The 144,179-nt window shown below is 40.0% G+C and overlaps 6 protein-coding genes and 2 long non-coding RNA genes across 20 annotated transcripts in view; 3 read left to right on the plus strand and 5 right to left on the minus strand.

Moving 5' to 3' along the window:
• The first annotated feature begins 37,920 nt into the window (after positions 1–37,920).
• LOC138356112 (uncharacterized) lies at positions 37,921–52,423 on the plus strand. 3 transcript variants are annotated; one of them, XR_011224197.1, is made up of 5 exons: positions 37,921–38,263; positions 41,200–41,362; positions 42,857–43,020; positions 44,585–44,683; positions 45,890–45,907. It is a non-coding gene; the product is annotated as an uncharacterized lncRNA (long non-coding RNA). The 3 variants fall into 3 exon arrangements; XR_011224196.1 differs by lacking the exon at positions 45,890–45,907 and adding an exon at positions 52,325–52,423 and having other exon boundaries at positions 37,922–38,263; XR_011224198.1 differs by lacking the exons at positions 44,585–44,683; positions 45,890–45,907 and adding an exon at positions 52,325–52,423 and having other exon boundaries at positions 37,925–38,263.
• On the minus strand, positions 52,252–55,603 carry LOC138356113 (uncharacterized). Its single transcript, XR_011224199.1, has 5 exons — positions 55,155–55,603; positions 53,842–54,090; positions 53,370–53,423; positions 52,955–53,028; positions 52,252–52,392 (listed from the first exon to the last, which is right to left on the minus strand). It is a non-coding gene; the product is annotated as an uncharacterized lncRNA (long non-coding RNA).
• A 3,385-nt stretch (positions 55,604–58,988) lies between these two features.
• LOC123775337 (small ribosomal subunit protein eS19) lies at positions 58,989–63,175 on the minus strand. 2 transcript variants are annotated; one of them, XM_045770425.2, is made up of 5 exons: positions 63,118–63,175; positions 60,283–60,356; positions 59,975–60,017; positions 59,490–59,616; positions 58,989–59,227 (listed from the first exon to the last, which is right to left on the minus strand). In XM_045770425.2, the coding sequence occupies exons 2-5, from the start codon at positions 60,351–60,353 to the stop codon at positions 59,004–59,006; spliced, it is 465 nt and encodes a 154-aa protein (XP_045626381.1). In that variant the 5' UTR covers positions 60,354–60,356; positions 63,118–63,175; the 3' UTR covers positions 58,989–59,003. The 2 variants fall into 2 exon arrangements, with proteins under 2 accessions (XP_045626381.1, XP_045626382.1); XM_045770426.2 differs by having other exon boundaries at positions 63,033–63,173.
• Positions 63,176–63,628: 453 nt separating this feature from the next.
• Positions 63,629–74,463, plus strand: LOC138356105 (denticleless protein homolog). Its single transcript, XM_069311840.1, is given in 9 exon segments — positions 63,629–63,755; positions 64,804–65,055; positions 65,663–65,854; positions 66,885–66,989; positions 67,628–67,751; positions 68,017–68,222; positions 69,308–69,510; positions 73,032–73,946; positions 73,948–74,463. Coding segments are annotated over 9 exon segments (2,355 nt in total). The 5' UTR covers positions 63,629–63,679; the 3' UTR covers positions 74,230–74,463.
• Positions 74,464–76,113: 1,650 nt separating this feature from the next.
• Positions 76,114–83,785, minus strand: LOC123775336 (vacuolar protein sorting-associated protein 26C). The gene is made up of 7 exons (XM_045770424.2): positions 83,555–83,785; positions 83,134–83,277; positions 82,333–82,566; positions 80,805–80,963; positions 79,953–80,049; positions 78,838–78,963; positions 76,114–78,300 (listed from the first exon to the last, which is right to left on the minus strand). Exons 1-7 carry the CDS (start codon positions 83,609–83,611, stop codon positions 78,218–78,220), a joined length of 900 nt encoding a protein of 299 aa, XP_045626380.1. The 5' UTR covers positions 83,612–83,785; the 3' UTR covers positions 76,114–78,217.
• A 1,548-nt stretch (positions 83,786–85,333) lies between these two features.
• Positions 85,334–96,101, minus strand: LOC123775335 (moesin). 3 transcript variants are annotated; one of them, XM_045770419.2, is made up of 8 exons: positions 95,934–96,101; positions 91,645–91,695; positions 91,306–91,383; positions 89,930–90,025; positions 89,592–89,696; positions 88,977–89,080; positions 87,820–87,957; positions 85,334–86,309 (listed from the first exon to the last, which is right to left on the minus strand). In XM_045770419.2, the coding sequence occupies exons 1-8, from the start codon at positions 95,967–95,969 to the stop codon at positions 86,081–86,083; spliced, it is 837 nt and encodes a 278-aa protein (XP_045626375.2). In that variant the 5' UTR covers positions 95,970–96,101; the 3' UTR covers positions 85,334–86,080. The 3 variants fall into 3 exon arrangements, with proteins under 3 accessions (XP_045626375.2, XP_045626376.2, XP_069167942.1); XM_045770420.2 differs by having other exon boundaries at positions 88,977–89,077; positions 95,934–96,091; XM_069311841.1 differs by lacking the exon at positions 95,934–96,101 and adding an exon at positions 92,679–92,703.
• A 3,190-nt stretch (positions 96,102–99,291) lies between these two features.
• LOC123775334 (uncharacterized) lies at positions 99,292–113,053 on the plus strand. The gene is made up of 5 exons (XM_069311853.1): positions 99,292–99,539; positions 102,496–102,626; positions 105,195–105,374; positions 107,217–107,809; positions 109,970–113,053. Exons 1-5 carry the CDS (start codon positions 99,461–99,463, stop codon positions 110,367–110,369), a joined length of 1,383 nt encoding a protein of 460 aa, XP_069167954.1. The 5' UTR covers positions 99,292–99,460; the 3' UTR covers positions 110,370–113,053.
• An 11,774-nt stretch (positions 113,054–124,827) lies between these two features.
• Positions 124,828–144,179, minus strand: part of LOC123775330 (ubiquitin-conjugating enzyme E2 W) — a 74,706-nt gene continuing 55,354 nt past the window's right edge. For all 8 annotated transcript variants that reach the window (XM_045770408.2, XM_045770409.2, XM_045770411.2 and 5 more), the window contains 5 exons: positions 137,743–137,834; positions 136,431–136,533; positions 134,931–135,086; positions 133,920–133,995; positions 124,828–132,903 (listed from right to left, as the gene is read on the minus strand). In XM_045770408.2, the coding sequence (XP_045626364.1) occupies positions 132,890–132,903; positions 133,920–133,995; positions 134,931–135,086; positions 136,431–136,533; positions 137,743–137,834 (441 nt within the window). In that variant the 3' untranslated portion in view covers positions 124,828–132,889. The remainder of the gene's footprint in view (positions 132,904–133,919; positions 133,996–134,930; positions 135,087–136,430; positions 136,534–137,742; positions 137,835–144,179) is intronic.

The following is a 144,179-nucleotide window of genomic DNA, read 5'->3' on the forward strand; positions in this document are numbered from 1 at the left end:
TTATGTTTGTAACTCAATGTATGTAGCCTTACCTGAATAAAAAAATCTAAATGTAAATCTAAAAAATATGAGAACCATTGACGTAGCAAACATCTTGTTAAAAATTCTTATTTACTTGAAATTAAAATTCATAACGTAAAGTAACGAATACTTTTCGTATTCACCATCAGATCTATAACACAAAAGTTAAATTAAGATAACCAGGAAAACAAGGAACTCACACTGGACAATATGACATGTTAAAAGATACATATTAAGCCACACAAGTTACACAACACTCGCTTCAACTTACGCGAAGTTATTAAATACAGTCAAACTTGATAGCTTGGTGTATCTATGTGTCGGTTAATTTAAAATTTCAATATTAACTACAAACTTACAGAACCCTTATATCAAAACTGCCTATTCAGAACCCTTATATCAAAACAACCTATTCAGAACCCTTATATCAAAACTGCCTATTCAGAACCCTTATATCAAAACTGCCTATTCAGAACCCTTATATCAAAACTACCTATTCAGAACCCTTATATCAAAACTGCCTATTCAGAACCCTTATATCAAAACAACCTATTCAGAACCCTTATATCAAAACTACCTATTCAGAACCCTTATATCAAAACAACCTATTCAGAACCCTTATATCAAAACAACCTATTCAGAACCCTTATATCAAAACTACCTATTCAGAACCCTTATATCAAAACTGCCTATTCAGAACCCTTATATCAAAACAACCTATTCAGAACCCTTATATCAAAACTACCTATTCAGAACCCTTATATCAAAACAACCTATTCAGAACCCTTATATCAAAACTACCTATTCAGAACCCTTATATCAAAACTGCCTATTCAGAACCCTTATATCAAAACTGCCTATTCAGAACCCTTATATCAAAACAACCTATTCAGAACCCTTATATCAAAACTACCTATTCAGAACCCTTATATCAAAACAACCTATTCAGAACCCTTATATCAAAACTACCTATTCAGAACCCTTATATCAAAACTGCCTATTCAGAACCCTTATATCAAAACTGCCTATTCAGAACCCTTATATCAAAACAACCTATTCAGAACCCTTATATCAAAACTACCTATTCAGAACCCTTATATCAAAACTACCTATTCAGAACCCTTATATCAAAACTACCTATTCAGAACCCTTATATCAAAACTACCTATTCAGAACCCTTATATCAAAACAACCTATTCAGAACCCTTATATCAAAACTACCTATTCAGAACCCTTATATCAAAACTACCTATTCAGAACCCTTATATCAAAACTACCTATTCAGAACCCTTATATCAAAACAACCTATTCAGAACCCTTATATCAAAACTACCTATTCAGAACCCTTATATCAAAACTACCTATTCAGAACCCTTATATCAAAACAACCTATTCAGAACCCTTATATCAAAACTACCTATTCAGAACCCTTATATCAAAACAACCTATTCAGAACCCTTATATCAAAACTACCTATTCAGAACCCTTATATCAAAACTACCTATTCAGAACCCTTATATCAAAACTACCTATTCAGAACCCTTATATCAAAACTACCTATTCAGAACCCTTATATCAAAACTGCCTATTCAGAACCCTTATATCAAAACAACCTATTCAGAACCCTTATATCAAAACTACCTATTCAGAACCCTTATATCAAAACAACCTATTCAGAACCCTTATATCAAAACTACCTATTCAGAACCCTTATATCAAAACTGCCTATTCAGAACCCTTATATCAAAACTGCCTATTCAGAACCCTTATATCAAAACAACCTATTCAGAACCCTTATATCAAAACTACCTATTCAGAACCCTTATATCAAAACTACCTATTCAGAACCCTTATATCAAAACTACCTATTCAGAACCCTTATATCAAAACTACCTATTCAGAACCCTTATATCAAAACAACCTATTCAGAACCCTTATATCAAAAACTACCTATTCAGAACCCTTATATCAAAACAACCTATTCAGAACCCTTATATCAAAACTACCTATTCAGAACCCTTATATCAAAACTACCTATTCAGAACCCTTATATCAAAACTACCTATTCAGAACCCTTATATCAAAACTACCTATTCAGAACCCTTATATCAAAACTACCTATTCAGAACCCTTATATCAAAACAACCTATTCAGAACCCTTATATCAAAACTACCTATTCAGAACCCTTATATCAAAACAACCTATTCAGAACCCTTATATCAAAACTACCTATTCAGAACCCTTATATCAAAACAACCTATTCAGAACCCTTATATCAAAACTACCTATTCAGAACCCTTATATCAAAACTACCTATTCAGAACCCTTATATCAAAACTACCTATTCAGAACCCTTATATCAAAACTACCTATTCAGAACCCTTATATCAAAACTACCTATTCAGAACCCTTATATCAAAACAACCTATTCAGAACCCTTATATCAAAACTACCTATTCAGAACCCTTATATCAAAACAACCTATTCAGAACCCTTATATCAAAACTACCTATTCAGAACCCTTATATCAAAACTACCTATTCAGAACCCTTATATCAAAACAACCTATTCAGAACCCTTATATCAAAACTACCTATTCAGAACCCTTATATCAAAACTACCTATTCAGAACCCTTATATCAAAACAACCTATTCAGAACCCTTATATCAAAACTACCTATTCAGAACCCTTATATCAAAACTACCTATTCAGAACCCTTATATCAAAACTACCTATTCAGAACCCTTATATCAAAACTACCTATTCAGAACCCTTATATCAAAACTACCTATTTAGAACCCTTATATCAAAACAACCCATTCAAAACCCTTATATCAAAACTACCTATTCAGAACCCTTATATCAAAACTACCTATTCAGAACCCTTATATCAAAACTACCTATTCAGAACCCTTATATCAAAACTGCCTATTCAGAACCCTTATATCAAAACTGCCTATTCAGAACCCTTATATCAAAACTACCTATTCAGAACCCTTATATCAAAACTACCTATTCAGAACCCTTATATCAAAACTACCTATTCAGAACCCTTATATCAAAACTACCTATTCAGAACCCTTATATCAAAACTACCTATTCAGAACCCTTATATCAAAACTACCTATTCAGAACCCTTATATCAAAACTACCTATTCAGAACCCTTATATCAAAACTACCTATTCAGAACCCTTATATCAAAACTACCTATTCAGAACCCTTATATCAAAACTGCCTATTCAGAACCCTTATATCAAAACTGCCTATTCAGAACCCTTATATCAAAACTACCTATTCAGAACCCTTATATCAAAACTACCTATTCAGAACCCTTATATCAAAACTACCTATTCAGAACCCTTATATCAAAACTACCTATTCAAAACCCTTATATCAAAACAACCCATTCAAAACCCTTATATCAAAACTGCCTATTCAGAACCCTTATATCAAAACTGCCTATTCAGAACCCTTATTTAATCGTAATATTACCCAAAACTGATCACCAAAAGGTATATAGTATATACTTTCTAGTGTGGCTTGGTCAACATATTGTATATGTTAATTAAAACAAATATAACAGCACACAATGTCAAGACCCAAAAGGAGTATCAGGGAAGAACTAAATCAAATAATAAAGAAATTTACGTGAACAAAAGGTCAACTGTGAATTATACAGAGTACAACCGAACATCTGGGGCCACATTCACGAAAGCACTTACGAACCTGTACATCTTTTCTCAATCTTTGGCGGCTTTGTTTACAATTATTAAACAGTTAATGAGCTCCGAAGCACCAGGAGGCTGTTTATAACAATAACAACAGTTGATTGGCAAGTTTTCATGCTTGTAAACTGTTTAATAAATGTAACCAAAGCCGTCAAAGATTGAGGAAAGATGTACACGTTCGTAAGTGCTTTTGTGAATCTGGCCCCTGAACCGTTAATATTGAGCAGAGGTCGCAGCTCTCTGATATATAAGAGTTCCATTATTCTCAAATCCGTTTCAAGTTACAGCCCCGCTCCCGTGCCAGGTAAGTTCACTACGGGCTCACCATAGCCCGTGCTACCTGGAACCTTTTTGGTTCCCAGCACCTGAATCTAAAACAACAACTCAAATCCGACTGGCCATTCGTGCATGTGTCCAAGATTCACACACACAATATACACACACACAGGGCCTCGTAGCCTGGTGGATAGCGCGCAGGACTCGTAATTCTGTGGCGCGGGTTCGATTCCCGCACGAGGCAGAAACAAATGGGCAAAGTTTCTTTCACCCTGAATGCCCCTGTTACCTAGCAGTAAATAGGTACCTGGGAGTTAGTCAGCTGTCACGGGCTGCTTCCTGGGGGTGGAGGCCTGGTCGAGGACCGGGCCGCGGGGACACTGAAGCCCCGAAATCATCTCAAGATAACCTCAAGATACTTTATTCCTGCACTTTTCTCAGCACTTCAATACACTTCTTGATTGGACAATAAACCAAAGTTGTGTCATTTAAGTCCACGAATTTGTCAGGCGTTAATACACCGTGTATATCAGTGTATACAACCAGAATGTCAGTGTAAATACACTAATATATTTTAATGCTTAAAACTCCCGGGAATCAAAGTATATCTAAAAGTCGATAACGAAGGTGGATTGCGCCCTTATTGTTCTAGTAGGTTGAGAGGTGGTGATGCCTAATACCTGGATCAGACTCCACCGAGTCGGTCCATACATGTTCTAATTTAAAGGACTCGGGAATTTGCTTTAGCAAAGCCTATTCGATCCTAATAATTTTCACAGCAATATACACGTTTTACGGGCAAATATTGCCACCATCTCCACTACCATCACCACCATCTCCACCACCATCACCACCATCTCCACTACCATCACCACCACCATCACCACCACCATCACCACCACCATCACCACTACCATCACCACCATCTCCACTACCATCACCACCATCTCCACTACCATCACCACCACCATCACCACCACCATCACCACCACCATCTCCACTAGGATAATCACCTCGACCACCATCTAACTCCACAATTACAACCAACATTTCCACCACAACCATCCAAACATCATAACTCAAACAACCTCCACAGATTACAACCACACCACCAACGCCACCAGCAGCAACAGGATAACAACTACCAGGTTGATTACCTGGTTGGGCTCCACCTTAAGATAACAAGTGACGCATCAGAGTAGACCTCTCCTTTGGCCAGTACCCATCTACTTTGGTCGCTCTCCCACGGTGGCGACAGTCGCCCCCGTGGGACCGCCTCTGCGATAGCCACCGCGATAGCAACAATATCCAGCAGCTTCCACGATAGCTTCCAATGTTGAGGCTGAAGTGTTAAACGAGGCAGTTATCGTTCTCAAGATATATTCTCATCATTTAGTGATGAGAATATATCTTGTAAAAAAATACTTCAGATATCTTGTATGAGAAGTTTGGGTCGTGTTACAGCCATGACGAACATGGATTACATTGTAAACTTTTTTGTAGTGCATGAATTACAGCATTTCAAATAGACTGTATTTATCAGTCATTACAGGAAATAAATGAAGTTTTATTTGCTTGAATCGATCGCATACACAGACTAATATAACAATTGCTAGTTACGGTGAACCTGGACCAGTACTGTATCCAACTGTAATTACAAAAATAATTATAATACAGAAGCAGCAACAGCCTTGTTGATTGAGGTACCTGGTTGATACCTGGTTGATGGGGTTCTGGGAGTTGTTCTACTCCCCAAGCCCGGCCCGAGGCCAGGCTCGACTTGTGAGAGTCTGGTCCACCAGGCTGTTGCTTGGAGCGGCCCGCAGGGCCACGTACCCACCACAGCCCGGCTGTGGTGGGTACCACAGCTGATCCGGTGGTACCAGATCCGGATCTGATCCGGAACTTCTCTTAGAAAACCGCCCAGTTTTCTCTTGAAGATGTCCACGGTTGTTCCATGTTCATTGTTCAGCTTAAGAGCGGTGTTCTCTCACCAGTGAGCCGCAGGTGTGGGTAGAGGCGCCTCTCTGCCCCCAGCTACCACTACTTCTTATCCAAGCACGCGACGCAAAGCTTTACATTCTGCTTTTCCACAGTTCCTCAGATTTATTGGAACCAAATTGTCACACCAAATGGACTGGTGGGTACAGCGACGACCTCGCTTCTTGCAGATGGGTGTTCGATCCCCGATGGTCCAACACAGAGACAGTAGAAGCAAGAACATAGGCATTTAGTGGCCTATTATCATCCATTATGCCATTCATCAACTTGTTCATCTCAATCACGTCCTCTACCACTTCAACCCTAAAGCCAATATAAGCTTCGGCAAAGCGTGAAAAACTTAGTAAGTCCACTACGGGCTCACCATAGCCCGTGCTACTTGGAACTTTTAGTTCCCAGTTCCTGAATCTTAACAACAACAATATGAAAACATGTATTTTTGAAAATGTAAGGAGTGCCTTGCGAAACGCATCCCTAGGCGTCAGACCATATTAAATTGTGAAAATGAACTTTGGAGAGTTAATTTTTCAACTTCCCTCGACAGTGAAAAAAAAATAAGAAATATTAAGAAGATTTGTGTTAGAATCATTAATCTTACCCTTTCGGTCATATTATATATATATATATATATATATATATATATATATATATATATATATATATATATATATATATATATATATATATATATTTATATATATATATATTAATATAATAATCATTATTTGTTTAATACAGTGTCTTTCGCATCTTGAGTGTGTAGATATAATTACTTTTTTTCAGTCAAATTGGCAATGTGGCGTCTTCATCGGCTAATATATATCATTAATTATAGATGATACGATTGGTTGTTAGTGCAAGTTTTTGTGTGGCGTGGGGGAGGGGGCGTGTGGGGGAGGGGGTGTGTGGGGCTGTGTGGGGGAGGGGGTGTGGGGCTGTGTGGGGGAGGGAGGAGGGGGTGTGTTTTTAGTATGTGTGCCTGGAGGATCGAGCTACGTGGTGGACTTGAAATGGTCCATTAAAAACAAAGGGGAAGATAGACCATATCAACACTTTCGGCAGCCTCCTCCGTGGGAAGAATCGAGTCTAAAGTTAATCATTGAAGGATTACCGGAGCTACGTGAATGTGGGCGCTTGTTTGTGTACATGTGTGTATGTGTGTGTGTGTGTGTGTGTGTGTGTGTGTGTGTGTGTGTGTGTGTGTGTGTGTGTGTGTGTGTGTATGTGTGTGTGTGTGTGTGTGTGTGTGTGTGATAGACGCAGAAACATCCAGTCATTTATTTATTAATGAGACTCCTATTTATTTGTCTCCCATTTATTAATGTCCTGCTGCATATTATCGGTACACATGTGTGTCAAAGACACAGTCACGTGTAAATGTACTAATACGTGTCCCAAATGATAATACAAGACACGTGTTATTATACATATAAGAGGGGTAGCAAGTAGCCCTCACACTGAGCCCACGTGGCCAGGGGTAGAACAGTGGCCAGGGGTAGTACAGTGGCCAGGGGTAGTACAGTGGCCAGGGGTAGTACAGTGGCCAGGGGTAGTCCTGAACATCAAGACGGAACAAGACAGTTACTACTGCGGGTGCCACAAGGAACAATCAGAGAACACTGAACACCAGAGGTCCACGGTATCCTCCCAGCATGTACAGCAAATATTGAGGGAACACCAGTGGAAGTCTTCAAGAAAAAGCTGGATAGTTTCCTGCAAGAAGTGCCGGACGAACCGGGCTGTAGTGGTAGTGTGGGCTTGCGGGGCCGCTCCTAGCAACAGCCCTGTTGGTCCAAGCTCTCACAAGTTAGCCCTGGCCCGGGGTTAGGGAGTGCAAGAACTCCCAGAATCCTATCCAGGTACAATCCAGGCTACTACATGTGTATAAGTACACTGAAAATATTATAATGATCTATAACAGAAGTTACAGGGTGACTACTGTATAAGCTGAGGGTGGGGGTGGGGCTACTGCAGGAGCTGAGGGTGGGGGGGGAGGGCTACTGCAGGAGCTGAGGGTGGGGGGGGGGGGGGAGGGCTACTGCAGGAGCTGAGGGTGGGGGGGGGAGGGCTACTGCAGGAGCTGAGGGTGGGGGGGGGAGGGCTACTGCAGGAGCTGAGGGTGGGGGGGGGAGGGCTACTGCAGGAGCCACAGGTGTAGCTACTGCAGGTAGTAGTTACTGTGTTTGGGCGTGAACCCACTCTTTGACTTCGGGCGTGAAACCTTTTTTAGGACTCTTGGGACCTTCCGGCCCACTGGTTGCAGTGGCCTCGCGGCGCTAGTTCCTTTGCGTGGCGGCAGTTCCCCAGGACGCCACCCACAACAGTCGACTAACACCCCAGGTCCCTAATCACAGCTAGGTGAACAGAGGCAATGGGTGTAAGGAGACTTGCCCTGCCTGGGGTAGGGCAACTGTCAACAGTACGCGGCTACTTCAGACGCCACAGGTGTAGCTACTGCAGATGGGGGGCTACTAGAGGACTACAGGAGACACAAGAGGAAGGACTACTGACCTGTGTAAGAGCGGCTACAACTACCGCCACTAGAGCCAGGGGGGTGGAGGCAGAAGGCGCCCCCAGGAGGGGGCGAGGGTGGCACCACAGCATCATGGTGACACAACTTGTCCATACACAGTGCCCAACCGCCTCTATCTCAGCATAGTGCCACTCAGGGCTGCCAGTACACACACGCGGCAGGGACACACATAGACATATATATATATATATATTCCACTACCGTTTTAATCACTCACGAAACCAAACTATATCAGTTAACACTTAATTAAATCTTTTATGTCAAAAAAGTATTAAGTTTTTTTTCCAGGGGGTTATAATATTTTTTTCAGATACACAAAAATCACTTAGAAATTTAAGTCATTACTACACATTTTTCCTGTTATTTGTATGATGTTGTAAGGCACATGATTTTCCTAGGAATTTGAGCACAATCGCTTAGCGCCGTGTTCAGAAACCAATTATATCACGAAGGTTCACTTTCCCGTAGATGTAGATGCTTTGGCGTGAGGAGATGTGGCAGGCTAGTGTGTATACATCCGTGTTGAGTGCGGCGCCGGAGGACGAGCAGGGCGACGGGCACACGCGCGTGTGTGAGAGTGTGAGAGAGGCAGCGTGTGGACCGCGTCTGTATGGGAGCGCGAGAGCAGGGTGATGTGATCGCCGCACCGGCCAAGTTCCGACTGACTTGGGGAGTCGATCTGGAGGCGGCGAGGGCACCGCGGGCACGCACGCACACACACGCACACACACACACACACACACACACACACGCACGCACACACAGCAGCCGCCACCACCCCGCCCCTCGCCACCGCTCACACCCCCCTCCGCCCCGCCCACACTTTCTATTGAGCACCTTAAGAGACGCTTTACACTACCCAAGACCCCGCTGCTTGTGCAACCCGGCTTCTCACCCACTGCCTCGCTGATCTTACCATATCTATCACATCCTTAACAATGTCATGTATTACCCAAAAGGAAAAACTGTAAAACTAACATTTTGTATCCATCGGCCGCGATACATCGAGCTTTGGGTTGCCTCGGTTCCCACGTTAGGCAAAACAGTCGTATTTTTTACGGAATGACAAAATGAAAGTACGCCGAGTAGCCAGCCAACCTCACCTGTATCGGGAAGGTTAGTTGGCAACTACTGGCGGGCGTACATACAGGCGTACATACGGGCGTACATACACCAAAGATGAAGAGCAAACATGCGCATCCTGCTAGTAATTACCTATCAGTGACTACGGGAGAGTGAGGTGTAGCTCTTGAAGCTCCGTCCGCCACCCTTGTTGTACCTGTTGTGTTATAACTGAAGTATTCTGACGGTGAGAACCTTTGTGTAATCTGTCCTTTAAGTTGTGGGTGGAGGTGGTGGACAATGGTCCAAGACGGACCGAAACGTCGTCGTTTCTTCATCTTCTGGCGAGTAATTTGGTCATCAAGACAATATAATTAAAACAGAAAGAATGACTACTATACAACAAAACTCAAAATGCAAAAAAAAGGCAACAAAAACCAGGAATACGTCGCTAAAAAAGGTTTCAAATTTCTGGGCAAATCCCCGCGGAGTTGACGTTTCCGCAAATGTGCATTTGTGTGAGTGTGCCCCTCGGGAGGGCGGGAGAGTGACGTCAGGGCGGGAGAGGGACACAAGAGTGGTGGTTGAGGGGCCGCCCGCGGGAGTGGCCGCCTCCCCGCCCCACCGGACACCACCACCGCCGCTCTCAGGCCCTCTCATCTTCACATATAACAACACTCCCTCTTGTTGTTATAGATTCAGCTACTCGGAACAAGTTGCAAGTAGCACGGGCTATGGTGAGCCCGTAGTGGACTTACCTGGCACAGGAGCGGGGCAAGTAGCCCGGGCTATGGTGAGCCCGTAGTGGACTTACCTGGCACAGGAGCGGGGCAAGTAGCACGGGCTATGGTGAGCCCGTAGTGGACTTACCTGGCACAGGAGCGGAGCAAGTAGCACGGGCTATGGTGAGCCCGTAGTGGACTTACCTGGCACAGGAGCGGTGGTAACAACACTCACCACCATTACTCTATAGACATAAAAGTGAGTGCATGCGGTGGGAGAGTGTGGCGAGCCTGCTCCCGACGCTCACCTCTCCATACATTACACACACACATGTATAGCTGAAACCTCCACACCCACACTCCCTCACACATGTATATATCTATGTATACCTTAGTATATTTTGGTACCAGTGTCTTGTAGACGCGTGTTACTGAATATGAGAGTAGGGATGACCTCAATGACTAGCACAAATCTTCTCTATTTCTTATGTTCTACTTCACTTGATAAGTTTAAAAATGAACTCTCCAAAGTTCACGAGTTTTATTATGGACTGATAATAAGGGGTCACTTTCCATGATCCTGTCAACCTTTTCAGGGAGATATTATATATTGTATATATATATATATATATATATATATATATATATATATATGTCGTACCTAGTAGCCAGAACGCACTTCTCAGCCTACAATTCAGGGCCCGATTTGCCTAATAAGCCAAGTTTTCCTGAATTATTATATTTTCTCAATTTTTTTTCTTATGAAATGATAAAGCTACCCATTTCATTATGTATGAGGTCAATTTTTTTTTATTGGAGTTAAAATTAACGTAGATATATGACCGAACCTAACCAACCCTACCTAACCTAACCTAACCTATCTTTATAGGTTAGGTTCGGTTAGGTAGCCGAAAAAGGTAGGTTAGGTTAGGTTAGGTAGGTTAGGTAGACGAAAAAACATTAATTCATGAAAACTTGGCTTATTAGGCAAATCGGGCCTTGAATAGTAGGCTGAGAAGTGCGTTCTGGCTATTAGGTACGACATATATATATATATATATATATATATATATATATATATATATATATGTCGTACCTAGTAGCCAGAACGCACTTCTCAGCCTACTATGCAAGGCCAGATTTGCCTAATAAGCCTAGTTTTCATGAATTAATGCTTTTTCGACTACCTAACATACCTAACCTAACCTAACCTAACGTTTTCGGCTACCTAACCTAACCTAACCTATAAAGATTGGTTAGGTTAGGTTAGGTAGGGTTGGTTAGGTTCGGTCATATATCTACGTTAATTTTAACTCCAATAAAGAAAAACTGACCTCATACATAATGAAATGGGTAGCTTTATCATTTCATAAGAAAAAAAATAGAGAAAATATATTAATTCAGTAAAACTTGGCTTATTAGGCAAATCGGGCCGTGCATAGTAGGCTGAGAAGTGAGTTCTGGCTACTAGGTACGACATATATATATATATATATATATATATATATATATATATATATATATATATATATATATATATATATATATATATATATATACACCTTACGTCGCTGACAAACAGAAGAGTTTGGGGAGACATGATCACCGCATACAAAATTCTCAGGGGGAATTGACCAGATAGATTAGCACTGGTGGTACTCGAACAAGGGGGACACAGATGGAAGCTGAGTACCCAAATGAAGCACAGAGACAGTAGTGAAAGAACTTTTACAGTATCAGAGTAGTTAACAAATGGAATGCATTAGGCAGTGGTGTGGTGGAGGCTGATTCCATACACAGTTTCAAGTGTAGATATGATAGAGCCCAATAGGCTCAGGAACCTGAGCCGTTCTCAGAGTCTGTAGGAAATGTAGATGTTTATCTCTCAGAATGTTTGGTAATATGTTTATTGTTTGTGATGTGTTTATATGTATGTATTAACACGATGTACTGAACGGGGTGAGAATAGCTTGAGCTACCTCATCCCTTTGTGTGTATTTTACCTCAATAAACTTATTTCAATTTCAGAGTCTGCCACTCTTAAAAATATTTAAAAATATAACCATTTGCCTTACCAGAAACGTATTAACCCAAGCAACCCACCTAACATATCAGGGTCCCAATGAACAGCAAACGTCCATATTACGGTGCTTTAATATGTACAAATCCGTCGTCTGATGAGCGGACAGGTGGGGGCGCGAGAACGGGTTGATCAGTATGCGGGAGAGGCCGACACACACCGCCGGGATATGAGCCCACGGCTCCGGCCGCCTCATCTGCAGTAACACCAGCCGCGACCTTCGACGTTAATGGTCATTGGTATTTGTCTCTTAACAGCGGCTGTGTTGACAATTATTGCCAATAGTGCCTGTGGTGGTAACACTGGTCTTGTAGTCGTGGTTGTGGTGGCAACAGTGGTCTTGTAGTGGTGGTTGTGGTGGCAACAGTGGTCTTGTAGTGGTGGTTGTGGTGGCAACAGTGGTCTTGTAGTCGTGGTTGTGGTGGCAACAGTGGTCTTGTAGTGGTGGTTGTGGTGGCAACAGTGGTCATGTAGTGGTGGTTGTGGTGGCAACAGTGGTCTTGTGGTTGTGGTTGTGGTGGCAACAGTGGTCTTGTATTGGTGGTTGTGGTGGCAACAGTGGTCTTGTGGTTGTGGTTGTGGTGGCAACAGTGGTCTTGTATTGGTGGTTGTGGTGGCAACAGTGGTCTTGTGGTTGTGGTTGTGGTGGCAACAGTGGTCTTGTATTGGTGGTTGTGGTGGCAACAGTGGTCTTGTAGTGGTGGTTGTGGTGGCAACAGTGGTCTTGTAGTGGTGGTTGTGGTGGCAACAGTGGTCTTGTAGTGGTGGTTGTGGTGGCAACAGTGGTCTTGTAGTGGTGGTTGTGGTGGCAACAGTGGTCTTGTAGTGGTGGTTGTGGTGGCAACACTGGTCTTGTAGTGGTGGTTGTGGTGGCAACAGTGGTCTTGTGGTTGTAGTGGTGGTTGTGGTGGCAACACTGGTCTTGTAGTGGTGGTTGTGGTGGCAACAGTGGTCTTGTAGTGGTGGTTGTGGTGGCAACAGTGGTCTTGTAGTGGTGGTTGTGGTGGCAACAGTCGTCTTGTGGTTGTAGTGGTGGTTGTGGTGGCAACACTGGTCTTGTAGTGGTGGTTGTGGTGGCAACAGTGGTCTTGTAGTGGTGGTTGTGGTTGTGGTGGCAACAGTGGTCTTGTAGTTGTGGTTGTGGTTGTGGTGGCAACAGTGGTCTTGTAGTTGTGGTTGTGGTTGTGGTGGCAACAGTGGTCTTGTAGTTGTGGTTGTGGTTGTGGTGGCAACAGTGGTCTTGTAGTTGTGGTTGTGGTTGTGGTGGCAACAGTGGTCTTGTAGTTGTGGTTGTGGTTGTGGTGGCAACAGTGGTCTTGTAGTTGTGGTTGTGGTTGTGGTGGCAACAGTGGTCTTGTAGTTGTGGTTGTGGTTGTGGTGGCAACAGTGGTCTTGTGGTTGTGGTTGTGGTGGCAACAGTGGTCTTGTAGTTGTGGTTGTGGTTGTGGTGGCAACAGTGGTCTTGAAGGCTATATAAAGGTTCACCAGTTGTACTCACCTAGTTGTGCTTGCAAGGGATTGAGCTTTGGCTCTTTGGTCCCGCCTCAGATAAGGGTACGCTGCTGATGTTATCCAGTTAATATGTATTTGGTGATAGGCTTTGTCTACTTTTTCTGATATTTTTTTTTATTAACACTTGCATCCTCATTATCGTATATTATCTCTAGATTTAGAACGGAAGAAGCCCCCTAGTCACTTTGCACTTACTGATTGAAGTCAAGTAGCCATTTCTTAGACCATCTCTTCTGTATTCAGGATTATGTTATTCTCATCTGTTCTGACTCGTCTCGTATTCCGTGATAAAGTCAGTGATAAGGAGAGATACTCGCGGATTACACTGATGATCTACGGTATGTGTAATGATGTAATGTGTAATTCAACTCTACTCTAACTTTTTCTGCAATGCATTAGCCTTATAAATAACTCAACCCACACACACATGGCATGAAGGCTACGATGCTCCCGCCCACCCTGAACCACTATCACATCGTAACTGATCAACACATAGCAGTACTTACGACTTGATAACCGTCCAAGAAAGACTCAAACATCACTGTCACTTTGTTATGTGAGAGAATGTTCATATTCTGACATTTTCTGCACTTCACTAGTCACTTATTGGATATCTAGCTATTGATATCCAATATTTCCCCTCGAGTCAACACTAGTGAGTGAGTAGGCCTTCCATGGTTTAAAATAGTAGGTCATTAATGAAGGTAAGAAAATGGGTAATGAAGAAAACGAGTTATTCAGATGTTTACTAAGCGCTTGTAATAGCGAGTGAATCAGAGAAGCGAGTGAGAGAATTTAAGTGAAGTGTTGAGTGAGTTTGAAGGTATGAGTATGCCTGAAATATAACATTATACCTTGAACCATACACCAGTAGTGTAGGACCCCATGAACCATACACCAGTAGTGTAGGACCCCATGAACCATACACCAGTAGTGTAGGACCCCATGAACCATACACCAGTAGTGTAGGACCCCATGAACCATACACCAGTAGTGTAGGACCCCATGAACCATACACCAGTAGTGTAGGACCCCATGAACCATACAGCCAGTAGTGTAGGACCCCATGAACCATACACCAGTAGTGTAGGACCCCATGAACCATACACCAGTAGTGTAGGACCCCATGAACCATACACCAGTAGTGTAGGACCCCATGAACCATACACCAGTAGTGTAGGACCCCATGAACCATACACCAGTAGTGTAGGACCCCATGAACCATACAGCCAGTAGTGTAGGACCCCATGAACCATACACCAGTAGTGTAGGACCCCATGAACCATACACCAGTAGTGTAGGACCCCATGAACCATACACCAGTAGTGTAGGACCCCATGAACCATACACCAGTAGTGTAGGACCCCATGAACCATACACCAGTAGTGTAGGACCCCATGAACCATACACCAGTAGTGTAGGACCCCATGAACCATACAGCCAGTAGTATAGGACCCCATGAACCATACAGCCAGTAGTGTAGGACCCCATGAACCATACAGCCAGTAGTGTAGGACCCCATGAACCATACAGCCAGTTGTATAGGACCCCATGAACCATACACCAGTAGTGTAGGACCCCATGAACCATACACCAGTAGTGTAGGACCCCATGAACCATACAGCCAGTAGTGTAGGACCCCATGAACCATACACCAGTAGTGTAGGACCCCATGAACCATACAGCCAGTAGTGTAGGACCCCATGAACCATACACCAGTAGTGTAGGACCCCATGAACCATACACCAGTAGTGTAGGACCCCATGAACCATACACCAGTAGTGTAGGACCCCATGAACCATACAGCCAGTAGTGTAGGACCCCATGAACCATACAGCCAGTAGTGTAGGACCCCATGAACCATACACCAGTAGTGTAGGACCCCATGAACCATACAGCCAGTAGTGTAGGACCCCATGAACCATACAGCCAGTAGTGTAGGACCCCATGAACCATACAGCCAGTAGTGTAGGACCCCATGAACCATACAGCCAGTAGTGTAGGACCCCATGAACCATACAGCCAGTAGTGTAGGACCCCATGAACCATACACCAGTAGTGTAGGACCCCATGAACCATACACCAGTAGTGTAGGACCCCATGAACCATACACCAGTAGTGTAGGACCCCATGAACCATACAGCCAGTAGTGTAGGACCCCATGAACCATACACCAGTAGTGTAGGACCCCATGAACCATACAGCCAGTAGTATAGGACCCCATGAACCATACAGCCAGTAGTGTATATGAGGCGAACATTACACATGAGCCAGCGTGCACGAGATTTGAGCACATAGTTGCGGAGTGAGTGGGGTGGGCAGCGTGGAGATTGTGGAGTTGCGGCCTGCATCACTAACAGCTTGCTTGCCCTCCATCTCTCTCTCTCTCTCTCTCTCTCTCTCTCTCTCTCTCTCTCTCTCACGCCCGACAATCCCGCTTCTCCACGCCATTAATAAGGCCATTAGATCAGCGAGTACGGCGGACACCGCTCCTGTGCCAGGTAAGGTCCACTACGGGCTCACCATAGCCCGTGCTACTTGGAACTTGTTCCGAGTAGTTGAATCTATAACAACAACAACAGCGAGTACGGCCACCAGACCTCCATACCATAGGTCATCAGGTGGTGGTAGACTGCAACTGATGCTATTCTCGTATACCATTTACCTGTCCATGTAAACTCATTACTCACACAGGTATTTAGGGTGAGGGGTAAATATATTACTCACAGAGGCACTTATAAGTGATGGGTCAACTCATAACTCATGCTCATGAGGGGGGAGACTCACGTATATATTGATTAGTTTTGGGTACTCATCTCTTGTACCCATCTATTTGTGCTCACCTATTTGGGACCTGTACTCACCTGCTTGTACTCACCTATTTGTGCCTGCAGGCTCAAGCGTTGGTTCTTGAGTCCCGTATTTCTAGCTACTGACTGTTTAAAAGCAATAACTTCTGTCCTATCATACATAGTTTTAAAGCTATGAACAGTGTATGCTTCCACAACGAGTATACAGCATACACAAAGTCGCCTCACCTTACCCCCCCCCCCCCACACACACACACACACACACACACACACACACACACACACACACACACACACACACACACACACACACACACACACACACACACACGACAACACCTGAAGGAACACCATTACAACTGCCTCGTTCTGGCCAGTGGGGAAGATGGAGACGAGTGACACCTCCTGGACGTATGATTACAGCGCCTGAACAAACAGGTGTCAGAAGAGCCATAATCACAATGTGACATGCTTGTCCTACCTGTCTCTCAGCCTGCACCTTCCCTCTGATAATACACACACACACACACACTAGTCATTCGCTCTCTCTCCCTGCTGGAGCATACCTTAAGATGGTTCCTAGAGTTCTATTCCCCAATCCCTGCCTGGGGCCCAGGCTGGACTTGTGTCCAACAGGCTGTTGCTTGGAGCGGCCCGCAGGCCCACATATCCACAATAGCCCGGTTGGTCCGGTATCTCTTGCAGGAACCTATTTAATTGCTTTTGAAGAAGTCCGCCTATGTTCCGGCAATATTTCTAATGCTAGCTGGGAGGGTATTGAAGAGCCGTGGACCCCTGATGTAAAGACAGTGCTCTCTGACTGTGCCTGTGGCACCTCTACTCTTTACTGGCTCTATTCTGCACTTCCTTCTGTATCTTTCGCTCCAGTATGTTGGTATTCTACTGTGCAAATTTCAACAATAATATGCCCTCTATTTCAACACTCCTGCTCTGAGAGGGGAAGTGAGTACTGAGCAGTAGTCAAGACGTGAGAGCACCAGTGATTTGTAGAGTATTAGCACTTATGGATTTGAAAGTTATCATAATCCATCCTATCATTTTTCTGGCCGCCGCTAAATTTGCTCGGTTATATTCACTAAATGTCAGGTCGTCACACATCATAATTCCCAGATCTTTTACATGTTGTTTTCCTTCTATAAGTCTGACTGTGTCTTGTACACTGTACAAGACACCTGACATTCTTACCTTATATGCCCAACCACTTGGGCTGGACGGTAGAACGACGGTCTCGCTTCATGCAGGTCGGCTTTCAATCCCCGACCGTCCAAGTGGTTGGGCACCATTCCTTCCCTTCGTCCTATTCCAAATCCTTATCCTGACCCCTCCCAGTGCTATATAGCCGTGATGGCTTGGCGCTTTCCCCCTGATAGTTACCTTACCTTGTAGACTGTACTTAGTTTCAGTTCAACATTTCCACCATGCCTAAGCACCTGGAACTTAACACTGTTGAACATCAAGTTATTTTCCGTTGCCCAAGCGAAGACTTATTAATAGCAGTTAACACTTCTACCAAACACATATATTAAATAGAAGACAAAAATTGTTGAAGTTAATGTAATACACAATTTTAAATGAAAATACTACAAGAAAAACGAGTAAACAGAACAACTATATTGAACTACTAACATTTCAAGGGGCTTAGGAGCTAATGTTCAACCGTGGAAGCACTCCTAGGTAAGCACACACACGTAGTGACGTACCAACCTGTCCTCCACTAATACGCCTAATTTTATACGTATTTTACGTATAAAATTAATACTAATACGTATATTATACGGGGGGGGGGGTTCACTAATAGACCCCAACGTACAAAATAAGAGGTACAATGGAAAGTAGCGGCTCACAAATATCCACGTTTTCTATGCGCTGTTGGTTGGGTTAGGTGGGTTGCTTGGGTGTGGAAGGTGGTGCCAACTGCCTATATATAGCCTTCTCGGCTGGGGGTTCGAGCTGTGACTGGCATGCACGGTCGACACAGGCAGTGAATGTTACAATAATATTGTGTTAAAACACTGTCCAGTTATCTTAATGAATTGGAAACTTTAGTCGTAACAACTAATTACAAGCAGTAAATTCTGGCCGGAATGAAGAGGTGCTCAGCAGCCTAAAGCAAACTAACATTTACTGACAACGACTGAAATCACTTAGTTTACCCCCTTGAACGGTGATATACACTGCTGAAATAGTGTAGTTTACACTATTAGGGAGCCGGTCGGCCGAGCGGACAGCACGCTGGACTTGTGATCCTGTGGTCCCGGGTTCGATCACGTAACTAAGAGAAATCCAAGAGTCAATATCAACAAAGCAGGAGCTAAGGTTTACCTCCTTCCCCATCCACCATCGACAAAATCCAAACCAACGACTTGGTAGGACAAAGTTTGGCTCCCGACGCACCCACCTCCCAATTCTATCCCGAACCCCCACTCCCTTCCTATCCACCATCCACTCCCTCGATGCCTCTCTCCCTCAAGTATCTAATCCAATTACCCTCAGACCAGCGGCACGGAACAACAGTGGATCATTCCAGTCCACCAGAGAGAGACACGGGGGGGAGGGGGAGAAAAAAATGGACAATCGTTGGTGAGAGCCTTCCCCAACTGGTGGAGGATACGAACCATCCAATTATAGTCGGCAGAGGGTTGAGGGGGAGGGAAGGAAGGGGGAGAGAGAGGGGGAGGGAGGGAGGGAGAGGGGGAGGGAGGGAGGGGGAGGGGGAGGGAGGGAGGGGGAGGGGGAGGGGGAGGGAGGGAGGGGGGAGGGGGAGAGAGAGAGAGAGAGAGAGAGAGAGAGAGAGAGAGAGAGAGAGAGAGAGAGAGAGAGAGAGAGAGAGAGAGAGAGAGAGAGAGAGAGAGAGAGAGACAGAGAGACAGAGACAGACAGACAGATTTCTTATCGAAATCACCTCTCTGCTCCCTATTTATGACTTGATGTCAGCTCTCTCCTGCCTATTTATAACTTGTCGAAGTCACCTCCTCTTATCAATATATAGTCGAAGTCAATATATATATTCTATCAATATGTTGATACAAAGTCGATGGTAGACAAACAGCAGAAGTGCCCCAGTGAGCACCAGTGCTCAAGAGCACCGTCAGGTCAACGCCGAGGTCATTAACCCACCAATTCAACGCCGAATCAATCTTGATATACGTCGAATCGACGCCTCGTTTGGCTCTAGTGGCCACTGGAGAAGATAGTTCAGACACTAAGACAAACTAACACGCTGGAAAAGTAGGAAATGTATACAATGAATAACAATGAAGAGGACATGGCGAGGAAGGCAGACACGCGCCCGCCTGACTTATCTGGACAAACGACATTGATGTGACGTTAAATCAACGCTGGTATAACGTTGATGGCCTTACGTTGTTTTAATGTTGATGTAACGTTGTTGCAGCACATTCTGCCTGCTGGAATACGTTGTTGTTGTTGTTATAGATTCAGCTACTCGGAACAAGTTCCAAGTAGCACGGGCTATGGTGAGCCCGTAACTTACCTGGCACAGGAGCGGTGCCGTCTGTGTTGTCTGCATCTGTAACCTAGACGTGCTGGAATGCGAGACGCGTCCCGTACGCAAGAGAGCACTAGGACACATGAGGTGCTTGCAGTGGCTGCCTGCATTGCTTGCCTCATAATTAACCAGGACTCGAGGGCCAAGTAATTAGACACATCTTACCACCCGTAACAAGGGGTCAGGGCAGGTTGCAAGTCACTCCAAACTCTGCCAATTAAGGTCCTAATTGGAGCTTAAAGGTAGCACTAAACACCGGGTATTACAAGCCAATTAAGAGATAATAATTACTGCTCGATATAGTTTCTGATCCTAACTGGGATCTTTCATAGTGATTGGGATTTACAGCAGGAGCAATTATAGAGAAAGTGATAGTTAAGAGTTGTGAAGGGGAAACCTGTGTTGGAGGTCAGTCCTTCCACCAAACATTACACTACTTACACCAACAATTGTTCAAACCTACAACAGTGGACTGCTTTTGGACCCCCAAAAACTCTTGAAATTTTGGTATTCCAGGATTACAACTCTTCGTTTGTACTCTTGGAATACCACAAAGAGCAAGCCAAAAAAATGAAGCAGTAAGTTGACCAATCCACACACTTGAAGGTGAAGGGACGACGACGTTTCGGTCCGTCCTGGACCATTCTCAAGACAATCGACTTAAGAATGGTCCAGGACTGACCGAAACGTCGTCGTCCCTTCACCTTCTAGTGTGTGGTCTGCTTAACATACTTCAGCCACGTTATTGTGACTCATCGCCTGCAATGGAGCAGTAACTATCCAACCTAACCTGTCCTAGGCCTTAATAAACAAAGCTAGGCCTAGCATGAGCCATGTTGAGCATAATTCAGTATGTGCTATACCAGGTCTAGGAAAATTTAGGTTTAGTTATTTCATTCTACCCTCTACAAAAATACTGGTACAAAACGTGTTTTATACCCGAAACAGTCCATTTTTGTACATTCCAATCATTTTGGATAGCGGCGGTGAGACCTCACTATATAACACATATGGAGCCTTAACAAGGCGAAGAACACTAGTTGTGGTATTTCTAAGCCTTCAAGATATGAACACCAGTACCCCATTTGCCTTGTTCTGAACACTCACGTGTATCAAATGAACAAATCCACAAGGGCCGTGGCGAGGATTCGAACCTGCGTCCGGGAGCATCCCAGACACTGCCTTAATCGACTGAGCTACGACAGGGTTAAAAGGTTCGAATCCTCGTCACGGCCCTTGTGGATTTGTTCATTTGATGCATCACGTTAGTGTGATCTGTGTGTGTGTGACTCACGTGTATCGTTAGCCTTAAGGTCCTTGTAATCGTGACTACCGTTGCAGTTTCCATGTTAAGCTTATATTCAGTTATTCTAGTAACCTCCTCAAGGCTCACGACCGGACATTTCTCACCATAAAGCTGTCTCTCTCAGTTTCCAGTCATTATAAACGTCCATTTAAATAATTTTGGTGCAATTTTGAGCCTTCTGAATACATTTCTCACACTATTTTTTAACAATTGTAAATTGACTTGTCAGTCCTGTGTAAATTCTGTGTTGGTTGTCAATCCTGTGTGTAAATCACTTACACAGTATATATGGTAAATATCCCGCCCAGCCTCCTGTTTACGTGGTAACTTGTAGTAGCCACGTGGACCACCCTACACCTGTCCACGTCATGGGACAATTACAAAGTACAATTTGGTACTGTTGAATTTGGACAAACCGTAAAACGTTAGCTATTTGTATTGGTAATAAAACCTAACCTAACCTTCCTAGGTCTAATATATGCTACCTAAGGCCAAATATAGTCCATATATGTGCTATACTAGGCCTTGGAATATTTCTTTGGTTTTTAGCTTTATTTTGTCCAGACTTTATAAAGTGAATAGTATGAAACTCTACTATGTAATTGTCCACTAGGTCAGTGCCCTGCTCCACCCAACATGCTCTCTCCCTTTATACTATCCTCTCGAAATTTATTTGTTTAAATCCCTCATCAATTGAACAAATTGATGTTTATATCCACCCTCAGCAATTGTTTTTACCATAAACATTTGACCTGTAATTTCCCAGCTCGATAATCATATTTACAAGAATTGTATTGCCTGTACAACTCCACAGAGGTGGTTTACACAACTTCTTTCAGTGTGTTTTACTGGTTAAACAAACACACACAATATGAGTGTTTCATTATGTTTCTCGGACTCTTATGGCTTTCTAGTTTCCCCACAGATGTCTTGTTGCTCCAGTTTCTTTTAATAATTTAAATAGAATTTTCTTCTCCACCCTGTCTATTCTCATTGGTATTTTGTATATCGTGATCATATCCCCCTCTGCTCATTCTATCCCTCTAGTGCTATTAGATATATTTCCTTCAACATATCCTCGTTAATTGAAGTATAAGTCATGTTGCAAATATCTGCACGTTTTTAAGTTTTTGTGCTTCAAGAGGGTGGAGTCCATGCCTGCGCTGCATATTCTTGCATTGGTCTCACGTAGGTTGTTTAAATTGCATTGAATGAGTGAACTGAGTATAGGAGGGAGAGAATGAGGAAGGGAGTAAATGAAGGAGTGAGAGGGGAGAGAGAAGAGAGGAAGGGGGATGGGATGGGGTGGTGAAGGGGGCCAAGTCTCCAGGGATGCCAGGTTAGACTCCCACTTTAAGGAGGGTATATTTTTATGCGTAACAAAGTGGAGGTTAATGCATTTAGGCCAGATTTACCCTCCAGCCACAACCCGACACCTGGCGCCTGGTGTGGCGGGTTACCCTCCCTCGGTCCCTCCCTCCCTCGGTCCTTCACTCCCTCCCTCACTCCCTCCCTCACTCGCGCATCACTCTCTCCTTCCATCACACCCCATCTCTCCTTCCCTCCATCGATTGATTGATTGATGAAGATTAAGCCACCCAAAAGGTGGCACGGGCATGAATAGCCCGTAAGTGGTGGCCCTTTTGAGCCATTATCAGTATCAAGAGCTAATACTGGAGATTTGTGGAGGTGCGACTGCGGTGCAGTCGCACCTCCACAAATCCGCAGGGCACCTCCACAGGTGCCAATACCAGTCAATACTGGCATTGACTCAAAAGGGCCATCACTTACGGGCTATTCATGCCCGTGCCACCTTTTGGGTGGCTTAATCTTCATCAATCAATCAGGATAAGGATTTGGGATGGGACGGGGGAAAGGAATGTTGCCCATCCACTTGGACGGTCGGGGATTGAACGCCGACCTGCATGGAGACCGTCGCTCTACCGTCCAGCCCAAGTGGTTGGACGGTAATATAGAAGAGGACGGGTTGTGATCCCCCCCCTCCCCCCCCTCCCCCCCCCCCCTTGCCACCACCACATTTGCATCACTAAAGGTTCTCATCTGCCACAGTGCTCCCAAGAGCCTCCTCCACATTATAGCTTTATGCCCTGAATGATCTACTTAATTATGATGGTAAGTGATTAGTTGGTTATAAGCTTGGTTAATATTCGGCGTTTTGGGGGTCATATTTCTTCGTTCAGTTTTGTCTATAGGGTTGATGCTTTTATTCTGTTATCATTCATATTCCCCCCCCCCCGCCCCCCTTTATATAGGTCATCCTCAGTGACGTGCGCGCGTTTTTTGTGAAGATTAATTAGTATGTACTACCCTACCTAATTGTGCTTGCAGAGGTTGAGCTTCGGCTCTATGAGAGAGAGAGAGAGAGAGAGAGAGAGAGAGAGAGAGAGAGAGAGAGAGAGAGACAGACAGACAGAGAGAATATGTATTTAGTAGACATTAAGAGAGAAGGAAGATGTTTATAATGTGTGGTCGTGTTCATTAAAGTGATCAACAAATGTTAGTAAGGAGCAGGTGGTGGAGCAGCATACCCACTACCCAACCTCTACACTTAACTATAAGAGAAGGAACCTCCACCGGCTCCCCCCCCCCCCTACCCTCAACCTATCACCGCCCACCCTCAATGTTCCAGGAAAGTGTGCATTTTCAATCGAGTCATTTTCACTACATCAAGTCAATTTGTACGCTTGTATCCACAGCGTACATATATATAGATGCAATATGTGTGAGAATGGTTGACATGTCGCCAAGATTGTTGCTTATATCGTGATTGTTATGGAATTGTCTTCAGTCGTTACCCTTCACACCAGCCTCACAGCATACACCCTCGCAGCATAGAGACCCTATCTCGCAGCATAGAAGCATAGAGCATAGACCCTACCTCGCAGCATAGAAGAACACTTATGTGAGCCCCTATCTCCTTGGCATGATCATTCACTTATAATTCAAAAATAAAGGCCCAATGAGCGGGCCATGTGGGACCCGCTTACCACTGTCCTCACCTTTCCTCTCACTATAACTCTCTGTTACCTGCCTGTGGGGTACTCTCTCACCCGGTCGAGTACTCTCCCGTTATTCAAGCCCATTTCTCCACGTGGATGTACACTGTTCTATATTATCAGCCTTTAGTTTCCACTTCTCTCATCACAGGCCGCTGCGATCAACATATAATCTTAACTACACATATACCTGTCCCATTAACTATCTCCCTATCCTACACAGCCTCACCTGTGCCGTTTCACTGGCTATTTACTAACTGTAGGATCAGTGTTATATTTCTCAGACTCATTGAATGATAAGATAACACCGTCGTATATTCTACTACAGCCGTCACCTGCTATCACCTATTATCATTTCCCCCCTATCAGCCCCTCACGATCAGTCACCTGCAATCAGGTGACATTAGATTATATCCAGTCAAAGGGGACAAAACAAAGCATTAACGTTGCTATATTTTTTCTCCGGAATCTTTTTTGATATTACACAATCTAATCTGGTGAGAGACTGCACAGGCACTGCTAATTAAGCCATAAACAACATAATCCATATTTATCGCGCCAGCCTTAACTGTGTCGTCACCCCTCACCATGAAGGTTTAGTTCCAAGTTACATACCATTACATTACTAACGAGGCAGCCCAAGCGATTTATAGACGTAGTAACAAGTATAACTGCTCGACTCTCTCGCATGCCGTATAATCCGCCAACCAAACAACAGTCTTCAGCAAGCAATAAATGTTCTTTTCATCTGTAGATAAAGCATTAAGTAGCAAGTACATGAGTTTCAAGGTTTAAGAGAATAATAATAATAAAAGAGTTGGATAAAATACGAAAGGTTTATATCTTTCGCGTTCCTTATGTCTTGTAGGACTTCGCGAGTCCTACAAGACACAAGGAACCTGGGGACTGAACTCCCAGGCTCCTTATGTCTAGTAGGATCCACCTACACGATTTGATGTTTCATTTTTATTATTATTATTCCCCTAAACCATGAAACTCGTGTATCTACTCCCTAATGCTCTATCTACAGATGGAAGGGACATTTATTGCTTGCCGAAGACCGTTGTTTCGCTGGCCGACACGCAGTTATATCCACTGTAACTTACTCCTCCATGCACTGTACACGCCACACAACCTGCTTGCTCTCTCCACCCAAGCCACACACTTGAAGATGTTGCCCAGTATAGGGAGAGTGTGACCCTGGTAAGCCACAGTGTTCAATGGGAGAAGGTGACGTGTCGTCTCATTACACCCGTACACTACACCACATTATCAAGGTAATACATTCCTGCGTTCATTATATCCTGCGTTCATTATATCCTGCGTTCATTATATCCTGCGTTCATTATATCCTGCGTTCATTATATCCTGCGTTCATTATATCCTGCGTTCATTATATCCTGCGTTCATTATATCCTACGTTTATTATATCCTGCGTTTATTAGGCCTGCCTGCCTGCCTGCCTGCCTGCCTGCCGGCCAGCATGCCTGCCGGCCAGCATGCCTGCCGGCCGACCTACCTGCCAGCCTGAGGACACAAGACTGACAACATCCGCCCGGCTGTCTAACAAGATGGTGCCCACACTGAAGCGCCTCGAGGAATGCAGACCAATCGATAGACCAATTGAATTACCGAGAATTAAACACAAACACCCCTCAGATGAAGCACCCAAAGGCATCAACCTAGAGACAAACAGCACTCACTAAACCTACCACAACTACACTGGTTGTTACGACTCCTCTCATAACGGCGATATCAACTGACAGGATAACAACTGCAAGGGATGACACGGCTCGCGTGTTTATAGCATTTGTGGCAGCGTCTTGGGCAGTGTTGGGAGAGGCGCTTTCTGCATGCTGATGTGTGAGGGGGCGGGGGGGGGGGGGCATAGGTCGACCAGACCACACACTAGAAGGTGAAGGGACGACGGTCGTTTCGGTCCGTCCTGGACCATTCTCAAGTCGATTGAGAATGGTCCAGGAAGGACCCGAAACGTCGTCGTCCCTTCACCTTCTAGTGTGTGGTCTGGTCAACATACTTTAGCCACGTTATTGTGCCTCGTCGGCCGCATAGGTGGACCGCTGGGGCTGCTCCTCCCTCGCCAAGCTTTGGTCAGATGTAGCAGTAACCTGAGCAACAAGGTATTTTAATTGTTGTTATTAGTGGCATTCGAAGTAGTGGTAGTAGTGGTTGTGTGAATAGTAACAGCCGAGGTGGTGGTGGTAGGTGTGGCATCTGTCTCCTCCACACCCCCACCATCTCAACCCCCCACCCTTTGCAACACGTATGAAACAAGGATATACAACCCCGCATAAACCTGCCCCCCCCCCCCACTCCCTCCCCTCACCTCAAATACTTGATAGAACAAGCAACAGCCTGGTGGACCAAGCTCTCACAAGTCGAGCCTGGCCTCAGGCCGGGCTTGGTGAGTAGAAGAACTCCCAGAACCCCATCAACCAGGTATTAACCTCAGAACGCAAATGAACGCGAAAACAAAATTAAACTGCAGAAAGTTCAGAGGAACGCCATTAGGCTAATTCCAGAGTTGAGAGCCATGAGTTACGAAGTCTCCAGAACATAAACCTTACCTTACTTACTGCTAGGTGAACAGAGGACTCAAGTGAACGCGGGATTGAACATGGAACCCTCGGTTCTGAGCTGATGACGCAGACCACTGCGCTACATCAACATAAAATAATTAGGAGCCCTGATCACCACATAGAAAATTCTTCAGGGACAAAGAAGCCGGGAAAGTACAGATAGAGAGCAAACAAGGGGAGTATTTATGAGGGGACGCCAAGTACTCAAGGGAGAGGCAGACAGTACCACGACGTGTCCACAGACCACTGAACAAATGGAGTAACTGAACTGAACACTGAACACTGAACTGAACACTGAACGCAGTAACGAGTGAAGGTTCAGACTCCCTACACGACTTCAACTATACACATGACAGCTCAATACGCTCTTAAACCTCTCAACCAGCTTACTGGTGGAGAAGGACCCACGAGCTACAGCTCAACTCCAGCAAGCACAATTAAACTTGAACACAAAGACAAATAAAATATCCAAACGAATCCAATCAAGCGAGAAACTATTTGGAAAACGAATTCTCGGTACAAGCTTATTACTTTTTCATCTCTGGGTTCACTTCCCTTGTAAAAAGCTGCATCTCTTAACTTGCTCGCCTGCTTCGTGTTCTTCTGCCTCTAGAGGAACCCGTTGTAGCAGGAGGGAGGGGATAGAGGGAGGGAGGGAGAGAGGGAGGGAAGGAGAGATGGAGGGAGCAGCAGCTCCTGGAGGCGTTATATTATTAGCTTCCCGGAGATGAAATGGTGCGTGAATTTATTGCCAACAACATATTAACTATTTCCGATACGTTTAGAATACAGAATATTTGTATTATATATAAGCAGAACACTCTTTGTATTTTATCATACGACGTTCCATAGCCTTAATGGGTTCCAGTTTCTCACACAAAGATCTCTGGGTTTAGTGTGGTGGAGGCGCTCTGTATGCACCCGGGTCTCTTCAGTTACCACTCCGTAAAAAATCCATTTAACCTAACCAGAAACGGAGGACATCAAAGAAACTATCATGCATATCCTATCGAGTCCAATGTGTAGAAAACGTAGATACTAGTGAGTACTAACGTTAGTGTTGCGTCTGTAGCGTTGGCTACGAGAACGTACAAAACGTGACCTATTAGCAGAACAGCCCATCCTTTTACAAGTTTCTCAACGTCAAGAAACTATCGTACTAAAGTGCCCTTATCCTAACCTACCAGAGGACCCACAACAGAAAACGGAACAGTATGTCAATTTCAGGAGCTTTTGCCATTTTCTAGTACGACTGATTTTTGGCCTTAGGTAGAGTAGACGTCAAAATGGGACGTTGTGTTAGGAGGACGGGTCGACTTGCGAGGACGGGTCGGACCGCCAGAGGCCGCTCGCGCAGAAACTACAAATTGGCCAGTGCTACTTTTTATCCTACAATACAAATCTTGAGGTGGAAGTTGGTGCGGGTTTTTGGCCTGCCGGCGCTGGCCCGGAGGAGCGCGGGGAGGATGCTGGCGCTATTATTTATCCTGGTGGGACTATGATGCCATCTCCTGGCCGTTAATGTTACACACATACACATACTCGCATGTAACGCAAGCATACACGCATACAACGCAAGCATACAGGCATACAACGCAAGCATACAGGCATACAACGCAAGCATACAGGCATACAACCACAAGCCTCACGCATACAACGCAAGGAAACGAACCACACAGACATAACTGCCAAGCCAAATGCACAACCTGAGCTATTCAAGTCATATTTGGAGGACAATGTGTGTAACATCTCAGATATTCACAAAGGAACCGGGCCCGGGATTCATCATATATTTACGTGTCCACTTACGAAACCTGTACATCTTTCATCAACCCTAGCGGCCTAGCTTGCCGCTGTGATAAACATCAATTATTAGCTACGAGGTTGTCACTAGCAACAACCTTGGGTCGGGAACGACTTCGTAGCGCTGCCAAACTTATAAACTGGGCCGCCATGATCCAGGAAAGATGTAAAGGCTTCATGAATGGTCACGTAAACGCTTGATATTTCCTAAACGATTTTAATACAAATCTTTAATACAAATCTTTAATACAAATCATACACTAGACTTGTATGATTGGGGATACTAACACGAGGCAAGAAAGGGAATTACGGGTGGACTGCATATTCCTACACCACCATGAGGCTATGGAGATGTTATGTGATTGAATTGGCTCCATTTTCTCTACCCTTAAGATATCAACAGTACAAAACACGGATTTTTGGGCAGTCACGGTCCAGTTTTTGTACATATGCTCCACTTGCTATTAATCTTGGAGGATTCAATACATGACACAAAAGAGCAAAAACTAGAATAAAACATACAAAAGCTTACAAAAAAACACCCACACACACACACACACACACACACACACACACCAAGAGCAAACTAGCAGCCGGCGCCGACTGGGCTGCCCACCAGGAGAACATATCAATAGCGAGCCACGCAACATCTATCTTCACCAGGTAAATACCCTTCCAGATTTTCAAGGGTCCTGTGTGACTGATTACGGTCTTCATAGCCAGAGAGCGGAAAATAACCTGTCCCTTTGCACGACTTGATTAATGGACGCTGCTTACGTTAAACATGACTCGGCGGATGGCAGCCCACCTTCCCTCTCGCGCGTCCCGGCACTCCAAGATGGCCGTTATTGTCGTACGAGACTAACGTTGTTTAAGGAAATGTAGATGTTTATCTCTCAGAATGTTTGGTAATATGTTTATTGTTTGTGATGTGTGTCTATGTATGTATTAACACGATGTACTGAACGGGGTGAGAATAGCTTGAGCTACCTCATCCCTTTGTGTGTATTTTACCTCAATAAACTGATTTCAATTTCAATTTCAAAGGTTGTTTACTACTCGTTTGCTTATCCAGACGAGAAGCGGGGTACATGTGCGCCCGTCCTCACAAACACTGGTGAAACGCTCGTTAATCCAGCCGCCAAACCCCTCGGTTATTAATGAATAACATTTTACACATTAGTGTACACAACTTTTTGTTCGAATTTTTGTTGAACCTCTGAATTCTTCACACACGTACTGCAAATACAAGTAATTGCCTTCATAACCAAAATATCTCACTTATACCAGGTGAGATATTTTGTACACACAATTGTAATGTGCGTTGGAGACAATATGTGTTTTGGTTACACAAAACGTTAAAATTGACGAATGCATGTTGGAGAGCGACCGCGGATTAGTCGAGCATAACTTGAGAGTGGGTCAGTATATGAAAATCTTTGGAGGAGCTCCTTACTAATGGTGCATGATATGCTGCAAGGTGTGTAACTTAGCATATCGTGGGCCATTGGTAACGCGCACCTGGGGGTGACACAGGACGCTGGTTCGATCCCGTCGCCGTTCCAAACATTTCCCCATAGGAATATCACGTTACTGTACTTTCATTGTGTGTTAATTAATGTTTATATAGGTGTTGTACTTGACCATGTGATGCCATGACTGCTCACTATTCTCACGACAAATGTGCTGTACCACGTCCTTATGACTCGTCTAGGCATTCACCCTTGCCTCTCTCATTGTGTTACTACTCGTCTAACATTACATATTTGTTAATACCCTGTATTAAGAACGTGGATGGGGGGCGGTGTGCAGGACAAACATATCAATTGTGACACTAGCTCTCCACACATGTCAATTGCTTAACTTAGAAACTGTACTTGTGGTCGATCTCGAACCCATTGTTGATGTGACGATTTATACTGAATTTTGTAACTAGCTCATCAAGATTGTAAATTGCTTAGCTAAATGAATTGTGGGATTCAGTCCTTGAGCCCATTATGTGCCTCTGTAACCCTTTCCACTACCAGTCACAACAAGGGTATGGGGTGCATAATAAATCAACTAAACTAAGAACCTTGTATATCTTATGTTATTATTCGAACCCCAGTTGGAAACAGACCCAACTATACGATGGGTTAACCCAAGTATAGCGCTTCCAAAAGGGTCGCCCAAGTTGGAAAAGACGAACGCTGAAAGAATATTGTTGAAAACATCTTGATAACTGATTAAACCAAAATTATTTATTAGTCAGAAGAAAGACAGAAACGCGATCTATATGTAAAACCTCTACCAGACAAATATTATAAGTAAAACCGGAGATATTTGTAGTTGTATAAAAGTGGCAGTTTTCATCGCTCGTCAAACTCAAAAACCGCAGCATTCATCTCAGAACCATGCCTATTTCACGCAGATTCCTTAATAAACGTAAGAGTTTTATATGTCACAAGAAAGACAGATATATAAGCTTCGTTCTAAATACCTTACCATGGGCATATTTAAATTTAAAGCGAAGATACGTGTACTTTTTTAATAGCCGAGCTCCGACTCCGGACAGATCGATCGACAGAGCAACTCTCTCTCAGAACAATGCTTATTTCACGTAAATTTGTAAATAATCGTAAATTTTTTATATGCCTCAAGAAAGATAGGAATATAAGGCTCATTTTAAACACTTTATCACAGACATAATTAAAGTTCTAATGAAGATTCATGTATTTTAATAATCGCCGAGCTCCGACCCCCGCATAGACTGAGCGACAGAGCAACTCTCTCAGAAGAATGTTTATTTTACGTAAATTCGTTAATAAACACAAATGTTTTACACGTCTTAAGAAAGATGGAAATATAAGCTTTATTTTAAATACATTACATTAGACATATTTAAAGCTCAAGTGAAGATATATATGTTTTTATAGTGGCGTTCAGTAGCTTTTCGGTCATGGAGTGCAGACGCCTATGCACTTGCCAATATGTTGTGTAATTAACAAAGATACGCTAATAAAGCCTAAAATATTACATGCCTCCAGAAAGACAGAGCTATAATCGTTATTGTGAGTGCATCAAAGGAAATATATCATGTTGGAGACCAATGATATAGTAATTTTAATTTAAGTTTCGAGTCCCGCCCGGTCGAGAGAGATGGGGCGACTCTTGCCTCATCTATTGGAGATTCTGTCCACTAAAGACCCAAAGCTACTCAAACCTTCCTAGCATTACGTAAGCAATGAAGTAATATGGTATATTTACTCACTATAATGTGGATGCTGGATGCAGAAAATGAGAAAACATAATTTTACTCTGAACAAATATCATTTCATAACAAAATAAGATGTAAATATGTAATATCAAAGGAAGTCGATGGTCCTAGCAACAATATCGTGGAGCGACTTATCCAAGATATATTGCTCTCTGGAAAGTGTTTGCTGGCATATCAACCTTCTGTACACAGTGATCCAGTCGTCGAACTTCTCTGCTCAAATTATCGCAAATTTAATTTATGATGTTAACAAGCAGAATGCGTATTTTTAATCAAATCTAACGATATTAACAAGTAGAATGCGTATTTTTAATCAAATCTAACATAACTAGCCAGAAAACGTTAAAGATTATTTAAAAATACATGGTTGGAAGTTAAATCAACTCCATAGAACAATATTTTTGTTATAGATACTAATCATTATTTGTTGGTATGCGTTCGCTACTTAAACTATCATGTACTGTATTTATGTAAAATCTCCCTGTTTCTTCGGACATGGAACACGAAACCTTACACGCTCTCTGATTTACTGTTTAATAGAGATTCACAAATAAGCTTATGATTGTATACGTTATCAAAAAGGCAGTGACAAAGTCAATTTTGCATTTTAATCACAGAGATTAGATCTTAGTGAGATAGGAAATATATTCATATTTTAAAGAAGGATTTTTGAACCATCGCTCTCCCTATCGATAGAAACTAACTTTTTTTTTTTTTTGTTATTATTAACAAGCTTAGGTATACACAGTAATGTGCTGCTACCCTATTCTATATGAAAGATTACACAGTGTATATCAAAAACTAGCTATAAGTTCATTAAATATTCCCATCTCACAGGATGGTTAGTTATACATGGAATCAGGGGATAAAATACCAGCCTCAATAAAAAAAAATCAACTGTGACTAACAAGAACACCACTTACGGGCTATTCATGCCCGTGCTACCTTTTGGGTGGCTTAATCCTCATCAATCAATCACAAGAAACAAGGGATACATCTCCCGTCACGCAGGGTCCAGTCGTACCTCCACAGATCTCCAGTATCATCTATTGATACTGTTAATGGTTCAAGAGGACTACCACTTACGGGCCTACCTCAAGGTAGGCCCGTAGGCCCGTTTTAGCAGTCTCCGTGGTGTAGTGGTAAGACACTCGCCTGGCGTTCCGCGAGCGCTATGTCATGGGTTCGTATCCTGGCCGGGGAGGATTTACTGGGCGCAAATCCTTAACTGTAGCCTCTGTTTAACGCAACAGTAAAATGTGTACTTGGATGAAAAAACGATTCTTCGCGGCAGGGGATCGTATTCCAGGGACCATAGGATTAAGGACTTGCCCGAAACGCTACGCGTACTAGTGGCTGTACAAGAATGTAACAACTCTTGTATATATCTCAAAAAAAAAAAAAAAAAAAAAAAAAAAAAAAAGGTAACAATCAGGTGAGAACATAAAATATAAGGCTGATCTATTAGCCTCCGTTAGCAAAATCCGGGCACAGCATAAGAATATCTTCCAATATTCCTAAGTGTATGAAGTAATTACAGAGTTCAAAGTACCTTATACCATTTGGTCTGAAGTCACTTATAACAGGGCAATCACAGATATAGTGTTGGTGAGTATGTTCCAGCTCTTGTTCACATAGTTTACAATTGGAATATTCACCATTGGGGGCTATTCATTACCTGCAGCCACCTGCGATACATTTATTTATTTATTTATTTATGCATATACAAGAATGTACATAAGGAATGTGAGGATACAAATATGGTAATTACAGTCTTGTAAAGCCACTAGCATATCGATATCCTAGCCTAATTCTGGCAATTACAATGTCACACTGTCATTGTGACACTAGTGGAAGTTTTATGCTGTCCGTTCATATAATTCTCGATTCTAAACATGTTTACTTAGTTTAGTTCAGTAATTATGCACCCCATATATCATCTTGTGGGCGGTGGGTGGAAAAGGTTACAGAGGAACATAAACATGTCATAGCTCTTTATACTCTTGCTTTCTGGCTTTTGTGTGTCAGTGACTGCTCTTTTGTCTTCCCTAATTTCCTAAAATATTGCGGCTTTGACAGAAGAGATTGGAATGCCCATATCCCACTCAACTTCAGGCTTATCACATTCAGTTTTAGCTGCCTTGTTTGTGTCATCATGCTGGACAACACCTATATGAGAAGGTATCCATACAAATGAGACTTTGAAACTCCTACTGTTTGCAATAATAATGTTGTTTATATTGGATGTTACAACTACAACCTTTTGAAGATCAATGCTAATTTTATCTAGATAATGTAATAAACGAAAGTTTTCTATGTCAACAGAAAGGCAGAAATATAAGCTACACTTTAAATACTTGTCATAAATATAACTGAAGTGAAAGCGAAGATATATGCATTTGATACTGTACAGTTTCTCGAGTGCGGTCTGCTGCATGATGCGAGGAGGACGTGTTGCTCCGCATCTTCGTGTTTGCACGTGGCTGCTGCAGCTAGATGTTGTGAATTTGTTCTCGACTGTTGCAGTGATACAGTGCCTTTGTGTATCGAGGAAATGGCTGAGGCGGTCTGCCTAGGTGATGGAAGATCCTGTACTGGGCCTGGAGAGTGTGACAGTGGGGATGGCAGACAGGATGATACTAGGCCGTATCAAGCAGTAGTAAACAGATATAAACGGAGAAATATTCAAAGACAGCGAGACGAAGACAGTGAGGAGGAAATAACAAAGAGACCAAAAAATGAAGACATGCTCAGCAGGACGCGGGAGATGCAGACTAATGGAAGGAAGAGGCTGTTGTTCCCTACAGCATGTCAACTGAATTTCCATCAAAAGCTGGAGTGGACGGTTCGTTTGGCTAAGGAGTTTTTTGAATATGAACCACTATTCAAGGAGGGTCTTCACCGGCCCTATATAACAGTTGGGACAGAGGAGGCCGTGGAACACCTAACGAAGGATGGGTTTGAGAATATTGTGATGGTTACTCCGGAAAAAGGTATGATGTACACCAAGGTCATAGTGTTTAAGTATCCAACTTATTTGGATCCTGATTATCTATTGCTCAACAATGATAGTGTTGTTTGGGCAAAGAGGAACAGTGTTCGTGGTGAAAAACAAAGCCAGGTTGTTGCCTTGGTAAAGGGTGAGGCTCCAGAAAGAATTTTTGTGCAAGGACTAGGCTACAGGAAAGTTGTAAAATACATTGAGGAGCCCATATTATGCATGAAGTGTTCTCGTTGGGGATATATGGCTTGGAAATGCCAGTTTGACTCCAGGTGTCGGTACTGTGGTAAGAAACACGACTCTCGAGAGTGTAGAGTCAAGATTAAAAACGGTGAAAAAATCGTCCCATCTTGTTGCAATTGTCGAGGAAGCCACAATGCTGGTTCCTATCTATGTCGCATGAAGCCTCATCTGAGAGACTCGGGGACGGGTGCTACAAGCAGGATAGATGTATCCTCGAAGGAAGGAAAGATTGTGCAGCAGGAACATGGAGGAAACAGTTGGAAGCCAATGACAGCGCCTATGAACAATGTGTGGGAGAAAGGAACAGAGACAATTAAGGCGAGCCTAGGGAAAGTAGGAAATGCAGCTGAAAAAATTAAACCTTGTGGAAACAAGGTTCAGGTCAATATAGTGAACTCTGAGGTTGGTACTCAAATATTGGAATATCTAAAAAAACTAGAAAAGAGGATTGAGGCATTAGAAAAATTAACTATGGGGGGTAGACGGGGTGAAGATGGTGGTGAAACAGGACGTGAAGTGGAAAGTGAAACAGGACGTGAAATGGAAAGTGAAACAGGACGTGAAATGGAAAGTGAAACAGGACGTGAAATGGAAAGCCAAACAGGACGTGAAATGGAAAGCCAAACAGGACGTGAAATGGAAAGTGAAACAGGACGTGAAATGGAAAGTCAAACAGGACGTGAAATGGAAAGTCAAACAGGACGTGAAATGGAAAGCCAAACAGGACGTGAAATGAAAAGCCAAACAGGACGTGAAATGGAAAGTGAAACAGGACGTGAAATGGAAAGTCAAACAGGACGTGAAATGGAAAGTCAAACAGGACGTGAAATGGAAAGTCAAACAGGACGTGAAATGGAAAGTGAAATAGGACGTGAAGTGGAAAGTGAAACAGGACGTGAAATGTGCGTTGAAGAAAGTAAGGAAGAACATGACGTATTGATGATAGAGGATAGTCAGGAAAATGAACTTTCTAGTAGTGTTAGCGTTCAACCTTCTGTAGTGACAAATGTCGAAACAAAGGTTAAAGTAAAACGGTATAGAGAAATAAGAAAGAAATTAGATATGAATAAGATCACCTTTGATGCTAGTAGCTGTTGTGCAAATGAGGAGAAAGCAGAAATGTTACAGTGTTGGGAGAGTCTGTCTGAGAAAATCTCGTATCTCATGGAATGTGACAGACAGGGCAAAGGTAGTTTTATTAAATCATGGATGAAAGTAGAGTGAGAATATTATCTTGGAGCGTTAATGGGTTAAAATCTAGTGCGGTGGATGTACACTATTATACTCTTAGATAGTACTATATTAACCTGATATGTTACATGGGATTCTTGTATTTGTACTCACTGAATTTGTGCGCCCCTTGAGGGACTTGAAGTATGGGAAGGGGTAGAAATAGCCTAAGCTAATCTTTTTTTTTTTTTTTTTTTTTTTTTTTTTTTTTTTTTTTTTTTTTTTTTTTTTTAACTTGTCTCAATAAACCTACTTGAACTTGGAAGACCATTATGTATTAAAGTGTCAAATTATGGATAACCATAGAAATAAGGAAATAAGTAGTGTACCACTTCAAATTGTTTGGATGTGTGATAATGATATGATAGACAGAATACTTAGGAACTACAAGAATTTTGCCCCAATGATTGTAACACTTACTATATTAATATGCAATGTTAAATGTTGTATTGTGATTTGTGTATCTGTACTCACTGAATTTGTGCGCCCCTTGAGGGACTTGAAGTAGAGGGGGGTAGAAATAGCCTAAGCTACTCTATCCCTTTGAGATGTATTTTTTTCTTGTCTCAATAAACATACTTGAACTTGAACTTGAACTTGTACAGTTTCTTGATGGCTTGCTCTAAGAGTGTGAAGCCCTTCACACCAGCCTATAAATTGTGTAATTTATTTCCATATATGCTAATTAACCTTAAAATCTATATGTCAGAAGAAAGGAAGATGTAGACGTTAATGTGACAACATTTCAAGAAATATCTCTCTTTAAAGAGAGTTAAATTTAAGTTATTTAAATTTATTATTTTTAGTTATTTATTTAAGTTAAAGTTATTTAAAGTTATTTAAAGTTAAATTTATTTAAATTTATTTAATTATTTTATTTAAATTTATTTATTTAAATTTGAGTTATTTAAAGTTAAATAATACAATCCTATCGCCGGTGTCCGGACACATGAAAGCTACTTAGGTATCAGTGGCCAGCCAGGTGGAGATCACAGGCTGTACAATACTGATAAATTATGTAATTCACAGAGATACGTTGATAAATATTAATGTTTTATATTTTATTAAAAATACAGATATATACTTTGTTTCATACGTTAAATGTAACAATATTTCAGTATATATTATATAAGCATAGTATATATAATTCAGTATATACAATATATAATAAGAGTGTCAGACCACGGAGGAAGAATTGAAACAGGAATTTCCTTTAGTACTTTCTTATATTAATACATCTTCAGAGCGAACCATTCCTTCTGAAGATGTATTAATATACGAAAGTACTTAGAGCATTCTATTGTGGTTTTAATATTGAACAATTATACATATACGAAACAGACAAATCTGGTGTCCGAAATAGTAAAAATATTAGTGTGCGATGTGATCAATGTAAGGGGGATATTGGGTGTGCCTCGTATCCCCTACAACAACAAGAAGTTCGAGAGCGATGAGGCCGCCACCTACTAGCTTCAGGATGTCGTCGAATCTAAATCAACAATATACTACCGCCGCTACTTTCTCGGAAACGTAAGTACCTGCCGCTTTACTTCTCTCACCCTGCCTAGCCTGGCCTGGCCTGACCTGGCCTAGCCAGACCTGACCAGACCTAGCCAGACCTGACCAGACCTGACCTGGCCTAGCCTTACCTAGCCTAGTCTGACCTGGCCTAGTCTGACCTGACCTGGCCTAGTCTGACCTGACCTGGCCTAGCCTTACCCAACACTAATCACCACACGTGACAGCCCAAACGAATCGCAAATAAGTACACGTAACAAGTCATATGCCCGGACACTCTTTCACCTTGGGGACTGAGTGGTAACTATTGTATAGAAGAGCCGGCTCCCTGAGAGTGGTAAGAGGGCGTGATAAGAGGCTAACGTGTGGTCTTGAAGGAAGTCGATAAAGCAGACAATTTTCAAAAGGAAGGGCAGCATAACGAGCAGACAGGAATGGACAGACAGTCGGTTATCCCATAATGTGTAATACGCCCCGCACAGCATGGGTGGAGTGGGGGGGGGGGGTTGTAGCAGGGCACAGTATGGTGATGGTACGGGTGAAGTACACACCCACTGAATTCCTGCCATCAATAATTGTTTTCATAACCATTAGAACAATGGCATCCCTCCAGCCACCATCCTTCCACTGACCCCCTCCTCTGGTCCTCCACCTCAGACAATAACCCCCCACACCCCCTCTCCCTTCCAGACATCAGCATGTCAAAATCAGTACCATAATGTGTTTAAACTATTTAAACTAAGTCATTGTGTATCTCAAGGTATCTTAATTCATTTGAAAGTGTACATGTGCATTCGTTCATATACTCGCCTAATTGTGCTTGCTGGGGTTGAGCTCTGGCTCTTTAGTTCCACCTCTCAACCATCAATCAACAGGTGTACAGGTTTCTGAGCCTATTGGGCTCTATCTTATCTACACTTGAACCTGTGTATGGAGTCAGCCTCCACCACATCACTTACTAATGCATTCCATTAGATATAATCATATATGATTACACATAATAATAATCATTCCATACACATAATCATATATGTGTACGTCAACGTATACATACATGCGTATATATACCTCATATTAAAATACTGATAAACGAATGACCATGAACAAATTAATTTATAATTGTAGCATTATATATAATTTTAATAGACTAATTACGTGTTTATACATTTGAATGGTCCAGACAGGTGGCCAGCCTTGGACATATACACTTCTGGTAGGCACAATGACCTCATGTTAGACCCTTGATAGATTATGTGAGAGAGAGAGAGAGCTGGGGCAGGGAGGTGCGTGCCCCAGGGAGATAATCCATGCCCATGCCCCGCCTCGAGGTCAGTTCTCGAGTCACACCAAGAATAACAATCGAGCAAGTTGTCCTGACCAGGATGTGGCATATTAGAGAGGGTTGAGGAATAGGAAGCCTGTCTGATAGGGCTCTTGGCAAGTAGCTCTCCCTCAGTCTACCTATCAGTATAGAAGAAATGTATCTAGGCCCACCTCCCCCCTGTCTATTCTCTCTCCCTCACCTTTCTTCCTTCATTTCCTCCCTTCTTCCCTCCCCCTCACTGGTGAGAGAGTAGGAGTGTGAGAGTGGTTAGAGAACTCGTAGTTCTCACGCTCGTGAAATTGTCTGCGACCCTGGAGGAGTAGAGCGGAGGGGGGGGTGAAAGTAGGTGACGATGGAGGAGTAGAGGGGAGCATTATATGCAGTGAACGTAGGTGTCTATGGAAGAGTACATCATAGAGGAGGGTGAAAGGAAGGTGACGATGGAGGAGGAGAAGGGAGGGGGTATGAAGGTAGGTGATGATGGAGGAGTAGAGGGGAGGAGGGGGGGCAAAGGTAGGTGTCTATGGAAGAGTACATCATAGAGGGGGGTGAAGGTAGGTGGCGATGGAGTAGAGCAAAAGGGGTGGGGGTTGAAAGTAATCCTGAGTTTAATTTTTTAGTTATATATAGTGACACCTCGCCTTACGAATGAATATTTATGAACTTTTCGGGTTACGAGCCTAATTTCTTCGAAAAATTTGAATCGGGTTACAAACTTTGCCTCGGGAAAGGAGTTTGTTGATATACGTATGGGCTAACCTAGCGCGTGGTGGCATGGTGATCGCGCCTCAGTTTACCAGTGTCTCCTGCCTAGTAAGTATCGCGCCTGAATTCTTTGTAAAGCATTACATTTGTTTTGGGATTTTTGGCTATTTGAACATAAAATTTGTTATGATATATCTTGCCATGAGTCCCAAGAAAGCCAGTGGTAAGGTTCAAGCCAAGAAAACACATGTGAGAATGACCATAGAGGAAAAACAAGAGAGCATTCATAAACATCAAAATGGTGCACAGGTTGTTGAACTAGCTAGGCAGTACAACAAATCTATGTCAACAATATGCACTGTACTTGCTAAGAAAAAGGACATTATGAGCATTAAAGTGGCAAAAGGCATATCAACAATCCCGAAACAAAGAACACAAACACTTGAGGATGTTAAAAAGTTTTTATTAATTTGGATACACAACAAGGAGTTAGCAGGTGATAGCATTTCAGAGGCCATCATTTGAGAGAAACCAAGGCATTTGCATGAAGACCTTTTAAAGAAAACCCCTGGAATGAGGGGGGGGGGGGGGAAAGATGAATCAAGTTTGAAAATGTGAAAAGTTTGTGTGACAATAGAGCCTCGTGGAAAACTTTTGCTGTGGTCATTACCTGGTGGAATGCACCCAGGATGGAGTATCAGGGCTATACATCTTTTAAATCATAAAAGTAATAAACATTTCCCATCAACCTTACAAACAATATTAACCTATTTTCATGTATTTCCCCATGTGCATTTTAACAAAGTTGCTAAATTGCCTTTATCATTCTGTAAAATTTCAATTACAGTACTGTATGTATAATTTTGTTAGTATAAATGGACTGAATATTCTGAAATTGCTATTAATTTTACAATTTCAGATTCAAAGGTGGTCTGGACACCCAATTTGGTCAGACAGGTGAAGAGAGCATTTAGGATAGTTCGAAGAGATGAAGATGGTCGCAATTGTGTTCGAAGAGGCAAACGCCCCCCTTTGCTCCTGACATTATGTTCAACCATTGACCTCTGCACACCTAACACAAGGTAGGTTGAAAACTCCTCCTTCATGTCATTGGTACATTAGCCAGAAACTCAGGGCTCATGTAGGAATATCCCTAAAAAAAAAAAAGTGGCCCCAACACTGCATCCTCCAAGTCTGGAGGATGAGCAGGAGCATTGTCGAGAAGCAGAACCTTGAGTGTCAAACTTTTCCCCTGCAGATTTTTTTGATGGCAGGGCAAACCACTCCACATCACAGTTTTTCTGCACGTTATATATATTTTAAAACTCTTGGATTTTCGGAATGATACACGAGCAAGGGTTTAATTTTCAAATCACCACACAGCACAAGAGTTAGCCTATCCTGACACAAGTTAGCCCAAGTTAGCTTGTGTTCGGGCAGTGACGTCTCCTCTTGGGTAATGTATGTCCTCTTCGGCAATTTTTTCCTGAATAGCTATGTCTCCTCACAATTAAACACTTGTTGTGGAATGTATCCATCAATACAGCACAGTGTATCTACAAAATTTTAATTTTTTACTTATATATAGTGTCACCTCGGCTTACGAATGAATATTTATGAACTTTTCGGGTTACGAGCCTAATTTCTTCGAAAAATTTGAATCGGGTTACAAACTTTGCCTCGGGAAATGAGTTTGTTGATATGCGTATGGGCTGACCTAGCGCGTGGTGGCATGGTGATCGCACCTCAGTTTACCAGTGTCTCCTGCCTAGTAACTATCGCGCCTGAATTCTTTATAAAGCATTACATTTGTTTTGGGATTTTTGACTATTTGAACATAAAATTTGTTATTATATATCTTGCCATGAGTCCCAAGAAAGCCAGTGGTAAGGTTCAAGCCAAGAAAACACATGTGAGAATGACCATAGAGGAAAAACAAGAGAGCATTCATAAACGTCAAAATGGTGCACAGGTGTTTGAACTAGCTAGGCAGTACAACAAATCTATGTCAACAATATGCACTATACTTGCTAAGAAAAAGGACATTATGAGCGTTAAAGTGGCAAAAGGCATATCAACAATCCCGAAACAAAGAACACAAACACTTGAGGATGTTGAAAAGTTTTTATTAATTTGGATATACAACAAAGAGTTAGCAGGTGATAGCATTTCAGAGGCCATCATTTGTGAGAAACCAAGGCATTTGCATGAAGACCTTTTAAAGAAAACCCCTGGAACGAGGGGGAAAAAGATGAATCAAGTTTGAAAATGTGAAAAGTTTGTGTGACAATAGAGCTTCGTGGAAAACTTTTGCTGTGGTCATTACCTGGTGGAATGCACCCAGGATGGAGTATCAGGGCTATACATCTTTTAAATCATAAAAGTAATAAACATTTCCCATCAACCTTACAAACCATATTAACCTATTTAAATGTATTTCCCCCATGTGCATTTTAACAAAGTTACTAAATTGCCTTTATCATTCTGTAAAATTTCAATTACAGTACACTGTATATAATTTTGTTAGTATAAATGGACTGAATATTCTGAAATCACTATTAATTTTACAATTTCAGATTCAAAGGTGGTCTGGACACCCAATTTGGTCAGACAGGTGAAGTGAGCATTTAGGATAGTTCGAAGAGATGAAGATGGTCACAATTGTGTTTGAAGAGGAAAACGCCCCCCTTTGCTCCTGACATTATGTTCAGCCTATTGACCCCTGCACACCTAACACAAGGTAGGTTGAAAACTCCTCCTTCATGTCATTGGTTCATTAGCCAGAAACTTAGGGCCCATGCAGGAATATCCCTAAAAAAAAAAAAGTGGCCCCAACAATGCATCCTCCAAGTCTGGAGGATGAGCAGGAGCATTGTCGAGAAGCAGGCCCTTTAGTGTCAAACTTTTCTCTTGCAGATATTTTTTTATGGCAGGGCAAACCACTCTACATCACAGTTTTTCTGCACGTTATATATTTTTTAAAACTCTTGGATTTTCGGAATGATACACGAGCAAGGGTTTAATTTTCAAATCGCCACACAGCACAAGAGTTAGCCTATCCTGACAGACACAAGTTAGCCCAAGTTAGCTTGTGTCCGGGCAGTGACGTCTCGTCTTGGGTAATGTATGTCCTCTTCGGCAATTTTTTCCAGAATAGCCATGTCTCCTCACAATTAAACACTTGTTGTGGAATATATCCATCAATACAGTATCTACAAAATCTTTAAAATCACGAACAAATCTTTCAGCCCCTACTTTGTCTGAGCTGGCACCCTCACCATGCCTCACAACACTATGAATACCACATCTTTTTTCAAAATTTCTCAAACCATCCCCTACTCACCTTAAACTCTTTCGTATCTGCAAAACTCGTTCTAGGGGTTTTCTTTTATTTTTTTTTTTTTTTTTTTTTGAGATATATACAAGAGTTGTTACATTCTTGTACAGCCACTAGTACGCATAGCGTTTCGGGCAGGTCCCTGGAATACGATCCCCTGCCGCGAAGAATCGTTTTTTCATCCAAGTACACATTTTACTGTTGCGTTAAACAGAGGCTACAGTTAAGGATTTGCGCCCAGTAAATCCTCCCCGGCCAGGATACGAACCCATGACATAGCGCTCGCGGAACGCCAGGCGAGTGTCTTACCACTACACCACGGGGACTGTAAAACAATTGATCTTTATAAGATCAATTGATCTTTATAAGATCTTGCATGAAGATTTCATTGTTGACCAAACCACACACTGGAAATTGAATAGACGACGACATTTCGATCCGTCCTGGACCATTATAAAGTCGATTGTGATGAGATGAGGGAAGCAAGAGCATTAAGTAGGCAAGAGAGAGAGGTGAGGAGATGGCAAGTATGTACGTATGTACATGAATAAAACATGTACATACTTATACATAATGTGTGTAAATAGTGTAATAAACACAATAACAATATTTTGGGAGGAGGAATGTTGGCGAGTAATGTGTTGGAGGAGGGAGGGAGGACTGGCAGGGTGTGGCAGCTCACTCATGTTTTTTGGGCTCACCATACCAACATAGTGGATCGTTATGGTGAATACATACGTAGATGGGTATATACAATGTGTGTATATAGTGTAATAACAGCAAAAGCACTGTTTGATTGTAGAATATGTCGCATATATGAGGCCCATAATTTTGAGCATAGCGATGTTCTATACTTTGAATTATATAAATTCCACAAATTACACACTTTTAAATAATATTACAGCAAAAAAAAAAAAAAGAAATGAATGAGAAACTTCAAAATAATTGCGCAACATTTTATTCGCAGCAACTGCCGTCGCACGGGGTGGCGGGGCCGACAGACCCCCATCGCTCCAACGCTCAGCGCCCATAATTTGCTCAACTTCCCAGCTCCATCGCAGCTAAAGTAAGTCACATACAATATTTTTTGTTTAGTTTCCCCGTGATCAGACAATAACAATAACATTTAACAATATAAGAAGAGAAAAAAAATTTTTGGAAAGAATTTATTTCTTGTGCACCAGGGTGTTATTTGGAGACAGAGCAGTTCAGTGGTTAACTACTAAAAAATTTTTTTCTCCCACACACGCACCCCCCTAGGAAGCAGCCTGTAACAGCTAACTCCCAGATACCTATTTACTGTTAGGTAACAGGGGTCATCCCCTTTTGTACAAAGAATCTGCTAAAGCTTTTAGGGCTAATCTTTGACACTCGTTTGTCTTTGTCGCCCCATATTTTTTACGTCCGAGTTGAATGCTCTAAGGCCCTTAACTAACTTTAGGTCATGTCCCATACTTCTTGGGGAGCTAATCGACACTGCTACTCTCTTTACTTTCCTCTCACGTTCTGTCTAAACTCGATTATGGCCCTGTTTACTCGTCTGCTTCTCCTTCTACCCTTCACCATCTGGACACACTGCATCATACTGGGTTACGGCTCAGCTCTGGTACCTTTCCTTCGACACCTACCCTAAGCCTGTATGTTGAAACTGGCGTCCTGTTTCTACAGGATCGCCATGATCGCTACTGTCTTCTCCACCTTGCACGGTCCTTACAGCACCCTCACTCTTGCTTATGTCATGCCTTGACCTTTACCCATCCTGTGGTTCCTGTTCCCCTTCACCACCTATCTCTTTCTGTACGGTTGTCTCTCTTACAAAATGCTCTTTCAGTTTGTGTTACCAATATTTCCCCTCGTGTCATTACGTCTTTGCCCCTATGGAGGGGTCCCCGTTCCTAAATTCTGTAAGCCTTGACCCACATGACTAAAACTTTTACCCCTCCTACAGTTCTAAATCACCTTTTCCTTGAACACTTTTCTTCACACTTCCACTCTATTTCCGTCTTCACCAATGGGTCTTAAGTCTGCAGACGGTGTAGGCTACTCTGTTGTTTTTCCTGACTGCACCTTTGTGTCTCCTGCCACCGGAGACTAGCATCTTCATGGCAGAACTTTATGCTATTCTCTATGCTCTTCATCAACTCTTTTCTCGCTGTCAATCCTCCTCTGTGTTTGTAGTTGACACTTGCAGTGCCCTCATGGCTCTAGAATCCTTTAATCCAGTCCATCCTTTGGTAGTTGAAATTCAACATTGGCTGTTTCTTATCTCCAGTAGATTTAAGACAGTGGAATTTCGCTGGATTCCCACCCATATTGGTGCGTTCTTAAATGAGCGTGCGGACACTGCCGCTAAGGAAGCTATCCACACCTGTCCCATCTCCCGTAAAGGTATTCCTTATTATGACTTTTACCCAGTTATTTATTTCCCCATTCTTGCCCGTTGTCAGGGTTGTTGGTCTTCTGTTACTGGTAACAAATTGCGTGCTCTTAAGAGTAGTGTGTTCCCGTGGCCTTCCTCCTACCACCGTAACCGGTGGTGGGAAACGGCTCTGGCGAGATTGTATATTGGTCATACACGTTTAACTCACGGGCACTTAATGGAGCGCTGCCCTGCTTCTTATTGTCAAAACCGTTCCGTTGTCTCTACATGTCCTGACTTCCAGGACTTACGTGTCTTGCTTCCTGACCATCCCTCACTGTGAATTGTCCCTCGATAAAATTCTTGGTAAATTCAATACCTTTGATATTGTTCGCCGTATGCGTTTTTGTTCTTGTATTGGCGACGTTAGTGATATTTAGCGCACTATGATTATCCCACACATTTGATGGTTTGATAATTACTGTACTGTACAGTACTTTGGTTTGGAATGTATCAAATAAAGTTGTTTCATGTATTCAAATGTGTGAGAAAATCCACTGGGGCTGTGAGATGAAGCGAACCTGTAACAAAGGCATTGCCAGTTGCATACTCTACCACCACTGATGGTAAAAGTCTTACAACTGGATATCTTGTGTGACGGGTTATGGTATCACAGCTATACTGAACCAAGATGGTATGGCTCTCCCTCACATAAATGAAAGAAATGCTACTGTTGGCCTTGCAGTGAGTAAGTTGCAGGTGGAAACAAATGAAAATTATCAAATAAATAATTAAACAATTTACTGAAATAGTAATGAACAAAAATAACACATGACAATACTTGACTATCATGTAATGCAAAGGTGAACAAGTTAGTATGACCTTAAATGCAAAAAATAAACTATAAGCAATGAATAAAAGTATGAAGATATACTGGTGTTCTGAAGACAGCTACCGTGCCACCATGGCATCAGTCACACGACGTTGGCTGGAAGCGGACGACGGGTTAGAGACACGAAGGTGATCCTAGAGCACTGAGGGAGAGATTGCCTCTCCAGGGAGGCAGCGCTCTTTATATAGTCCGGCGGTGATGACTCATCCAGTGTCAACACGAGGTGGACATCTGGTCAACTAGCAAACTGCTCGTTGTGGCTGGCGGTGCCTTTGTGTTGAGCTGTACCACTGTCATTTGAAGGCGGCTAACTGCTTGTTTGTGGGGACAAACTGCCAGTTAGCAGTGGCGCCCGGCTTGCCTCTGAGTCATACCAGGCCGTGCCAGGCCCTGGGGGGTATGGAGAGGTGGCAGGACTGATGACTCTTCTGGGCTGGCGTAGATGTATACTTCCAGTGCAGAGGCATTGAAGGTGAAGGGAAAAGGCAGTTCCACTGCTATGCAGGGGATTCACGTGACACTTGTGAAGCCACAGAAAGTCTGGAGGCCCTACTGAAGCCAGTCCCAGTATTAAATAAAAACCCTGAAGTACACCGGTGAAGGGTAAAGTGAAGGGTGAAGCAAGACCGTATGCCCCAACTTCAGGCACACACAGAAAATCACGTTTTGGTCCTGCCTCTCAACTGTGTATTTGAAGTTGGGGCGTATGGTGTTGAACTGCTTCAGCCTTCACCTGAGTGCCTGTAGGTCTTACGTAAGACGTTGACTCAAGGAGGGGCCTCAAAACTTGCTGTGATTTATGGGGAAATCCGGTTGTAAGACTTTTACAAAGTCAGTAATATACTGTGGTAGAGTATGCAGCTGCCAGTGCCTTGGGCAAGGGTTTACGTTGCCTCACAGCTCCAGTGGATTTTCTGCTTGGTGTATATCAGGTTGTGATTTTGTGTGTGTACCGTATTGTTATGATCGCCGTCTGATAAGTCCTTTCTGGCCTCAAGAGTCATTTTTACCCACCTAGAAAGATTGCAGATGGCCAAAGCAGATATTTAAGTTAAGAAGGGACAAGTCTTAAACAAAATTTTGCATAATATTTGACTGTAAAGGGGTAAATTGAGGTAGATTGAAAAACAAAATGGTGAACCAGGCAGGCGGTACTCACAATTAGGCGAGTACACTGGGGAACTTTTAAAGTGCAACCAAACATGCTTTAGGCTCTCACAACAAGAGGTGAGTGGTGGTGGCTCAGGTGCTCAGCCAATCAGAACACCTAAGGAGGGAGGGCAGGAGTGGGAGGGCAATCAGGGCAGAGGGGGGGTGGTATGTGGAAGTTTGGTGACAGTTGTGTGTAGTTTGTTCATCTTCATTGTAAGTTTCATGGCTTGGTGTGCATTTCCCTAGTAAATTTAATTAGGGAAAAATTCAGGTGTTTGATTTTTTAAATCAACTTTTTAAATGTTGAGTTGTTAAAGCCTCAAAGTGCACGGAGTTGGTTTGGGAGTATGGCATCCTCATGCTGTTGCGTGCTCGCGTGAGGTAGCAAAGGTGATGTAAAGTTGTGGGGTGTACATGCTTGGGACGTCCTCTCTCGGGATGGCTGGTGTTAGACCTGCGTGTTTGTCGGTTGTTGAAAAGCCGTCATCCTTTGCTGTTGTGGTATTGATTTTACAGTGTTCATCTTGTAATTAATACTGTAGTGCGATATCTAGGGCTACCATTTGTAGGTTTAAAATGTCTAATACAAACAGTTGTCCAATGAGTTTTAATAGGAAATATCATCCACCAAGCACCATTGTACAATTATATTAATTGATAGTATATGGATTGTGCAGAACTGCTTAGAATGATCTTTAACACTTGGCTATATTGGTCATGTCAAATACCTGCACGGTGAATGCTCAAAGACCCTTTCTTTATTCAGTGTTGTCACATACCTCATGGGGGTATGGATAGGCAAACACTCATTCGGTTAAACTTGCCTTGTAGTACTTTCAGAGCTGAGTAATTTGGAATCTGGTTAGCACTTTCCAAATAAATTGACCTTTAAAGTGAATTCCTATTTAGGTTTAAAACATTATACCGAATGAGAAACTCGGATTATATAGCCGAACACCAGAAATGTTGTTATTCAATTTGGTTGCCTAAAGCACATTCAAGGACTACACATTACATGGCATTCCAGGATTCCTCTATACCTTGCCTTATGCTGTAAACATTGCCACAACCCTGTGTTTTATTGATTTAAATGGCCACAGGGAGGCATACAACACTGCAGATTATGATGTCATTAGTTATCCACTGTGCTGACAAGTGGGCTGACTGATGTTCGTTGACACCTGTATCGTGCTTCAATTTAATCGCCAGGAGATCACCCTCTCACTAGACTCGTCTGTAGGAAGTACAGTATAGTATCTCAAATTACCTTGGATCATAAATAGCATAAGACTTGGGGGTAGGAGAGGGTTGCAGTGTTTGTCATGGCTCTCAGTTGTTCCTGGTATTAGGCAATTTAGTTCTGGAATCATTTTTGTTGGCCAATGTTAAACTTTTTCGAAAGTAGATGTTTTTCTGAAAGGGAAGGGGGGGGGGAACCTCTATGCTTGGATACAATTATCTAAGTGAATACTTAGATTTATACAGTAGAATAACTATCTTCTTTTCCTTAGTCAAAAAGGTTGCTTGTTTATTTCTAGGGACTTGTATTTTCTTTTATTTTTAACTGCAGCAACTTTCAGTGAATGATAGATTCTTAGTGAAAGGACCTTTACTTCATTGTTGTTGCTTTATGGTCATCTCATTGTGTACAGGGATTCCGCGAAGCTTTTGGGGTTAGTCTTTAACACTCGTTTGTCTTGGTCAGCCCATATCTCTTGCCTCCGAGTTGAATGCTCTAAGGCCCTTAACCTCCTTAAGGTTTTGTCCCATACTTCTTGGGGAGTGGATAGGCGCACGCTCCTCTATTTGCACTCTTCTCTCATCCTGTCTAAACTCAATTATGGTTGCCCTGCATACTCTTCTGCTTCTCGTTCTACTCTTCGCCATCTTGATGCTTTGCACCATACTGGGTTGCGTCTCGGCTCTGGTGGCTTTCGTTCGACTCCCGCCCTTAGTTTGTATGTTGACACTGGCTTTCTCTCTCTTCAGGACTGCCGTGATCGCTACTGTCTTGGCTATCTTGCGCGGTCCTTCCAACATCCTTCCTCTCGCCTCTGTCGTGCATTGACTTTTCCTCCTCCTGTGGTTCCTGTTCCTCTTCATTGTCTCCCACTTTCTGTCCAGTTATCTCGCTTACAGGATTCTCTTTCTGTTCATATTTCTAATGTTTCTCCTCGTATTGTTCCTTCATTACCTCCGTGGAGAGTCCCCCTTCCCAAGTTTTGTACATCCTTGACTTGTATTACTAAAGCCTTTACCCCTCCTACAATTCTGAAAAGCCTCTTTCTTGAGCACTTTTCTTCGCACTCCCACTCTATTTCCATCTTCCCTGATGGGTCTGCGGATGGTGTGGGCTACTCTGTTGTTTTTCCTGACCGTACTTACATGTGTCGCCTCCCTTCGGAGGCTAGCGTCTTTACGGCAGAACTTTATGCTATTCTCTATGCTCTTTGTCTCTTGCTTTCTCATTCTTCCTTTGTGGTTGTAGTTGATTCTCGTAGTGCCCTCATGGCTCTAGGGTCCTTTAATCCTGTCCATCCGGTGGTCATTGAGATTCAACATTGGCTGTTTCTTATTTCTAGTAAATTTAAATCAGTAGAGTTTTGCTGGGTTCCCAGCCATATTGGTGTTTCAATGAGCGTGCGGATGCTGCCGCTAAGGAAGCTATCCGTTCTTGTCCCATCTCCCGTAAAGGTATTCCTTATTCCGACTTTTATCCTGTTATTCATTCTTCCCCGTTGGCAGGGTTGTTGGTCCTCTGTGGTTGGTAACAAGCTGCGTACTCTCAAACTTAGTGTGTCCCCGTGGCCTTCCTCCTACCACCGTAACCGGCGATGGGACACTGCTTTGGCACGGCTGTGGGTTGGTCATACCCGCTTAACCCACGGTCACTTAATGGAGCGCCGCCCTGCTCCTTATTGTCTGAATTGCGTTGTCCCTCTTACAGTTGTGCATATCCTTGTTGAATGTCCTGACTTCCAGGACGAGCGTGTGTCTTGCTTTCCGACCGTCCCTCGCAGTCACTTGTCCCTCGATAGAATTCTAGGTGAATCGGATACTTTTGATATCATTCGCCTTATGCGTTTTTGTTCTCGTATTGGCATTCTTGGTGATATTTAGCGCCCTCTGATTATTTAGCACTTTGATGGTGCTACATGGCCTTCCCGGTTTGGTGCCTTATTTTGGTAATTACCTTACCTTCATTGTTGTTTCATTTTAATGTGGTAGTTGTGATATGGATTGTTCTGGCTCACATGCAAGGTCTTGGAATTTTTTCTGTTTTATATTAAGAAATTGCCAGTCTTGTTACTATTTGTAGAGTTAGAGATCTGCATTAAGGCCTCAATATTATATTCTTTTTTTTTATAACATGTTATCAGCAATTTTTGTGGTTGGTAATATTTAGATTAATGTCAGTGATGTATATGACAAGGGTTAAGACCACTTGTGGTATGACTGGGAAAAATGCTGTCATTTCTTTAACAAATGAAAGGGTCCTCATAACCAGTCTTTTGTCCTTTCTACCATGTACCTGTTTGTTGCTTCTTGGTCTTTCATTTGGTACTTTGCAACATTACCAAAGGCCATTGTTTTAATAGCCAATTACCATTTCTAAAAACAATGAGCAGGTTCATTAGGCAGGGTTTGTTTTTAGCAAACGGTTTTACAAAAAAAATTCCATTCCTTCCGGACCTTGCAGATGTTAGGTCAAACTAATTTACAGTACACTGTAATCTGTTTTGCCCTTTCAAACAATGATGGTTTTAATCTAGGTAAAATATTTCTGAATATATGAAGTTTGGCAGACAAATCATTTAAGAGCTTCGATTAAATTTAAGTTACCAAAGACTTTGTGAAAACCATGTTGTATAGATGCTTCAGTGTCACTTTTCTAATGTTTTGTAAATTTAATGATTTAGTTAATTTAATCATAATTTGTACAAAGCTTAGGTGTTTCATAGCTTTAAATTTACTATCAAATATGAAAACTAAAATATTGACTAAAGTTTCTTCCACTTTAATATTTCAGACTAATTTGCAATATTTGTTAGTTTATGTAAATTGAGTAGGTAGTCCACTTTTCAATGCATTTTGCATGCACCTATGTAACAAGTTACAAATAGGTGTAAATTTTACCAAGTATTTATTTTCAAAGTAAAAATAATTCAGATGTTTAAACATTGCATCAATACAGTAGTAAACAATTTTCAGGATAAGGTATATAAAGTAGTTTCATTAAAATTGTTTTATTTAATAAGTTTTACATATAGTATTTATAATACATCTATTTATTACTGTTTCAGGTTGTGGGACAGATGCTCCTAGATGAACAGAAGATCCAAAAGGCCAAGACAACTCCAGAGACAACCACCTGTAAAAGAAAAATAAACATTAAACAGGGACACTACTTTTATTATCACCAATGCCAAATAATAAGCCCAAAAAAGTCCTAACATCCTATCTTTTAAGATAGGCTCAGCAAGGCCTATCCCTTACTCTGGTTTGATTGCAGAGCTTGTTCCCTGAATGGGTGCATTGCATCCACCACTTCAGTGCCATCAACACATTGTACATATGCTTTACTGAGAGCACTGTACAATGCATGCCAGGCACTAAAGTTTTAGATGCATCCACCCATTCAGCAAACAAGCCCTGTTAGGAATTAACAATGTAACCATTGTTAAGGGTCCCTAAACCTATGCAAATCTAGTCCATCTAGTAGATGGGTAGTAGAGCAAAGCTCTGAAAAAGCCAAGCCAGGGAGAACTGCAGGACTGCCTGGTCCCCTTTTATGCAATGGGGTAGGATCAGTACAAACTGCATCGTCCCTGTGGGTTGTAACAGTAGGACATGGTTACACACCTATAAATGGACTAGATAAGAGAATTAAGATTAGGTCATTGATATAGCTAAAACATCAAATTCAAACTCACCCACTTTTGTAGATTTCCTTTTGCAGAGTAAAGGAGCCTCACTCCAAGCCAGTCCATGCATCATAATCATTCACCTGAAAAATATTTCAACAAATTAATTTCAGATTTAAAGCCAATCTTTCTTTACTTCTCAAATTAGCATTCAGTACTTTACAAATTCAGATGGAAAAAATTTCTTTAAGGAATTTACCTTTCCTACATATTCTAGTAGCAGTAGTAGTAAAGATCTAATTTAGCAATATAAATATATATGGCATCAATTTGCCAAGTTTCAGTAAATGTCATTTGAGAAACTATCCACAACAGCACTTCAATGGCAATTTACATTTATCTTTAGCCAATGCTATATTGTTTAAGTTATTACTATTTTTACTTTTATGCAAATCTATTCACATTAACCTTTACTACAACTCACCTGATTCTGTTTGAGCAACTGACAGAGAGACTTCTGGACTTTCCAAACCACATTCTGGAAAACTATATAAATTTAAAACCAAGCTAAATTAAACATTGAATATTTTTTTTTTACTTTCAAGGGAAAAATACCATCACTTAGAACAAAACTTTTCCTGCCATTAACTTTATTTGACTCATGATTACCCTTAGTGTTATTTATAGATTAAAGCTCATTTAACAAATATTTAATGTTAACTAAACAAGATTTATATTTCATTAAAATTATTAATAAAACACCCTCAACTATGCTGTTTAAGATCTAATGCCCCACATTACAATTTTAACAGCACTATTCAATACATTCCTGAAAGGACTAAACTTGCAGATATGGTACCCACTAGCCTAAGCCTAGACTTCCATACCCTAATATTTAATAGGTTTTTAGCAATTAACTTCTACCCTCAAATTCCAATGTACACAACACTACTTACTGTAGATCTGCAAGTAATGTCCTGCAGCTCTTTGTTGCCAGGACCTTCCACTATTCTGGTGTTAGCTGGAACATTTGTGCCAGCTGCTGGTTTGAAAGAGAGGCATACCATGTGCCAATTCAGGAAGCTTTCCACGTTTCTCACTGCATGTCAGCTCAGGACCTCGCTACCATGTTGGGAGGCAGTTGAAGACTAACCAATCAACATCCCAGGCTGGAGAGCAGTGCCAGCTCTGGGAGAATTTACCACCTGCAAAAAATTTAATACTCTTAACAATCTACACCATCTATCATCTTTACCTAGCCCCCAAACCTTACACTTGTCAGCATTAAACTGCATCTGGTAGTCTTAACCATTTCAAAACTATATAGGTTATCGGTATTTTTTATTTGCCAATTCTGCAACTATTGCAGTCTAAACCATAATCTTACGAATAACAGAGGTCCAAGGAGAGCTTTTAGGCACTACTTACAACTTCTCCCAACTTAACCCCATTTATACTAATTTCCTTTGGTATAGCCATGACCTAATCAACTTCAGTCAGCATTCCCAATGATCCGAGCCCCTATCAATTTTGCGCCACTATCAAAATCTCTGCTGAAGTCAAGGTACACAAAATTACAAACCTTATCACTATTTCCTCAACTATGCAACCTAATCCTTGAACATTTAGTAATAAAACTATGCGATTCATGTATCTAGTCATGTTTATCAAAAAGGAGAGAAATGGCACTTGCAATGTTAGATTCTAGTAACATTCCTCACAATAGACTAAGCTAATGGGTCACTAACTTAAGCGTTAAAGTTAACTCAAACTTTTCCTTTAAAACTTGCTATATTAGGAACTTTCCACGACCGGCCTTTACCCGACATAATTAAATAGGGTAAAAACGGTATATTAAATGCAGTAAAACTACGGTAAATTCAATATGATAAACTTGCTTTCTTTAAGCATGGGCTGCATAGCAAGTGAACTAAACTAAATGTTTAGCACCCTGGCAAACTACTTCGTTCTATTCAATTTCTTTATGTAATCACTTTGTCCGGCTAGAATTTTTAGATTAAAGGAACACCCTCCCTGGTAACGGCTGAACTAATTAACCAAATAAAAATATTTAGGTAAAATACTTTCATAAAACCCATATACTTCCCCCACCAGTAGACTTGTTCAGCTAAAGGCATAATGTAATGTTCCACTTTAGTAAATAAAGACTTAAAAAAAACCACTACCCCATCTATGTAGTTACCGGTTACCTGACATTCTACGCTTAAAATAACCCATCTATTCCCCATAATTGTTCGATATAACTTACCTCTCACCCGCTGGTCGAGTACACAGCAGTATATATATCCTCCTCCATCACTCACCGCGTGGATACTATTTCACTCTGGCCGCAAATTGCCTCAAATCACCTACGTTGTCCATAAACATATATAGAAGAGCAACTGACCGTAACACCCGTATAGCGATCACATAACGTGGGAACATTAGTAGTACTGCTGTCAAAACATAGATGGCGCCAGGACAAACGGTAATTCCTATGGACTCGCCTAGTTATACGTAGGGAATTGAGCTTCAGCTGTTTGGTCCCGCCCCTCAGCTGTATTCACCTAGTTGTACTCACCTAATTTGTGCTTGCAGGGGTTGAGCTTTGGTTTTTTGGTCCCGACTCTCAACCGTCCATCAACAGGTGTACAGGTTCCTGAGCCTATTGGGCTCTATCACATCTACATTTGAAATTGTGTATGGAGTCAGCCTCCACCACATCACTGCTTAATACATTCCATTTGTTAACTACTCTGACACTGAAAAAATTCTTTCTAATATCTCTGTGGCTCATTTGGGTACTAAGTTCCCCTTGTTCGTGTTCCACCCGTGTTAAAGAGCTGTCTTTGTAACTATCAAAATGCATATATCTTTGCTTTCACTTCAGTTATATTTATGACAAGGGATTTAAAATTTGCCTATATTTCTGCTTCTCTGATGACATTAAAAACTTTCGTTTATTACAGTATCTACATAAAATTAACATTTATCTTCATTAGGTTGTAGTTCTCATCAATAGGGAAAGCGTCGGTAAAAAAATTTTTTTTTTTAAATATAAATATCTTTCCTCTCTCAATAATATGCCCGAAACGCTATGCGTACTAGTGGCTTTAGGTAATTGTATGTACTAGCTCTATCTATAAATCCAATATTATGTTTGTAAATCGACTATTTATGTACTTTCCTGAATAAAATGAACTTTACTAATATCTAATCTCTGGGACTAAAACGTAAGAACGACTTTATCTATGCCTTTTTGATAACATATACAATTATAAGCTTTATTAGTGAATCTCTATTAATTAAACAATATATCAGAGAGTGTGTAAGGTTCGGTGTTCCATGTGCGAAGAGACATGGGAGATTTTACATCAGTACAGTAAATGTTTTAAGTAGCGAACGCATACTAACGAATAACGATTAGTATAGACCAACACTATTGTTCTATGAATTCAATTTAACTTCCAGACATGTATTTTTCAATAAGTTTGGATCCCTTCCTATCCCTTCCGAGTGCTATATAGTCGTAATGGCTTGGCGCTTTCACTTGATAGTTCCCCCAGCCCCCTGAATAATATTATGAGAGCAGTATTTACGGGCTATTCATGTCCGTGCCACCTCTTGGGTGGCTTAATCTTCATCAATCGAGAGCAGTACGTCCTAACCAGACGTTATATGATGATATCCTCAACAGTTGATAAATAAAAGTAATTGCGAAACTCCAGCTATCTAATACTTATCATAAATGGTATAAAACCTTATCATAAGCCAAGGGATTTGTAGATCAGTGTTTAAAGGGAATTCGGAAGTAATAATAACACAGCTGATGCCATCTGTCGGCAGAAGAGAACACTATCAACTGGCTGGTCAATAGTGGCCATAAGATACAGCTTACGCCATCTGTTGACATCAAATTACACTTATAACAAATTACCCCACGAAATACCACTAACGCCATCTAGTTTTTTTCCAACGCACTATAAATAGCCAAACAGCAACCCATAAGGCGGGTTGTTGTGCTCGGGTTGGAGATTCCAAGCTCCGCCCACAGATGGTATGGGGTGCATAATAAATGGCATATCATTGGTAGAAACTCTTTGTTGACATTCACACAACAGCCAATCACAGGAAGGGATCAGCTAAAGGCTCCATCCACTTAATAAATTATCTTTATTCAGCACACCGTCCTTGCTTATGACATTCTGTTTCAACTTTAATCTACCTAAAAAGTGAAATGTTAAGTATTTAAAAGTATTAATATAGTGATAATTAAATACTACAGGACGTAACGGGTGTTACAGAAACATGGGATGGCAACCTGACTTGTGACGTCATCAGTGGGTGTTGCCTCACACAAATAATATCGGCGATACAATGCCTCCGTCCTCTTATTGGTCTACATTATTCAGTTAGATGGAAATTTCTGTCTTATATAAAACAGAAACTGTTGTTCTTTTGTACAACAACAATTATGTTATAATGTTATAAAGTATGATGTTATTACAGAGTGTGTTGCTGTGCCCAAGAGAAAATTTATACCACCATGGGAGGATTGTAATGTAGATGTAGTAATTACTCCCTTGCATAAGAAAAATATGTATGAATTAGGAGAGCTGAGGGCAACATATGATTGTATAATTAGACAACTGCCTACGGAAAACACTCTACATGTATATTGTGATGGGTCAGTAGCTAGGGATGGGAAGGCAGGATGTGGAGTCTTGATCAGGGAGTACACTGACATCGGCACTGTAGATACTGTTATTGGACGCCGCTTAACTGACAATGTCTCTTCAACGCAGGCTGAACTCCAAGGAGTATTAGCAGGATTACAGGAAGTAGTCAAATGTGGTAAAAATGCTTGCTTCTTTATTGACAGCAGAGGAGCGTTAGAGTCTTTAAATAGCATACGCCCAGTATATCAGAATATTGTGATAGAGTGTAGAGAGAATGTTAAGAGACTAGAAAAAACTGGGTATAAAGTAAGATTCATGTGGATCCCTTCACATGTGGGAATACTGTTGAATGAGGTAGTTGATGACATAGCGAAGAGAGCCACTGAAAAAACTCTTGTTGATGTTGTATGTCAGTTAACCTTGAAACAAATAAAAACAAGACTCAAGGTGATTCAGGAGGGTGAAGAAATGATAAAGAGAATGGCAATGGTGGACAGTAGTAACACACTTAAGAATTATTCAATAATAAATACAAATTCGTCCTTCACTTATGGTAAAGGAAAGTCTACTTGGAAGGATTCAATTTACATGAGATTACGACTAGGATATAAATATATCTGGCAATACGGTGTTGATGTCAGTGAAAAAGATAAGGAGTGTAAATTATGTAGTATGCCGCACGCCCACACCTTAGAACATTATGTATTAGAGTGTCACCTTATTGAAAAATATAGAAATAAGGAAATAAATAGTGTACCACATCAAATTGTTTGGATGTGTGATAATGGTATAATAGACACTATACTTAGGAGCTACAAGAATTTTGCCCCAAGAATGTAACAATTATATGCTGTACTTGCTGTATGCAATGTTAAATGGGATTCTTGTACTGTTATGTCTATTTGTACTCACTGAATTTGTGCGCCCCTTGAGGGACTTTAAGTAGAGGGGGGTAGAAATAGCCTAAGCTACTCTATCCCTTTGAGATGTATTTATTGCTTATCTCAATAAACATACTTGAACTTGAATTGTTCTATGAAGTCGATTTAACTTCCAGACATGTATTTTTCAATGTCTTAAATATTTTCTGGCTAGTTATGTTAGATATTATTAGAAATACGTATTCTACTTGTTAATATAATAAACTAAATTTGCGATCATTTAAGGAGAGAAATGCAACGACTGGATCACTGTGTACAGAAGGTTGATATGCCAACAAACACTTTCCAGACAACAATATATCTTGGATAAGTCGCTCCACAACATTGACACCTGTTTTGATTTTTTGATCAATGTGACATTTATATATTCAACAGAATATGCAGGCATATTCAATGAAACATATCCAAATAAAAACCTGCTGCCAATATACACCAATACATATAAATATTCCTATCTGTATGGGATGCAAAGAAATGGCTTCATGAAGTCAATTATTTTTATTGCGTAGTAACTACAATAGGCGCCGACTTCGCCTTGGCAGCAACCTTCATCTGGGCAGCAATACGATCCAGATCCCTGTGACCCTGGGAAGTCAGCCTGCGGCCACCATTAGGTGCCTTCTCCACAAGCTTCAGTGTCTCCAGTGTTTGCAGGGCTTTACGGGCAACAGCACCAGAGCTCTTGCAGAAGTGTGATGGGGCAGTACCACGACTCTGACGTGCTGAAAAACAATTGTGGGACATTAAATTAATTTGGTATATTAAAATGCAGGTTTGAGCCTGCATTATACTGAATTGGGTATTTTCAACTTTTGGACCAAGAATGCTACTCTGTTCACTCTAGCAACTTATCAGGATGGAGTGCTGCATGCAGCAAAGATGATCCTAGTACAGTACCTATAATAAAATAACCTTAAAGTGGCATTCTCACACAAGGTATTCTGCTGTAAGTGATTTAAGAACATGAACAACTGGTTTACTTACCACCAAACATCTTCTGAACAGCTCCTACACCAACTGGGGAACGCATGTAGATATGCCGTGCAACTGCAGCAACACGTGTGTAAAACCAATCATCATCGTAAGGGGCAAGCTCCTTGAATTTGGCAGTCTATAATGCAAAGATTTCTCAACATCAAACTACAGCAGTAAACTCGAGAAAATGCATTAAACAATAGAAGCAAATTACCCAGTTTTAATGTGGAAAGCTTACCATAGCTAGAGAATTTATTTACATAATTTATGAAATGTATGTTTTTACATAAAATGCACATTAAACAATCCAAATATAAATGAATTCTTAAAGAGCAAATGATATCCTTCAAATGTAGTAGTAAACCAATATATTACAATGACTATAGGAAAAGCACTTCAAACAAAATGTAATGTTGCATGTCTCAGTTCAAGTGTTAATGGACAGGATTCACACCATTGATTATATAAAAAGACTAACTTGTAACCCAACTCACCTTCACAAGATCAGCCCAGTCTGGAACCTTAACCTTACCAGACCTGAAAGCCAAAAAATGAATAATAGTCAAATTTTGATACATGTTTAGTATGATATAAGTTAAGTATGATATAACACTCAAGTTGCCACACAGAAAACTGGTTATAGGACTACATTGCAGTTCATTTTGGCTCTAACTAAAGTACTGTCCTATACCTAGCTTCTAATTTAATGTAATGAGACATTAAAAATGCTGCACATAAACTAAAGAGAAAAGTTAAAACAAGGAACTATACTTGGGATGCCCCAAAATACATAATAGCTTACTTTTTCAAAAATTCTGCAAAAGCCTTTGTGAAGCCCTGCTGGCTGACATCTTTCACACTGACGCTCGGCATCTTCTGTTTAAAACAAAAGCAATGCAATTAACAGGAGCCCTTGGTAAAAGCAACACAATTTAATATTTCACATAGGATCAAAAGTTGTCTGCTTAGGAGTTAATAACATTTTATAATTGTAGGAAACATTAAAACAAGTGTTAGTTCTCAGTAAGGACAGCATTAAATATAAAAATCCTGTCAATATACCGATAACTACTTTCTCTTCCAAGGATAAATAATCATGAAGCACATTACACTGCAACATGTACTCAACACCTTGGTATAACTAGATACATTCTATGGTTTTATTATTATTATATGAAACTAGCACAGTATACTGTACTACTATACTTACAGCCCTGACAGAGAAGTGAAACTTTGATATGGAATGGAGCAGTGCTCAATAGTACAAGCTGTGGAAGTGAACTAGTGAGATGGCAGCTGGAGTATGCAGGGTGGGTAGAGCACAGTATACCATGTGTGTACAGAGTAAAAATGGCGAGGGAATGAAATGCAGTGATGGAGCAGGTGAAGAGCAATACATCGAGGTCATGTAGACATTAGTAGAATGCCTGACAATTACTTAAATCTGCATGCCCAAATATATTTTTATTACAAAAGTTCTGTGTACAGTAACAAGTTAGGGTGTACACAAATTGTCAAAACAAAGGCCAGAACAAGATTAGTATCCTAATTTTAAAATCCTACACACGGCAAAAGTTCATGTATTTTTTCCAAATTTCATTATTTACGAGGGGAAAAAATGGTCTGCTGGCAATAGTGGGGAAGAAGCCTATCAAGACAAAAAGACTAATTACTGATGATCAAGCTTATAAGAGAAAGCAGAGAGGAATTTGGCACTAGCATTATTAATAATAAAACCCTTGCTTATATACTGGCATACACGAGGAAAGGGCATTTTTCTTTATTAGCTAATAAGTATGGGATTGATGCCACATTGTTCAGGACCAAAAAGCCAAAGCTAAACACCAGCAAGCACAACTAGGCAAGTACATCCTACAATTATGGTGGTGATATATACTGTACCGGTTTTTCAGATACAGATGTTAATAATGGAAAACAAAAATAACCCAAACCACACAAATCAAATTGGTGATGTTTCAGTCTCTCCTGGACTTTATTAAGTTATGACATGAAATGTTGCCATTTCATTTGGGTTGGATTATACGAGATGTTGGTTTAGGAATAACCACCCAAAATAAATTTGTGATCTTAGATAGTAATAGTCAGAAAGCACCAAACCAGTATTACAATGCTATAAAGAAATGTGTGAATGAATGTAAGTGTTTAACAGCTTAACAATCAGGAATACTATTTTAGAATTTGCCACTCTTCACCTGAAGAACATGTTAACTATATATCAACTATTGTACATCCCAAGGTTGGCTAATACTGTACATGAATGCTATAAGGCTTCAGTAAAAATTCACTGGCATGTCATAATTGCACATTGTGCAGCACAAGAGAGGAGTACTGCATTAAACATATGTTTTGGAGAAACAGTATGCCATATGTGTAATATAATGAAAAACAAAATTGCTTAAACCTTATTCCAGAGAAAGTTCAAACTGTCCTGTCAATGAAACAATGTTATGGAAACCAACATATCAAGTTCAACGTACTGATTAAAGTAGCGGCTTGCAAAAAGTAAATTTCCTATGCATCAATGGAGCGAGTGGCTCGGATTCGTGCATTTAGGGTAAGGTTAGATTTTGACGTGCCAAATCGAGAGTATGGGCTGCATACGATCACATGGGGGACTCAGTCAAGTCATACAGGCAGTTTTGCACCTTGATCATATTCTCGAGTGACAGTGGTAAACCAAGTACCCTAATGAACCTCAAGCACACTATAAAATTGAAGTGTCAGCAATGAATAAACAAGAATATGGTGCAAGTGGTGGACAAACTACATTCACAGCTTCATTTATAATTTTTATTGGGGACCCCACTTTTCAATAAGATCTATTTTTTCTCTTATGCCTACTACATACATTTTTCTTACACACATCTCCAGGAAGCAGCTGGCACCTATTTACTGCTAAGTGAACAGCAGTATTAAGGGTAAGGAAAGGTGCCCAACCATTTCTGTCCTTCCCGGGACAGTCGAGAACCAAGCCAACTGTACCACAAAACCCTCATATATATATACATAACCCAATAATCTCGGGAACCTGTACTCCAGCACATCACTAGGGGATAACAAAGGGGAGATTAATAGGGTATTAAACGTATCAACACAAGACCACGAAACAATGGGGTATAAAATGGATGAGTTTAGATTTAGGAAAGACTTAAATACTGGTTCGGTAACAGGGTTGTTGATTTGTGGAACCAATTACCGAGTAACGTGGTGGTGGGGTCCCTCGATTGTTTCAAGCGCGGGTTGGACAAGTGTATGAGTGGGATTGGGTGGTTATAGATAGGAACTGCCTCGTATGGGCCAATAGGCCTTCTACAGTTACCTTTGTTCTTATGTACTAGTCAAGAAGCGAGAGGCCAGGAGCTGAAACTCAGCCCCGACGAGCATACCTAGACGGGGAGGAACACGTCCCAACACCGACCCAGCCACCATGTGCACCCTCCATCACCGCCTCATTTATCACAAATATCTCCCCACTACCGCCACATTTCCCCTAACTTTCAACCCTCCACGACCCCAGAGACCTTAACTAACCTGTAGAGTGCGTTATACGTCCCCACTAGTGTCAAAATGGGGTGTTTTAGTGAGAGATTGGAGAGGAAGGTCGAGGTTGACTTACGGCGAGTGTTGACGGGGTAGAGGAGAGACCTCTGGCGGCGGGCGGGCGAGGCGGCTCACACAAGTGAGCGCCCACATGCGTCTACCCTACTTATTACTTATTATATATACATATTGTATATATGGCTTTGAATGCAAAAAAAAATAGTATATTTATTATTCGTATATATTTTTAAATGTATCATTTGCTCTTGTCGAATTTCTTATTGTAACAGCCAGTCGCCACCTGAGCTAAACCACATTAATTATTAAATACAAATACTATACATATAGCTTTTAATATAATAACATTATAGTATATATAATTCGTGTGTGTTTTTAGATACACAATACTTTCTTTTTTAAAGAAAATATTTAATCCCTTAAATAACTCTTTTTCTTTTAATTCTTCAATTATTCAAATCAAATTTCAATACATATACTAACATGATAAAATTGAATTATTTTATTAAAAAGAATTTTCATAAAGTAACAATAAATAGAGTATATTCATTATTAAAAAAATGTTTTCATTGAGTAATGAAAGTGAAGGTTCCCGCGAAATATGCCCCGAGTTTGTTTACATGTTGGAGACGATGCCTGGAGCACCTCGGCCTCATCTTGTTAGTGAACTCTGTGATAGGACCATTAGAGGCCTCTGTGAGTACCCTCAACACGACGCCTCGATTCTATATGTTGCCTTGGTAAATGATGATAGAAATTGTGGGTGAAGTCTCTGATTGGGAATGAAATAAAGTTTTCGACACTCTGATGGTCTCCTACATGGTCCTTTTAATGTTTGCATTTTAACGTGGGTTCTAAATAAATCATTTCTTCACGGGCATTCCCAAGATAATATGAAGTTTATTAACTACTCTCGTGCTTAGAAAGTTTTATGAATTACTTTGAATTGTAAGTGTTTTGAAAGACCAGGTTCCTCAAATTGCTATGGCGGTACCATCGCCCACTTCAAGCACCAAGATGAAGTTTTTGTCTAATGTAAGCTGATTTATGGAATAAATTACTGGGTCACATAATAGACCTGGGTTCACAGGATTGTTTCAAGCGTAGGTTAGACTTTACAAATTGCTGGCTTCCTATCCCCTTTGAGACAGCTAGGGAGGTAGTGGTCCTCGGGTAAATATATAAATGTGTTTAGGTGGATATAAATAGGAGCTACCTCTATATATATATCATATATTAAGTGGTCATGTTTGTCCTCCTGGTTTATTGGTGAAATTAAACTACATATTGTACATGTCTCGCATAATCTTAACACTTTAAACATTTGGCATCTTAAAAACTTTCACCACTTCCACTTTTTTGTTTGTTTTGTTCATGTAAGTATTGTACTGTACACGTACTTCCCACACATTCCACATAACCATACAAATCTGTGTTTATTTCTTGTAAAGCACAAGACCAACTGTCGTTCAAAGGGGGAAAAGTTCAGGCAGAAGGGTCCCTGACCATATTTTCCCACCCCTCTGAATTAGTTTTGAATTACAAATATATAAAGACAATATAGGAAGTGTTTGAGCAGTATAAAAGTAGAAATGGCACCTGCATAGCAGAACATATTATAAAACAGTACAGAAATTACTGTGTCAATTATTCTGGATGCTCCATTACATTATGTATTTTGTATTACTTTTGGGAATCCTTATACAAAGCATATCAATATTAATTTGTATTATTTCCATTACAGATCCTGGCCAAGTAAAGAAAGCACAGAAGAGCTTGTTTGCCTGGAGTTTCAAGTGCTACCGTGATGACGAATATGAGGGCATTGCTGTCGAACTTGAAGAAAACGTTCCCCAGTCTGGAGTGGAACCACCAATATATGCATGTAAATTTGGTGAAGGAAAAAATTATGGACATATACTTGTGCTAGCAAATGAAGATGGTCAAATAGGTCTACGAGATACGCGACTAGTTGGCAGTGTGTCACCAGTGGAAGGTATATTACAGAGTTAATATTGATGTCATTGTTGATGAACTACTGCACAGTATGAGATATGAGAACAAACACCAGTAAAAATTTAATGTGTAATAAATTATTAGGAACCTAAATGTTTATATGGAATCAATTCTAGTTGGACTCTTTTTAAGTTAGCTCTTTCGTTTTTGTTTTCTTGACTAAATCCCACTATCACTCATATCAACCCACCCACTATGTCCACCCACCATCACCCATATGCCTTCTGTCCCACTTGCCAACCCCTTACCCACACCCCACCCTCCTAGTCCACCCACACTTCCCTCTTTTCCTCTGTGTACTGTGTTTGCATTTTCACAAAATGTACATAGTACGAGTAAGTTGCACTTTTATTTTTAAGAATGCCATATTCATGAGATTATTTGTATCGAGCTATGCCTGGCACAGGGATTGAATATCACCTTTGATTAGTTGTCATTTAAATATCTGATTAAAATATGCTTCTGAAGTTTGATAAAATTATGCTTCTCATGTTTGATAAAATATGTTACTCAAGTTTAAAAACAAAACATAGCTGTTGGACCACAGTCTTTTCCTTTAGTTGTAGCTTATTCTTTCAATGTTTCAGGTCAGCAGATCCATCAGAATGCCATCTTTGATGTGTGTTGGGTGCCAGGGTCTGCTGAGCTGGTATCCGTGTCTGGGGATCAGTGTGTGTCTATTTTGGCAGTACGGGAAGATGGCACTCTGGACGTGACTCTGTCATTGTTGGGGCACACTAGATCCGTCAAGACTGTTCATGTAAACCCGTATGACCCATGTTAGTATTGCTTTTATCGTGTGTTTACTCTCACATACTTTACAGCATTTAGGTACTTTAGATTCGTTGCAAATTTCAGATATTTTCCATCTGTATGTATATACTGTATCCCATTTGGACATATATTCCTATTATAGAGCAAGTTATTTAATAAAGAAAATCTGCATTATATTCCAATACTGGATTATTTTTGAGACATTCATTTTGCCATTTTCTTCCTATCTCCATCTTCTTCTTGTGTCCCATTTTTATAATGTGAAACATTTTCAGCTTTTATCAACTCTCAATGCACATCTGCCTATTTTTTAAGGTTATCTGTCAATTATAAATCACACCAGCTTCCAATGATCTTGCCTGTATTGGGTAATGAAACTAGGTTCAAATGTCTGCCAAGTTAAAGCCTATTCTGCATGTGTGACATCAATGAGCATTTGTCAACAAGACATTGTAATACCTTGGGCAAATCATAATTTGGTAAGTGCTATATTACTAAAAAGTGAAGTGCTTTCAGGCTGTAGGCTGTCTATTAGACTCGAAGTAAGAAAATGTGGTCATATGTCTTATGATGTTTACATTCACTCCTGCTTATGATATCGGCACTACAGACAGGTGGTAACATGAAAATTAATTGCAATTAATTGATTCCCATCACTTGCCCGTGGCAGGAAATACTGCATTTATTTGTTATCTTTGAAAATGAGAACCTAGTTGGTTTGTCAGATAAATTAATATACATTCAGTACAGTATTATCATTATTGGCTGTTATATTAAGCATGCAAGAAAATTATAGAAATTAATTTTATGTCCTGATAAAGATATTAATAGTTGAGCTGAAAGTCACAAGAGTTGGGGGCCTGGCTCTTGGCACTTAATGTTTTGTGTTTGTTAACACTATAACCTGATATGACCAAAGCACTGTATATCTATCCTAACATGTTGCAAAATTGGGAAACTAATCAGTTACTCTTTTTAGCAGTATACCTTTAAAATATATGAATATTTACTTCAGTTTCTTTTCTAATGCTCCAGGTGTGATAGCAACAGGAGCACGTGATGGCAGTGTAATTATCTGGGACAAGCGTTGTAAGCCACACCACAAAGCTGATGAGATAGCCCCAGCTCACTCCAATCTTGGCAAGTTTTGTATTTTGTTTTCAGAATTGTATATATTAGATAATCCTTATTGTAAATTAAGTTATTGTCCTCTATTCTTTTTTGAGAGGCTTCCTGTAGCTTACATGCTATTTATTAGAACCAAGCTTTGAGATGTGTACCAGGCCTAATGAGATTCATATTGACCTACCAGAGCCACGACCAGAATCTGGCTTTCTCTATGGTGAGGGTAACTTGTGGATCAGAGATGAATTTGAGACCCAAAAAATACCCACCAAAAAGATAGGTGGGTAGGATAGGAAAGGAAGGTCTAATAGTGTCTATGGATGAGTGAAGCCTACCTCTTTATGCCCCACCTATTAGCCTTGTTGTATGGTTTGCATTATAATTTAATTATTCTGAGTGATTACACTCCAGTGATGGCATAGTAACAAATGTCTAATTGTGTTTTGATTTGCCTGGTCTTCAGTGGGACTAGGAACCCGCTCAACCAAAAAGTGAATAAAACTCACAAACTGTTCACCAAGTCAAAGGGAACCCAGTGCTCATATTTAGTGATTAATAAATATATTATCTTGTGGATGCTAATGTTATTGATTGACTATATTATTCCTCATGTTGAATTTTTATTGTTATCTCTTCCAATTTCTCTGCAACAGGCAAAACCATAGCATCACCCAGTGTTCGCAAAGCAGCTATGGCCAGCTCGTCATTAAACAACAGTGTAACGGGTGTTGTGTTCCAGCAGCAGCATGTTGTTATCTCATCTGGAGCCTCAGATGGGTAAGGAGATAGTATTTGTTTTTTAAGCTGGAGTATTTGGATGGCAAGGGTAAATAGGGTGGAAGTGTTCATATGCCATCGTTCCCTGCGCCTCTCTGAGGGAATGAGGTAAGACTTGTGGTCTCTGGTAGGTAAAAAGAACTTTGCAACTGATAACACTCAAGTAGCATGGCACTTAATCAGTATGATAGCTTCAGGAAGCCTCCAGGGCTCACTTAGAAATTGGCATTTCATTACAATTAACGTTTTTTTTTTTTTTTTACAGGCTCATAAAACTGTGGGACCTCCGCAAGACTCATGGTGGTGGAAAACGTGAACCCCAGTGTCAAAACATTCTGGAACACACTGGCCGCTCATCGCATAGGGGCTTCACATCCTTATCTGTTTCACCATCTCGCGATGTTTTATACACATCTTGCATGGATAACACAATCTATGCCTATCACCTTGCAAATCCCACTCCTAAACCAGGTATGTTTCATGTGAATATCCACAAAATGACTAAATTATACTATTACATTTACATTTTAAAGGTCTCTGTGAGTGTTGTTAATCCTGGGGCTCTCAACCTTTGCTGGTATGAGAGAAGGACAATGAAATGATTGATGTCATTTTAAGTATGAGTGAATAATTTGCAGTAATGTGTGCCTGGTAGAAAACCTATCAACAAAATGTATTTTAGCAGCATATGACTTTGTCATAAGTAGTTTGTGAGGATACTTCTCTTTTGATTCACAAACAAATTAGTAAACAGAGATAGAAGAAAGAAGCAATGAATTAAAATGTTAGATAATATATTTTTAAGAAGTCTGCAAATTGAATTATTGTATACTGTACATGGAGTAAGTAGGTGGATATAGTCAATATTATGGATTTTTGCATATATGTATAGCATTATGAGAAGGGTGCCATGGAAGTAATAGGCGAGACAAGTACATAGTGTGTTACCTGCAAATATTTACTTGTGGCCAGTTTCAAGATGGGACAGGCTTTTTTTTGGGGGGGGTTATCTTGAGGTTATCTTGAGATGATTTCGGGGCTTTTTTTTAGTGTCCCCGCGGCCCGGTCCTCGACCAGGCCTCCACCCCCAGGAAGCAGCCCGTGACAGCTGACTAACACCCAGGTACCTATTTTACTGCTAGGTAACAGGGGCATAGGGTGAAAGAAACTCTGCCCAATGTTTCTCGCCGGCGCCTGGGATCGAACCCAGGACCACAGGATCACAAGTCCAGCGTGCTGTCCGCTCGGCCGACCGGCTCCCGTATGGGGGGTGATGTTTTGATCATTAAAGCTGATCTGGCATGTTTAGCGGGGAATGTCTTGATGTTTTTCTGTCATGGCCAGTTTCTCAGGAAGGTTTGGAGAGGGACATTAGAATCAGAAATAAAATAACAAAGATGCTTGAGCTCTAAATGATATACTGATGTGACTTACCAACAGTGTGCAATTTAACATTTATTAAACATCCCACATGTTAATAATGTCATGGAAGACTTAGGTCATCCAGTCCTCTTACTGATTAACTTTGTAATTAATAATTCATATCTTGCCCACAGTTGCTGAATACACAGGTCATGTAAATCTGACGTACTTTGTGAAGTCTTGTATCAGTCCGTGTGGTTCTTATCTGCTGAGTGGCTCCAGTGACAATTGTGCATATATATGGCTGACTGACAGTCCAGGGCAGCCTATAGCAAGACTTGGAGGACACTTTGCAGAGGTCACTTCTGTGGGCTGGTGCCCGGTTGATGACGAAAAGGTAAATTTGTCTAGGTGCTACCCAGATTCTTTACACTGTACCTGCAGTTAATTGTATTACCTCTTTTTGAGTCTTAAAGCTACTATATATTTAACACTTTCTGCGGATGAGGACTCCGCCCTGAAGTCCTGTTTCGCCTCACCGCTTCCGCATGGTGGACATAAATTTATGTCCTCTTTTAAAATATTTGTATAAAATTCAATTTTAATCCGATTTACTTTGGGTTTGTTTCAAACTGCGCGCCATGAGGCTCTCTTTCTCACCACTAGGCTGCATGGTACAATAAGTTCATGAAAGGTGTGGACCACTTCGATCAAATGGTATTACCATTTTACCCGGAAAACTCACAAGTGGACCTAAAAGATAACGTTTTATTTCCTGCAAATGGCTTTGCATAATGCCTTTGTTTTGTACAAATACAACACAACTGATCAAAAAAAGCTAACATTGCTACAGTTCCACGAGGTGGCAAATTGGGCCCTATTGTACTTGGACCTGGAAGATTGGCCTCAAACAGCAACAGTATCTCAACACTTGTGGCACGCTCCAGACATAAATGATGACACAGGTCCTGCCTATGCTGACGCCATGCAGACTCCTGGACCATCTGGTGTGAGGCGGCCCTTGTTCACTTCAACACCTCAAGCTGAAGCAGCAACCGAATCAGAACCCGAGATGTCTGGCACACTGCCATTTGACGAGACGGTTTTGTCAGATGACTCTGACTCAAATGTTGAACCTCCAGCGATTCAGTTGATTCTGAAAATCGCATTAACTACAAACTGAAACGAGTATTTTGATACCAGAATGAACACTGTATCATATAAACTGCCATAAGTAGACTCGAACCATCATAGATTTTTTTTTGGGTGTAGCGTGTGTCTGCATGAGTGTCCCAAACGGGTTGCAGATGGGTGACTTTAGCCGTTTATACTGGTAATGTATTTTGTATTTTGATACCAGAATGAACACTGTATCACATAAACTGCCATAAGTAGACTCGAACCTTCATAGATTTTTTTTTGGGTGTAGCGTGTGTCTGCATGAGTGTCCCAAACGGGTTGCAGGTGGGTGATTTTAGCCGTTTATACTGGTAATGCTTCCCCCATATCATGTATTATATGCATATGTCTGTTTAGGGAATTTTATTCCGATCAATGTACAATAAAAAATAACTGTGTGCAACAAGTATAAACTTGACAAACATAACAAAAGTAAAAACATTTCGTGTGTGTTTGACACTCACTGATATGTTCCAGCGTTGTTTTATATGTGGCGCTATTCTATCTTACGCTTTGTTGATCTTTTTTACCTACGGGCTCATAGAACATTCTATTGCGAACACATTGACACAAAAATGAATGATGTACATAGAATAATAATGTCAGGAGAGTGAAATAAGTATAAACTTTCAAAGCGCCGTATCGCACAAGTGTCGTCCCGTCACCGATACCGGGTAACAATTTCACCACTTCCCACACTCTTGCTGGTGGGCTGCAATCATTATTCTACGTTTATATTCATATCACCGTGTTGGGAATTTCATTGCGAGTCCATTGATACCAAAATTAACGCTGTAGGACAAGTGTGGAGGTGATAACAATCCCAAGAGTAAAAACATTTTGTTGCTGTTGGGCGCTTCACAGGCGAGTCATCTTCGTAGTTATTTATTTGGTGCTGGTATCCCTATACGTTTCGTGACTTTTTTTTACTGATGTTCTTCTAGCGAATTTTAATTGCGAACACGTTGGTACCAAAATGAAATACGTAGCTCGAGAACTAAGGTAAGGAGAGTAAAAAGAGTATACACATTTTTGTTTTTGCGCTTACGCGGCAAAAACGCCGCGCGCACATACCGCTTTTTTTTTTACCATCCCAGGGGGCACGAAAGTGTTAATAAAACAGTCAGATGGCTACTCAAGTTAAGCATTTTTATATTGCCATCATCATCCCCTCTTCTTTCCTAATGGGGAGCATCCATACACGTGTGTCTAATTGCGTTAACTGTAATCAAGGCTTTCATTCTCTAACTTGCTTGCACAAATTCTTTTGTCTGCTAGAGCAAAAACATCATCTGCATAAAACATATTTAATATGTGTTTATTCTTGTCATACTCTCTTTGATATCCCTCTCATGACTCCACCCACATGATCATCAAATAACCATTCGAGACATTAGTCTTGACTCCTAAAATTGCTGATAAATCGGTTATTACACTGATTCTTCGAATGTATAAATTAAAACTTAAGACTGCTTTTGTCATTATATGAGAACCCAAATTGAAAGGTGTGCCTCATTCCAGTGATGGCACTAGGTAAATGTAGGTGCCTTGTTTTTATTCTGAAACATTTTTGTTAATTTCTTTGTGCACTTGGGTAGCATTGTATCTTGCTATAATAATAATTACCTGTTATTATTACCCTGTTTCCCACTAGTCAGGTGGAGAAATGCCAACCCCCAAAAAATGGGGAGAGTAATATAGTAGAAAAGTCATATATTTTACAAAGTAATCTCATCCACTGCTTCATCGGGCCAGGTGTACAATGCTCATCATGAGTTGTCATATACACAACAAACAAGTACATTCACACACTACTTACAAGCTGCTGCCACCCAGTCATCCTCCTTATTATATACTGTGTGCTGCTCATACTCAATATTTCCTCACACACTCATATGTTCACCCCTCATATTAATTATAATACTGTATATATATTTATATGAATTAAGTCATGGGTCAAGTTAAGTTTTGTAGCTTATCTGGGTTTTGTCTCTTCATGCAATCTCACTTCCTCTCTCAGATTCGTAGTTTTAATAATTGTTAGTGCCCAATGCTTGAATCATCTGTTTTTCAATGTAAGAACAGTCAGATATACAGAAGATACTTCAAACTTGCCAGTCTTAAAATTTAGTGTTCATATCTGGGCCTCGTAGCCTGGTGGATAGCGTGCAGGACTCGTAATTCTGTGGCGCGGGTTCGATTCCCGCACGAGGCAGAAACAAATGGGCAAAAGTTTCTTTCACTCTGAATGCCCCTGTTACCTAGCAGTAAATAGGTACCTGGGTGTTAGTCAGCTGTCACGGGCTGCTTCCTGGGGGTGGAGGCCTGGTCGAGGACCGGGCCGCGGGGACACTAAAAAGCCCCGAAATCATCTCAAGATAACCTCAAGATAACAAGATATATCCACACAGATGAATGCATACCTTTTATATTAGTGACAGAAACCCTTCTATTCAGTGATGTGCAACATAAAATAGTTGTTTACATTGATGTACAGCTTTGAGCACCTTAGTTTTATGGTAGAATATAAAGTAAAGAGCAACAGAATAAACACTGAAATATTAAATTGCAAGAGTATTTAAGATTAAATTAAATCATGAGAGATGTAGTTATAAGAACGTTTCTAACAAAGGTGAATGGTTAAGAAAATTTCTTGGAGTTTTAAGAGATATCTTGCACAGAGATGGCACTGTTGATGCCTCGGTGATATTTTAATAATTAGTATTTTTGTTTTTTTAGGTAGTAACTTGTGCAGATGACATGAAACTCCGCATCTTTCGGCGAAAAAATGTTGACTTGGATGACTTTGATGAAAAAATAAATATTCGTGGCATATCTGAGCCATACATTATAAAAGAACGCAATAGTGAATGTGCAACTGATAACAAGACTGCAATATATTTGGGGAATAAAGAAAGAACAGTTTCTGAATCCCATGAACCACTCCCTTCTCTGCCTGTCACTCCAAGTACATCAAGAACAAGAGCCTCTCTTGCTGCAACACCAAATACCAGAAAAAGAGAAGGGCAGTGCAATGCAGATTCCCCTCAAACTCATCCCAGTACACCACGACAACAAACTCCTCGACGTAAGCAAGGAACTAAAGGCAGAGCCACACCTTGCACACCCAAGACAAGTGATAGAAATACTCTACTGACTTGGCTTGCAACTGCTAAAACTCCAGGTTCTCAAGATTCTGCAAGTACTTCTGGTATAACAGTAGTAAGTGATAGCAAAAAGGCTAGCCTTAAACGTAAACTTACAGATATCATTGGTGAAGATCAGGAAAATATACAAGATGAAGTCAAACCTAAGTCCCCTAATTCTCCTAAAAAGAGTATTTTAGGTATATTACCTTCTGTGAACAATTCATTATCCCCTCAGCCAAGTGTCGCTAAGATGCTCAAATATGGAGATGATGTGGGTTCTAGTATTTTACAAAAATGCAAAGAAAAAGGTGAAGGGGTCACAGAAATGACAGAGTGCATGAAACCTATTGAAGCACTTGGAGTTGGATTTAGAAAGCCTGTCACAAATGTAGCATCTAAACTTATGGAGAAGAGTGGACATTACATAGAAAGCAAAGAAAATTTACATAAGGATAGCACCCTTACACAGCTACCAGAACCATATATCAATGTGCAAACCAGTTTCTTCCAAGACCTCATTTCGAATTGGAAACCTCTCCTCTCCAACTGCAAACTTACCAAATTACATTGTAGACGGGTTGTCCCCTCACAACCGACCTGAAACTAGAGTGCAGAAAAAGCGCAATACTGACTGGCTCACCTCTTTCAGTCACCAAAGGAAATTGAAATTCACAAGAACTCCAGACAAAGTAATCAGAAACATAGTGCCTTCAGGGTCATCAGGCCCACACAAACAGAAAGACAGAAAGATACTCAAGATAAAACAGAAGAAATCTGCTGCGCCATAACAAAAAGTCACACACAGTAATTTAAGATAATATATACCAAAGGATCCGAGTCGGTGTAGTTGTAGTTATCTGCTCAGTCATAGTCATTCTAGAGTGTAACTGATATCTGTAATTTACAAACTGACTCTAATTTTTATTATACTGTACTGTCTGATTTTTAATATTTTATTTATTGTGTATACAGTAATATACTTAAGTACCATTTATGAGAAATAAAAACTAAGTTCATCTTTTGAATTCATAAGTTCATTATATCTTTATAAACAGAAATTTGAGTGAATTTTCATCAATAGTGCATTTTAATACCTTACTCTTTAGTATTCAAATGTGAAAAAATGAATTTATTTAATAATAGGGGTATTTGAAATTTAGATTTTGTTTTAGTGAATATTTCTCTTTTTGGTATCTATTTTTAATGAATTTTAATTAAATTAATTTTTTTAATATCCTTTACTTTTTTTTATATGATCATGATATTTTTATCATCACCCGGATTGTAATTCCACTGACCACCACAATTAAGGGGGTACAATCAGTCTCATATTTCCTGCATTATTGGATGGGGCCCCATGGACCCATCTCACTAAAAGCAAATATCACTTCTACCACACACTAGTAATCACAGCAGCAACCCACCACCTTATAAGACCAGGTGTACGGAGTTCATGAATTTTTATATAGGGATGTATGGAGGCAGGTATACTGTACATTACATTTACTCTCCATTATTGTATGTTTTGCTCTTCTAGTGACCTCGATTTGCATTACAAGTTGCATTTAAGATGGTTATCTTCGCTCGATCTTCCTAACTAACTCTCCATCATTTGTTACTTTACCATGGTACTTCCCATCTCTCTTATCCCTGTTGAATGTCCTGACTTCCAGGACGAGCGTGTCTTGCTTTCCTACCGTCCCTCGCGGTCACTTGTCCCTCGATAGAATTCTTGGTGAATCAGATACTTTTGATATCGTTCGCCTTATGCATTTCTTTTCTCTTACTGGCATCCTTAGTGATATTTAGCGCCCTCTGATTATTCCGCACATTTGATGGTGCTACGTAGCCTTCCCAGTTTGGTGCCTTCTTTGATACTTCCCATATCTCTTCCTTTTTTCCATTTATTGTGTCCCAATTTACCAGTTATATTTCTTATTTTTCTTTAATTCTAGTTTTTCGGTCTAGAGAGAGACTTTCTCCAATTCCCCAAGTCACTGACCCGTGTCTGATGTGTTGCTCCTCTATTCTCCAGAGCACTATATTTAGTTTCTACAATGTTAGCGTGTCCATTTGATACTTTCCCACTATAGATTGTACATGTGTTTGTTTTCGTTGCTCTGTTGTCTGAAATCCTCACTGTTCCCTTTCATAGTGCAGCATAACTATGAAAAAAAAATAGTTAAAGTAGAGAAATGAACAATATGAGATGCATTTGTGGTGTTAAGAGGATTGTGAGTAATAACAAAAATACAGAGGGTCAAAAATCAGTAAATGATAAGAATGAGGGGAGGGTATCAAGATGGTTTAGTCATATCAAATGAATGGATGGTAGTGGTAATGTGTATTCAGGTAAAACAAAGTAGAAGAGGAAGGCAGACATAATGAGCAAGTAAGCAGAAATGTTTGGTTGTGTGATGATGTGCTAAATGTGAATGTATGGAGGGTGTCATTTTTAAGTACAGTATTTTTTAAACTTGTTTCCTACACTGCTCCAGTTTTTCTTCCTAGATAATGCCTCCCCACCTCATTATTTGTTTTCCAATATAATGATAAATGTACAGTATCATAAACTTGTATTGTCTTTAACAGTAAACAAATTAATTTGAAATGTATGCAGTTAAACAACCTCATACACACGTACTCATAATTAAGGAAATAAATTCATAATCTTAATATCAATAGTATTTAATAAGTTGTAAATGTCTATAATATTGTTTTAAAGAATATAGGTTCTAATCAATACAGTTCATCATATATAAAATAATTGAACAACATTTGTGTTCTTACAAATTCATAAGCAGATTAGAAATACTGTACAATATTGATAAATTAGTTTGTTAAACAAATTCAGTATATCACAGATACATGTAATAACAGCACAATCATGTACACGAGAACCAAATCTCTGTATTAGCTCTGGCAAACTTTAAATCCAATATACTTCAATATAAACTTATTTTTGACTGAAAAAATCAATCTAAATCAAATAATTATACATCTACCTCATATAGATTGTGCACACTCTGCTTGCACAAGTTTTTCATAAATTCCTAGTAATTATGTCCATAGATGTACATGTAATGTCATTAACCTAAAATTGTCAGAAAGTTTTTCAAATTTATTTTTCATTAATTAATGAAAACACCAGAAATGTAACTTGTTACCTTGGAATGTTTTTTATTCTTGAGGATTGGGATACATTGCAAGAGGGATAAAGTGATGTGGGTCATATTGACTCACAAACAGGAAACACAAATCCCCAAAGTATGCATTTATATACTGTACTGTATATATAATGTTTCTTGGGGACAGGAAGCCTCTGTGTATGTGTATATATATAATTTTATCGAGGTCAAGTACTTGACGTTCCTCAGGATGCAACCTCTCAACAGCTGACTAACTCTTGGGTACCTATTTACTGCTAGATGAACAGAGGTATCAGGTGCAAGAAAAACAGTGCCCAGAGGTATCAACTTGCCTGGAAATTTAACGAGTTCAGTCGATTATGAGCCAACATAATCGACTGAAAGGTGAACAGAGACATTAGGCGAAAGGAAACTTGCCGGACTGTTTCTCTCCTGCCCAGCAATTATACATTAAGAGGAATAAGTGAGAAAAGAAATGGAAATGGTGAATGTTTTAAAAACAAAATTTGATGTCCACATTTATGTAAGTCAAAGCTAAAAGTACTGTATGTGGTTTCCCATTGTCAAAAACAGAAAGCCAAGCCTGCATGGCTTATCAAGACCAATGACTAATCTTCCAAGATTTAACCCATATCAATCTCTTAACTCCCTGGTACTTATTTACAACTAGGTGAATAGTGGTATCAGGTTCAAGGAAAAACTAAGCCCTGAGGTATCAACCTCAGCACAAATCCAGTTAATTATGAGCCAACTGCACTGAGAAATTGATGTGATTTATATCATCAATAATACATAATTTAAACATAAGGATTACATGGCAGTGTGTGAATGATGAAAAGGTAAAGCCTAATTAGGTGTGCTTGTGGAAAGCTGCATAGTTAAGTAAGGAAGAGCTGCTCAAGCTTACCATGTTGAGCAAATGAATTACATGAGCAAGTAGTGAAGAAAGTGTATACTGTACTTATATACCATTGTTAAGAGCATGAGGCCTATTAAGCATTTTTAGAGGCATCCACTATCCATGAGCAAGGCTGTTCATGCAGTCACCTAATGGGGCTTAACCTGACTGACCAGGTAACACATACGTAAGTCACTGTGCAATGTATTCAAGTAAATTTGAGGAAATGAAGACTAAGATGCTGGACAGACACAATGAAGATTAAGTGTGACTAGAACATATGTTTTAGGAAACAAGACTGGAGTAAAGGTACTGCATTGTAGTGTGTGTTAATAATTGACATATTTGTACATGTCAACTCTGAAGTGTGTTAATGTGATGGTGTAGGCGCCCTATAATGCTGTTGAGTACAAACAGCATGTTTAAAAAGTGAGCGTAATTTTGTATACCATTAGCTTTCTTTTCCTATACTGTTCTATCTTTTCCAGACAAATTCTTCCCATTCCACAAAGGTAGAAAACAGATTATGATACTATAATGAATACTGTATGTACATTTTCTAAATTTTCAATTTAAATTGAAAGTGTGATTTCGTGGCATTACTCACAGCTGAGGCAGCAACTTGGATATCTCTAGGGATACATAGACATTGCAGTCTTATCAATTACATATGTGAATGATCAACTGTGAAACCCAAGACACTCATCTCTGTCTGATAGTCCTTAAAATTTAACTGCGTATGAGCTTGATTGGAAATGTCTCTACAACTAAATGATCGTTGTCAAAGATTATCACTATGTTCAGCTCAAATTCTGTAAAAGAAACAAAAAACAAAAAATTAATAACAGATATAGAAAGTAACAGTTAAGACCAGTGACTTAGATATAAAGAATGACATTCATTACAATACTGTACGTACTTTAAACCAGCGGTCGCCAACCTTACGGACCACTAAATTCATACTTTTAAATCCCGCGGACCATTAATATGATCCCATGAACGACTAATAGGGACTTATTTCCAACCGTCATTTTTGTTAAGGCAATTATGTACTTGCTTTTGCATATTTTCACGCATTCTTTGAATATATTCAAGTGGTTTCCTAGCTAAATCTGGGTGCAATTCAAATCGTGTATAAAATAAAAATAATTGTAAGGAGTTATGAGGTCACAATGTGGTATTAGAGAACACACCTGAACTTGGGTAAATATCACACTACTGAAAATGTAAAATTGTTATTGAGCTACAAATGGATACAGTATTATGTACATATACAATTTAAGGATTTTGTTTGGTCCATTTTTGGTTCTAAAAACTAATCATTGTCTTAAGAACATCTGACAACTCACCAATTTTAAAGCTTGGAGCCACAGTAGTGCTGCAGGTGAACAAACGAGGAAACACCATATAAATTGGAATAGCAATGCATCGGCACACATCACCCTCTCCAATTTGTATATTCTGAATCTCGGATGCTAGAAAGAATTACATTAATTATATTAATATTACTACTTATTTTAGTAGACTAAGCTGTTAAATACTCTAACTCTACTTTGCCAGCAATTACTTGTCATAATTCTATAATTGAATCTGAAAGTCAAACATTATATCCAACAATCTGGCAATACAACAATTACATGGTGGTTTTCGAATTACAGTACCAGAAATACAGTGTACATGAGAGGCTTTATTTTAAATACAACTATTATTAATTATTTACTATTGTTGGGTTCATTCTCAACTCACAATCAGAAATCTCGGATTCAAATCCCAGACAGGACTGAAGTGGTTGGGCATATTTCCTATCACCTAATGCCTCTGTTCACCAAGCAGTAAATAGGTGCGTGAGAGTTAGTCAGCTTGTTGTGGGGTTGCATCCTGAAGAGGGTCAGTAGCTCCACCTTGGAAAGATCTCTATATAAGCCTAAGGTTATATATATGCACAGGCTGCCTGTCCTAGACAAAATGAATTATCATTGTTAAGCCATGATTTTCCCAAAATGCAACAACAGTACCATAAATTAATCTATGGATTGTCTTCCTAAAAAGTCTTATACAGTACTGTATTTATAAAGCAAATTTATAAATAAATTAAAAAAAAAATTATATGTCTTGTGCATACTGTGGTTATGACTTTACTGATAACTACTGCATAATGCCACTTCCCCTATTTATCAGTATTAATGCCAATCACAATAGAGCTTTAAGTCACAGCTACAAAATACAGAGAAGCCTCTTAGTCAACAGAATCCAAGGCCACAATTACCTATAAAGTTCATTGTGGTCTAGTACATAATGAATGTGTCGTGGAGGGCCTAGTATGCGAATTTGATTCCATAAACTTGGAACCTGGACACAATGATTCAAAGATCTTCTCAGCAGATATATCAATATTAGGATTTTTATTGTGCAGAACCCAAATGCTCAATGTCCCATGTTCACATTAAAACAAGAGGCAACTCACCCTCTCTGGTGTGGCCTTCTGCAGAGCCACATGTCTCCACACGTACCAGCTGAAGCTCTATGCTGCTGATGCCCCTTTCACACTCACACACTGTCACCTGCAACCCAAACACCAAAATTCGGGTGTACTCTATATATAAAAAAATATTAACAAAAAAGCATTACCAATGTGAGTTAAAGTACTACATAATAAATTTGCATCTACAATGCAAAACAAGACACCTGCTAAAGCTACCAGTACATGTAAAGCTAATCCTTACCTCTATTCCTTTGGTAATCTTTAAATAATATGTTGTATTTGTTGCCGAATATGATGTACAAAGTTGGTCCACTGCCAATACAATATATATTGTATTTACATGCACAAAATCACATGCTTTTCCCCACACAATCACTTATACATTACTTTCAATAAATGTACAGTATGATGATATACCTGAATTGTTTCATGCACAAAATATCTTGTGAATTAGCTGCACCTTGTACACCTGACAAATATGGTAGCTAAGAAACATTTACTTAGCTAACATCTCAAATATTTTCCAATAAACTAGCTGATATGCTCATGGCATGAAATAAGTGACTAGTTATCTATCTTATTGGATTCATCATCATAATGGTAATGTACATAAAAAGTGGCTATAACTACAGTTTGCTTATTTGTGTGAAATAAAACTATGATTATGATCAAATTATGATAAAACAGCTAGTGGCTCTTGAAGGATGCAGAATACTAGAAAAAATAATAACAATTATATTGTAACAGTTCTATACTAAATTCCCTTACAGTACCTTAATTAGCAAAACTGCATATATAAACTTCATAACTGCATAAACTTCAATAAATGCTCACCTCTCCAGTTATTGGTTTTGAAAGTGGGAACACAGAAGTGTCCAGATGACCCCTGACCAAAAATTGTGGGATGCGTGCACGATCACGAACATTTTGTAATGTTTCAGGGCGTATTTCAAAATTAACTATTTTCTGCTCTTCATTGTCTCCTGAACCAGGCTGAAAATGTGAAAAGTTGTTTTAAATCTTTACACTAGATAACATAGCAGATCAAAGGCTACCAATTTGTGTCTTGGTCCTTAACTGAAAAGTTTTAAATTAATTTATACTGTATAAATGTAATACTTTATCAGTAGTACTTGATACGAACACAGAAGCCAAATACCATAAATTGCATTCTCATCTGTATGAACTAAAGAGGACTGGGCCCAATTTGTACTATGTGAAGTTTTGTACAATCCAGACTCAGAAATAGTACCTTAATTTGTAAACACTTAATGAATGAGAAAATGAAAGACACTACTTTGGTAATAAATACATAAGCAAATAATAAGCCTCTAAATTATTGTGACCAATTAAAAGTTCTAAAACTGAATTCTCTAGAATGCAGGTGAGAGAGATATATAATAATTTACATATGGAAAATATTAGAGGGACTGGCTCTAAATTTGCCCACAGGAATAACAGCACAAGAAAACCAGTAGGCATGGCAGGGTGTGCAAAATGGCCCCATTGAAATGCAGAGGCACAATAAGTACACTGAGAAAGAACTTGATCAATATCGAAGGCTTTTCACTACTCTCCTGCTACACATAAGGGGTATAGCGGACCAGTGCCAGCCTGTCATAATGTTTAAGAGAGAACTTGATAAACACTTCCAAAGATACCTGATCAATCAGGTTGTGATTCATACGTCAGGCTGTGAGCAGCCATATCCAACAGCCTGGTTAACTAGACAACCAACCAGGCCTGGTTGTAGACTGGACTGTAGGGGCCTTGATCCCCAGAACCACCACAAGGTAGATAGGTATGTAGCTTCAAAATGATCTGAACAAAATAAGTGGAGCAACATATGGCATATGAAATTCAATGTGAATAAATACCATGTTTTGGAATAGAAAATCTATTCCGACCTCCTAATGTGGGCTAACTAAACACAGCTGACGAAGAAATATAAAAAAATTCACTTTCGCAAACAGTGGTAGATGGTTGGAACAAATTAAGAGAAGGTGGTGGAAGCCAAAATCATCAGTAGTTTCAAAGCGATATATGACAAAGAGTACTGGGAAGATGGGGCACCACGAGCATTGCTCTCAACCTGTAACTACACTTTGGTAATTACAGTACTTGGGTAAATACAGTAGTAAAAAAAACCTTCACTATCTTGACAGACAAAAAATTATGTCACATAATTACAGTACATATGAAATATACATTCAAGTTTAAAAGTACACAAAATGCAATTGAATATAAACTACGTACACAACAGAGATTAACTAAAGTATCATGTACAACATATTTAGTAAGACACTGGATTTAATACATTCTCCAACATCAGTTAAGTACTATACAAAAAAACAACACTTACTCTATACTCAACAATAAACTCCTGCATTTTAGTAACATCCTTTGCCAAGAGGCTACGCTTGATGTCACACCTTAGTGAGTACTGAACTGTGATGTACACCCCATGGTAAGTTTCATACAGAGTCTTGGAAGAGTTACGTGGGACAAGGGCAAGTTCAAATGGAATTTCCGTTTGCCCTGAGGGTATCTTGCCTGATTTAGCAACCTCCACTGATTGGTTTATCAGAGAGATAGGCTGAAACACAATTATCAAAACATATTAAACTGTGCTAATTAATAATTTATATTGAAACCTACAAATGTCAACACTTTATATCTATAGGAACAATACAATCATTATTATGCAAAATACTGTAATGCATGATATAGGACATCCTATAAACTTAAGCACTATTTTCAGTTTCCCATTTGGTCTACAGCAATCCTAATACATTTTAAATTTATAATGAAAACAAGATAGAAATATCTCTTAATAAGCATCATTGATATAATGTATACACAAAATATAATATACAGTACATAATAGAATAAAAATGTCCAAAATATAAAGTACCATATGTCATTTCCCTGGTACAGTACTGGAATACACTTCGTAATAATAATATAAAATTCTCCACCCAATAAACAAACAGAATCGCTTTTAATGAATTTAATGAACTAATCACCCTTGAGAAATAAAATACATGATCATAACTGCTTTAAATTAAAATTACAAGCAATGCTGTCCCATAACACAATGTACTGTACTGTACTTTGGAGAGAGAACTTTTTTGTTTAAATATATAACACCATATTCTTGTACCTTGGAGGAATTAACAATTGATTCGATCAGTCCTGCACTTCTGGGAGACAACTGCACACTAGCGACGCCATCCATAGTCAGGGTGATGCCATCGTGTCTTGCATCAGATCGACTGTCTAACACTAACACTCCACTAACAGTTTCCTGCAAACAGTTAGTTTAGTTAATTCATAACACCACAGGCCAGAGCCGTAAATAAAAATGTGTGTATATATATATATATATATATATATATATATATATATATATAATGTTTATTTTTGTTTAATCATTTACAGTAATTATGGGTACCTTATATACAAGATATAATAGGTTGTGAAAGTCCAGATTCTAGTGACTGATACATTCTCGTAACGTCAATAACACGCATGCATTATGTATGCCTTGTCATAGTGTAAACATTTAAATATGTTGCACATACTCCCTGGTGGTAGATTCTGCTCAACCTCTTCAACTGTATATCAACGGAGAGTGACATGGTCAAGCTGCGGTGGCAAATACTTTTTCCTTTATACTCTCCTCCTACCAGCAACTGCCGTCTCCTCCTACCAGTAACCACAGCCTCCTTCTACCATATGGGTGGACGACCGTGGGATGCAGCTTCCTTCTCCTCCCATACACTACACCAGCCACAGAGACGCCCCCTTTGTTTGGTGTCGCTTCACTCCACTCCCGGGACGGAGGAGTCTATCAGCTCGCTATCCCTTGAAAATACAAATTTTATCCCACTGCTCTAATTTTTGGTCTTATTTTACTTATCAGTCATCATCTATAAATATCTATATTTTGCGAGGACGTTTGGGCCCCACAGTCTGAGCATGACGACCATATTTTCTGTCGTATTTGTTTTTTTTTTAAACTGTGAATGGTACTGGAATTTGTATTTATTATTGAATAATTCTTAAGTGTGTTACTACTGTCCACCATTGCCATTCTCTTTACCATTTCTTCACCCTCTTGGATCATCTTGATTCTTGTTTTTATTTGCTTCAAAGTTATCTGACATACAATATCAACAAGAGTTTTTTTCCGTGGTTCTCTTCGCTATCTCATCAATTACCTCATTCAACAGTATTCCCACGTGTGAATGGATCCACATGAATCTTACTTTATACCCAGTTTTTCTAATTTCTTAACATTCTCTCTACACTCTGTCACAATATTCTGGTATACTGGGCGTCTGCTATTTAAAGACTAACGTGGGCGCAGCAATACACTCTGTAATAACATCATACTTTATAACATTAGAACATAAGGTACTCATATATGCTCTCTTCTTTATCATACATTGTTCATTACTTCCCACCTTTTGAACCGAGAGGATTAATTCATTAGCTCCCCCACCTCTCATTAATTTAATGGCAGAGGCTACTGTTATCTCTGAAATTCTATCCCCAATACTCTGCAGATTCAACTCCATCCTCATTATCTCAATCATAGCATTTTTTGGGCATCCTAAGATAATTCTCATGGCTTCATTTTGTACCTTCTCCAACTTGCCCATCCTACCTTTACCAAGGCAAGAATTAATAGGTGCAGAATAATCAATAAGAGATCTTACAGTACTCAAGTATATCATTCGTAGCACAGGGACTCCCACTCCCTTTCCACAGCATGCCAAGGCCTTCAGAGGTTGTAATCTCTTCCCACATTGACCCAACTTAACCTAACCTAACCATGATGGATAGAGAGTAGATAATAGCACAAATTATATAGTCATTATCAATTTATTCCCGTGAGCGAATTTCCTCCCTGAAGCAGGTTTTTTTTAACATTAAGGAATATTCAATTACATTATTTATACATTATTAGAAACTATTAACACATTATTGTTTCCGTGGCGCTGTAGTAAAACACTCGCCCGGCGCTTCGCGAGCGCTTTGGCCTGGGTTCGTATCCTGGTGGGGGAGGATTGACTGGGCGCTAATCCTTAACTATAGCTTCTGTTCGTCAGTGAATTGGTACCTGGTCTTTTTAAAAGAACCCCTTGTGCAATTGTAGGGACCCATAGCCTTGGAGAATAAAAAGAGTGTTCACAGAAGACCTTGAGGATTCTCACTGAACACTAATATTTTCTTCGCCTACAATCTCTATTATATATATATAAACTTTATTACAAAACAGGAGTTACATATAAGGTACAAACATAGCAGCACCATATATAAGAACATCTAACAATGGGTAAATATATTCAAGGATACTGTTTTTTTTTTTACTTAATTTATTACTAATGATAATTGAGACAAAACTATGTATACAGTATAACAACCCCAATAACAATGACAGTGATGTAACCATTGTCACATTATAAACTATGTGAACAAGAGCTTGGACACTCTCCAACACTATATCTGTGATTGCCCTGTTATCAGTGATTTCAGACCAAATGGTATGAGGCACTTTGAGCTCTGTAACTACTTCATACACTCGCCAATATTGGAAGGTATTCTTGTGCTGTACACAGAGTGTGCTAGTGGAGGCTAATAGATTCAGTCCTAGCATCTCAAGTTCTCCCCTGATTCTATGTATGAGTAATCATCCTGTGAGATGGAGATTTTAGATGAACTTATAGCTAATTTTTTTATTTACACTTCATATAGCATAGGGTAGCAACACATTGCTGGGGTAAACCTAAGCTTGTTAATACAAACAAAAATTCCGTTGCACCTTCGATGATATTTCGGTTTGTTGTTCGATATATGGTTGGAAACATTTTATGATGTATATTGAGCAAATCCTAGCGCTGATGGGTGAAAGTAATTCTCACGTGTGTGCAGCATTGGTCGATTGTGAGCAAGCACTCATTAGGCGTTCATGTAGCGGCATTCATTGGCTGGAGAATATGTGGTAACGGTAGCAACAATGCTTTAATTGGCTGTTGATCAGCTCGTGGTTGTGACTGAGCGATCAATAACTAGTTCCTCAGGTAGTGATTGCAGCTGGGAATTCAAAGGTTGTAAATGATGAAGCTTCGGCGGCGAGTGGACTTTCCTTGGTTGTTGTTAGTGAGGAAGTGTCGCTGGTGGGCCAGGAGGAGGAAGAGCAGGTCCTCCGTGTACTCCTGACAGGGGCCCAGGAAGACAGTAGTGGGCATGCCTCGACTCACGTATTTTATCAACAGTTTCTTCCCACTGGAACTCACTTCCTGGATTTCCGTAAACGGGAAATTGTGTTGTCTGTGGAGGAAGAGAGGAGTGTGCTGAGAGGAAGGGAGAGACTGATAGTACTCTAACTTACATTAATTTGCTTATTAATATAATATTAATTAAGTACAACTACTGCAACTGAACCAATGTAACTCTGCTACTGTAGTTATTATTGCGGCTTTGAAATATCGGTATAGGGTGCATAATAAATGGACTAAACTAATTTGAAATGTCCTAAGCGGGCAGCGAGATTAAACTATATACAAATTCTCGTGGAATTATAAAATTTAGTTAAATTATCCAAAGCTGAGTTAAAAAATAAAGTAAAATGATTCTTTACTCAAAAGTTACCTTGAACCAAATTTCATCATAAGGGATATACAAAAGTAATTATCAAAACCGTTTTGTTTGCCCGAATCGCTATGAGTATTAGTGGCTTTAGGTATCGTATGTACTGTACTAGCTCTATCTATAAACCCAACATTATGTTTGTAACTCATCTTCTATGTATGGACTTTTACCTGAATAAACATTTTGATTTTGATTTGATTTGAAAAGAAGGCGAAAGACTGAGAACTACACTTGACTTTGAGGTGATAATCCAAGCTCAAGTATGTTTATTGAGACAAGAAAAAAAATATACATCTCAAAGGGATAGAGTAGGTTAGGCTATTTCTACCCGCCCTTTGAGGTGATGAGCCAGCTTATATCTCTGGGTTATGATCCTTACCTTCATGAGTCGTACGCACTTTCCCAGACCTTCATCAAGGCTTCTGTGGATTTGTTCTTTGATATATCACATTAATGTGATTTCTCTGTGTATTATTTCTATTACTATTATTATTAAATGGAGTGATTAATAATAATTCACGTTGTCGGGGACAAGAAGCCTGTATTAATCTTGTTTCGGGTTCCCCCAAGGACAAACTACTGACCTTTCCCCGATGCAACCCACAACGTTTTCCTAACACCCGGGTACCTAATTATTACTAGGTAAACAGAGGCATCAGGTAAAAGGAACTGTGCTCAACCATTTGACCTAAAAAGTGGGGTATTGATCTTATATAAGTCAATAATCCACGTAAGTTTGTCAAATAAACAAAAACTACATATATTGGACCATGATAGCGTGGATATTGTACTAAAATGTGAGCAGACTGCCCAAAAACACTGAACCCTGTTATCAGCCGTTACTGATTCCCGTTGACGGGCACAGCTAGGAAGTCTGTTAGGTTTATTGAGCCATTGACGGACACAGGAAGCCTGTATTGGTTAAATGAGATTATCCTAGTTAGCAACCGGTCATTCCCCATGATGCAACCCGCAATAGTTTACTAAATTCCATTTACATGTCCAATTGTCCTCGTCGTGCCCGGGAATCGAACTCGGCTTCAATCTGTATGTTACAATACTTATACTGTAGTATAAGTATTATTACTTATAATGTAGTATAAGTATTATACTTATATTTATACTGTTGTATTGTAGCGTACTTCAATCAGTAGGCTACAATACAATAACTAGGTTGGTCATTACTCACCTGTTGTCTGCCGTGACAGTGATGCCCAGGAGATTGAAGCTGACCCTGACTGGGGTTGGGTCATGCGGTCTAGTCATGAGGAAGTGCCATGACCCGTATTCCTCCAGTTTCTCAACTACCTTCAAGTACTGCTCCACCCTGGAGTACCAACATAGAAATACTCTTACATAAATAGAGATTCTGATACAAAAAATAACATATTTAATCAAAGATAACAGATAACTATTGCCACACTTACTATAAAATGCAGAAAAAAATCATAATATCTTCGCGTTCTTATTATGAGGCTTCGATAAGTAGCTATGGTTGCTATGAGCAAATATTTAAGATTAAAAAGATCACAAAATGAATAATATATATCTTCGATATTTATTATAATAAATAATCTCTATATTGTTATGGACAGCTAAATAGTGCAAACAAAAAACTATACACAAATGTGATCAGAATATTTTTGAAGTAACTGAAACCTAATCAGATTTCTGATGAAATTATCACCAGCCGGTGCACTTACTCGGGTTCACCATAGGTAGGTTAATATTTTGCAGCCTGTCCTCATAAACACTGGCCAGGTCCTTGTTAATCCAGCAGTAACCACCATGTATATTAATAATACACCACCATGTGTGTTAATGAAAAAATACTTTACGCATGACTAACAATTACTACCTAAATTCGAGGAGCTTTACTAGCTAAACTAACTCTAGTTAGGCGTAGGCTAGGTTTGGTGCTTAGTATTGTTATCAATTATTTGTATTTGAAGTATGTGGGTGAAGCATTTACAGAGTTGGAATTCGAACAGAGGCCATCAACGAAGCACTGCTCGGGAAGTGTTTGAACGTTATCATTTATGAGTTGTGTGTAAACCGTTTTTCATTCATAAACAAGGTTTGACGGTTGGGTTAAGGAGCATTTGACCAATGCTGATGAGGACGGGTTAAAGCTAAAATTCAATTTTTGAGTTAAAGAAATAAATTCACATTTGGACATCTAGAACTTTGGAACTTAATTTTCATTTGAGCCTCTTGAACTCACTTTTCTGATTCTGGGACTGACGTTATATTTTAACTTATAGAACAAATTTTCTACCTCTCAAACTCTTTGAGCTCAAACATTTACACTTCAGCTTTAGAACGGAATTGACCTCTGGAACTTACCTTTCGGCTTCTGCTAGATTCTTGAGTTGCTTGGAACATGCTGATGAACAGAGCAGCTCCTCCAGTTCAATGGACATCTGAACCTGCTGAACAATCAGGGACTGCTCCAGGTACAGTGGAGGAAGAGATCTTGTTAGTGATGTCTTTCTTAATGGAATGATTTTATACTGTGAGGCTGTAGTGTGATGTGATGTGGTGTGATAGTGAGATGTGATAGTGTGGTGGGATTGTGATAGTGATGTGTTGCGCAATGTTTGACATTCGATTGATGTGTTATGTGGTGTGCTGGTTGGGTGTAGTGTTGTTGTTGGGTGTGGTGACAGTGGGATGTGGTTGTGTGTGATGTGACGACAGGGTATGGTGTGGCTCAGAAATAAAGGATTACATTTTGTTAGGGTTCTCTCAAAGTACAATGCCAGCATTGTATTACGGGGGCTGTACGAATGGGTTGAGTAGGAAGGCAGTATAATGTCAAATTCTCTAAAAGCATTCCACATTTATGAGAGGCTGATGGAAATTTGAATGAGCGAACGCGACTGAAAGGAAACAGCTGGAACTGAGTTATGATATGAAGTGCATGCTGCAATACAATGGTGGCAGCGGTGGGATCCTTACCTGCGCCAAAGCATCCAGTAGGAACGAGGGTTCGCGGGGAAAGATGATCACCTTCAGGAACATCACCAAGGGGTCCTGTTTATCGTCGACCTTCTGTGACAATACCTGCCCACATCAGAACAAATAACTGATACATAAACCTTGCAGTTAGCATTCACGAACAATTATAAAATAATAATTTGCGACACCTGCGGTAAAGAATGAGATAAAGCATATGACCTTGTATGAACAGATAATTAATTGATAAATTAACAACGAATTGTGACTGATCAAGAAGCGAGTCTTATTGATTTGTATTGTTTTCTAGAGTAGGGAAAAACAGGAGATGGATTGGTTACCTGTTTATCCAGCTGGAGCCAGAACCAACGACCCTTCTTGTCCTTATATTGTAGACCAAACCAACATGTCTCCTTCAACCCCAGCTCCTCCGTTACCTACCATGATATATAAAGCTTGATTAAAACCTAACAATGGAATAGATACTGAAATGTACTTTTCGGTGACTTTGCACTGAGTCTACTTTAATCCTTAGCCACTGTAATCTGATGTGCACACTTTGTATTAAATATTATTATTAGTATAACATGTCCACTCACCTAATTCGTCGCATTTTTATCGGAACTGACTAATTCTTCAAAATTGTGTTATTTTAGTACAAAACAAAGCACCGTTTTATTGACGTTATCCGAATATCGTCCTCCACAGGTTATGTGGGTTGCTTAGGTTTGAATATTTCATGTTAAGCAAAATATTCGCATTGTTTATGAAGCGTCAGGGCAAGAGGACGGGCTGTATAAACACGGAAGATCCTACAGTATATTAAAACACTTGTACAGCATGTTATAATGCCTTTAAACACATGTACAGTATGCAACAAATTCCTTTAAACACATGTACAGTATGCTATAATATATTAAAACACACGTATAGTATGCTACAAAGTCGTTTGGAAGTGATAAAAAAAATGGAACTTTTTTAAACTTTGCCCGAAAAATCCCAGACTCAGACACGTTATCACATATCTTTCAGGTAGCTACCTACCCGAATTCTCTTCTCTCATCAGTCAGCCCTACAGATGTTAATACAAACAAAGTGAGTTGTTACATCATTACAGATGTTAAGTTAATACAAATTCCTAGAAAATGTTAGAAATCCGTTTGAAATGTTTCAATGACACAAATAATTTATAACGACAATAAACAAACCCAAAACAATGACGCGGGGTAAGATTGTAGACACTAAATTGCTTTATATCAAGAGCAAATCCTGGCATTTATGGAATTATAAGAGCAGTCAATATGTTATGACCTACATTAAGCTTTAATACTTAAAGGAAATTATTAACGCGTCGTACAATAATTTCGGTTGTTGGGGACAGGAATTACTGAGGTCTTCCCAAGTCAACTACTAATCTTCCCTAGCATGCAACCAACACCAATTGCCTAACTGTCGGATACCTATTTTAATGCTAGGTGACTAGAGGCATCAGATAAAAGGAAATGTGCCCAACCGTTTCTGCCTTCCCTGGGAATTGAATCCGTTTCCCTAGGTTGTGAGCCTAGGACGTTGTGCTACAGGAAATATTATTAACGGATTGAGGTCTGTTGATGTTAAACTAAAATAATTTTACTATCAAACATTTAACTGAATCTTGGTTTATTTGTTTACAAATTGTAATGTTATAAACTGTAACACTGGAGAGAGAAGAGCGTACCTGGAGGAGAAAGTCAGAGGCTATTGCCTTGGTGTCCAGTACCACGTCCACGTCCCTCGTTCCCGTGAACACCCGAACCTGTGGGGCGAGGTACATTGTGGTACATCTTTGTTGCACAGGTACAGCAGTATATATATATATATATATATATATATATATATATATATATATATATATATATATATATATATATATATATATATATATATATATATATATATATATCTCTCTCTCTCTCTCTCTCTCTCTCTCTCTCTCTCTCTCTCTCTCTCTCTCTCTCTCTCTCTCTCTCTCTCTCTCTCTCTCTCTCACACACACACACACACACAGTGTACTCACCGCTCTCCGGCTGGCCATGGCGAGGGATGAGTCAGGTCCGCTGGGTAGCTCCTGGGGATAGAAATATATGTTGCAGGTCAAGTTGCACTCCTTGTATTACTAGTAATATTACTCATACTCTGCTGCTGCCTCGGTGGCTCACTAACATCGTTCTTCCTATTTTATTTAACCCTATATTATATTTAACCATGACCAGCCGGAGTACACTGTGTGTGACAGAGAGAGAAAAGATAGCGATAGACCTAAGGGCCAAAGCATAGGCCTGGTGTCCTCGACAAGGGAGAAATTCCATAGCGAGTGTAGGTAAAGTTAGCCTAGTCTTACCGGGTACTGCTGCTCCTGTGTGTGGGACCCCCAGCTGCTACTGATGATGGTCGCGTGTTTGTCTATGATTCTCCTACTTATTGTGATAAGATTACCCTATCGCTCTATCTCCTTTCCCACATTTTTGTTATTTAATAATTATCCCTTATCGTGCTGATTTTTGGACTCAAACCTGTTCTCTCAGCTAATATGTTGCATTTCTTACGGAATGGACCATTCCATTTAAAACGCGACGTGACGACACAGGTGACGGACCCATCAGTACACGGGAACACAGGGACAGATAAGGCCTGTGATCCACCAGCAGTAAACTGTGTACCTGAGAGTTGTGAACTTCTCTTGGTTACATCCTCGACGTACCTCGTGAAGCCTAACAGTCCCTAGGAGATCAATTTAAAGTCTCTAGATCTATAGACCAGTTGATTAAGGTTTGAGAGGCGGGACCCAAGAGCCGTAGTTCATCCCCATACCCCCCGCAAATAAAATTCAGCACTGTGCTCAGGATATATTTGCCAGTTGGCAGCTGACAACACGACCAGCTGTGGTGCTGGGCACGTGTGCTGCCCCATGCCCACCTTATTCTTGCCCCACACCCACCCCACCCTGCCCCACGCCCATCCCACCCTGCCCCACGCCCATCCCACCCCTGCCCCACACTCCTCACACCGGTGTTGCTACTCAACCTCCACACACCCATTGACCCCTCTCACCTGTGGTGTCTATATCGATGGCTCAGCTGTTTGTCACGTAGATGGGTCAGTTCTTATCTTGATGGGTCAGTTCTTATCTTGATGGGTCAGTTCTTCTTATCGTGATGGGTCAGTTCTTCTTATCGTGATGGGTCAGTTCTTCTTATCGTGATGGGTCAGTTCTTAGCTTGATGAGTCTACTTGTGACCACATTAAGACTTGATGGGCATGTGGTAGTGACTACATGCCCTTAATGTGATGACCTGGTCAACCTGGTAGTGACCACATGCCCATCATGACCGCCGTAAAAAATGCCACATGCTCTTTACGTGCCCTGGTAGGAAGCCACGTGCCTACCAAGTGACCTGAAAGTCTCCATGTGGTTTCGGCGTGCCCTGGGAAAGTGCCAAAACGCTGCAGGTGCCGTTCCCGAAGATGTGACTGTGCCAAGCCTGCTATTACTGTCTGTATCCTAGCTGCCGAGGAGTGATTATTTACCCCTTCTCGCGAGTACAACTCCGCAAAAAAATGCAACGCTTTTGCCTAGCTAGAAGCGTCAAAACCTAGGCTACCCACCTAATCTGCCGGAATACGTCATTAGATCTATGAAACGTCAATATTGTGGTGGGTTTAATGTCCCTAAACCACAGGAATTTTTACGCTGGGGTCGATAGTGTAAAAACATTATGCTACATGTAATCTGCATAAAGTATGAGGAAAGGTTTGCTCTATGGGCGACTTTCTGAGAACACATCATGCCACAGACTGGTGTGACCAGTCTGTGGTCAAGACCATTAAACCACAATCAACCATTAATATATCAGGATCTGCATTTTGGTAAAGACTTAGCCACGCAGAGGGAGATTATACTCAAGCACTTAGATCTGGGTCATTGGCCTCCCAGGCAGCTGTTGTTGGCTGCATGTGGCACCGGCCTGGGGGGGGGGGGGTTGAAGGAAACGTATGTTTATTTATTTTATTTATTTAAATACAAGAAGGTGCATTGGGTTGTGAGAGTACATAACATTGTTCTTACATTCTTGTAAAGCCACTAAGACGCATAGTGTTTCGGGCAGCTAGGTCCTTAAGCTAACAGATAAGGTAAGATTTTAATAGGTATATTGTAGCAAAATTTGAGTTCAACATAATAATTGATGGTACTGATTACTCTGGTGAAGTTGAATGTCGTAAGTACTAATACTGGGTGAGTGGGTAGCACAAGATACAGTGTGAGTGAAGCACAATGAGGTGAAACTATCAAACTGTGTGTGTGTGTGTGTGTGTGTGTGTGTGTGTGTGTACTCACCTAGTTGTACTTGCGGGGGTTGTGGTCCCGCCTCTCAACCGTCAATCTACTAGTGTACAGACTGCTGTGCTTCTCGAGCTCTATCATATCTACATTTGAAACTGTGTATGGAGTCAGCCTCCACCACATCACTTCCTAGTGTATTCCATTTACTAACTACTCTGACACTGAAAAAGTTCTTTCTAATGTCTCTGTGGCTCATTTGGGCACTCAGTTTCCACCTGTGTCCCCTTGTGCGTGTACCAACCGTGTTAAATAACCCATCCTTGTCTACCCTGTCAATTTCCTTGAGGACTTTGATGTACTCACCTAATTGTGCTTGCGGGGGTTGAGCTTTGGCTGTTTGGTGTGTAAGCTGTGTGGTGACGGCGGTCACTTGGCCTGGCAGTGTAAGTTGTTTCTCCCACCTAATTGCCAAGTGTGTACGGTACATGGCACAATACATACCACCTTGGTGGACCCAGGTGCTTCCGTGTCTATCCTGAGCCGCAGTGTGTTAGGGTCAGATGTCAGGCTGATACCTAACAACAGCAGATTGACAGCAGTTGCATCCCCGCCCAGGATGCAACCCCACAACAAGCTGACAAACTCCTGAGTACCTATATTTACTGCTAGGTGAACAGGAGCATTAGCTGATAGGCACCCACCCATTTCAGTCCGGCCAGGATTCGAACCCGGAATTCTCGAATATGAGTCGAGAACGAACCCGACTGTACTACCGGGATCAGCCCGTCCTCCAAACAAAGACCCAAAAGTGATTCCATGCACCCGCCAAACCCCCTGTTTATGAATGAAAAACGGTTTACACACGACTCACAACTGATTTCGTTCGAACACTTCCGGAACAAGTGCCTCACTGACGAATTTTGTTCGAACCACAACGCTGTAAATGCTTCTCCCACGTACTAGATAGGGTTTTGAAATGGTCAAAGGATTGGCAGATGCAGTTTAATGCTGATAAATGTAAAGTTCTGAGGTTAGGTAATGATGATAGAGTTACAAGATACGAGCTAGATGGTGTTGTGATTGCGAAGTCGGATTGCGAAAGGGATCTGGGAGTTATGATTAGTAAGAATTTAAAACAAAAGGATCAATGCATAAATGTTCGTAATAAGGCAAATCGGACACTTGGATTTATTAATCGCAGCGTTAGTAACAAGACACCTGGTGTGGTACTCAAGCTATATCTTGCTCTAGTTAGGCCCCATTTAGATTATGCAGTTCAGTTTTGGTCGCCATATTATAGAATGGATATAAATTCACTTGAACGTGTCCAGCGTAGGATGACTAAGTTAATTCCCCAAATTAGAAATCTTTCATATGAAGAAAGATTAACAAAGCTTAAGTTGCATTCACTGAAAAGGCGAAGAGTTAGGGGTGACATGATAGAGGTTTACAAGTGGATGAATGGACATAACCGGGGGGATATTAATAGGGTATTAAAAGTATCAACACAGGACAGAACACGAAACAATGGATATAAATTGGATAAGTTTAGATTTAGGAAAGACTTGGGTAAATACTGGTTCAGTAACAGGGTTGTTGATTTGTGGAACCAATTGCCGCGTAACATTGTGGAGGTGGGGTCCCTCGATTGTTTCAAGCACGGGTTGGACAAGTATATGAGTGGGATTGGGTGGTTATAGAATAGGAGCTGCCTCGTATGGGCCAATAGGCCTTCTGCAGTTACCTTTGTTCTTATGTTCTTATGTTCTTATGTACTACAAATACAAATAATCGCCAACAGAACCTAAACACCTAACCTAACCTATGCCTATATATACACAATCTACTAATATATTATAATATTAATTTATATTTGATTAGATTCCCCATTTGAGTGAACAGCATGTACAAATTTATGAATGCGTCTGTGGGGTCGACCGCTGGATGTAATGGACTTGAGTAGAGGACGGGTTGGGACACTAGGTAATAGTGTACTCTCTTTCCCGGTGATGGGGGTACATTACCTGCAGCTTGTGTACCCCATTCCCCGGGCATACCATCTACCGGTACCCTGGTTCTGTTGGTACTTTGTTGTGCCCCATGCAGGCGAGTACCGTGGTGGAGCAGGAGTTAAACTGTGTCCACGTGCTCCTTGACTGTTGTAGCCTGCCCGCTGCCCACGGCTACTCTTGCGGGCAAGACTGCTTCCAGCTCTAGTTTTCAGCCACCACTGGTGCCCTAGAAGTACCCCCTGCCTGTGTCACAGGTGGTGCCGGCTGGCTCCCATGACTGGCGACACTAGAGTTCACTGACATCTGGCGTCTCAGATGCCTTTGCCCAGTTTGCTTCCACACAGAGACCCATACATACTCATCCATGCTTATATAAACACTTCCGTTGCCGTACTCTGAGAAATTATTCACATCTACAATTTGGGTCACATTATGCGACATCATTATACGCAACGAGTACAGTAACTCAACAATGCTAGTAGACGGGGATATAAAGAACTAGACCACACTTCTCTATCCTCCACAGATCTCCAGTATCAAGAGTTGATACTGGTAATGGCTCAAAAGGGCCACCACTTACGGGTTATTCATGCTCGTGCCACCTTTTGGGTGGCTTAATCTTCATCAGTCTTTATCCCATTATGTGCCTCTGTAACCCTTTCCACTACCGCCCACAAGATGGGTATGGGGTGAATAATAAATGAACTAAACTTAAAAAAACTATAGGTATGTCGAGACCCCTAATTCAACCTACGCGTGGGGGTCAAATCACCATACTTGAGGGTCAAATTAGCATACTCGAGGGGTACTGTGTTTAGATTAACATTTTAGTCTATAAACCCATTTAGTGGGTTACTAGGGCCAAGAATTGGCCATGAGGGTAATGACGTCACGATCCCACTGGCGTCGAGTGCCCAATTGTATTTGGACAAACTCATTTAAGCTTTAATCCCCTTGATAAGTATATTATTGTTATTATTATTAATTATGGTTAGAATACCACTGTGTAGGTCTTAAGTTTTGCGGAGGATGAGATGAAGATTAAACGTTAAAAGAAGATTAGTAATGGTTTAGTGAGAGTATATGGCAAGTGTGTTGCCTCAGGGTTGCCAGATTGGGCTACAAGTAGCGAATTGGGCTACTTTTGAGAGCCCCGCGCTTCCAAAATTTTCATTTCGCTACTTGCGAGTTTTTGGGCTAGTTTAAAAGCAAGTTAGGCTACTTTGGACTATTAATATTAAGACTCTCAATGATGATTATTTATGCTTTAATAATATAATGTGTACAAATCACAGCCGCGTCCAACAGCCTGATTGACTTACCCGACTGGTCCCAGACCGGCCCCCTGAGGACATTGATCCTAGGAACCTTCGAAAGAAAAAGTAACTGCAAGGCAAGGTAATCCTCCCCACGGGCCATAGATTTCCCAACCTTAATTGTTATTAATACTTCATCCCAAAAGCTACACCTGGTTCCACAGATCTTCATTAAGGGGAGAAGGTTATCTAGAAATTTACAGATTGATAAATGATGGGAAAGATCCCTTACAGTTAATACCAGTCCGTCTAATTACCACAAGCTTCACAAAGCTTATGTTAGTAATGAATAAATATGATATATTTACTCATTATAATGTTGGTGCTGAATGTACAACACGAGAAAACGTAATTTTAATCTGAAAAAGTATATTTTTATTAAGAAATTAGACGAAAATAAAGAGCTGGTGACGCCAAATAAAGTCGATGATCCAAGCGTCGGTTAGGTTTGGTTAGGTTTGGTTTGTTTAAGTTAGGTTAGGTTAGTTTAGGTTAGGTTAGGTTAGTTTAGGTTAGGTCAGCCTAACCTAACATATCATATTTATTCATTACTAACGTATTGCCAGGAAGCTTTCTGAAGCTTTGTGAAGCTTGTGTAGCTTGTGGTAATTAGACGGACCCGTTAATACCTTTGTCAGGAAGACGATGGTTGGCAAGGAGCGGTAGTGTAAAGCGGCTGTTAGATTAGAGGGATTCTTTAACAACTTATTTCCAAATAGCTTTTTCCTCTTGTGATAAATATGTTGCAAGGCAACTATTTTCAATGTACGCTGATCCCTCCAATAAGCTATATTTCACATGTCTCAAACCAATCCTAAATGATTGGATGAACTGAATGATTGGATTTGAAAGGATAAACTGACTTTATAAAAAAGATGAAGCAGATCAGTGTAGCCTTCACACTGTCTTAGAAAACTTCACTCTTGGAATACTCAGTTGTGTGTCTATGTATGTATTAACACGATGTACTGAACGGGGTGAGAATAGCTTGAGCTACCTCATCCCTTTGTGTGTTCATCCTCATCATGCAAAGCTTCATGCTAATTTGGACTACAATTCTATGTATCTGCCCCTGGAAAAAGTTGACTTTGGTTACGAATTTTCAACACTTCGGGTCACTAACAGACAAAACAATTTTATAACCCAGGAAAAGTTTCAAAATATTAAAGAAAGATGCGATAATTTTTCAATGAAAGCTTGCAAATAGCTTCTTTCTCGTATTCTAAGTAATGTTGAAACTTTAAAAAGGGTGAAAAATCTGTTACCTATCATATGCCTTAGCCACACACGGCCACCATTTTCAGAACTTCCATAAGTATTAGCTGACCAATCTAAGCTTAGTGAACTTGAAAGTCAGTGGCGCCTACTGTTAACCATTGACTGGTCCAACATTTGTGAGGGACAAATTCCAACATCTGGAGCGTCATTTTAGACCAAGACAATAACTGTCAAGAACGCTGCTGGCGATCCCATACTGATTGACCTCGCTGAGTTTGCATTGAAAATATACAGCTTACAAATCAGTAATGCCCTATTTTCAAGAGTAACGTCTGTGAAAACTAAACTGAGAAATCGAATGGGACTTGAGCTTTTGACATCAATCTTGAGAATCAAAACATATCTTGAAGAAAATGTAACTTGTTGCTCGTCATTTGAATCACTCATGTCAATGCTTAAATATGTCTGCAATATACAAGAACGAGGTTGTGGATGCAGATCAAGATCTTGATAATCTTCAACTGTAAAGACGTGGAAGGACTCCACACCCATTAGGCTTCAAACAGTAAATATTGGTAAGTTATCCTATTATCATATTGGTTAAATATATTAACTATATATTTCAGTTTATTTCTCAGTTTAGTGAAGCATAATGGGTGTATATATATATATATGTGCAGAGAAAATATTAATAAAACAATTAAAATCTTTAATGTACTCTATATATCAAAATAGATTACTTTAAAACCCGTATCAATCACTAAACAAAAAATTGGGCTACTCTTATGATACAAATTCGCTACTTTTAGAGCGTCAGCCCTCTACTTTCAGCAACTTGGCTCTGGCAACCTGGCGTGTTTAAAAGGCTGGCCACCAGACACTTGTCAACCACAACACACTGAGCCGCCCCGAGGGAAGGATTACGCTGCACCAGTAATACACTCTACTAGCCAACAGTACAAGTCCTCTCTTGCTACAGTAACGTTTAGTTGTGAGTGTTGGAAGATGTCAGTGATGGTGGTAGGTGTGAGGGCCGGGCGCGTGGTGTCAGCAGGAGCCAGACACAAGCACACACTCTCTGCAGGTAAGAACCTCTTATATCACCGTGTTGTTATCTGTTATAACTTACCTGTTCGTCCTTCTGTAAGTTGTGTATGTATAGGTGTGTCATTTGGCGTTATATCGTGCAAGGGGGACACAATGAGGTCATCCAAGGGTCGGTTAACACCAGCCTGACAACAAGAGAAGGTGACCCTGACCAACCTTGGGGACCGGATGAAGAGTCATTTTACATTACTCTGTATGATAAACACTGTGTGGTAGAAGAGTGGATTGTTTAGGTACAGATTGTTCTAGTGAGTCTAAATAGTTTAGTCTGAACTATGGTTGTACACTATATTAATGTCCTTGAGAGGAAGCAAGCAAGGTGAAGGTAATGGTCAGATCGTACACACGTTTCAACAAACTAAACTTATTTTGGTTGACTTCCCGGAGTCAGGGCCGGGAAGATTGATAGTTGAATCCATCATTTAACTTTCACTGAATGATGGGTCCTGATTCCAAGGTGTGTTTTATCAATTTGCTGCAAGGTAATGTTGTTAATTTGGTTGTCAAGATGATCATTGTTATTCCCACATGCAAGGTCTTGCATTTGTTTATATTAAAGAGCATTTGCCAGTCTTCTGATCATTTATGGAGATCGTGTAGGTCTCTTTGTGAGGCTTCAATATCATTTGTTGATATTGAATTGTATAAGTTAAGAATTAATTTTTCTGCAAGCACATAAAAGGTAGAATGTAAAAGTTACATGCACGACTTTGTAAAAATTAGAAAGCATGTACCTGATTTTTTTTGTTTTAAATGTTAAAAAAAATACAAATTATTGTATATGAATTATGTCACTGAAAATCTCTGTAGTAAATGTTCAAAGTTGTGGTCTTAAAACTATTCGGTAGCATTATGATCTCAATGTGTGCAAGAGAAGTGTTTACCTGTTTGCCGGAGAGCTAATGGCCTTGACAAGGACAGGAAGCCGGCAGCTTGTTCAAGGTCCTCGCCCCTTTTGCCTTTATCTTTTCCAGTTGTACTTTAAAAGCTAACATTTTTGTAGTTTTGGCATTTATGGCTTTGGTAGGTAGGTGGTTCCATGCCTTGATAACCCTGCAGGTGGAAAAAGCATCTCCCGTTCTCGGTCTTGCAGTGTGGCTTTTTGAGCTTGTAACCGCAACCCTTGTTCCTTGTTACATCTGACCTTTTGAAAAAAAAAATTTGCAGATCAACATCCTTCAAATTGTTCAGTATTTTAATCATCATGTCTCCAAGTATTTTAATCATCATGTTCATCCCTGGAAGACTTCAAGGTCTACCCTTGCTGTAAAATGGTTAACATTCACATTCTGTAATCCTTGTGGACCTGATAACAGCTTCTAAACTTCTTGCTGGCCTATTTCCCCCAACTGCTAGCAGTAAGATGAATTGAACACTTGTTCATTAAAGAGGTGGCCCGTCAATATACTGCATGAAATGGACAAGCAAATAACATAATAAAGAAAACTTGAACCAGCACTTGATCACTGATAACATAAATTGTAATAAAATTAATCACTGTATACCAGATCTAAAATTGTCACATTTATAACACCCAGCAAAATAATCTACTTGACTAGCTGACACATCCTGTCTCTCAAAACTAACCACTCCACTGGTGGAGTCACTCCCCCTTACTAACTTGGAGAGGCACTCCTATGCAATTTCGCCAACCTATTGTATTCTAACAAAACGGTAATCCTCACTAACTTGGTGACAAATACATTAATATGTTTATGATAATACTTCCTAAAAGAGTCAGGATTCTCGGCCTCTGTATGCACACAATGTGTAATTTATTTACTAGGCTTCTGGTATTTGTGTAGAAGCAGTTTAAACACCTGACATTGTTCCTAGGGGCATGTAAGATTGTTCCTGCATACTATTATTCCATACATACTATAGTTATTGTGCCTGCTTGTCGACAAATCTATAGGGTTAGGTCTGCCTGACTGGGTGAATCCTCTCCTCCATCCACTGTCATGATCACCTGCCCAATCCTTGTTTTTAACTTTGTCGGTACAGTACTGGCCTGTGTGTAACTCCTTTAGTTTGTCTCGGTTCTTTGTTCTTTTGCTGTTCAACTGTGAAGTCTGGGGATGTGTTTGGCCGAGAAGCTATTTGAACTGTAGGATAAAAATATAGGATGACATACTAGGAGAGGTACAGTAGCAAGATTCAAATTCTATGGGGCAATTTGGAAAATAGTACTGTATGGTAGGTACAATAAGAGTATAATGAATAGAAGAGTGGTATGAAAGGTGAAGAATATAATGAAAGTAGGAATGTTGTGGGGTAATATTCTACTCCCAGTTGTGACAAATGGAATTTATCCTTTCTTATGGATAGGGGTAGTGCTAAAGACTACAAGCTATGGTAATTATGATTTTGAGAATTGGCTGGTCTACCATAACCATGTGGCATGGTTATGGTAGTGAAATGGTATAACATGGTGTGGGGGGGGGGATGAATTGTGGAGCAAGTGAAGTGCAATACACCGTGGTGGTAAGAACATGGTAAAATACCTTAGGATCATTTACCAATGGTAAATAAGGGTGAAATATGGTAAAGGATCATACAGTAGGCAGACGACAGTTGCTTAGAAGGGAACAGTGGAAAGGTTTATGGAAAAAAAAAAAGGGCAGAGACCTTTAATAGAGTGAAAGGTTTGAGGAACTTCTGCTAGCATGCTCTAGCAGAAGTTCCTGGATAGGGTTTCGGGAATTCTTCTACTCCCCGAGCCAGGCCTGGGGCCAGGCTCTAGATGTGTGCAGCATTTATTAGTCGTGTTAAGCTTTAATGGGTCTGGCCAAAAATTGAACGAGTATGGCTTTAAGGGGACCACGACAATCCATTATATTTTCTAACATATACCCATCATATAAAAATGTTTGTGCAAAGAATGAGTGTCTATACATCTAGTGGGATGTAACACTGAAGATTTCCTTTACCAGAACAACAGCAGCAGCAACAGCAGCAACCACCACAGCAAAAGATGCATCAGGCAGCGAGTGGAATGACCAGTTTTCAACCATCACACATACCCATGCCAGCAAACGTAGAGGAGCTTCAGGCGTCGGAAAAGGTACAGTACGTTGAAGACATGGGAGAATTTAAGGGTGTCATTCAATTAACTCGACAGATGTGAGAAGTACTGTATTTATAAAGACTACCCTATAAAAAGGATTACAATAGTTAATAGTATAAAAGATTGGCTAGTTTCTTTCAGCCATGTATGATTTTATAATATTATTGAGAACTTTATAAAATAATCCACCTACTGAATTTCTTCTACAAAATGCACATTTCTAAATGAAAGAAATTTGAATTAAAGTTTATTGAATCGAGAATATATAAAAATATGCCCGGTAACCACCCAATTTTCACATTGAACATTTGACGGTACAGATTGACTTGCTAATTGGAGTTGTTCTGTATGTAATTTAAAAGGCATCTTTGCACAGGAACACACCCTATTGGCCTTTTTATACCCGTGTATCACTTCACAACATAAAGTACATTTGTGCTTGCCTATCAGTGCTTGGCTCTGACTACAAAGGGGATGCCCTGCCTACTAGCCTTCTTGTGCTGTACCTGTTGCATTATAGTTGAACTATTCTGACAATCGCATTCTTTGTCGAATCTGCTGTTAAAGTTGTGGATGGAGGTGGCTTCCACTTCATCTTCTCTCTGTGCATTTCACTTGTTGACAACCTGTATGAGTATTTCCATGCACTTTTTATTTTTGTTTTTTTTGTTTACCAGCTTAAACTTGTCCTCTAATGTATAGTTAGAAAGGCTTGCTACTTTCTCCTGATAATTACATAATTACCTTGTCCTATTTTTTCTCAATTTAAAGAGGCTATCATTGTTCACCTTGTTTATTCCCTTCAGTATCTTGTATGTTGTGATCATATCTCCTCTGTTTCTTTTGTCCTGGGTTATGAGGTAAAGCTCCTTCAACATATTCTAGCTTAAGCATCTTGGCTCTGGAACTAATCTTTTGCAAACCTTGGCACTTTTTAAATTTTAGTTTTATTTGACAAGGTGTGCATTTCAGGCCAATGCTGCATATTCCAGCAGCAAAAGCTGTGTAGATTGCTTTGAAATAGTCCTGATTTAGGTTTCTAAGCTACTTACTAGTGTTCACCAGCATCCCATATGCTACCAAAGCCACCCTACCTTTGTGTGCCTCTGGTGATATTGTTGGACTCAAATTATATCCTCTATCAAATCTTACTCCAATTCCTGTAGTTACTTCCCATTTATGGTTATAAACATCTTCTGGTCTTTCTCCTTTTCCCCATCCTCATTACCTTACACTTAGTGGGTTGAACTCCATCAACTACCAGTATGTTTTCCCACTCATGGAGTTTGTAAAGGTCCTGCAACATTTTGCAGTTCTCTATTTTTAAATTCCTCATTAGCTTTACAGAATCTGCAAATGGCAGCATGTATGAGCACACACACTCTTGGGTAGCTCATTAATACAAGTTAAGGAGAGTAGTGGTCCCAGGACCAAGCCTTGGGGGATCCTACTTATTATATTCCTCCTGCTTGAGACCTTGCCTCTTGACATTTTTGCCTTCTGTCCTTCAGGTACTCCCTTACTTTGTTTAGTACCTTCCCAATTACCCCAGCTGACATTTCCATCTTTTACACCAGTCTTTTGTGTGGAACAACATCAAATGCTTTTGACAGTTTAGGAAAATGCATTCTACCCAGATTACATCTTTCCTGGGTAGATTTCAAATTCAATCAGGTTTGCTAGGCATGACTTCCTCCTCCTCAGTCCATGCTGACATTTTGTTACTAAAAGTTTAGTCTTTCCAGGTGCTCACTATTCTCTTCTTGATTAGTCTCCAGCACTTTATATTTACTTGTTATTGACACTGGTCTGTAATTTAGTACCTCCTGTATGTCCCCGTTCTTGATGTGCTTTTCCTAATGCCTGAAAATTTGATTTGTAATATATAACATTTAATTACTGTACAACAGTCATTGTTTATTTGTATACCAATCATGTCACTTGAGGCCTAGTCCCACTTAACTAGAGTAAATGTCAAAAGTAGTAATAATTATTGTAACGTTTTGGTATAATGCAAGCCTAGCATTCCAAAGTATCATAAAGTCTTTGTTTTTCACTTGAGCAAACCTAATGACCAATCACTAAAATTTCATTCACATACCTACAAAGCCCATGAAGCTTGTATTAGTTTGACAACTACAGTATTAGTTGCCATTTAATTCTTCAGGTTACTTTTTCATTAGAAAGCCAACTCTCTCCTTACTCCTCTAATTCTCTTACTCCTGCTTTTATACTTCCACTTTTTATTCTCATATGAACCTTGCACATTGAACATTTTTCTCTCTTAACTTTTAACCTTCCATTCTCATGGTTTTAAACTTATTTCCTTTGCATTTAACGAGGACAGAAAATGCCTACTGCAATTTTTGTGCCCAGGCAGGTCAAAGCCCTAGGTTCAAGGGTAATTTTCCCATATGGAAAGGTATATGCTTTCTGATAATTTTATTATTCAACAATAAATTGTAGGAGAGGGGGAAAAATAGGTTTATGAATAACATAGGAACTGTGCTGTGCTGTAATTGAATAAAAGTACAGGTATTTGGTAATTTTCTTTCTCTTTTGCAGGCACGTTTCTCTCCTCGTCGCAACAGAGATGTTTCTTCACAGTTGAACCAAGTGGGCAGCTTGTTTAGCTCAGGGTTCATGGGCAACCAAGGGTCACAGAGTGCCTACAACCGTGGAACACTACCTGTTGACTCTCACGTTGATGTTTATGATGCCCGCATCACAGTTTCTTTGTCTTCGGTGAGTTTGATTTATAGCTAAAATAAGATCCTTATTGTATATAATAATCATTCCTTAGACACCACATAGAACTGAACCATGTAGTAAGTATTTATATTTTAAGTCCTTGTTTGAAAGTTTATTTTTGGGAAAGTTAAGAAAGTTATACACAACATAATGATGCAGTAAGGCATCTCTGTGAAGCTTTTTTTTGTTTTTTAATAAGTTATTTAAAATTCAAAAATATTTAAAGGATGAATACTACATGGTAAATTGGGCACCACTCCTCATTTCCTTAAATGTGAATATCCTTGTATTACTTTGGTACACCACAACCAGGCATATGCAAATGCCTTTGGGAAAAGACCTATTTGGATGCAGACGAGTCAAAAGATTTGGGTGGTACTGGTTTAACATTTTTTTTAATTTAATATTCATAAATGTTCATGTACATTTATTGTACTTTAGTTTAGCTAATGAGCCATGCTAATTTAGGTTATAAAAACTACATAGTGGGTATCCATTATCTATATGGTGTAATGGAATGATGAGCAGGTGAACTGCATATGGCTTGCTACACAATTCTTGTGACCTTTGAGAGCATAGTGTAACAGATATTCTGAGTGGCAAAATGTAAGCTCAGGAAAATAAAAAATACAATTAAACTAAGGTTTTCATACTGGTGATATGAAATGCCCAAGGGTAATTATTTATACTTGAGTGAAACATTAAGTATAAATGGTTAAGTATAGTGATACTTAACCTAAAAATGTGCATATGATGAATCCAGAAATGTGTCACAAAAAAATAAAATGCAGTTAGCCTGCAAAATTGGTCCTGGGTTCGATTCCTTGGCAGTGTGGTGTTTGGGCTCATTTTGGGAATTAGTGTTGGAGGTTGCATTCTGGGATATGTTAGTAGGGTTATATGGACTTTTACACAAGTCAAACGGGTTTCTGTTCCCAATAATGTTAAATGGTGATTTTCCCTTACATTATTTAATATTTTACCTAATTATTATTTGTCTTTTACCATCTCTTAACTTAAATATAGACACTTGTTTCACACTGGTTCTGGTTGGAATACCTCCCACTTGCACAAATTTTGCACAGCATTGCATATTGATCTTGACCCACAAAAATTTCTCTAGCTTCTCGTGCATATTTCACTTCATACACTTCTTTCTTCACATAATCAAATCACTTCAGTTTATCACCTTCCCTTCACCTCCATGTATGACTCGATGCCCACAAAAGGCATTTGAGAGGAACAAACTTGTCTCTGAACACACCCACCAAGACATCCACATTGCCATTTAAGCCTTGCACACCCCCACTTTCCAACCACTACTTTGCATCCATTCCCCACTTGAATGAAGCATGAAATACTTGTTGACCAAACAACATAATAGAAAGTGAAGGGATGACGACGTTTCGGTCCGTCCCGGACCATTCTCAAAGCGATTGTGATGAGGGAAGGAGGGAATGGCAATAAATAGGCGAGAGAGAGGCGAGAAGAAAATCTTAGAGGAAGAAAAAGAAAGGTAATGTGTAATAAAGGGGATAGGAATAGGAATGAGAAAGGGATCGTAAGAGAAAACATGGGACAGAAAAAGGAAAGAGAAAGATAAATGGAAGGGTATGCTTACGTTAGGTCATGTTTGTTAAAACGTTTCCTTCACCACCTTCCCTCATCACAATAGACTTGAGAATGGTCCAGGATGGACCGAAACGTCGTCGTCCCTTCACCTTCTATTGTGTGGTCTGGTCAACATACTTTATCCACGTTATTGTGACTCATCGCCTGCATAGAGAAAACTGTATTTTCATTCTGGTTTAATTAAATTTTTTTTTATCTTTTCAGGTGATGCAAACAAATGTCCCCAAGCCTTATGGAATTTCAGGGAAGGCCCCAGTTCATCTAAACATGCCTGGTGGTCAGTGGGCCCAGGATGACAAGTATGTCTCTGGTGACCTCCACGACCACCACCACTCTACCATCATCTTGAAGAAAAAACCAGGTACTGCCCTCATAACCTTTGGCAGTTTGGGACTCGGATCCCTCGTGAAGCGTGTTGCTCTGTTAAAACTGAGTGGACTTGATTATAGAGGTCTGGAGACTGTGTGTGGCAACAGTAGAATAGACTATTTAAACAGTCGACGGTTTTCTTCGTGTGCTAACAATGTGTGCGTCATATCTAATAAGAGTGCAGCATGTCACAGACTTGTGTGGGGTACAGGTTCACTGAGGCATGACAGACATTTTCATAAGTGTGAAGTGGTCAGCAACAAAGACAGTCTGTTGAATGATATCAAGACCAAAGACAGTCCCAATGTTCAGCTGACATCGAAACAGAAATTACAGCGTGCTGTAAAAGAATATGGAGCGACAGTTATTGTGTTTCATGTCGCAATTTCATTAGCCTCTCTGGGAATATGCTACTTGCTGGTATCTAGGTGAGATATGCATGTTTATTGGTACTCTTATAGCATGTAGCTTCTCGATTACATTTGCTTCATTCTGAATCATTTTTATTCAGTACTGTACACTATAAGAATTATGCTCTTATTAGATGTTTTATAAATTATACTGTAATTAGATCAAATAATGATTGCCTACAAAATTAATTTTATTAGTCATTGTTCCTAAAGATGGTGATCGTGGCTGCCTTTTAGGATAGGTCTTTTTGATAAAACTTGTTTAAGCTTGCTAGGGTTGTTAGAAAGGTCAGGGTGTCCCAGCATACACTATTGCATGATGACCCTTCTCTATCTTTTCGGAAGATGGAGAAGTGCCAATGTTTCGGTCTGTCCTGGATCATTATAAAGTTGTGTGAAACTTGCAGTGATGGAACCAGGATTCTTTCCAAACAGTCTGTTTAGTGTTGGCTTAGCTCGGTGAACCTATACCACTTTATGGCACTGTTTACATCCTAAAAACCAAAGTACTTGGTGTCATAACCTGTTCTGTGTACCCATATGTTGTACCCTGGTTGAGTGGTGGCAACTGTTGTCTTTCTTGTTATGTATCCTGACAAGTTAGGTGAGAGATTGCCTTTGCACCCAGGCCTCATCTTCTTCGGTGAAGGGCACAAGATTTATCTTGCAGACAGTTTTTCATTTCGGTGCTTGACAAAAAGGGTGAAGCACATTACAAACCTCCAAGACTGTGCTGCAGGTAGTATGTCCTGTTGCTTTGCAATGTGTAGCAGCACCTTGGAACTGTGTAGTGCTCTTCCTGGGCAGTAGGCTTTCATGGCATTTTACTGTGTTCTGGTGCTTTATAGTGCATCTTGGAAACTCTCGTTACTTTTTTTTTTTTTTTTCTCCTGCATTTCTGCAAGTTTTGTGTTTTCTTTCATTGGCTGGCTCTCTGCTGGTGCCTTCCTTCCCATCTCCCCTTCTTTTTTTCCTATGTCCCTAGTATTGTGGTGTTGGGCACTGGACATAGGTTCTCTTCTGGCCTCTTATAATTTGGTCCTCCCCTCTGTTCCCATTTGTTGCGTGTCGTGTGCATTACTGGATGACCTCTTTTGAATCTTGGCTTGTGTTGGTGGTAGAAACCTTATTTTAGTAACCATTTGACTTGAGTATTCAGTGTGGATCTGTTGGAATTTGAACGAAACTGCAAATTTGTGCATGCAAGTGTGTGCGCGCCCCAGTCTGTGTATCCCCATTCCATGAGGACGGTGCTGTGCATCATCTTGGATTGACTATGTACCAATGGGTGTCACGTTCAGTTTTCTCTGTTCCAGATTCTTCTCTTGGCCCTCCTTGGTGTCCCAACTTGGTTCCCTTCCTTGTCTTTTTCCTCGCTTAGGATTTTGGGTGTCTGTATCTTATGGCTTCCTGGGCAGTTTTCTGATCCTAGTGTTGTTTCTTGGCCAAATTGATTCACAGTACTATAGGGGAGTATGTTTTCATAGGTCTCTCTCTCTCTCTCTCTCTCTCTCTCTCTCTCTCTCTCAATGAGAAGACTTTGTTCAGGCTTGATGCGTTCAGTTACAACCATGAACAGTTATCTTCAGGCTTCTCAGAGTACAGTACTGTACTACTTTTGAGCTCTTCCTGATACATTCTGATGACATGTGGCATTGTGTAAAAGGAATCCTTATGGGTGACACACACACATTGGTTGAATTTTAGTGTAATGTTATGAAGTGAAGCTAAAGAATTTGATTTTATTTCAGTTTGTAAAGATATTGGTAAAAAAAAAAGATTCCATGTATAGCATCAGTAAAACCACTTGTTCACCATCTACTTTAAAATAGTCTGTTAGCCGAGTTGTTGGTTCAGTGTGGTTCCACTGGCACACTGCTGCTTAGTGCTATATAAAATACATTGTGTACAAGATTGTGTGTAATATTTTCTGACAGGCTACAACAGCAGAATTTAGAATGAATTAAAATTCTTAATATACTTGATGTACAGTATTTTCTCCATTTTTTTTTTCCTTGTACTCCATACTTCAAAGCATAGACTTAGTCTGCCTTTCGTGCAAAATCTATTGTGTTAGAACATGTTAACGGTGGAGCTAGGCTGGGTGGCAGCTGTTTGTACTAGTCTTGACCTTAATATTGGACCTGTTTATTTAATTTATTTTTTCTTTATTTTCAGTGGAGTAGATATGACGGGGTTGATAAAGAGTTTAGGCATCAACATAGGAAGGGTGACCGAGGGAGCTGCTGCTGCTGTGGGTAGTGAAACTTCAGCCTACATAGCAACTGCACCAGAGGAAGCTCTTGGCGAGGTTGCAGCCACAGAAAGTCTTCAACGGGGAGACGTGGCAGAGGCTGTTGCCGCTGAAGTAGCTGGTAGTGCTAACAGTGTAGAAGTAAGTGCCGTAGATTTGAACACTGTGAGAGCAGCAGGGGCTGCCACATTTGTAGTGGCATATGCTGTGCATAAGGTGTTTGCTCCAGCACGTATAGCTATAACACTTACCGCCACTCCTTTTATTGTTAGACATCTACGAAAAATTGGATTTTTGAAACCACCCAAACCTAAAGCAAGTTAAGGCTTTAAAATTATAAATGCTGTTAAAAGCATTGGAATAATTCTTAATATTAATTTTTAGATTGAAATGGTCATTATTCTGATGAATTAGTGGGATATACAAAATATTGGCAAATTCTGTAGTCCTAAAATTGTAACAGTTGTAAACCTAATTTGCTCAAAAGATTTGCACATTAAATCCAAGGCTTATTGTCTCTTTTTCATTAAAATAAGCCTTCATTACTTAATACACATGTTGGCTTGCAGTACTATATAGGGTTTGTAATTTATAATTTTATATCAAACGTTCTCTTGAAGACATTTAGTGCTTGGTGATGGCTTGTAGCCTCTTGTTGCACAGAGGTCTGTTGAATGAACTTTAGTGTGTACTAAATTGGGACCATGTTCAGAAGTTTCTGATGATTTGAATGTTTATTTTTTGATCTCTGCTTCTGTGGGTGAGCACAGTTGTGTAATTTTAGCAAAGATTTATAATTTAAGCAATTAAATTAAAATACTGTACTGTAATTATGAATTGTTTTATTTTGGTTACGAATGATTTCAGGGTTGTGCTGCAGTGTGGTTGTTTCTTTGATGCTATATAATACATGTAATACTGTACTATAATGAATGAATGAGAGAGATATTTACAGTGTATATAGTTTTTTATTTAAAATGTTAAACCTTTTCACTATTACACAGCTTTTTTGTTTCTTGCTCAAGAGCCAATGCTTTTCAACCTGATGAAATTGAGAAAGGGGTAAATTTGTGATTGGCTTTGAGCAAATCTGTGATGTATATAGCTCTAAATGTGGTACTTTTTGCTCTTTACACTTCTGCTGCTGCTGTACAGAGTAGACAGTGGGAGGCTGTATCGACTAGATTGACAGTCGCATAAGATTAGTGTATGAATAGCATGTGGGAGGCACACAAAAACTCTAAAGTGATGTCTCTAAGATCTTATGGTGGGGCATTCACTACTGTCAAAAATTTTACTTTACCATAATATTTATCACATGAATCCATTGGACTTGACAAAACTCCATGAATCTGTATGGTACTGTGCTGGAACAAAGGTGGACTACTTTAAGAACAAATTTGAAAAGTTGTTGAAAGAAGTACTGGACCAACTGGGCTGTAGTGGATATATGGACCTATGGGCAGCTGCAAGCAACAGCCTGTTGGACCAAGTTATCACAAGTAGAGCCTAGTTTCATGCCGGGCTCGGGTAGTAGAACTCCTTCCGAGACCCCTCTCCATATCTTGCTGCCATAGTACTATACTCAAGAGCACGTCACTCTTCTTTATTGAGAGGTAGTTTGTACCCCATACTCGTCCTGCGATTGATAACACAAAGGTACAGTGTTAAACAGCCTGAATGGTTCCTGATCAGGTTTTTGAAGGCTACACAAACATTAGCCAGCCATGCACATGTTGACAATGTTACCCTCTTGATGTTTGTGTATTGCCATACACTGCAGGGTCCAGCAAGTTCAGCAGAACTTCGGTTTCAACTCTTGACCATGTCGTAGCTCAGTCAATTAAGGCAGCGTCTGGGATGCTCCCAGACACAGGTTCGAATCCTCGTCACGGCCCTTGTTGATTTGTTCAGAAAGGGATATGTTTGTAATATACCGTATATACAGTATCTACCCGACTTAGGTACCTTCCATTTAGCACTCCCTGCTGGACTTGACAGCTGGTTTTGATAACTATTTGGAGTTAACATCTCATTTACTGAAGCTTCCAATAGAGGTGGAATAAGATTGCTCTTTGAATTTACTAAGCTTGCCCACTAAGTAAACAAGTGGCTGTTATTGGGTTGTTGTGGTACAACTTCATTTAAGTCGATGCTTTCCACCATGTTTTTGTGGAGTGTACTTGTCTAGTTGTGCTTGCAGGGGTTATACTTGTTTCGGCTCTTTGGTCCTGCCTCTTAACTGTTAAACACATGGTGTCCAGATTCCCAAGCCTACTGGGATCTCTCATAACTACATTTGAAACTGTGTATGGAGTCAGCCTCCAGCGCATCACTGCCTAATGCATTCGATCTGTTAACTACCTTGACACTGAAATTCTTTCTAAAGTCTTTGTGGCTCATTTGGGTAAGTTTTGGTACTAAGTTTCCACCTGTGTACCCTCCCCCCCTTGTTAGTGTTCCACCCATGCTAAATAGTTTTTGTTCACCCTGTCAATTCCTCTGAAAACTGTGGGAAATGTGTGTGGGAATGTATTTCTCTGGAGTGACTGGGAATGTACCAGTCTCTTATGTGGGAGGGATGAATGAATGTGTGTGTGTGTAAGCGAGAGGGAAAACGTGTGCCTGTGATATGGACGAGCGGTGTGTGGGAATGAGTGAATTTATCATTTTCCTTAATGTTTTGAGAGCCCAAGAGTTACTTGATTATATTTAACACAGCATTTGCAACTTTCCTGCTTTAGGAAGTAGGGTATAGCTCCATACAGATACCTAAATTAGGTGAATACCTAATTTAAAGATTGACATTAATGGTGTGTGTGTGTGTGTGTGTGTGTGTGTGTGTGTGTGTGTGTGTGTGTGTGTGTGCACTTGTGTGCTTGTTGACCATTTATATACAGTATATAATAGACCAAAGTGTCCAAATTTTCAGTGAAGGTGCTGTTGAGGTTATACTTATAAGCTGTATATATGTGTGTGAAATTTTACAATAAAACTACTGTATATTATTTTCCTTGATCATTTTCCTCCACTGTACTTACATGGCACTCAACCCTCTCATGAGCAGTCATGATGTGTGGTGAAGGGAGGAGGCTAGCATACTACACATATGTGATCCACATGGCAATAGTGGCTTTTGAAAATTTTCTGCTCTTGTCAGGCCGATCGTATTTCGTGCACGGACACACACACAATCTCTTCCCCTTTGTCTGCCAAGGTGCTATAGCTCCTGTGGGCATAAATTTTATCTGATGCAGGAAAGGGGTATACATTAGAGACTTGCTCAAATGAACCTGGCTGATTGTAGTGTCAAGGTTAAACGGGTATTGAGAAGTTGGCAACCCTGTTGGTCCTTGGCATATTATCAAAATGTAAATGGGGACCTGCATGCATTCTCCCTGGGGTTTAGTCTGCCATATTTGTGCTCCATACTTGGTGGGGATCTATAGTGGAATCATTGGTTGATTCGTGCTTACACCTCCTTCGCCCTTCGGTTTGTGTGGTGGGATACTAGGTCCTCTAGTCTACTCCTTTAAACCCAATCCAGGTACAAGAGCTTGTACTGTACCTTGTACTGTACTGGGTTTGTTCTAGGAGGGCATTCTACTCCCAATGTCCAGGATGGGGCTAAGGCTCAACTTGTGATAGTTTGGTCTAATGGACTGTTACTTGATGGACTCCTCTGTAAGGGAAGCAAGTATTGAGTAGTACTCAAGATGGAACAAAACAGTGATTTGAATAGTATGAGCATTAGGATGGGATTCCTGGATTTGAAGGTTTTTATTATCCATCCCATCAATTTTCTAGCTGATGCAATATTTGCTTGATTATATTCACTAAATGTCAGGTTGCCAGGCATCACCAATCCCAGATCCTGTACATGTTGCTTTCCTCCTATGAGTTGATCTGATTGTCTTATACCCTGTATTTCATTTAACATCAATTTTTCTGTACCAAAGTACCTGGAATTTATCACTTAACCCTTAAACCGTGCAAATCATATATATATGATTTCGGTGACAAAATCGAAACCGCTCATGTCATGTACAGTATATAAGATTTCGTGTCTAGCGCTATAACTTAAATGCCCCGCTTGGGATAGGGGCAGGTATAGTGCAGCCACAACTGATAGTTGCCAGATGCCACCTAGAAAAAAAATCCAGGCCAACATTCTTGGGTGTGAGTACTTCAGTATTGAGCCAGCCACCAAGGCTGACGCACACAGCATGAGCTCGCAGCGGTCCGTCTAATTACCAAAAACTAGCACATGCTACACACGCTTCAGAAAACTTCCTGGCAATACGTTAGTAATGAATAAATATGATATATTTACTTATTACAATGTTGGTGCTGAACATACAACATGAAAAAACAATTTTAATCTGAAAAAGTATCTTTTTATAAAGAAATTAGACGAAAATAAAGAGCAGGTGACGCCAAATCAAGTCTACGATCCAAGCGTCAATGTTGTGGAGCGACTTATCCAAGACAGATTCTTGCCTGGAGAGCGTTTGCTGGCATATCAGCCTCTTGTACACACGTCGTCACAAATTGAAATAATGGTATAAACTACAATAATGCATAGTTACAATAATATTTAGCATAAATAGCCAGAAAATATTGAAATTGTATTGAAAAATAGGTGTCTGGAAGTGAAATTAACTCCATGGGACAATAGTTTTGTTATATAGATGCTGATGATTATTCGCTGGTATGCGTTCGCTATACATGGACTCGCTCTAGGTGTGTGTGTAGTGTGATATACATTCAATAACATCATTATAGGGGGTAAATATGTCATATATCTTCATTACTTGTGTAATGCTAGAAGGCCGGAGTAGCACTAGATAACTATGGATATAGCTTTGGGTAAATACATGGACCCGCTCTGGGTGTGTGGAGAGCTACACACCAGCAAATCAATTGTCTAATTAACATGCATATATATGCTAATTAACCTTCAAGATTTATATGTCAGAAGAAAGGCAGAGATGTAGACATTACTGTAGCTACATTTCAAGTAATATATATAATTTATGTGAAAGGCATTATATTTTTAAATAAATAATACTACATAATCGCCGGTATCCGGACACATGAACACTACATTCAATGCCATCATTATAGTCGGTAAATATGTCATATTTCATCAATACTTGTGTAATGCAAGGAGGTTTTATCTTTTTTAAAGATAAATATTTCAACTTTAAATATATTTTCAAATATTTGTCATTAAAGTATATATTCTGAAAAATAATCATGTATTTTATTTACCCCAAAGTAGAGCACGCATATCATAGTGTCATATCCTGTGATTAGTAATTTATTTTGCACCCCATACTCATTCCTTGTAGATTTACATTCACTCCTTGCTGGATAAATTCAAGATCTTTTGAGTACATGAAAATATGTTTTAGAATTAAAGTATTCAATTGAAATTAGTAGCGTATAGCTAGCTCTAAGCAGAACTACTACTGTACCAGTAACCAGTAAAACATTTTAATTAACATTTCAGATCAGGTAAGAATTGAGACCACAAAAATCCAGTAGCATTTCTATCACATTCGTCTATAGTTGAACCATTAAGAATGTCTCTTAAATGTTACCCAAGCACACATGTTTGTGGAGACTAAAGTTATTATCAATATAAAGCAACAAGGCCAGATGGGTTTATTGCACCATATATGACAGAGGACTTTCTAAGTGAGCAGAAAGACATCAGATTAGTGATGTGAAAGGAATTAGATTCTCTTGAATCTTTATCCTGGGAATGTGTGTGTGTAATACTAGATAAGAGAGAAAATTAGGTCTGGAGTCAGTACATTAGACAGCAGAGGGTTAGAAAGGCGGAATCCAAGAGCTAACAGCTTTAGCCTATGGATACAAATAGCAAATACACAAACAATTCATTTCATGAGGATCCTGGGGATCCTGTAAATTACTATCCTCCCTTCTCATCCAATATTGTTCTTCCGAAGAAATTACTATCTATTTGTTTGTGTTATATACAAGAAGGTACATTGGATTTGTCAGAGTACATAACAGTGGTGTTCTTACAATTATTGTAAAGCCACATAGTTTTGGGCAAGTGCTTAATCTATCAGGGGGGGGGGGGCGGCCGTCTGACGCCCCCCTTTCCCGGCAATTAAATGTTAATTGTCCCTGTCTCCTGTCATGTCTTGTGGTGGTAAAGGCAGACTAAACCTTGAGAATAATGCCAAGATTATTCTCACGGCTCAAGAAATACTGTTACTGAGGTAATGATTGAACTTACAGAGTATTGGGGGATAGAATTTAAGAGATAAAAGAAGCTTCAGCGATTAGACAAATGAGAGGCGAGGGGACTAAGGAATTAATCCTCTCAAGGTGTGAAGAAATTAATAATGGATGTGAAAGCATAATGTTCTAATGGTACAAAGCATGATGTCTTTCAAGAATGTATTTCATTGCTAAAGAAACACTTAGCACCAACATGGGAGGAATGCTAAGTAGATGTAGTCATTTTTCCCTCTGTGTTCCCGACTCTTAACTTTGCTGCTGTTGGCCAATTCATTGATTTAATCGCCTTGTTCGATTATTCGAACAAGTTCGAATTCGATAATTCTTGTTCAATAATTCATCGCCTTGTCCACATCCTCCACATTTTAAGTCATTGAGAAGCAATATCGCCTTAGTCAAAGATTCCCAACTTTTTTAAATTTCCTCTTGCTCAGCACTTGTACACCATCTAGTCCCAACAAAGGTAACTATTCCTAACAATGTCGTCCCAAAATGTTGACCAAACCAAACAAAAGAATTTGAAGGGACGACGACGTTTCGATCCGTCCTGGATCATTATCAAGTCGATTGTCAATCGATTTACATTATCAAGATAATCGACTTGATCATGGTCCAGGACGGACCGAAACGTCGTCGTCTCTTCAAATTCTAGTGTGTGGTTTGGTCAATATTTTTCAGCCACGTTATTGTGACTCATCGTCTGCATGTCTTTCCAATTCTATTTTGGTAAACCATTTTTCCTCAGCTTCTCCGTCAACATTTTCCACAACACGGGGTTGAACACTGCCATCATTAGTGGATAGTTCATTTTCCTGAGACTTTTCCATCTGTGGTACGCCATCCTCTTTTTCATTTTCTTCCCCCTCCGTTTCTTTCCCCACTTCATTCCCCACTTTACTCCCCACTATACTCCCCACTTTATTCCCCACTTCACACCCCACTGCACTCCCCACTACACTCCCCAATACACCCGATCTGTTTGCCATAGCTAATTTTTCTAGAGTTTCAATCCTCTTGTCAACTTTCTGAGGTATTCCAAGATCTGTGTACCGACCGCAGAATCCCCGACGCTGCCCTACACCATGCAAGTCTATGTTGGTGGGGAAGAGGACAGGTTGACTAGTTTAGCAGTTACCAGAGAGGAGGTATTAAACAAATAGTGAAGCTCAAGCCAAACAAATCCCCAGGGCCGGACAAAGTGCTTGCAAGGATGCTTAAAGAATGCAAAGAGGAGCTTTGCAAGCCGAGCAGCACCGCTCCTGTGCCAGGTCTTTCTTTCCTTTCCACTACGGGCTCGCCATAGCCCGTGCTACTTGCCCCGCTCCTGTGCCAAGTAACTTGGAACTTGTTCCGAGTAGCTGAATCTATAACAACAACAACTTTGCGAGCCGTTGTCTACCATATTTAGATATATGATAGATAGGTTAAGTCAGACTAGGAAAATGTTGTAAGTGGAGTGCCTGAAGGCTCTGCCCTTGGACCTGTTATTCATAATATATATATAAATGATTTAGATTCAGGTTTGAGCAGCAATATTTGCAAATTTGCCGATTATATAAAAATCAGGAGTGAAATGAATACGGAAAAAAAACATTATTACTTCAAGACGATCTAAATAGGATTTTGAAATGGTCAGGTGTTGAGATTATGAGATATTTGAGATATATACAAGAGTTGTTACATTCTTGTACATCCCTTTTAATCCCGCCGGTACATCCCTTTTAATCCCGCCGAAGCCGTAAATGCCAAAACTCTGTTAACTTTTAAAGTACAGCTGAAAAAGATCATCAAGGTAAATGAGGGGGGGATCTTCGACAAGCCGCCGGCTTCTTGTTCTCCTCGTCGAAGCCAATATTAGTAGTCGCTCTCAGGTAAACACTGAATTAACGTGAATAACTATAGTCTGCCTTAAAGAGATTAGTGAGAGAAAACGAGGTGCTAATAGTATAACTAAATTATATGTCTTGGAACATCTACATAGATAATAAAATTAATATAAATTAACAAAACGAACACAGGCCCCCACGCCCTGTCCTGCCATACCCAGTGTAATCCTTTCTTAATGACCCACAGTTTTGCAAGTTGCGAAACGCTGCAATATCGCTCTTGACTCAAAGTTATTATTAATTCAATATTTAATTATTATTAAAGAAAACCTGTTAGCGCTTAATAGCTCATTAACTGTTTAATAAATGAAAACTAAACTGCCTTGATTGAGGAAAGATGTACAGGTTTCGTAAGTGGATACTGGTGTTTGATGAATCCTGGCCACCACATACAGTGTTCTCCCGTCGTTTGATTAATTAATGTTTCTAGCGTTTCTGCCCGTAACGCTATGCGTGATAGTGGCTTTACAAGAATGTAAAAACATCAATGCTATGTACTCTCATAAACCCAGTGTACCTTCCTGTATATAAATAAATAACAGTGGCTTATAAAGCCAGAAATAAATGGCTTCTCTAACGATTATGTTGAAGACGTCATAAGAAGGAAGGAGAAACGCCATGCAACCTCTGAAGAGTCAACCAACACAACACTTGTACCCTCCTATTAGACTGTTTTACAGGAACTTCTTTTCGACGGCTCATAAAATGGAGGAAAGTGTCCTGAAAGATATTATTAATAGGAACGTTATCCCTAAAGACAAAAATCAGAAGATACAATTGACAATTTACTACAAAAACAAGAAAACGGCCAACCTACTCATGCAAAACTCTCCAGACACCAAACAGAACGCCTTGAAAGAAACCAACGTCGACTCTGCCTTCACATGCCCACTTGGGGACTGTCAGCCCCAAAGATCTTAGTATATAGACAAGACAACAACGTCTCTTTCTAGGCGATTAACAATGCACAAACAACAGGGCTCCATCAAGGAACATATAATCTCCTCTCTTAACCAGACCATCACCAGAGAAATCTTAACAAGCAACACAGAAATCATCGATAGGTACAGCGATAGCAGGAGACTCGACATCAGTCAGGCACTACACATCAAAAAGTCAACACCAGCAATCAACAGCCAATTAACACATAACTATATTCTACCCACTTCAAGACCCCGAACCAACATAGAATCAGCAAGAGAAAATATGGGCCAATAGGCCTTCTGTAGTTACTTTCATTCTTATGTTCTCATACGCAATTCATACCTATTGATTTGTGTCACCTCACCCAAAAACATTTGTGTCACATCACCTCACCCAAAACGAATATAAGCATGAAATGTGTAAACCTGTCTTTGAAAATGTGAGAAGTCCTTGTGAAACGCTTTTAGGCGTCAGACCATAAATATAAAATGAGGAAATGAACTTTGGAGAGTTAATTTTTCAATTACCCCGACCGTGAAGAAAAACGTAAGAAATATTGAGAAGATTCATTTTAGAATCATTAATATTACCTTTTCGGTCATATTCAACAACATGTTTACAAGAAAGACTGCTACCAATATATATATATATATATATATATATATATATATATATATATATATATATATATATATATATATATATATATATATAATATATATATATATATATATATATATATATATATATATATATATATATATATATATATATATATATATATATATATATATATATATATATATATATATATATATATATATATATAGTGGCTATATTAAATATGCATTTTCTCTAACAATTTACCACTGAATTACGTTCTGTATATTTCCTAAATACAAAATTATTGCTATTATTATTATTATTTTTGGTTGCAACCCGGTAGCGGAGTGGGATAATATTTGTTATAACTAAAATGTGATAATATCAAGAAAACGGGTGAAGACACACATGATCGCCACCTGGTAAACTTTGGCATTAGGCTACAAATAGCGAATTGGGCTACTCTTGAGAGCCCCGCGCTCCCAAATTTTTAATTTCGCTACTTGCTACTTTTTAGGCTAATTTAAAAGCAAGATGTGTTAATTTGGGCTATTAAAGTTAAGAATGTACGATTGCGAGTTACATGAAAGCAACTAAGCTATAAATAGTTGTAATTAATAATAATTGTAAATATTAATTAATACTAAATAATATTATTTAATAAATTAGTCCCAATTCAATGCAGAGTTTTCTTCCAAGCACAGAAACTTGTAAATATAAATACAAGATAATAGATAGATCGATAAATAAATAGACAACTTTCATATACTACACCAAGTAATGGCGAGAGGAAAAAACTAGACAGTATATACATTACATTTGAAATTAATAATGGATGAATGGTAATAAATTGGTGTATGTTTGTATGTATACCAGACAAAGTACATTTAATGGCAGAATTTAGGCATTTTGTGTAAAAACTTTTATATCTCATATTATTAATTATAACTAATCGAAAAAAGTCATAGATTGAATATACAAGAGATGAAACAGCGAGCCATGAGCTAGAGCGATGTGTTGAGTCCATAAGGAGGCCGAGCTTCCGGAAATACCTTCCTGTGATTGGCTGTTGCAGGGAACACCAACACTCTTTTATGAATAAAATTTTAACTAAGAAATAGGTCCTTGTGCACAACAAGAAGGTTGTTGTGAAAAAGAACAACAGTTTCTGTTTTGCACCTGACAGAAATCTCCATCTAACTGAATAATTTACTCGAATAAGAGGGTAGAGCAGCGTATTATTATTTGTGTGAAGCAACTCCCACTGATGACGTCACAAGTTAGGTAGCCAGCCCATGTTTCTGTAACACTCGTTACATCCTGCAGTATTTAATTATCACTATATTAATATTTTTAAATACTTAACATTTCACTTTTTAGGTAGATTAAAGTTGAAGCAGAATGTCATAAGCAAGGATGCTGTGTTGAATAAAGATAATTTATTAAGTGGATGGAGCCTTTAGCTGATTCCTTCCTGTGATTGGCTGTTGTGTGAATGTCAACAAAGAATATCTAGGCGGAGCTTGGAACCTCCTACCCGAGCACAACAACCCACCTTATGGGTTGCTGTTTGGCTATTTATAGTGCGTTGGAAAAAAAAGAGATGGCGCTAGTTGTATTTTGTGGGGTAATTTGTTATAAGTGTGATTTGATGTCAACAGATGGCGTAAGCTGTATCTTATGGCCACTGTTGACCAGCCAGTTGATAGTGTTCTCTTCTGCCGACAGATGGCATCAGCTGTATCATTATTACTTCCGAATTCCTTTTAAACACTGATCCACAAATCCCTTGGCTTATGATAAGGTTTTATACCATTTATGATAAGTATTAGATAACTGGAGTTCCGCAATTACTTATATTTATCAACTGTTCAGGATATCATCATATAACGTCTGGTTAGGATGTACTGCTCTCGATTGATGAAGATTAAGCCACCCAAGAGGTGGCACGGGCATGAATAGCCCGTAAATACTGCTCTCGTAATATTATTCAGGAGGGTGGGGGAACTACATTTGAAATTAATAATGGATGAATGGTAATAAATTGGTGTATGTTTGTATGTATACCAGACAAAGTACATTTAATGGCAGAATTTAGGCATTTTGTGTAAAAACTTTTATATCTCATATTATTAATTATAACTAATCGAAAAAAGTCATAGATTGAATATACAAGAGATGAAACAGCGAGCCATGAGCTAGAGCGATGTGTTGAGTCCATAAGGAGGCCGAGCTTCCGGAAATACCTTCCTGTGATTGGCTGTTGCGGGGAACACCAACACTCTTTTATGAATAAAATTTTAACTAAGAAATAGGTCCTTGTGCACAACAAGAAGGTTGTTGTGAAAAAGAACAACAGTTTCTGTTTTGCACCTGACAGAAATCTCCATCTAACTGAATAATTTACTCGAATAAGAGGGTAGAGCAGCGTATTATTATTTGTGTGAAGCAACTCCCACTGATGACGTCACAAGTTAGGTAGCCAGCCCATGTTTCTGTAACACTCGTTACATCCTGCAGTATTTAATTATCACTATATTAATATTTTTAAATACTTAACATTTCACTTTTTAGGTAGATTAAAGTTGAAGCAGAATGTCATAAGCAAGGATGCTGTGTTGAATAAAGATAATTTATTAAGTGGATGGAGCCTTTAGCTGATTCCTTCCTGTGATTGGCTGTTGTGTGAATGTCAACAAAGAATATCTAGGCGGAGCTTGGAACCTCCTACCCGAGCACAACAACCCACCTTATGGGTTGCTGTTTGGCTATTTATAGTGCGTTGGAAAAAAAAGAGATGGCGCTAGTTGTATTTTGTGGGGTAATTTGTTATAAGTGTGATTTGATGTCAACAGATGGCGTAAGCTGTATCTTATGGCCACTGTTGACCAGCCAGTTGATAGTGTTCTCTTCTGCCGACAGATGGCATCAGCTGTATCATTATTACTTCCGAATTCCTTTTAAACACTGATCCACAAATCCCTTGGCTTATGATAAGGTTTTATACCATTTATGATAAGCATTAGATAACTGGAGTTCCGCAATTACTTATATTTATCAACTGTTCAGGATATCATCATATAACGTCTGGTTAGGATGTACTGCTCTCGATTGATGAAGATTAAGCCACCCAAGAGGTGGCACGGGCATGAATAGCCCGTAAATACTGCTCTCGTAATATTATTCAGGAGGGTGGGGGAACTATCAAGTGAAAGCGCCAAGCCATTACGACTATATAGCACTCGGAAGGGTCAAGATACGGATTTGAGATGGAACGGGGGAAAGGAATGGTGCCCAACCTCTTGGGCGGTCGGGGATTGAACGCGGACCTGTAGGAAACGAGACCGTCGCTCTACCGTCCAGCCCAAGTGGTTAAGCGTAATATTATTAAAACAGCAATTTATGCATATAATAACAGCATTTCACACTAAAAATACTTGGATATATCGAAATTTGGTTGTGAATTTCAATCTAGGAATCTCCTTTGACTAAACTGTACTTTTTAATGATTTTTATGTACTTACTACTTATTATTAAATTATTAAGTACTTACTATAATAATTAAATAAATTATTTTATTTAATATTTAATTTAAACGATAAAATAATAGGTAATAATAAATCATTGTGTAGGGGGACAGGCAGCCAGTGTATATATACGTTAGGCTTATACCAAGGTCCCACAAAGGTGCCAAATTTATATATATATATATATATATATATATATATATATATATATATATATATATATATATATATATATATATTTATATGTCGTACCTAGTAGCCAGAACGCACTTCTCAGCCTACTATGCAAGGCCCAATTTGCCTAATAAGCCAAGTCCTAGCATTACTTACGTAATGCTAGGACGATTTGTGTAGTTTTGGGCCGATTTGGGTAATTCTATGGACCCACGTCTTTGTGCCTTTACTCACCACATATGTACTCAGTACTTTACTTATGTACTCAGTTTATCTTTCAACCCATTGCCTCAATATAGGATTTATTAAAAAGGTTAAGGTGTACCAGCCTGCTACACCTTTATCTGGGGGAGTTTTTTCAACAAAACTTTGCAGTTCTTCTCATTCTGCACACATTTTCTTAATGAGGAAGGGACATCTTCTACTGGCTCTACTCGCAACTATTTCCTTAGGTTGAACTTTACCACTTACTTACTTGGGACCCATGGCATGATAGATAATAATTACTTTTATGTTCAGATCCCAAAATAGCACAAAAACAATGAAATTCTTCACAAACATTGTGACTCGGTGAGCATGACTGCCACAGGTATATATATCTCCATACCACCTCTTGTTATATACCTTGCCACTTTTTGGAGATTGTGTGTCTGGTTGTCCTTGAAAGAACTGCTAAGGTCCCTGTGTATCTGACGTACATAGGGATAAGGTATTGACTCCGATTATGAGGGCAGGAATTGGTGCTCAAGCACAGGCTAACAGAGTGGAGTGCAGGTGAGAAGAGGCCTCCCTTGCCCCTGTAATACTGGCTATTTGACAGAGATGTCAAGGTTGGTGGATTAAGCAGAAAGGTGCGCAGGTGGAACTAACAAAATACAGTACTGTAATTGCTAAACTATCAAGTCGTTTGTGAATCTCAAGGCTTCGCCGTCCCATTTTCAATTCTTTATTTACCCTGCTTTTCATATTGGTTCACCCACCTTTCTGGTGGCTTTTTCTTGGTCAGGGTAATATATGCTTACCTGCTCCTTCCCCCCTCTTTAGAGAGGGGGAGGGGGGGGGCCAAGGTTTTGGCTTCTGCCCTCCCCCCCCCCATTAGGCTTATACAATTCACAAAGGTCTTAGTGGATTGAATTACTTGCAGTTTGCCAGAGTTTTAGCACTAAGGAGCTATAAAAGACCCTACAGAAAGAGGCATTTCATTATATTCAATGCTGGTTTTGTCTTTTCCTAGTTCTATGAGATTTTATGAAAATTGTCTTGCCTACACTTTGAGGGTTAAAAAGGTATACTCTACATACATGGTAAATCACCATACCTAGATTTATTCAAATTCCTGAAGAATGTTTAAAATAATAAATGAAGGCATACTGGAAAAAAGAGAGAATGGGCAGTGGTATGTTTTAATGAATTTTTTAATTAAATATAATACTACAGAATAAAGGAACTTGTTCAGTTGGAATTACTGTGCAATAAATCATGATCTGACAAGAGAAAATAAGCCTTGATTCAGGTACCAATGATTGTTTTGGACAAAAAATATATAAATTAAAGAGGTACAAAGCCTATGAAAAAATCCTGTAAAAGTGTTTGCATTAAATTCCTTTTTAACAAATGTGAGAAAATTGCATTTTAAAAATGAAATTCTAGTTTTCTAATAATAAAATAAATTGCACTGATTTTCCTCAATAGTTATGTAAAATTCTGAAATATATAAATAATTTATGACAGTTTTATCTAGAACAACTCTTGAGTCATAGTGTCTGATCAAAGAAGAAACTGGAGTTGGTTATTGAAGAATAAATATTCCCTCATTTTAAGCTAGTGGAAAAAGTAAAGCATGAGAGCAATATAATGACCTGCCAGCAGCTCCAATCAAATGTTTTATCTTGCTGAATATTTTAATTTCTAAATCACTTGGGCATAATAAGAGACAGAATCCTACCCTTGCCTCAAACCTATGCAATATTCATATACATCTAACAATTACTCTATAGTAATGAGAATACTCTTTAAAACTAATGATTGTAGAAAATATCACACTACTTTGGATACCAAGTATAATCACAACACAGGAGGCAATATATAAAAAGATGGCAAACAGGCTACTCCATAACCTCAGTAATGCCATTAAAACATGTTAGGCTATAGCCTAGGACAAGCTCAAGTCTTATTATTTGTGTTTACAAGATAGTGGAATGAGATTATGCGCATTCTTGATTCTTATGATGACATTTATAAATTAATTTTGTAAGGAATTTTTTATGTTTTTAATTTTCAGACTTTCTGTAGTTATGTTTTGTAATGTTAGGTATGTACAGAACACGTACCAGTATGCCTTGTGTATGTACAGAACACGTACCAGTATGCCTTGTGTATGTACAGAACACGTACCAGTATGCCTTGTGTATGTACAGAACACGTACCAGTATGCCTTGTGTATGTACAGAACACATACCGGTATGCCTTGTGTATAAACATTGATGTACACCTTATACAGTATATAAATAACACATACTGGTGTTAAAAAAGAAGCAAAAGACTGTCTTCCAAATTCTGACAGATGCTTGGGTTTAAGATTGAAAGTTAAGGACTAACTAAACTGGTACAAGACCTGTTTATGAGCTTATGTGAAAACTTAAGTGCATTGCTTAGGGATGATGTGGGAAACAAATGCATATATCACTGTTAAATCATAAGCATGTGAGGAAAATATGATGGTAGTATAAAAGGATATATTATGAGCACAATATTCCTGTTCTGCAAAGTGCAATCAATGCTTACGTTAGCTACAGGCTTAACTCATAATGGACAAGGGAATGATTATTTTCACAAATGTTAAGTACAGTATTGTAAATATTAGCATTCATGAATCTTAATGTGGTCATCGTGATCTTCATTAATTATATCATGATCATTTTTAACTATGTGAACATTGATATGGTTATTTATAACACATTTATAATCATGACTTGGCTGTTGAAATACTCATGAATTTTGACATGTACATGTAACATTCATGATTTAAAATTGGCAATGTACCATTCATAAAACTGAATATGGTCACCATCGCATCCTTGACTCTTAATGTGGTTGTTGTAATGTAATTAAACATGGCAGTTATTATAATAATGACTTCTTACACTTCAGTATTTACTTTGTATAAAAGTAACATAAACATATACAGTACCGACTCATTAATGTAAGTGAGGTCAGAGATGACTTGAAGCATTATTACTTTTATCGTCATATGTAATTTGTTCTTGTAGCTGTGTATGCAACACATAACGTTGATAACATGCTTGCACAGTATAAAGTTATGCATCAGGGGTACAGCAAAGTTTGATTGTTTTCCATTATGATTCATAGTAAGTGCAGTGGCCTAACTGTGCTCCTCTGGGTACAAAATCATGTAATTCAACCTTAGAATATGCATTCCTATGTATTTAATGTTTTACAATGATGAGGAGGAAAATATTTAAGTGAAAGCAATCAGGTCCCCAATATGAACTTGGAAATGTATAGAATAAAAATAAGTAAATGCCTCGTTATACAAGTGGTAATTCACTCATGATGACCAGACCACACATCAGAAGATGGAGAAACGACAACATTTTGGTCCGTCCTGGACCGTTATCAAGTCGTCCACACAAGACTTGATAATGGTCCAGGACGAACCAAAATCTTGTTGTTTCTCTGTCTTCTGGTGTGTGGCTTGGTCATATCCTCAGCCACGTTATTGTGACTCATCGTTTGCTTAAGTCGTTCATATATATAATTAAATCAACGGACTAATAATGGAACACAGAAAACCATTGTCATCCTATCTATTATACATTGGAATGACATGAATGTAATCCAAGCAGTTATTCAGTATTGTCCAGGATCTAGTGAAGAATGAAAGGCTCTTCCTTTCAAATATGAAACTTAAAAATATTCTGCTTTATATGTGAGTGGTCTACACATGCAGCACACATTATATATGGTACTTATTACAGTACATGTATTAAGCTTGCATATGCAAACTAGCAGCCATTTTGTAATTTTATATTCTGTACTGTATCTTTTTGAAAAGTTAATTTCCAATAGAATATTTCATATAATGCACTAGATACTTATGCAAGTTTGAAATGACATCTTTGATTTTTTTTTATTCTACAACCAAACTAAATTACAATGAAACATTGTATGATCATTAATGAATATCACAATACATTTCAAACTGTGAAGCATAACTGGTTCACAATTTGTCATACTAAATGCTCTTGCTTAAAATGTATAATGCAAACAGTGGAGCAGATCAGAAGTTACAAGATAGGTACAATACTGACTCGAGTGAGCATGCAAGCTAATATATTCTTTTAACCTAGTTGATTGCTAACTAGTATGAAATAAATGGCTATCTAATGATATGCTGCTTATGTGTTTGAGAGCATAATTGTTAATGTCACATCTTCCAAATAATGTATTACTTTCCTAAAGGGAGTAGCATGTCAATATTGTACAATTTTAGCAGTCATTTATGCAACCTAAATTCTTAAATGCCACCAGTGGGATAATTTTTCCACATTGTTTAATGTTAATACTTCATAAATGTTATAATTTGTTAAGAATATGAAGCCCACTGCCAATTGTAGCTTTTAAGAACAAATTTTGTAACCTGTCATCCAAAAATGGTAGTTTTAGTTACTACTGATGGAAGTACAAACTATGGATTGTTTCACCCAAAAGAAGTCAGTCTTGTACTATTAATTTTGTAGAGAACCTGAGAAGACAACCAAACCTAGCTTTTCATGGGTCTTTCTCTTTGCTCCCCCCTTCTATTTTGAACTTTCCTTACAGGTAAAATCTGTCATCTAGGCAGGTCCTAGATGGCATCTTATTATAATGACCATTTCCCCCTCTGTTGTTTCTTACACTCCCCCTCTCTTCACCCTGGTGAACGCTTTGACAGAGCTGATGAACTGTTTTTTCCACCCTTGCATGTCTTTATCTTGCACTCCTTTCTTCTTGGTATTGACTTGCTGATGCTGCCCTTCATTATATCCCATGCTCTGTTTCCTGCAGCCCATGGAAATGTGTTCCTTGGTGGACTTCTGATTGAGCTTGTGCTATTTGTTGCATGTATTTCTTCCAAGTTATGCATTTACATCAGAAAATGGCAGAATCCTTTTTGTTTCAGAAAACCAGTGTGGCAGCCAAGTCATTTGTGACTTATTGTGAGATTTGAAGCTCTTACGTCTTCCTCCATTACCATAAATACTACTCTTCTCAAAATCTGGAAGTAGGATCATAGGATCACTGACATGTTTGTTCATGGCATGGCTTGTGACTCATATTCATTGTTCCATTCTTGCAGACCCAGTTGGTTAATTGTCTTCTGTTGGCCTCCATAGCAATTTGCCTCTCTTCCTACAAAGCTTCCTTGCTGATCGTATTTTTTGAGTTTACCTTGAGACTTCCCTCTCGACCTCTAATTGCCAACATGAAAGTATTTCCCATAATATTGTGTTCAGCACTACCCTCTTCCTCAGTGCCCTCAAGTCTTCCTTTCTCCCTCTCACTCTGTATTCTGTGGACTTGCCATTTTCTGCAGTGATCATTTCTCCCTTCAGCACCAACTTGTGACTGAAAGCATGTCGTCCTTGGATACCAGGCATGGCCTCTGGTTTTCTTGAACTTGAACTTGACTTGAACTTTCTTGACTTGATATGACTTTCTAGATGGCACATCATCCCCATCCATCTTTGTCACTTTACAGGAGTCCCCTTGTGTGTAAAGATAGGCGAGTGTCAAAGATGAGCTTACATGCTATCTTTGCTATTCCATCCTTTACCTCTGGATTGAGTGCGCAAAGGCCCATTCTTTACTAAAGGTCTTATCACATACCTCCTGGGGAGCAGATCAAAATGTATTTTTATTTGCAAATGACTTGCCCCTTATTGTCCAAACTACATTGTTCCATACTATGTAGTGTGTCCAGGTTGTAAGGAGTGGAAAACTTGCTGTCCCAGTGCCCCTGCAAGTTGTGTCCCCCTCACAAACATCCTTGTTGACTAATACTTTTAACATTGCTTGTCTTGTGTCCTTTAGCGCACTTATTGACATCCTGGGGTGATATTTAGGACTTCTGCACCACAGTGCTAGTCTTCTGGGCTTGGTGCCTTCCTTTTAATAACTTCTTACTCTCCTAGGCTTTGTATAGTACATATGCACTACATGAAGCCTAATATTGCATGGTAGGCCTAGGACAAATTTATGGTTACTGCTTTACTTTGTTATTCCCTTAAAAATTGCAATAGTACAAAACTTATGTAGAGCCAATCAGTCAAATATTTTGCAAATTTTATCCACTGTACCATAGGTTCTATAATTTTGGCAATGGGGTGATACTGAGTTTATTGGATTTGTGCAGTAGCCTTTTGTTTGTATTTCTTTTTGTTTTTCAGAAAAAAAAGTTTGATACAGATCAAACTGATAGTTTGGTCATGATTTGACAAGAGAAAAAAATGATATTTAAATTCAGGCATGTCAAACTGAGGATTCCCCGAGGGCCATATGGATCACATTTGTATTGTCATGAGGGCTCCGCACAACAACTAATTGAAGGCATTTAATACAAAAATATTGCAGAATATAGCAGCCTTTGTATTACATAGTAATATAGTATTACAGTATCCTTTGTACGGGCCGCAGGTGTGCTTGCAAAGGGCCGCATGCAGCCCACGGGTTTGACATGCCTGATTTATGATATATCCTACTGCTGTATATTTACAAATTATTAAAAACCTCATGTAGACCTCACCTTGAGTCTTCACTAAATTTATAACTGAAAAGGAAAATAAGCAAGGAAATTTTGTATCTTTATGGAGGTGTAACCACTGCCATTGTAAATGAGTGAGTGTATACATACAATGTCACCTTGCTCTAGCAGATTACAGTGGACTGGAATCTTTGTAAAAATGGAATGAGTGTGGTCCCAGTCAGTCTGTGCTGGGAGCCACTGACCACACTACAGTATTTTACCTGACTAAAAGTGCTTATTGTGCCAACTTATATTTGCTCTTGTGTAATATTATGCTTATATTTCATAACTTGATTATAATATACAGGTATCCACCATGTTAAAATATCTATTGTCATTATTCACTACAGTAGTTGGCATCAATTGATTTTTTTGCAACTGCACCACTAAATTTATTTAAAGAAGCTTTGTTTTTTTCTTTTTATTTAAGGATATACTGCATTTATGAAATTGCTTTTCCAAGGCAAGAATGTCGAATACTAAATACACTCGACAATGAGGGTATTTGTTTATAATGGAAGTTACATTTGATAGCCAGATGAAAACTAATAAAAATACTGCATATATTTGTAGATGTTTACATTTCCAAACATTGATACCCTGCATGTTAAAGCTAAAATTTTGGAAACTGCCACATTTGTGTTGCATAAAGTTTGAAGTTATAAAGTCCTGGACTGTTGACACATCATAGTCTTGTGTGAATTGGCTTAAGCCAAAGTCCTTTATTTTCTTTATTGGCTGGAAACTTGACATCATTCATTTTGTTAAACATCAACTTTCAGAATGTAAACACACTAGTGGAAAATCATAATTTACATGAGTTGAACTGCACTACTGTGTGCTCAAGAGTATGGTATGATTATACTACATCACAATGACATTCCACCAATTCTTAATTTGTATTCAATAAGTAATAATGTTTCCGAGTTTATAACACATCAATACTAGCAAAAATAATGAAATTACTATTTTATGCACTGATGAATTTGTCAATGTAATGAAATGATTTGTACACTTAAATGTAGCATAAAACAGCTTATGAATATTTAAGTGAAAGGTGAATGCTCACATGAGCTGTACAATGTTTTGACATGATAAGTCTGGAACAGATGCAACAATAACTCTCATATGTTTTTATTTAACAAGGTAACCAAAAGTCTAAAAATCTAGTTTCATAAAAGATGGTCTTTGGACATTTATTGTTACAGTAAGTACTGTACTGTAATGAAATTTTGACACCTGTAGTACTGCACTTGTATGACATGGAACAAAAAATGTTTAAATAAACACACTGTATTTCAAAAGTTAGTGTTTTAAAATATTTGTATTCATATAATTTAATTTGGTGTAAGAAGTACCCTGGTTGACATCTCCAGGGTACCTCTACCCCAATCATGGCTGCTTAATTTGCATTTACTAAACAGTTTGAGCTCTAGAATACAAGGGTAGCTTTAACCTAAGATTATTAAGGGTGACCTCAGTCCTTTGGAGCTCAATCATTCAATAAAAGTAGATGAAGTGGCCATGGTTGAAGCAAGAGGTGCAGTTCCATAAGTGGATACTTCAATGTTTTGTGAATCCTGGCATTTACTCGTGTGTCATTTTAATTAACTTGCCAAGCTCATTCACTGGTGTTACCTTACCTACCCTGCGTGTCCTGCAATACGAATAACAAAACAATGATAATACTACAGGCTGAAACGTACATAAGATAAAAAAAAACTTATTCTTCAGAGTTGAAATATAGGCTATGGAGTAAAAGCTGATCACAAAATATGTGTACTGAATCCTTTTTTTTAACTAAATAGATACAACAATGTAGAGTAGGTAAAGTCTACAAAACATAGCAGTTTATAATTGTGGGTGGGGAGTAGAGCATAGCAACCAACATGATTATGCAAAGTTCTATATCATGAAGGCTCTGCTAGGCATTTGTTGATTATGTACTTTTTCTAGAATTTCTCTTTCTTACAATGAAAAGTTTTTGAAGTCATTTTCATGAATTTAAAAGTTTTTTCTTTAAGAGTTAGACTAGGACTATTTAAGGATTTAGGCGAAGAGACTGACTACTGGTGGGTGACCAACAAACTCGTATTTTCACAATAAATAATCTAATACAGCATCACCTACATACTGTAACACTCAAACACTGGATCACACACACAAAATTAAAATTGCATGAATTATTTTAGTGTCTTTGGAAGAGAAGGCAACACAGCTGCCTTAAAAAAAAAAAAAAAAAAAAAAAAAAAAAAATGAGGGGGCAATTTCTTTTGTAATTGCTCACTTATGTGAACCGACATACTGTACTCTTACAAGGATAAAGAATACTGGTTGGGCAATACATACTCCAATTTCTTGTTACAAAATCTCTATATGCTTGTTTTACTACAGCATTTATACATAAAGCCAGTACTGTAGTTGAACTGTCTGTAGGGGGAGACTTGCAGAGCTATTGGATGCTCCCATTTTCTACTGCTTGTCATAGTTTCCATCGATGGTTCTGTAACAAAGTATTTATCAAAACATTCTTAAGCAGCCAGCACCGTTAGTTTATGATATTACACATCACCGAGTAGCCAAGGGCACCGCCTCCAACAACAAGGTGAGCTTCTTCGAGGGTCAGGGGCTGTACTCAAGATCATATCATACCGTGTCATCTGTAGAAATGTAAATATTTTAAGGGATTCTCCTTACAATTTAGCAAAATATATTAAATTTTTACTGTATTAAACAAAGATTACTATTGCACAATGTAATGTATTGTAGTTATTCAACACCCTATAAATTACATAAATTCATTTTAATAGCTTGCTCTGCACTTGGATTTAGAATATGGAAGAGTAAGGTCTGCATATTTTATAATCAAGAATCTAAACCTCAACATTACAAATTAAGTTACCTTTTTATTGATATTTTGAGAAAAAAAAAATTAGATGTTAGAAGAGATACTGGGTGGGTTGGTTAACAAATGACACAAACAACACTTCCTGGCAGCTGAAGTTAATGTGCTATTTGTAATGGGGTTGAGGGTAATTAAACTTTACTTTATGGGTTCCCCAGATCTTGTAACTAGCACCCCAAAGAGAGAGCATTATCAGGATAAAGTGCCAAGCCATTACGACTACTGTGTATTTTGTTTTGCCCGGAATGCTGTGTGTATTAGTGGTTACTGTAATATAAAATCCAAGGGATTGTCGATAATATTAAGAGATGCTGTAGTATACTACTTTTTCCTGTTTATTCCTATAATTTGACAAGTTTAAAATGTGAAGTGCTTTTGCAATTACCAGAAGTGGAAGAATCTGGAAAACCCATATAACTTATTGAGATTTACTTTTTTGTTTTAAAGTGCCACAATATTGATACTTCTTTAATTAAACCACTTTCCATTTAGACATGATTAACAGCATGTATTAAATGTGAGAATAAGTTGCCATTTCCCTTCACAGTGATTCAATAGTACTCCATACTCCATACATACTTCAATACTAAACAGTGCTCCAACCAATCTCTAAACTGAATACTCAAGTTTACCATACAAATTTTAATTAAGACCCTAAACTCTGTTTCTCCAGCCAGGTTAAACTTCGATATGTATTTGAAAATTTTAAACTCCTGCATCTATTATTATATCTTACTCATAGTATACCAGAGTGCGCTGTTGTATTCTTACCATGATACCACCATTTCGTTTTTTTTGGGTTGGCACTGCAAGTTTTGACGTAGTAGCTATTGTCAGGTGGCCGCTTCTGCAAAAGATAGATATACTTTTTATATAGTTTTATAGATGTTGATAGCTACTTATTAACAAAGACTGATGATACAGTATGTGTATTAAATTTATGCTAGAGATTATAAAAACAATATGTACACCAAAAGGTGGGATGTGGATGGGTTGGTAGGATGGTTTGTACAGTACAATGTGGGTGGGTTGGCGGAATATGGGCAGGTTTGCTGCATATGGGTGGGTTTGCGGTATGTGGGCGGGTTGGTGGGATGTGGGTGGGTTAGCAGCTGTGGGATGTGGGTGGGTTAGCAGCTGTGGGATGTGGGTGGGTTAGCAGCTGTGGGATGTGGGTGGGTTAGCAGCTGTGGGATGTGGGTGGGTTAGCAGCTGTGGGATGTGGGTGGGTTAGCAGCTGTGGGATGTGGGTGGGTTAGCAGCTGTGGGATGTGGGTGGGTTAGCAGCTGTGGGATGTGGGTGGGTTAGCAGCTGTGGGATGTGGGTGGGTTAGCAGCTGTGGGATGTGGGTGGGTTAGCAGCTGTGGGATGTGGGTGGGTTAGCAGCTGTGGGATGTGGGTGGGTTAGCAGCTGTGGGATGTGGGTGGGTTAGCAGCTGTGGGATGTGGGTGGGTTAGCAGCTGTGGGATGTGTGTGTGTGTGGGGGGGGGGCATAAACAGCGAGATATTTGTGATTGGAAATGGTGGGGTGGGGGATACTGCACTTATTACGTCTACAACTCCATAGCATCAAATATGATTCTACCACTGAGAATGTCATAGATGCACTCCAGTTACTCATTGCTAGAACCTCAATAGCTAATTACATTTGACAATGAATTTAATATGAATGCATGGGCCATCTGGCCCCCACAGATCATGTGGCATCACATGGGAAACTCCATACATCCCAGTAGCTCTGCTAGATACCATACTTGAATGAACGTAAATTGCTCCAAACCTTTTCTTTACACGAGGAGAGCATGGAGATAATAGAGAGACAGATGGCTTGCACAGAGAGAGCAGGCGACCAGTCTTCTGTCAGGATGCTTAGGCAAATGTGACCATTGGAGTAAATATGGGGATGAATGGGAATGTTGTCTCCCACAAAAATCACCTGGAAGTGAAAGGTATGCACATGAGATTTAGTTACATTCAAGCCTTCCTTTTTAGTTACATCTCAAACATTTAGTTGCATCTAATTGTGCTCACCCATCCAGTTACTGGCCACACTCAATTGTGTTAACTGATACGACTTCTAATTAAATTTTTCTTTTGCAATCATTTCAATCTTTTATGTTTGATGACTAAAAATACTGTATATTGAAAATTGCTTTAGCGCTTGATTATATGGTCCATCCTGGACCATTATCAAGTTCCCTGTGGGAAAATAACATGTTCGAATTATACTGAATCGATGTCGTTTGCCCCCAGGGTTGGGGACAGTCCAGGACGGATCGAAATGTCTTCACTTTCTTTATTTTCAGATGTGTGGGTTGGGTCTTAAATTTTCAGCCCCATTATTGTGACTTACAAACAGTAAGTACTGTACTTGGTTTTTCCTTCATTAATTTACTTAATCTAAGTGATGCTAATTCCTGACACCTTGGCTGTCCTTGAAAATAATTTAACTATACAAAATGTTACATTTTCATCTCACACATTTCAATAAAGCTTATGACAAACTTTATTTTCAGTAATTACTGTCATCCAAAAATTATAATACCTATAATTATTATGAATAAAAGTACAAAATATGAACTTTTGAGCAACAAAAATTGTCGATGTTTTGTACTACAGTATTAATTTTGTAGAAGGTCCGAGAAAGAATGCAACAACGTAATTTAACTTCCCAGGCCCTAGTATAATATGCAAATGTACTAAATTAGGCATAGAATAGATTTATAGTTTAATTTTTTATGGCCTTTTAGACGTTGAATACAGTAGAGAAAAATTTTAATTTTTACAAAAGTTCATATTCTGTAACATAAACAGTAGTTACCAAGTGGCCACAATGTCCAAGAGTGGAGGTGGTTCCTACTGAAACTAGCATTGGTCTTTGATAGTGTGCCCACTGGGTACTGGATAGTGTGCCCACTGTGTACTGGATAGTGTGCCCACTGGGTACTGGATAGTGTGCCCACTGTGTACTGGATAGTGTGCCCACTGGGTACTGGATAGTGTGCCCACTGTGTACTGGATAGTGTGGCCACTGGGTACTGGATAGTGTGCCCACTGTGTACTGGATAGTGTGCCCCCACTGGGTACTGGATAGTGCCCCCACTGGGTACTGGATAGTGTGCCCACTGGGTACTGGATAGTGTGCCCACTGGGTACTGGATAGTGTGCCCACTGGGTACTGGATAGTGTGCCCACTGGGTACTGGATAGTGTGCCCACCGAGTACTGATTCTATACTTTTTAAAGGATGGTTGTGTCTTGTGCACAGCCTACAAACTCACCTCTGGAGAATCAAAGGGATATTTTGGAGAAAATTTGAACTGCAGCTGAAATTTTTCCCCTTCATAGAGAGTACCGGACGCGCCCTCCATGTGGACCACCCACCTGTAATGATACAACAGTTACACTACCCTCCATGTGTACCATGGTGCCACAAATGCGTCTAGCTTAATAATTATAAGGAATGGCAGGACGTCAGTGTCTCTGGGCCCATTAATAACCAAGTCACTAGCGATACATAAATGCTTCTTATTTTACCTGAAGTCTGCTCCGAAAGTTTACTCCAAGCCCGGCCCGAGACCAGGCTTGTCATGCCATATCTTTGTGTGTGTTCTAGTTTAATATTCTGTTGTGTACATTTGACACCTGGTTTTACTGTATCTTACCTTGATCATGCCTTGATGGGGGTTCTTTGAGTTCTTCTACCTCCCAAGCCCGGCCCAGGGCCAGGCTTGGCTTGTGAGAGCTTGGTCCAACAGGCTGTTGCTTGGAGCGGCCTGCAGGCCCAGGTATCCACTAGAGACCGGTTGCCTGGCACTTTTTGAAAAAAAATATCCAGTTTTCTTGTAAAGACGTCTACTTTTATTCCAGCAATATTTCATATATTTGCTGGGAGGATATTGAACAATCGTGAACCTTTGATGTTCATACAGTGTTGTCTGAGTGTGCCTTGGCACCCCTGCTCTTCACCGACTCTATTTTGCATTACCTTCCATATCGTTCACTTCAGTATGTTGTTATTTTACTGTGTAAATTTGGGACCTGGCCCTCTATTATTTTCCACGTGTACATTATTTGACACTTCTCTCGTCTCCTTTCCTTTTGAGAGCTTTGAGACTATCCCAATAGTTTAGGTGCTTTATAGTGTCCATGTGTGCTATATACGTTCTCTGTATTCCCCAAATAAATCAAGATGCAAGAGCACTAGTCAGAGGGATAGAAGCCCTAAACAAGAAAATAATCAACACAGAATATGGGATAAGTTTCAGAAATGAAACTATATATAATGTTCATCACTACTCTAAGTAAACCCGACTAAACCTAACCTATTCTGACTTAACCTAAATAAGAGAGCAGCTTTTGTGTTTTATACATGGTATGCAGAAGATGTGTAATGTCACTATGGCATTTGTATTACGGCTCTGATTTTAGACTACTGCTAGGGTCAGGGATTCCTGCGTCCGGGGGCCGGGCAACTGGGATAACTTCTGCACGCAGACCTCACACAACCGAAACCAAGACGGTCCCACCAAGCGTGAGCTGGGCAGTTCTCAACCTCCATGTAACAACTGGGACTGGAAGATGTACACTCACTCCGTCAGCTTGGTGTGGGCTTGGTCCACGTCGACGGTGACACCCGGAGGAGGTTCCTTCAGCAGCGACATCAGTTCCTTCTGCAGCCGCTTCTGTAGGGAAGAGCGAGGAGAGGTTAGCCAGGGTCACTGACTTATGGAGAGGATAGCCAGGGTCACTGACTTATGGAGAGGTTAGCCAGGGTCACTGACTTATGGAGAGGTTAGCCAGGGTCACTGATTCACGGAGAGGCACACACGCGAAGCTCGTCAGCATGTTTATATATATATATATATATATATATATATATATATATAAGAGAGATGAGAGGGGGGACCCTATACCCACTGACCCGGTGTATAGCCACCCAGTGTATAGCCGCCATCTGACCCGGTGTATAGCCGCCATCTGACCCGGTGTATAGCCGCCCTCTGACCCGGTGTATAGCCGCCCTCTGACCCGCTGTATAGCCGCCCTCTGACCCGCTGTATAGCCGCCCTCTGACCCGCTGTATAGCCGCCCTCTGACCCGCTGTATAGCCGCCCTCTGACCCGCTGTATAGCCGCCCTCTGACCCGCTGTATAGCCGCCCTCTGACCCGCTGTATAGCCGCCCTCTGACCCGCTGTATAGCCGCCCTCTGACCCGCTGTATAGCCGCCCTCTGACCCGCTGTATAGCCGCCCTCTGACCCGCTGTATAGCCGCCCTCTGACCCGCTGTATAGCCGCCCTCTGACCCGCTGTATAGCCGCCCTCTGACCCGCTGTATAGCCGCCCTCTGACCCGCTGTATAGCCGCCCACTGCCCCGGTGTATAGCCGCCATTTAATATTTAGATTATCGGCAGGAAGGTGGTGGTTACTAAACCAGTCCTCCGGAGACAGCCATATTGGAACTGGTGGGTGGAGTTCCACGGTGATGGGACTATGGGGGGGGGGGGGGGGTCAGCTTTTTTTAAGACGTCATGTCAGCAGTTAAGACTCATAGTATTGACTAATCCCAATTCACACAGTTCATTATTTAATTTCCCTGCACTCACATTAATATATAAGTTAAATTTAACTTATAATTACAAATCCTGTTCTATCCGGATATTATTCATAACAAATACCCCCCCCCCCCACCGAGAGAATTGTGTGGAACCAAATAATTAAATACAGTCCATTTGCTCTAAATTAAATAAATTTAAATAAATTATAAATAAATTTAAATAAATAAATAATTAAATAAATTAAATAAATTTAGAGCAATTATCCACTTAAGGCCAGACCTCTGGCTCTCCCGCCGCTCAACTATGGTCATAGTATTCTACAATGTGCAGGTTTACCTTCAAGTAATTTGTTCTAACTTATCCCACTAACCAACATAACTTTACCCGACCCTAACCGGTCTAGTTTGTTCAAACTTGTCCCACTTGCTGTAAAATGTCTGCTGAAGCACACAGCTGGGAGCCCTAATATTAAAATCACAACACAAATGTTTCCACTACACAACTCCCCCCCCCCCCTGCCCCCCTACGGTACCCTCACGCCCCCCTGCCCCCCTACAGTACCCTCACGCCCCCCCTGCCCCCCTACGGTACCCTCACGCCCCCCTGCCCCCCTACGGTACCCTCACGCCCCCCCCCTGCCCCCCTACGGTACCCTCACGCCCCCCCCCCTCGCCCCCCCCTTTCCACTATGTAATAACTGCCTCCCCTCCCAGCCAGCATCCCCAGGGGAGGGAGGGGAGGAGCAGCTGCCACTAACAAGGGATATCACCGCACTACCGCACTGCTCAACTCTTCCCCTTCTCTTACACACTCTACAACACTGGGAATTAAAGAGACATGATAACGACATCAATGATTTTCTGGGGACTTAATTATCTGACAAAGAGACCATCTTCAGTACAAGGTAAGGAAGAACAAGGGGAGAAATGAAAACTTCAGTTGCAGTGGAGTCACAAGTGTTAGAAAAGCGTTTTAGTATTATTATTATTATTACACATCTTTATTGCCAAAATTAATTAGATCGTTTAGGAACCTGCATCAGGACTGTTTCAAAGCAATCTACACAACATTTGTTCAATACTGGACTACGCATCACTGGTATGGAAGCCGCACCCTGTGAAACAAAGCCAAAACTGACAAGGTACAAAGGTTTACAACAAGATTAGTGCCAGAGCTACGAGGGACCAAGCTACGAACACAGGCTAATGGAACCAGATCTCACAACCCTAGAGGACAGAAGGAACAGAGGGGAATATGATCACAACATACAAGATACTGAGGTGGACAAAGATAGCCTCTACAGACTGAGAGGAAGCAGGTCAAGAGGACACAGCTGGAAGCTGCAGACGCAAATGAGCTGAAGGAACGCAAGGAAGTACCCGTGTCGTGTACGGGAAGGTAACGAGTGAGGTGCTCTAAAAGAGAAAGTTGTGGAAGCCGCCTCCATCCACACATTGAAGGCCCGATTCGACAAAGAATTTGAAAGTCAGAGTAGTTATGTTGAAACTCAACCGGTATAAGGCTAATAGTCGGGGCATAAGGAGCTACACCTCATTCACCCTTACATACTAATAAGCAAGTACTAATACGTAACAGGTGCGTACTCTCTCTGCTCTCCCTTCTACCGTTACTCCTCTCTACTCACTCTCTGCTCTCCCTTCTACCATTACTCTTCTTTACTCACACTCTCTGCTCTCCCTTCTACCGTTACTCTTCTCTACTCACTCTCTGCTCTCCCTTCTACCATTACTCTTCTTTACTCACACTCTCTCACTCACTCCCTTGGGTCCTTCCTGCTCTCACGTCCCATAACTTTCTGAAACACTTCCTCTCCGCGAGCGTTCACCGTCGACTTTCTGGTAGCTGCTTCCTGTTAAGTCCTCACTGTCTTCAAGCGTTAACCTCATGGTCTTCACTCACAACATTACATACCTATTCTCTACACCTCCACCTCCAGTTTAATATTCCGGCTCTCAACCCACAAAGTGTAAATCGTTCTGCGTTGGATCAGTTTAGCTTTGTTCCAGCGACTTCTTCCAGCATTCTCTCTCTCTCTCTGCCCGTCTGCTTCTCCCCGCCCCGCTCCCTTCCCTCTCTTTGTTATGCGAAAGTATCTAGAAGAAAAAGCGAAAAATCCGAGTTTGATGTACGTTTCCAGGCCGACTGGCCATCCAGGGAGCCGGCGGCTGAGCGAACAGAACACTGGACGCGTGATCCTGTGGTCCTGGGTTCGATCCCCTGGCGCCGGCGAAAAACAATGGGCAGAGTTTCTTTCACCCTGATGCCTCTGTTACCTAGCAGTAATTAGGTACCTGGGAATTAGTCATCTGTCACGGGCTGCTTCCTGGGGGTGGAGGCCTGGTCGAGGACCGGGCCGAGGGGACACTAACGCCCCGAAATCATCTCAAGATAACCTGACTCCAAGACTTCCTCCACCACCACCACCACCAAGGTTCTTCACCAATGCTTGGGTTTGTTTTAATGCTTGACCTTGTCACTTTAACCTATATATCTTGAACAAATCCACAAGGGCCGTGACGAGGATTCGAACCTACGTCCGAGAGCATCCCAGACGCTGCCTTAATCGACTGAGCTACGACATGGAAGCTCATTTACGACATTTTGTTCATTTGATGCATCACGCTATTGTGATTTGTGTGTGTAATCTATATCTCTTTCCTGAATCAAGACAGCTTAGTCTGTCTGTATTAAACGTGCTTCGATACTTCACCACCCAGTGATCTTATTGTTATAAGGAATCTCACAGCTCTTCGGAGATCATAAACATAAATAAATGTACTCTAAGCTACCGTGACTGAGGAGAGATGTATGGGTTTCGTACGTGGATACTTAAGTCCTTCATAGATCCTGAACCTTAACCATCAGCTATGACTGCAACAATCCTGGGGCCAGATTCACGAAGCAGTTACGCAAGTACTTACGAACGTGTACATCTTTCCTCAATCTTTGACGGCTTTGGTTACATTTATTAAACAGTTTACAAGCATGAAAACTTTCCAATCAACTGTTGCCGTTGTTATAAACAGCCTCCTGGTGCTTCGGAGCTCATTACCTGTTTAATAATTGTAAACAAAGCCGCCAAAGATTGAGAAAAGATGTACAGGTTCGTAAGTGCTTGCGTAACTGCTTCGTGAATCTGACCCCAGCTTGGTCCATTTTGGCCTTGGCTGATCTCATATTTCAACAGTTTCTCTGCTTTCATCCCATTTCTAGTGTCCCATGTGCGTCTTATAAGTGTCAGATGAGACATCAGAATGTCTCATTTGAGTTTCTTTCAAACTTCAGAAGGAAACGGGTTAACAAGTTTCCCCATTTCCATCTGAACTTTGTTCAGTGTACTCCCCCATGCCTTCGCTTTACTGTTCTTACCTGGAAAGGCAGTGTCCAAGAACCGAAGTTCGATCATGTATATGCATAATATGCATACGTATATGCACAATATGCTAATATATTATAATATTAATTTATACTTGAGAAAATTCCCGTTTTGAATGAACAGCATGTTAAAATTAATGAATGCGTCTGTGGGGTTGACCGCTGGATGTAATGGACTTGAGTCGAGGACGGGTTGGGGTTCCAAGAGCTAGATTTTGTTTTCCGTGCAACATAAAAAGAACTTGAAAAGGAGCTGCAACACTTTTTATTATCTGCATTGAAACTTGTAGCGGTGAAAAAGTGTAATATTTCCTGGTGACTTGTTAACTTGTGATGGCCATAGGTGGAGGTGACCGCTCCCCAGCCGCGCCATCACCCCACCACCGTCTCCTAAGGGTCGTCACGGGCCCTAACGAGATTGTTACAAAAGTTGGAATGGATGAAGCAAGTCTCTCGCCAGTGACGAGGTTTATTGCTTTTGGAAAATTGGTAGTTGGGGTGGGGGTGAGGAAGGGTGGGGGGGGGGGGGGGGTGAGGAAAGGTGAGGGGGGTGAGGAAGGGTGGGAGAGGTTGGGTACCTGGGTGAGTGGGGTTCTGGGAGTTCTACTTCCCAAGCGCGACCCTGACTTGTGAGAGCTTGGTCCACCAGGCTGTTGCTTGGAGCGGGCCCGCAGACCCACATATCTACAGCTCGGTTGGTCCGGCACTTCTTGCAGAAATGTGTCCATTTTTTCTTGAAGACTTCCACTTTAGTTCCGGCAATATGTCTTATGCTTGCTGGGAGGATGTTAAACAACCGCGGACCTCTGATGTTCATACAGTGTTCTCTGATTGTGCCTATGGCACCTTTGCTCTTCACTGGTTCTATTCTACATTTCCCTTCATATCGTTCACTCCAGTACGTTGTTATTTTACTGTGTAGAATATTTTCCACGTATATATTATTTGACACCTCTCTTGTCTCCTTTCTAAAGAGTACATTTGGAGAGATTTGAGACGATCCCAATAGTTTAGGTGCTTTATCGTGTCTGCGTATGCCATATGTGTTCTCTGTATTCCTCTATATCAACAATCTCTCCCGCTTTGAGGAAGAAATGAGAATCGAGCAGTACTAAAGGCAGGATTACCAGTTATTTGAACAGCATGAGCATTGTGATGGGATCCCTGGATTTGAAAGTTCTCGTAATCCATCCTACCATTTTTCTGGCTGACGCAATATTTGCTTGGTTATGCTCCCTAAACGTTAGATCGTCAGACATCATTATTCCCTAAGACTTTACATGCTGTTTTCCTACTATGGGCAGATTTGATTGTGTTTTGTACCCTGTATTATGTTTAAGGTCCTCATTTTTACCGTACCTGAGTACCTGGAATTTATCACTGTTAAACATCATGTTATTTTCTGCTGCCCAGTTGAAAACTTTATTAATATCTGCTTGTGGCTTTTTATTATCATCGACAGAAGTAATTTTCATGCTAATTTTTGCGTCATCTCCAAAAGATGACAGGAAGCTGTGCTTGTATTTGTGTCTATATCTGATAGGAGATTAAGGCACAGCAGCGGTGCTAGTGTACAGAACTTTTACTGTGCTTGAACTAGATTGCTGCTCCTCTCCCCTCTTCCTTCCCCTCTCCCCTCTTGCTGCTCCTCACCCCTCTGCCCTCTCCCCTCCCTGCTCCCACCAAAATAATCAAATTAGGAGTGATGTGAAGCGGAACACGAAAATTTCCTGCAACGTTTGACGGGTGTGTTCAATGTATTCAGTGACTGTGGACTCGTCTAAATGTGTTTCCAGGATGGAGCTGTAAACCTCTAGCCTCGCCTTACCAGCTTCCGGTTGTCTAACAGCCACTTCCCACCTCCTGTGTCTTGTCATGGCTGCTTTTGAAGCTGTGTATTGAATTAGATTATCTCCTTCCCTCCAGTTCATTATATTTGTTCATTAGTAGTTCAGTAAAGTTATAGATAACGTGCCAGTGACTCGTTTGTGCCTAATGTTCTCCATGTTCTCTCCTTCCGGCCCGCCCTGTGCTGAACATTTCTTCTTTATCAGTTCCCCCAAGACTCTTGTAA

The sequence above is a fragment of the Procambarus clarkii genome, chromosome 70, assembly GCF_040958095.1.
Source record: "Procambarus clarkii isolate CNS0578487 chromosome 70, FALCON_Pclarkii_2.0, whole genome shotgun sequence".
NCBI lineage: Eukaryota > Metazoa > Arthropoda > Malacostraca > Decapoda > Cambaridae > Procambarus > Procambarus clarkii.

Excerpts from the sequence above, each read along its gene's own strand:
- LOC123775336 (XM_045770424.2), bottom strand. The coding sequence starts at position 83,611 with ATGTCACTCTCCGTTGATATACAGTTGAAGAGGTTGAGCAGAATCTAC. Across the intron at positions 83,278-83,554 it reads GCAGAATCTACCACCAGGGA|GAAACTGTTAGTGGAGTGTT; the intron begins GTATGTGCAACA and ends AACTGTTTGCAG. Across the intron at positions 80,964-82,332 it reads AGTTTATTGTTGAGTATAGA|CCTGGTTCAGGAGACAATGA; the intron begins GTAAGTGTTGTT and ends TCACATTTTCAG.
- LOC123775334 (XM_069311853.1), top strand. The coding sequence starts at position 99,461 with ATGTCAGTGATGGTGGTAGGTGTGAGGGCCGGGCGCGTGGTGTCAGCA. Across the intron at positions 99,540-102,495 it reads CAAGCACACACTCTCTGCAG|AACAACAGCAGCAGCAACAG; the intron begins GTAAGAACCTCT and ends TTCCTTTACCAG. Across the intron at positions 107,810-109,969 it reads TGCTACTTGCTGGTATCTAG|TGGAGTAGATATGACGGGGT; the intron begins GTGAGATATGCA and ends CTTTATTTTCAG.
- LOC123775337 (XM_045770425.2), bottom strand. The coding sequence starts at position 60,353 with ATGCCGAGCGTCAGTGTGAAAGATGTCAGCCAGCAGGGCTTCACAAAG. Across the intron at positions 60,018-60,282 it reads TTTGCAGAATTTTTGAAAAA|GTCTGGTAAGGTTAAGGTTC; the intron begins GTAAGCTATTAT and ends TTTGGCTTTCAG. Across the intron at positions 59,228-59,489 it reads TGTTCAGAAGATGTTTGGTG|CACGTCAGAGTCGTGGTACT; the intron begins GTAAGTAAACCA and ends ATTGTTTTTCAG.
- LOC123775335 (XM_045770419.2), bottom strand. The coding sequence starts at position 95,969 with ATGGTATGCCCGGGGAATGGGGTACACAAGCTGCAG. Across the intron at positions 91,696-95,933 it reads ATGGGGTACACAAGCTGCAG|GAGCTACCCAGCGGACCTGA; the intron begins GTAATGTACCCC and ends TTCTATCCCCAG. Across the intron at positions 91,384-91,644 it reads CCATGGCCAGCCGGAGAGCG|GTTCGGGTGTTCACGGGAAC; the intron begins GTGAGTACACTG and ends CTCGCCCCACAG.